Here is a 113,684-nt window from a genome sequence, read left to right on the forward strand (position 1 = left end):
AGTGCTCTGGGTATCCTGCTCTCTGTCTCTCCTGAGTGTCAGTGCTCTGGGTATCCTGCTCTCTGTCTCTCCTGAGTGTCAGTGCTCTGGGTATCCTGTTCTCTGTCTCTCCAGGGCGTCAGTGCTCTGGGTATCCTTCTCTCCTGAGTGTCAGTGCTCTGGGTATCCTTCTCTCCTGAGTGTCAGTGCTCTGGGTATCCTGCTCTCCGTCTCTCCTGAGTGTCAGTGCTCTGGGTATCCTGCTCTCCGTCTCTCCTGAGTGTCAGTGCTCTGGGTATCCTGTTCTCTGTCTCTCCTGAGTGTCAGTGCTCTGGGTATTGTGCTCTCTGTCTCTCCTGAGTGTCAGTGCTCTGGGTATCCTGCTCTCTGTCTCTCCTGAGTGTCAGTGCTCTGGGTATCCTACTTTCCGTCTCTCCTGAGTGTCAGTGCTCTGGGTATCCTGCTCTCTGTCTCTCCTGAGTGTCAGTGCTCTGGGTATCCTTCTCTCCTGTGTGTCAGTGCTCTGGGTATCCTTCTCTCCTGAGTGTCAGTGCTCTGGGTATCCTGCTCTCTGTCTCTCCTGAGTGTCAGTGCTCTGGGTATCCTACTTTCCGTCTCTCCTGAGTGTCAGTGCTCTGGGTATCCTGCTCTCTGTCTCTCCTGAGTGTCAGTGCTCTGGGTATCCTACTTTCCGTCTCTCCTGAGTGTCAGTGCTCTGGGTATCCTGCTCTCTGTCTCTCCTGAGTGTCAGTGCTCTGGGTATCCTGCTCTCTGTCTCTCCTGAGTGTCAGTGCTCTGGGTATCCTGTTCTATGTCTCTCCTGAGTGTCAGTGCTCTGGGTATCCTGCTCTCCATCTCTCCTGAGTGTCAGTGCTCTGGGTATCCTACTTTCTGTCTCTCCTGAGTGTCAGTGCTCTGGGTATCCTGTTCTATGTCTCTCCTGAGTGTCAGTGCTCTGGGTATCCTGCTCTCTGTCTCTCCTGAGTGTCAGTGCTCTGGGTATCCTGTTCTCAGTCTCTCCTGAGTGTCAGTGCTCTGGGTATCCTGCTCTCTGTCTCTCCTGAGTGTCAGTGCTCTGGGTATCCTGCTCTCCGTCTCTCCTGAGTGTCAGTGCTCTGGGTATCCTGTTCTATGTCTCTCCTGAGTGTCAGTGCTCTGGGTATCCTGCTCTCTGTCTCTCCTGAGTGTCAGTGCTCTGGGTATCCTGCTCTCCGTCCCTCCTGAGTGTCAGTGCTCTGGGTATCCTGTTCTATGTCTCTCCTGAGTGTCAGTGCTCAGGGTATCCTGCTCTCCTGAGTGTCAGTGCTCTGGGTATCCTACTTTCCGTCTCTCCTGAGTGTCAGTGCTCTGGGTATCCTACTTTCCGTCTCTCCTGAGTGTCAGTGCTCTGGGTATCCTGCTCTCTGTCTCTCCTGAGTGTCAGTGCTCTGGGTATCCTGCTCTCTGTCTCTCCTGAGTGTCAGTGCTCTGGGTATCCTACTTTCCGTCTCTCCTGAGTGTCAGTGCTCTGGGTATCCTGTTCTCTGTCTCTCCTGAGTGTCAGTGCTCTGGGTATCCTGTTCTATGTCTCTCCTTAGTGTCAGTGCTCTGGGTATCCTGTTCTATGTCTCTCCTTAGTGTCAGTGCTCTGGGTATCCTGTTCTCTGTCTCTCCTGAGTGTCAGTGCTCTGGGTATCCTGTTCTCTGTCTCTCCTGAGTGTCAGTGCTCTGGGTATCCTGTTCTCTGTCTCTCCTGAGTGTCAGTGCTCTGGGTATCCTGTTCTATGTCTCTCCTTAGTGTCAGTGCTCTGGGTATCCTGCTCTCCTGAGTGTCAGTGCTCTGGGTATCCTGTTCTATGTCTCTCCTTAGTGTCAGTGCTCTGGGTATCCTGTTCTATGTCTCTCCTGAGTGTCAGTGCTCTGGGTATCCTGCTCTCCATCTCTCCTGAGTGTCAGTGCTCTGGGTATCCTGCTCTCCATCTCTCCTGAGTGTCAGTGCTCTGGGTATCCTACTTTCCGTCTCTCCTGAGTGTCAGTGCTCTGGGTATCCTGTTCTCTGTCTCTCCTGAGTGTCAGTGCTCTGGGTATCCTGTTCTATGTCTCTCCTGAGTGTCAGTGTTCTGGGTATCCTTCTCTCCTGAGTGTCAGTGCTCTGGGTATCCTGCTCTCTGTCTCTCCTGAGTGTCAGTGCTCTGGGTATCCTGCTCTCCGTCTCTCCTGAGTGTCAGTGCTCTGGGTATCCTGCTCTCCGTCCCTCCTGAGTGTCAGTGCTCTGGGTATCCTGTTCTATGTCTCTCCTGAGTTTCAGTGCTCAGGGTATCCTGCTCTCCTGAGTGTCAGTGCTCTGGGTATCCTACTTTCCGTCTCTCCTGAGTGTCAGTGCTCTGGGTATCCTGCTCTCTGTCTCTCCTGAGTGTCAGTGCTCTGGGTATCCTGTTCTCTGTCTCTCCTGAGTGTCAGTGCTCTGGGTATCCTTCTCTCCTGAGTGTCAGTGCTCTGGGTATCCTGTTCTCTGTCTCTCCTGAGTGTCAGTGCTCTGGGTATCCTTCTCTCCTGAGTGTCAGTGCTCTGGGTATCCTGTTCTCTGTCTCTCCTGAGTGTCAGTGCTCTGGGTATCCTGTTCTCTGTCTCTCCTGAGTGTCAGTGCTCTGGGTATCCTTCTCTCCTGAGTGTCAGTGCTCTGGGTATCCTGTTCTCTGTCTCTCCTTAGTGTCAGTGCTCTGGGTATCCTTCTCTCCTGAGTGTCAGTGCTCTGGGTATCCTTCTCTCCTGAGTGTCAGTGCTCTGGGTATCCTGTTCTCTGTCTCTCCTGAGTGTCAGTGCTCTGGGTATCCTGTTCTCTGTCTCTCCTGAGTGTCAGTGCTCTGGGTATCCTTCTCTCCTGAGTGTCAGTGCTCTGGGTATCCTGTTCTCTGTCTCTCCTTAGTGTCAGTGCTCTGGGTATCCTGCTCTCCTGAGTGTCAGTGCTCTGGGTATCCTGCTCTCCATCTCTCCTGAGTGTCAGTGCTCTGGGTATCCTGTTCTATGTCTCTCCTGAGTGTCAGTGCTCTGGGTATCCTGCTCTCCTGAGTGTCAGTGCTCTGGGTATCCTGCTCTCTGTCTCTCCTGAGTGTCAGTGCTCTGGGTATCCTACTTTCCGTCTCTCCTGAGTGTCAGTGCTCTGGGTATCCTTCTCTCCTGAGTGTCAGTGCTCTGGGTATCCTGCTCTCTGTCTCTCCTGAGTGTCAGTGCTCTGGGTATCCTGCTCTCTGTCTCTCCTGAGTGTCAGTGCTCTGGGTATCCTTCTCTCCTGAGTGTCAGTGCTCTGGGTATCCTGTTCTATGTCTCTCCTGGGTGTCAGTTCTCGCAGGGTGTGACTCAATAGATGTCGGCAGTGACAGAAGCTCTTAGAGATGACGGTTCTCTCCTTTCTGCTCCCACCATTCTCACAGAAAATGATCTCAGCGCTCACTGCACCCCACTCACCTGTCACCATCCCAAGCTCGCTCCTAATCGCAGCCCCGCCCCTTCAGCTGGTCCCAGGCAGTGATTGGCAGATGAACCAGTGAGTGGTGATGACACGGGAAGCCACCAGTCAGAGGCGGATGTGTGGACTTCTCCTCACACTGCTGATCCTCTGGGTGAGGTGTTGCTCGGTCACCTGATGTAAGCTGTAAAAAAAAGGAACGTGTGATGTAATTTTCAGGGTGTCCTGAGAGAGGGGGGAGAGAGGAAGAATGAAATGGAAGGAGGAAGAGAAGGGAGGAGGGAGGAAGAGAAGAAGGGAGATAGAGAAGAAGGTAGGAGGGAGGAAGAAAAGAAGGGAGGACAGAGGAAGAGAAGAAGGGAGGAGGGAGGAAGAGAAGAAGGGAGGAAGAGAAGAAGGGAGGAGGGAGGAAGAGAAGAAGGGAGGAAGAGAAGAGGGGAGGAGGGAGAAAGAGAAGAAGGGAGGAAGGAGGAAGAGAAGAAGGAAGGAGGGAGGAAGAGAAGAAGGAAGGAGGGAGGAAGGAGGAAGAGAGGAAGAGAAGAAGGGAGGAGGGAGGAAGAGAAGAAGGGAGGAAGAGAAGAAGGGAGGAGGGAGGAAGAGAAGAAGGGAGGAAGAGAAGAGGGGAGGAGGGAGAAAGAGAAGAAGGGAGGAAGGAGGAAGAGAAGAAGGAAGGAGGGAGGAAGAGAAGAAGGAAGGAGGGAGGAAGGAGGAAGAGAGGAAGAGAAGAAGGGAGGAGGGAGGAGGGAGGAAGAGAAGGGAGGAGGGAGGAAGAGAAGAAGGGAGGAAGAGAAGAAGGGAGGAAGAGAAGAAGGGAGGAAGGAGGAAGAGAAGAAGGAAGGAGGGAGGAAGGAGGAAGAGAAGAAGGAAGGAGGGAGGAAGGAGGAAGAGAAGAAGGAAGGAGGGAGGAAGGAGGAAGAGAAGGAGGGAGGAAGAGAAGAAGGGAGGAGGGAGGAAGAGAAGAAGGGAGGAAGAGAGGAAGAGAAGAGAAGAAGGGAGGAAGGAGGAAGAGAAGAAGGGAGGAGGGAGGAAGAAAAGAAGGGAGGAGGGAGGAAGAAAAGAAAGGAGGAGGGAGGAAGAAAAGAAGGGAGGAGGGAGGAAGGAGAAAGAGAAGAAGGAAGGAGGGAGGAAGGAGGGAGGAAGAGAAGAAGGGAGGAAGAGAAGAAGGGAGGAAGAGAAGAAGGGAGGAAGGAGGAAGAGAAGAAGGAAGGAGGGAGGAAGGAGGAAGAGAAGAAGGAAGGAGGGAGGAAGGAGGAAGAGAAGAAGGAAGGAGGGAGGAAGGAGGAAGAGAAGGAGGGAGGAAGAGAAGAAGGGAGGAGGGAGGAAGAGAAGAAGAGAGGAAGAGAAGAAGAGAGGAAGAGAAGAAGGGGGGAAGAGAAGAGAAGAAGGGAGGAAGGAGGAAGAGAAGAAGGAGGAGGGAGGAAGAAAAGAAGGGGGGAGGGAGGAAGAAAAGAAGGGGGGAGGGAGGAAGGAGAAAGAGAAGAAGGAAGGAGGGAGGAAGGAGGAAGAGAAGAAGGAAGGAGGGAGGAAGAGAAGAAGGAAGGAGGGAAGAAGAGAAGAAGGGAGGAAAAGAAGAAGGGAGGAGGGAGGAAGAGAAGAAGGGAGGAAGGAGGAAGAGAAGAAGGAAGGAGGAAGAGAAGAAGGAAGGAGGGAGGAAGGAGGAAGAGAAGAAGGAAGGAGGGAGGAAGGAGGAAGAGAAGAAGGAAGGAGGGGAGGAAGGAGGAAGAGAAGAAGGAAGGAGGGAGGAAGGAGGGAGGAAGGAGGAAGAGAAGAAGGAAGGAGGGAGGAAGGAGGAAGAGAAGAAGGAAGGAGGGAGGAAGGAGGGAGGAAGGAGGAAGAGAAGAAGGAGGAGGAGGAAGGAGGAAGAGAAGAAGGGAGGAAGAGAAGAAGGGAGGAGGGAGGAAGGAGGGAGAGAAGAAGGGAGGAAGGAGGAAGAGAAGAAGGAAGGAGGGAGGAAGGAGGAAGAGAAGAAGGGAGGAAGAGAAGAAGGGAGGAGGGAGGAAGGAGGGAGAGAAGAAGGGAGGAAGGAGGAAGAAAAGAAGGGAGGAAGAGAAGAAGGGAGGAGGGAGGAAGGAGGGAGAGAAGAAGGGGGAGGGGGTCAGGTACTGGTGATGGTGGGGGAGGGGGTCAGACAGAACAGGGCGGTAGGTTTCCCTCCGGTACTCACCGTCCACCCTCAGCTCTTCCTTCTCCAACACTTCCGGGTTCTGGTAGTTGCTGAGAGGGGCGTGGCTGCAGAGTGGAGCTCCACCGATGACAGGAAGCACGTGTCCTCCACAATCTCCACCTTTTTTAAATGAACTTTAATGTAACAAACAAGAACTAGAGAGAAGTACAGGAAGTGGAGGTCACGTGATCTGTGTGTAGAGTGGAGCTCCAGTGTCTGCAGCACATAGTGATCTATTCTGTTGGGATTTGCAGAAATACAGAAGAGATTTTTGGGAGGTTTTTGTACTTTCTGGTAAAATGTTAACTTTGTAAACTGGATTTGTTTGTTTCGATTGTTTCACATTTACCAATTTATATTTTTGGTGATGATGGAAATCATGATGCAGAAATTGGCTCCTTATTCAGTTTGGATCTTTATTCACAAAAGTGATTATTTACTTAATAATCATCTGAAAAAAATTATAATAAAATTGTGAAATTTAACAACAATTCGATCTCCCCGACCTCCATGTATATAACGGGGGAATTCTGAATAAATAACCTTTTCTCGATGAAAACCACCTTGTCTCCCCCGGATGTGATTTGTTCTCCTTCTATTAGTTATTATTCAATGTGGCTCTGAGCCAAGTGATAGAAATCATAAAATACCGCACCAAACATGACAATAAACGTGGCACCAAACGTGGCACCCTGACAGCCATGCATTCCAATGGGAAATTCTGAATAAGAAGCCAATATGAAAACCATGAATAAAAAAAAAACAGTAAGTTAGCCCAATTTTTTTGTATAATGTGAAAGATGATGTTACGCTGAGTAAATAGATACCAAACATGTCACGCTTTAAAATTGTGCACATTTGTGGAATTGTGACAAACTACGGGACTTAAAAATCTCCTTTGACAAAGCTTTAAACATTTCTACAAGTTACCAGTTTAGGGTTTCAGAGGAGGTCTAGGGATAGAATTATTGTTCTGACGATCGTGGTCGATATCTCACATGTGTGGAATGAACACCGTTTACATTTGCGGTAATAACTTACGTATGCATTCGCGTCTGCATGAGCAAATGTAGGGATGGGCACTTTAAAAAAAAAAAAAATTCTTATTTATTTATTTTTACACTGTTCATTTGAAAAAAAAAAATCTGATCACTTTTATTGCTGTCAGAAGGAATGTAAACATCCCATGTGACAGTAATAGACGGTGACAGGTCCTCTTTATGGAGAGATCTGGGGTCTATAATGAATGTAAACATCCCATGTGACAGTAATAGACGGTGACAGGTCCTCTTTATGGAGAGATCTGGGGTCTATAATGAATGTAAACATCCCATGTGACAGTAATAGGGGGTGACAGGTCCTCTTTATGGAGAGATCTGGGGTCTATAATGAATGTAAACATCCCATGTGACAGTAATAGACGGTGACAGGTCCTCTTTATGGAGAGATCTGGGGTCTATAATGAATGTAAACATCCCATGTGACAGTAATAGTCGGTGACAGGTCCTCTTTATGGAGAGATCTGGGGTCTATAATGAATGTAAACATCCCATGTGACAGTAATAGGCGGTGACAGGTCCTCTTTATGGAGAGATCTGGGGTCTATAATGAATGTAAACATCCCATGTGACAGTAATAGACGGTGACAGGTCCTCTTTATGGAGAGATCTGGGGTCTATAATGAATGTAAACATCCCATGTGACAGTAATAGTCGGTGACAGGTCCTCTTTATGGAGAGATCTGGGGTCTATAATGAATGTAAACATCCCATGTGACAGTAATAGGCGGTGACAGGTCCTCTTTATGGAGAGATCTGGGGTCTATAATGAATGTAAACATCCCATGTGACAGTAATAGACGGTGACAGGTCCTCTTTATGGAGAGATCTGGGGTCTATAATGAATGTAAACATCCCATGTGACAGTAATAGGTGGTGACAGGTCCTCTTTATGGAGGGATCTGGGGTCTATAATGAATGTAAACATCCCATGTGACAGTAATAGGGGGTGACAGGTCCCCTTTATGGAGAGATCTGGGGTCTATAATGAATGTAAACATCCCATGTGACAGTAATAGATGGTGACAGGTCCTCTTTATGGAGAGATCTGGGGTCTATAATGAATGTAAACATCCCATGTGACAGTAATAGATGGTGACAGGTCCTCTTTATGGAGAGATCTGGGGTCTATAATGAATGTAAACATCCCATGTGATAGTAATAGACGGTGACAGGTCCTCTTTATGGAGAGATCTGGGGTCTATAATGAATGTAAACATCCCATGTGACAGTAATAGATGGTGACGGGTCCTCTTTATGGAGAGATCTGGGGTCTATACTGAATGTAAACATCCTATGTGACAGTAATAGGTGGTGACAGGTCCTCTTTATGGAGAGATCTGGGGTCTATAATGAATGTAAACATCCCATGTGACAGTAATAGGAGGTGACAGGTCCTCTTTATGGAGAGATCTGGGGTCTATAATGTAAACATCCCATGTGACAGTAATAGGAGGTGACGGGTCCTCTTTATGGAGAGATCTGGGGTCTATAATGAATGTAAACATCCCATGTGACAGTAATAGGAGGTGACAGGTCCTCTTTATGGAGAGATCTGGGGTCTATAATGAATGTAAACATCCCATGTGACAGTAATAGGAGGTGACAGGTCCTCTTTATGGAGAGATCTGGGGTCTATAATGAATGTAAACATCCCATGTGACAGTAATAGACGGTGACAGGTCCTCTTTATGGAGAGATCTGGGGTCTATAATGAATGTAAACATCCCATGTGACAGTAATAGACGGTGACAGGTCCTCTTTATGGAGAGATCTGGGGTCTATAATGAATGTAAACATCCCATGTGACAGTAATAGGAGGTGACAGGTCCTCTTTATGGAGAGATCTACAAGACCCCAAATCCCTCCTTTGCACTTAAAAGTATTTAAAATTCCAAGTTTGGCTGTTTTTAAAATTTGGCGCCTTTAAGTCTTCTGTAAACCGGAAGTGATGTCATAATGTCACTTCCGGGTTACTAGATCCGAGAGTCGATCGAAGCCGATTCCGGCATTGTTCGGGTCTCCGGCGGACGTGCTGGTTGGTGGCTCGGCCCTCCGGTGGGACGGGAGATCTCAGGCGAGCCAAGGAAGGTGGCGGGAGGGGGTGGGGATGTCCCCTGTCTGGGATAACATCTGAGCGGCTACTTTGCTTCATTGGTTGTTATGCCAAGAAAGCGGACGATCGGCTCTAACAAACGGCAGCGGGTGATGTGTGCAGCTGCAGGCTCCTCCCCCGGTACAACCCCTTCAATCCGAGGCTTGCGGACGATCGGTGTGAAGGGGTTGATTTGAGGATCTTCAGCTGGTAATTTATCACCCCATGTTCTTGTTACTGCAGAACATTCTATCCACCTCTATTGGATACAATGTATTCACATACAAGAAATGTATCATGTTTTATCATCTGTTACTTTTCCTTTTCAGTGGTTCTCCCTTCACTGAGGCTGGGTTCACACTGGTGTGATAGGGAAATCCTGCCAATCCTGTGCGGGTTCCCGCATCGCACCCGGATCACCGGCGCTCCACACTGACATCTGCAAACCGCTGCGGGTGTCAATGTAAAGTTTATGAAATCCAAGATTGGTTCGCAAATCGCAGTGCGAACTGTGAGAGGTGCAGGAATCTGATGTATAATGTATGATATATATATATAATCTGATGTATAATGTATGATATATATATATAATCTGATCCCTTAGGTGTGAACACCTAATGCGATCCGATTCAAGTGCAGACCAAATAGAGGGTCCTACACCATTGTTGTTCAAATGCGATGCAATTTCAGCCACACAGTTTGTATTTGCATTGCACTGACATCGCATGTGATCTGCACTGACATCGCATGTGATCTGCACTGACATCGCATGTGATCTGCACTGACATCGCATGTGATCTGCACTGACATCGCATGTGATCTGCACAGACATCGCATGTGATCTGCACAGACATCGCATGTGATCTGCACTGACATCGCATGTGATCTGCGCAGACATCGCATGTGATCTGCACTGACATCGCATGTGATCTGCACTGACATCGCATGTGATCTGCACAGACAATGCACTGTGAATCATGTGATGTCGGTGAACCCAGAAAAGGGTTGATGGGGTTGTAAATCCTCGAGGTTTGTATTCTATGCATGAAGGTGAAAAACCTTCTGTAGTGCAGCAGCCCCCCCAGAGCCCCCCTTTTACTTTCCTGAACCCGATCGTTCCATCGTCAAGAATGAGCCCAGCAGCTCCAGTCGCTGTCTCAGGTCCTCATTGGATAGATTGATAGCAATGCAGCCATTGGCTCCCGCCGCTGCCACTCAAATGCAGTGACACGGGAGCCGGGGGCGGGGCTGAGTCATGATGTCTGTGTCATTGCTGGACGCAGCAGCAGGACTCAGGAGTGTGCCTGCACAGGTGTCCCCTTGGAATGGGGGTCACCGAGGGGACACTCGATCCGGGGAGGAACTAGGAGCGCCGCTGGGGGACCCCAGAAGAGGAGGATCGGGGCCACTCTGTGCAAAACCCTTGCACAGGAGGAGGTAAGTGTGACATGTTTGTTATTTAAAAAAATGTACAACCCCTTTAAGGTAGGTTCTGCACTACAGTGCTAGTGTTTGGCTCTGGCTTGAACAAAAGGTGGCAACCCTACGGGCAGTGCCAGTGCTTGCTCTCCCACAGCTGGACCAATGTGCAATACATTCTGTTTTTGGATAAATTAATTCAGTCAAAATGCAAATCATGTATTAATGGATTTAGTCAACAACTAAATAAAATTATTTTTCAGACAATTCCTTTCATCCGAAACAAAGTTTTACAGTGTGCGCATGTTTTCTTCACACTGGCATAAAAGATATACAGACATGCTCACAGGGGCGGGGTTATATAACATGCACGAGTGCTGGGGGCGGGGTTATATAACATGCACGAGTGCTGGGAGCGGGGTTATATAACATGCACAAGTGCTGGGGGCGGGGTTATATAACATGCACGCGTGCTGGGGGCAGGGTTATATAACATGTACGAGAGCTGGGGGTGGGGTTATATAACATGCATGAGTGCTGGGGGCGGGGTTATATAACATGCACGAGTGCTGCATCCTGGTAGTGCTGTATGATTGGCATTAGTGTCCAATTAGGCAGAGTAAGCATTTGTCTATAGGTGCCCTCCATAGAGGGGCACCATGCATTCATCTTCTCTGCCTAACTGCTGTTGTTTTATCAAGATACAACACCAGAAATGACAACAATGGTGCACTCTGCACAGAACACACCCTGCTTCTGCTCCATGACCGATCGCTCTGTCTGACACTGAAAGACGTTTTATATTGGAGCCTTACACAGCACAGGAGTCCTCTCCCTACATCTGTAGTAGAGGTGAGGAGATGAGCTGGGGGTGGCCAAAATGTAAATTTCATCGGTCGGAGCCTGAAGGCGGCTCTGCGTGGCAATTCATGTGATGTAATCCTGGATGCATTGGAAACATTTGAATGTGTTTTGGAGCCACAAATCAAAACTTCAAATTCTGAAACAAATAAAAAGGATAATTATTTGTAGTTTGTTTTATTTGTATTTTCAATATAGAAGAAATGACATTCAAAGTAAAACAGTCACATTTGGGGAGCCGAGATGGTTTTCATATAGGAAGAGCTCAGCTTCTTATTCTGAATTTCCCATTGGAAAGCGTGGATGTCAGGGTGCCACGTTTGGTGCCACGTTTGTTGCCACGTTTGGTGTCATGTTTGTTGCCACGTTTGGTGTCATGTTTGGTGCCACGTTTGGTGTCATGTTTGGTGCCACGTTTGGTGTCATGTTTGGTGTCATGTTTGGTGCCACGTTTGGTGTCATGTTTGGTGCCACGTTTGGTGTCATGTTTGGTGCCACTTTGGTGATTTCTATCACTTGGCTCGGGCCAAATGAAATATTAACTAATAGAAGCTGGGGGAGACAAGGTGGTTTTCATAGAGAAAATGTTATTTATTCAGAATTCCCCCGTTATATACATGGTGGTCGGGGAGATCGAATTGTTGTTAAAGTTCACAATTTTATTATAAATCTTGCAGATGATTGTTTAGTAAATAATCACTTTTGTGAATAAAGATCCAACTTCAGCATCATTACACAGATCACAACTTCTGTCAGGAATAGGGATGAGCTCAGTGATCGAATAGAACATATGTTTGACTCATTCACCGAACGGCGAACATTATGGGGCGTTCGCAAGAAATCTGACCGCTGCGGAATGCCCCATAATGCATTGTGAGATCGCAGTGCATTGCTGTATGATGATTGATGATATATGATGATGATACCTGACCTGCAAGCTTTGGCCAATCACAATTCAGTCAGTGCAGGCAGTGTAGTTTATATAACACAGTGTATTGGTTAAGGGGAACCCTGCGCAAAAATGTAAAAAAAAAAAAAATGGTGTTGGGGGCCCCCCCCCCAAAATCAATACCAGACCCTTATCCAAGCACGCAACCTGGCGGGCCGCAGGGAAAGGGGGGGGGGAGCGCCCCCCCCTCCTGAACTGTACCAGGCCACATGCCCTCAACATGGGGAGGGTGCTTTGGGGTCCCCCCCCCCCAGAGCACCTTGTCCCCAGGTTGATGGGGACAAGGGCCTCATCCCCACAACCCTTGCCCGGTGGTTGTGGGGGCCCCCAGATCCCACCCCCCCATGTTAATGATATATGATGATGATACCTGACCTGCAAGCTTTGGCCAATCACAATTCAGTCAGTGCAGGCAGTGTAGTTTATATAACACAGTGTATTGGTTAAGGGGAACCCTGCGCAAAAATGTAAAAAAAAAAAAATGGTGTTGGGGCCCCCCCCCCAAAATCAATACCAGACCCTTATCCAAGCACGCAACCTGGCGGGCCGCAGGGAAAGGGGGGGGGGAGCGCCCCCCCCCTCCTGAACTGTACCAGGCCACATGCCCTCAACATGGGGAGGGTGCTTTGGGGTCCCCCCCCCCCAGAGCACCTTGTCCCCAGGTTGATGGGGACAAGGGCCTCATCCCCACAACCCTTGCCCGGTGGTTGTGGGGGCCCCCCAGATCCCACCCCCCCATGTTAATGATATATGATGATGATACCTGACCTGCAAGCTTTGGCCAATCACAATTCAGTCAGTGCAGGCAGTGTAGTTTATATAACACAGTGTATTGGTTAAGGGGAACCCTGCGCAAAAATGTAAAAAAAAAAAAATGGTGTTGGGGCCCCCCCCCCAAAATCAATACCAGACCCTTATCCAAGCACGCAACCTGGCGGGCCGCAGGGAAAGGGGGGGGGGAGCGCCCCCCCCCTCCTGAACTGTACCAGGCCACATGCCCTCAACATGGGGAGGGTGCTTTGGGGTCCCCCCCCCCAGAGCACCTTGTCCCCAGGTTGATGGGGACAAGGGCCTCATCCCCACAACCCTTGCCCGGTGGTTGTGGGGGCCCCCAGATCCCACCCCCCCATGTTAATGGCTATGGGGTAAAAAAAAGTGTCAAAAAAGTAAAAACGACAGCAGTTTTTGACAGTTCCTTTATTGTAAATCCATCGTCATTCACAGTGCCGACGGTCCCGTAAAAAAAAAAAAAATATGGAAAAACTCTGCCTCAATGGGATGCGTCCCGCCGACTGCAGCCTTTTCGCAGGCGCAGCTGTTATATAGCCAACGGTGGGGTCACCCAGTGACCCCGCCCCTTCTGATGTCATGTCAGAGGGGGCGGGGTCACCCGTTTACGTACATTTTTTCAACATTACATCCTTGGGCACTGGGCCAGCCAGCCACCAGCATCCTAACAACCGCTGACATTATTGGTTGAGAACATCGGGTACCTGCACAGACTGCTTGTTTGACCCAAACCCCCCACCCCTTTCCGTCAGCACTGGGGTCACCTTAGCTGTGTGAGAGAGAAAAAATGAGGAAGAAATGCCGGAATACTTGTCAGCACCAGTGGGCAAAAGTGTGTTTGCTTTGAAAGAATAAGTCACCTCTAACGTTGGGTGTTCATGTGTGTGGATGTTGCTGCGTTATGTAAGACTATTAGTTTACTTTTTTTACACTTTAGAAGGGTGCCTGGAATTCGTCCAGAATTTTAAAGGGTGTCCTGACTGGAAAAAAGTTGAGGAGCACCGATGTATGGTGACCACGTCATGTTCTGAGGCCGAGACTCTTACTTCATACCAATGCTCATCTGTAAAATTAAAGAGAATCTGGAGGGTCAATGACCCACTTACACTAACAAACCCCCCCCCCCCCCCCCCCCCGCACTTCCTAAACCCAGTGCAAATGCCATAATCCAAAGCTCATTAAATGGGCACCAGGTATGCTCTAGACAAGCCTTTCCCACCCTTTTTTCCCCAGAGGATCCCTTGAAATAATTTTAGGATCTCAGGGAACTCCTGCTAAAGGCAATTATTATTATTGGGGTCAGGGTGAAGAATGCTCCTTCCATTGGTGGTCAGTGAAAAGAATGTCCCCCATAGAGTTGTGGTCAGAATGCCACAGACAGATACAAATATAATGTAGTTCATGCTTTTGGCTTTGCCAAGTGGAGTTGGCCCTGGAAATATGAGACACCATCAGGTGGGAGGTCAATCAGCCACCTCTAGAGGAACTCTAAAATTCCATGGAACTCTGGTTGAGAAGGGCTTGGCTGATCTAGAAAATGAGTATGGAAAAACCTGGAGAGGGAGCTTTTCTCAAGGTGGTGGTGGTGTTTTTTTTTTTTTTTTTTTTTTTAAATTTCCAACAAATTTATCTTTAAGGGCAGCACAGCAACTATGGCACTACCTGCATGGAGGTTCCATGTTCTCTCTGTGGGTTTCCTTTGGGTGGGCGGCACAGTGGTGTAGTGGTAGCACTCTCACCTAGCAGTAAGAAGGGTCACTGGTTCAAATCCCAACCATGACACTACCTGCTTGGAGTTTGCATGTTCTCCCTGTGTCTGTGTTGGGTTTCCTCCAGGTACTCCGGTTTCCTCCCACACTCCAAAGACATGCTGGTAGGTTAATTAGATCCTGTCTAAATTGTCCCTAGTATGTATGAATGTGAGTTAGGGACCTTAGATTGTAAGCCCCTTGAGGGTAGGGACTGATGTGAATGTACAATGTATATGTAAAGCACTGCGTAAATTGACGGTGCTATATAAGTACCTGAAATAAAATAAATAATACCCCAGTTTGTGTATGAATGTGAGTTAGGGACCTTAGATTGTAAGCTTCTTGAGGGCAGGGACTGATGTGACTGTACAAAAAATATGTAAAGTGCTGTGTAAATTGGCGGCACCAATAAATTTACTCTTTCCCAATTTTCATTGCCGCTTTCAGGAATACAACAGTTTAACATCACAGCTTTACACACCCTGAATTCAGCTTAGCGTGACATGGTGCAAAGGATGGAGTTAGCCTTTAACTCTTCTAATGAAGAGGTCTTTTGGGCTGTCCAACCCGTGCAGTATTTATATCCTGAGTGTATGAGTCAGTTTGGCAATAAGCAAGTAAGCAGTTTGTTCTTTGCTACACATCCTACACAATATACCGATCAGCCACAAAAGTATGACCACCAACCATAACCCACTGAGGCGTGGACACCCCTAGACCTCTGAAGGCATGCTGTGGTATCTGGCACCAAGCCGTCACTAGCAGATCCTTGTCCTGTAAGTTGGAGGATGGGGCCTCCATGGATCGGACTTGTTTTTCCAACACATCCCACAGATGCTCAATTGGACTGAGATTTGGAGAATTTGAAGACAAAGTCAACACCTCAAACTCATTGTTGTGTTCCTCAAACCATTCCTGATCCATTTTTGCAGTGTGGCAGAGAGTATTATCCTGCTGAAAGAGGCCACTGCCATCAGGGGATACCCTTTTTCAAGGGGGGTACCAATGGTGACCAACAATGTTTAGGTAGGTGGTACGTGTCAAGTAACATCCACATGAATGTCAGGAGCCAGGGCTTCCCAGCAGAACATCGCCCAAAGCATCACACTGCCCCTGCCAGCTGTCTTCCTCCCATACTGCATCCTGGTGCCATCTTATCCCCGGGTAAGTGACGTACCCGGCCATCCACAATTCCTCATATCAGGCCACCTTCTTCCTCAGGGGCTGGGCTCTAGACACTTGGCGCTCCACCCCTTGCTCCTCCCCCTTAGACCTGCCCACTTTTTTCAAAGATCACTAAAACATGAAACTACCAAAACACCACAAAAGATACATTTTAAAATCTTTATTTTTTATAAACTTTATTTTATACAAAAACAACATTAATAAACACAACAAATATCTGGAGCTTTCACTATAATGTCTGTAGATGTAGATCTAGATACAGGGAAGAGTTCCTCCAGGCAGAAATATCATAGACATGGAAGACACCTCTGACAGAGAAGAAGATAACGATCTCAGGAGATGAAGGGTTAAAGCATTTATACATGAGATGTAGATGTCCCACCAAGGTTCTGAGGAGGCAATTATAAGCTGAGGAACCCTGAAGAGCACCTTGATGGGAGCAATGTGCTGCCTCCAACCTGAATAGTTCACCCACCACTAGGGGGTACATTCACACAGCCGTACCTCTCCTCCAATCACAGAGTTCTCTACAGATTGGAGGAGTGGGGGATAATGGGGAGCGGATGGCCACATTTAATATATCAGCCCCTAAATAAACCCTGAGATTGTTTCTTTTACGCTTGGCATTGGAGAACCGGCGTCTACACCCCCCGTAAATGTTTCCTAACTAGTATAAACCAGCAGTAAAGAGGAGGGGCCAAAGTGAAGAGGATGTCCTCACCTTATACTGTGCCTAGAGGTCTCCGCCTTCGGTTCTCACCCAATATTTTCTCAATGGACATTGTGTGTTCGTTGACTCTTAAATGTTCCCCTTGTACTTTAAACTCCACCCCCTCACAGCCGCCATTTCTGCTTCTATAAACATTTAGGAACGCGTGCCGTAACACCCCTCCCCCAATGTACACCCAACATTTCATGTGAACAGCTGTTTTAATGTCACAATTCATGGAACATGGAAATTTACCACATTGGATCTTTATAGAGAAGTCATGAAAACATACAAAAATACATCTTTTCTGGAGGTCATAAAATACGTAGTGGAGAGACTTTCATATACCATCAGGTCAGACATTTTACAGAGAGGCACACTATGGCAGATAGACCGTCAGATCATCTTCAGATGCAAAAATATAATGATATCATCTTCCAGACACGTTATTGGATGATTTCTTTTTTATAAGTGCCCCGGGAAATGACAGCTGGAAGCTGATTGGTTGTTGAAGGAAGCTTTCCAGGAGGTGATGTTCCATGTAAAACCCAATTCCAGTCAGAACCTTTATTTGGCTTTTGAATACATTTAGGAAGAATACATACATCTGCCTTATTTGAATTATTGACTGAGACTCCCATTGGGGAGATTTCCCATCACTTCTTGTCCCAGCAAGGAAAAGGGGGAGGGGAAAATTCAACAATGGGGACACAGACGCCCAATAGGGACAGAGACCCCAATAGGGACATAGACGCCCAATAGGGACAGAGACCCCAATAGGGACATAGACGCCCAATAGGGACAGAGACTCCAATAAAAATCTTTTGTTGCTGCAATAACTTTCCTGAGAGTAATACTTTAATACTTGGTTTCCTCCCACCTACTGACACCTACCAATACTTTAAGCTCTGATGAAGGGGTTTCCTCGAGTCCACGAAAGTATTATTGGATTATCTTAATCCTGCTTGTCCCAATAAAATATCCGATGGGAGTTCTATGCCTTCCTAGTCTGTGCAAAGGTAAAAGTAACGTTTTGGCCGGAGGTGGACTTTAATGTCTCCTTTGTACAAGCGCAGGATTTTGGCGATAATTCCAGCGCTCTCTATATATTCGTATTCTGATAATACAAGAGTTGGGAATTCAGTTTGCTCCATATCTGGTCTCTATGACACCCTTCCCTACAAAACATAAAAAATGGACACATTCCTGCCGGCGTTTTTCCCGCGTTTTTCTTACGACTCGCGTCACAGTTGTGGACATACAAAAATACCCGACCGATACCCCAGCCATGAATTAAAGAAGCTCTGAAAAGATTAAATCAAATGTAAATAAAAATCATATATAAGCACAACATAAGAGACTGGAATGTTTTTGGCAGAGATCATTATTTAAAGCAGACCTGTCACCGGGAGAAACCAAACCTGCACTGATTGGGCATGGAGGCCGCCATTGGTGACCCGCCACTTATCCAGCGCTCTTAGTGCTCTCTTAGGGACAAATAAGCAGACTGTAAGTCCTGACATCCCTGACTACCTGCTGGGAACTCAGATCAGAAAAGGAGAAGTAGCTGGAGGCATCAGTGGCGCCCCCTGTATTGATTTTAGTGCATTGCAGAGCCGATTCTGTCCAATACTGATGGAGAGTTATGAGGGGAGAGTTCCTTCTTATTATGTGAAGCTGCCATCCAGGAACATGGACATGGACAAGCAAGTGTGCCCGTGTACCGGCTCAGAGCACGCTCACTCTCTCTGCTTCAGCAGCTGAGAATAGCCGTGTCACGTGATGAACGGTCACATGATGAAGGGTCACATGATGAAGGGTCACATGATGAACGGTCACACGAGGTTTAGTGTTGGAGCTCTTGCCGTGGTGTATCAGAAAAGAGAAGGAATCCTTTACAATGGATTTCTCTGGTGGAATGTTCATATCACACTGACTATACGCTGCAATCAGGTCCTTAAAGGACCAATAAATGAAGAGGCAACAACATTTTTAATGGTGTGTTTGGAAACTGAATGCAGAGGAGCCTATCGATCGACATTTGCAGCCATTTTTCACTTCCTGATGGTAACCCACTAATATGGGGTTCCTGAAGAGGAACATAAATTCTCCCTCTATATGATTCCATCCATTTCATTCACATCTCTGACTCTGTGAACGTTTTTATATGAAGCACTTTGTGGATGTAGGGCCACTTTACCGATTGTCTGGTGGAAGGATTTCGGGGTGACAGGTCTGCTTTAAAAGGTGCGATCTATAGAAAACGACAATAATAATCAACGCATTTCCTGCAGCAAGGAAGGCCACATGTGAAGTCCCCATGAGGACGACTCGGTCAGCACTAAGCCGCAGTCCTGGGAAATGAAGAAGTGATGGTCCTCCATACTGGTTATGTACACAGTGCTATGGGATGGCGGCACTGACAGTTCCTGAAGGGTTACAGTGCACAGATTAGTCCTCGTCTCCTCCGTACATGTCGGCCAGCTTGGTGAAGCGCGGCCCCCAGTCATTCAGAGCGCTGTAATCCTGATCCCCACCAGAGCTGGAGGAGTGCAGGGAGCTGAGAGAGGCGGCTTCCGACCCGCTACCTTCATAGTCGAACACCAGGAGCGAGTCATATGGGGGGGCGGTGGGGTCGTTGTCAGCCGCGTTCAGATTCTGGGGAGGTAGGAAGAAATGGTCAGGACAATCAGCAAATGTATTAACAACATTTCTATACATTATGGGGGGAGATTTACTAAAACTGGAGGGGGCACAATCTGTGTTATCAAGACAAGAAGATATGAAGTCCTAACACACTCCCTGTCCTAGGGTGAGTGACAACTAAAGTCAACATATGAATTACACGGGTTCTGAGGCTGATTTAATACAGATAAGGCCCCAAGTGAGATTCATTGCCACCTTAATCAGCCACAGAACCCGTGTACTTCATATGTGTTGGGGTTTAAAGGGATGAGGTGGCAACCCTAGTGACAACTAGTGCTCAGTATGGTTGTCACCCTGGGACAGGAAGTGAGGTAATAGAAGGAGTACTGGGTAAAGTAAAGCAAAAAAAAAAGGGTGTGAAAGCAGAAAACGAAGGCAGCCACCACATCTAAGGACAGGTAAGCTGTATTAATATTAATTTTTGTTCTTGGGTTCCGTTACACTTTAATTAGGATCACATAATCCGTACACTTCTACAACACTCACAAGGTGGAGGGGCTTTGTATTACCCATGTGACCTTCATTTTAAAATCTCATTGGACTTTGCTACAAACAGAAGAAGGATCCTTATCCTGCATTAGGTTTGTGAATTTAGCCTTTTGAATGCATTCTGTTGTAGTCTCTGTTACCATGTAAATGTAGATCTCCATTTATATAAAAAGGATGCAGCAATCACACTGCACAGCAAGACATGACATCTTGGAGCAGAAGGAGAAGAGCGGCCCGCCATGTGTTAAGCTGCCCATAGATGGTTCGACCCGCCGGTTGTATAAAAAAAAAACCAGACCCATCTATGGGCAGCTCAACACATGGCGGGCCACCCTCTGCCCTCTGACCCAGGAGGTTATAAGAAACCCAACACAAGGCTGTACTTCTCCATCCGAGTACAGACTGTGCAATGTTACAGATGCAGTTGGTAATATGGTGTTCCTTACCTCATCGATGAAGTTTCCGATCTCATCGGGATTGGCTGGTCTTGGCCGGTACTGAGGAGCCGGCATGAATGTTGGTGCGACATCATTACGAATGACATCAGGGCGGGCATCAAGACCACGGTGAAGCTGGCCAAGGTCAAAGTCCTGGAGGGTAAAAGCAAAATGTTCAATCACAGAAGATGTGAAAGATTTTTTTGTTACTTCTGCTAGGGGGAAGACCTGATAATTCCACTGAGCTGAAAGCTGAAATCAGGCTTGCAGATAGAATGGCTGATCTAAAAATTGATGAGTGGGAAGGAACTTGGCTGGACTTATAGTAAGGAGAGTGGGAGAGCTCTGACCCATAGGGCACCGCCAGGATTCTGCCATAGACCTCCAGATGGCTGCTGGTTAAAGAGGCACTTTAATAATAACCCCTAATGTGCCGTACCTGATCCTCTTCCCCGCCACCTTCTTCATCATAGGAGTAGACGTTATCACGCATTTCATCATCAGGAGGCAGCAATGGCTCCTTCACCACCTTCTTCTTCCTCACAAACATCAGAAGCAGCAAAAGCAGAACTATGAAGAGAGAAACACACAGAACATCAAAGACGCGGCCAGATGGAGGAAAACACTTTATTTGACCTCAACACTCGATATTGTTATACAGTCAGTCAGGTTCAAAAAAGACACAAGTCCATCCAATGCAACCAATAAAAACAATCATACAATCCCATATACACAATCCTATACCCACAGGTGATCCAGAGGACCCTGACCCCCCCCCAAAAAAAAAGGGCATATGAGGGCAGCCTTCGAAATGCACATAGTGAGAATCACAGGGACTTTATTCTATGCAGGACTAAAACACAATTTAAAAACACGTCTTATGTAACTATAAAATCCTGCACATGGACAGTTCATATTTACAATATCAAGCCAGCAGGTGGAGCTGTATTTGTAGTTGTATTGTATTTGTGGATGGTGTCAGGTACTACACTGCTTATCAGCTCCTGTTTAACTGTAAGGAAAGCAGATAAAAGTGTTGCCCTGCTGTATTAAAGTGGAGTTCCACCCACTTTTACAACTCTTCAGTATCCCTCACTAAACTGCGCACTGTAAACAAATTGGATATTTGTTTATTTTTTTTCTCAGCACTTGCTGTATATCTGCTGTATTCATTTTTCACTTCCTCCTCCCTGGCTGTGGCCCATCGCATCATTTCCTGTTTGCAATGCCTTCTGGGAAAGGGCGGCAACTTCCTCTGAAACTGCCGTTGCTATGGAAACCTGACCTGAAACCTATTACACTGCCTGTGCCGCACTGAGCATGTGCGAGATCTGCAAGGATGAGATGCAGGAAGAAATACAGTCTGGCTTCAGATGCCCACACTTAGGATGGCCACGGCCTGCTGTAAATTTATAAAATAACAAATTACTGCTATAAACCAACAAAACAGACCTTAGTTTACAGACTAACTTTACTAGAATACATTGAGCTTGTGTATTATAGGGGGATTTTTATTTAAAAAGTATCATTTCGGCCGGAACACCACTTTAAGGGCTGGGGTAGGAATACTTTCTACATAGTTACATTGTTTCATTGTTCCATTGGATTATTGTAACTATGTATATACTATGCTTGTGGGATCCCTCTAGAAGCTGGAAATCACTGTAGTAGATACCCCTACTACACCACTACTACACAGTTATTACACCACTACTAGCCAGTTACTACATCACTACTACACCTCAAAAACACCACTTCTACTTCACTACTACACTGCTATTATACCACTACTCCAGTGATCTCCCCTAGCTTCCCTGTCCCATGCGAAGTGGCTGCCCTGCTGCATTGTGAAGATCGGAGGTCACCAGCTCTGTACAGGAAGTCTTTGCATTTTCTCAATGAATACAAACCATTCAATGAATGGACAAAGTGGAGAGCATGATGTCACTGCCCCACCTTGTCCAATCAGAGAATGGTATATTAAATAGGAGTTCCAGTCTCCCCCCCAAAAAAATTAAAGTCAGCAGCTACAAATCCTGTAGCTGCTGACTTTTAATATAAGGACACTTACCTGTCCAGGGATCCCGCACTGTCCTCACTCGAGCCGATTCGTCAATCATCTTTGGGTGCAGGCGCCAAGTTTGGGTACAGGAAACCGGCAGTGAAGCCTTCCTTCCTGCTTCACAGCCGTTTTCCTACTGCGCATGCGCGAGCCATACTGCGATTTGTGAATGGTCCTACAGTATGCGGGGGAAGGAGATGGAGCCGAACTTCCGCGCAGATTACCGCAGCGATCTGACCGGAAGTAGGAGCGGGTAACTGTCATATTCAGGTACCCCCCCCAAAAAAAGTGCCAAATGTAGCAGTGGAGGGGGAGGATGCAAAAAAAAAAGAGCCTCCCTTTTGGGTGAAGTTCTATTTTAACAACCTTACATAGTTACATAGTTACATTGCCTCTGTCCATAAAGAAGTAACAGGTTAATATTATTACCATTTCTGGGGCAAATGCTGCTCCAGGCTGGATTCAGTGCTGCTGGTCACATGATTACAGGGACTTGTTCCTCTGACCTCTGATAATGGAGAAGATCAGATTTCCCCTTCAGAAGTGATCAGGTGACCGGTTGTTGTCACACATGTGGGCAGCACTGATGGGAGCCTGGAGCAGCATTTCCCCAGGAAGGGGGAGGATTGCAGAAAATATTCCAGCAAGACTGTTCCTTGGTCCTATGTGAATATCTATGTCCAGCAGATAAGGGAATGTTCAGGCCGTGTGAGCCGCCCCTCCCCCTCCCCCGAGTTCTAATACTACTTACTGAGAAGAGCCAGGATACCCCCGAGGATGCCCAGGATGACAGGGATGCCCACGCCTCCAGCCAATGCCTTTGGACTGTCACAGTTATTCTCGGCTGTACATTGGCACACTTGCATACTCAATATAGTTGTGTTTTTCATATCCCCGACATCGACGAGGGTGATGGGTATATTATAGGTCTCTTCAGCCAGTTCCCTGATTGGTTTAATCAGAAATTCTGTACAAAAAAAAATCAACAATTACTCAAAGAGAGAAATAATATACACACTACAAAATATCACCACAACATTCCAGTGTGTTTGACCCCCACCCTCCTTGTTGTGTGTGTGAGTGTGTATATATATATATACTGTACATAAATAAAACATGCATTTTTTCCAAGGCTGATCTGATGTCATGGGACCTCCTCTAGGGGCGGATCCAGAGTCTAGTCTCGGGAGGGGCACTGCCAGAAAATAAGGTGTCATCTCTGCAAAGGAGTTACCTTTCCTATGTTGTCTTCATTTCTGATCACTGGGCATATACTGGGTCTGGCATCATAGATTGGAATCATCCACGGTCTACCACTACACCTCATTCCTCCATTGTCACAAATATCAACACAAGAAGCAGAAGTCTGCCCACAAGCTTAGCTTATCAAGGTGATATAATGGAGGGAAGGACATATTTCCCTGTTAGTTGGACTCCAGTATAAAGTGACAACTAATACAAACCTTCAGGAAACGCAGCATGCTTACAATCCTCTCCACTACACAGTTCCCTTCCCTCACTCACACCACACTGGAGCCTGCAGAAGATGGAGGGAGGAGGTGGGTGGAGCCAACATTCTCACACCAGGCGCGTGCGGAGGAGGAAGAAGGTAAATCCCCCTCTGCTCCGCTCTGAATGCTGGGGCCTCACTCTCCTCCTCCTCTGCTCCTCTCTGAATGCTGGGGCCTCACTCTCCTCCTCCTCTGCTCGGACCATGGACATGACATCACTGGTTGCTGAACGCCAGGCAATGCAACAACAAGAGGGTCTCTCTCTTGTTGCTGATGGAGACTCGGGAGTCGGGAATATTTCTCGGGGGGCGGGGGCTGGGGGAGCAATTTCCTGTTGCCTCCCCCCCCCCCCGAATCTGCCCCTGGCCTCCTTTTCTTCTCCTGCAGTGACATGGACCATCCTTACAGCTGAACTGAACAGTACTCACACTGTGACATCATGCGTGGTGCAGGACTTACCTGAGCCCGGGCTGTGGGGCGGGTCCATGACAGCCTTGGCTCAGAGGAAGTGGGCTGAACGGAGAAATGGAGAAACTGTACTTGCAGAGTGCACAGTCTATTTGCCTTTAGTAAATCAATCTCAAAGCCTGACAGGCTTTAGAGCTGAGCTTTTTAATAGTGCAACAGGCTCTACACAATCTCTAATGACACCAAACACCCACAATGCATCCGATGTCATTGTCAAGTCATATCCTATGACAAGAAAGATTTATTTTTATTTAGCATAACGCCATCTGGCCATGCTGACAAGTTCTCTGATGATTATTGTGACGTAAAGTTTAAACACGAGGAACCGATCGATGTGCGGGAACTTACTGTCATCCTCCACGCTGATTGTCCAGTTGTCACGAGCTTCGCGGCTCAGTTCTGCCCTGTATGGGGCTGTAAAGGGGGGCAGATCTCTGTCAATAATATTAATAGATACGGGGTCTGCACTCTTCAGGCAGTATACGGCGTCTCGATATTCCAAATACGGTCCGTTATCGTTCACATCTTCAAGTGTGATCTGAAGGGTGCCGGTCCCGGTGGCTGGGGGTGAACCTGTAGGAATCACAATATATATTAAAGAACTCCATAATAAAATCCACATTCTGTATGGTGATTGTTTTACAGCATCGGCAACATTGTCTGTAGCGGTGTACACATCCTATATGGTCAGAGAGTAACCCCGCTATTCTGTCCTGCACCCCTCCATGCCATCTCCAGTCTGCTGGTCAGTGAGCCCCCCCATAATGCTTCATTGTCCAGGGACACCCCCCATGTGCTCTCCCCCTCTCTGCTGGTTAGTGAGCCCCCCCATAATGATTTATCGTCCAGGGACACCCCCCATGTGCTCTCCCCCTCTCTACTGGTCAGTGAGCCCCCCCATAATGCTTCATTGTCCAGGGACACCCCCCATGTGCTCTCCCCCTCTCTGCTGGTTAGGGAGCCCCACCATAATGATTCATGGTCCAGGGACACCCCCCATGTGCTCTCCCCCTCCTGAAAGCACACAAAACAACTGCTGCCTCTTTGACCTCCAATGCCTGAAATATGTAGAACAGAGACTATTTGGCACACTGTGCTTACACTGGAGATTATGGGATGTTCAGATCGATTTTAGACAATTCCGCTTGATGTATTTATTATACATAAAGCATACATGGGCTAAAGGGTGTTTTTTTCTTCATCTGTCAAGTAGCACTGCACAGGGACATAGCGGCGCTTGCAGATATCGCCGTCTGCTCCAATTCCTCCTGCCTCCTCATTGGCGGCAGCCAGGGACCAATAAGGAGCCAGGACAAGTGTACCATGGGACATGTAGTCCCAGAAGGCTTTGGATCCATTTTAATGTCCAGCCCAGTATCACCACACGGAGAGAGAGAAGTCATTGCTGCAAGGGGGAGAGACTGGAGCTGCATGCTGTGAGCCAAGGGACAGAGGGGCTGCAAGGATACCCCCCCCGCCGTGCCAGTTGCGGGTGTCCCCAGGGGCAACCGAGAATGAGGACATCTGTTGGGAGGAGGCATTGTTGCTGTGTCGCTGGGATTGGTGAGAGGCCCTTGCACCCATTATCTGTGGCTGTCACTAGTTGCAGTGTTGGCACTTTGAAAAAAATAAGTTGGTTTTGTGTTGCAGTTTTGGCACTCGGGCTCAAAAATGTTCCCCATCACTGCCTCAGGGTGTAGTAAGGAGAGCATCTTAAGTTCTGCCCTTTATATATTTATTTCTGGAGGTTTCACATTTTTATAAAGTAAATAAAATGTATAAAAATGTGACTTGTCCTCAGTTCCGATGTAAATGGCCCCGGGCTGCTGTGGAGCTGAGAATACCAAACTGATAAGACCTTCCATGGCTGATGTGTGGAATTTCACCTGACAATGGTCACCAGAGCAAATGAAGAGGGTGAATTTTACTATAATCCGTGTTCTGATGCCACCACCTTGGCAATACACCCCTTCTACCCCGAAGCCGTGTGCTCTCCTGTATATAGTTTCAGCAATGCAGACATTTGTCCCGACCACATAACATGCAGGAAAAGCAAATCAAGAAACCAACGTCCAGAAACCATCAGATGTTCTCAGAGACATCGGAGACTTGAGGAACACTCACCATTGTCCACAGCCAAGATGATGGCTCTATAAATGTTGTTCTTCACAAACACCGACTCTCGATCTAACTGTCCGTTTCCTGTGATGATTCCATTATCCGGGTTCACGCTGAGCCACCCGGCCGGGTCATTGCCTATCCTATAGCTGCAGGAAAACATTTAAAAAGTTTGTCATGACCAACGTCTAAGTTGAGGCAAGTTGGTTTTGTACATATTTCACGGATCGCTTTATCAAAAATCAGATGTAATTTGGACGATTAGACTAAATCTGTCACATTGGATATTCTAGAACTGTAAATCATGACAAAATACAGCAACTTTTGACCTCAGAGACGGTATGGCACTCAGTGATTCCTGGCTCTATGTCCTCATTTTACTGATCACCCACAGTGCTTTTACTGCGAGTGTCCGGCACAGGCAGGTTGGATCACGTATGACATCTTCCAGCCTGCCCAGTACCCGGGGCCTGGTGATCAGAAAATCGCAATCACATGATCACAATGTCTACAAAGCTGTTATGAATAAATTCATTGATAACGGCTGTGTTTCCTATGCTGATTGGCCAACAGCTATCACATGCTACCTGGGCCAATCAGAGTACCCTGTAATATGCAATTTTTATTTTATTTTTTTAATGGGTTGAATTAGATGGACTTTTTTCAACTATGTAACTATATTAGCTGTAGTCAGTCACAGATCTCTGGTAATCAAAGCTGTCAATCATTCATGACAGGTGAAAACTTTTCTGTTACAATGATCCTCATAGTTTTTATATAAATATATAAGTGTGTACATTATTGATTTTTTCTGTACATGAAAATGTTTATGATTATTATTATTTTGCTGTATTTTATTGATCCCTGTGCCGCTCATACATAAAAGCAGGAAGTGCGGGGGTCACCGGGACAGGAAGGAACAAGAAGGTCAGCAATGAAAATAATGTCAGAAGTTTCAGTCCTTCACTCTACTAAAATAGTTTTTGGTTTTGTTTTGTGGCTCCATTGAGATTTGTCCTCACAGGAAGTGAGGAGATGTCCCCTTAACCGGGACACAGACAGCAATAAACATCTGACAGAGGTTCTAATCCTTTCCCGCTTTATTCAAATCTAACTAAACCATTTTGGCCGGTGTTGGTCTTTACTGGGCTGGCAGATACCTGCCCACCGACGTCACCAGCTGTGGCTGTATCAAGCTCTTGGGTGAGGCCTTAGGCGGTGCTGCATGGTGGGGCACTTTATAATTGGAAGATGTAGAAATATGAAGGATGATGGATGTAGATGTAGAAGGTTGTCGGGTTTTAGTGTCAGAAATCCTACAATCACCACTTACGTGATCTTTTGAATCTGCGCCTTGTCGGGGTCCTGAGCCGTGTAGGACGCCACTTCTTGGCCGCTCGGTAGATCCTCCCGGACAGTGACATTCTTCACTGGCGGTACGAAGATCGGAGCCTCATTCAAATCCTCCACATCCACCGTGATGGTGGCGGTAGAAGTTACCAGCGGTACAGAAAAGGGGGCTTTGTTGGTGGCCGCTACCAATAGGATGTGTTGCCTCTTCGTTTCAAAGTCCAGTCCCTGCAATCAGGAGGAAATGATTGATTGACAGTTTAACCTCAAAGCATTATAGCAGCTCCATCTGGTGCATCGATTATTCCTATTGCTCATTACATAGATAGGCTCTGCCTCCTGCTTAGATAAGCTAACCAATGCTTTTTTGTATTTTCTTTCATATCCAAATGCAAGTCTACATGTGCAGCCAATGGAACCCCAACTATACCCAGCTATACCGAACTATTCCCAAATATATCCAATTGTGTCCAACTATACCTATAGAAATACAACCAACCAGAACCCCAACTATACCCAACTGTAACCAGCTATAACCAGCTATAGCCAACTATACCCATGGAAATGTACCCAACTGGACCCCCCACTATACCCAGCTATACCGAACTATTCCCAAATATATGCAATTGTGCCCAACTATACCTATGGAAATGCACCCAATCAGTACCCCAACTATACCCAACTACAGTGTACCTACAGAAATGTACAGAACCGAACCCCCAACTATACCCAATTATAAAAAATAAACTGCGCTTATGATGAACAAAAACAAATAATTGCAGCTGCAACAATCAAGTGAGATATTATCACAAAAATTAAATAGGTGAACAAGTATGTTGCTCTTAAATGAAATAAACAGTAAATAAATAATATAAACACGTGTCATGTTTGTGACTCTTGGGACTCACTTTTTTATATTATTTATTTACTGTTAATTTCATTTAAGCGCAACATACTTGTTCACCTATACCCAATTATGCCTAAATCTGGCCAACTATATCCAACTATACTCAACTATGTCCAACTATACCTATGGAAATGTACCTAAACGAACCCCAACTATACTCAACTATATTCAACTATATTCAATTATACCCAACTATAAATATGAAAATTTCCCCAACCAGAACCCCAACTATAGTCCTCTTTACCATGCTATACCCAACTATACCTATGGAAATGTACCCAACCGTGCTCAACTATATCCAACTATACCCAACCGTGCCCAACTATACCAACTATACTCAACTATACCCAACTATACTCAACCATACTCAACTATACCCAACCGTGCCCAACTATACCAACTATACTCAACTATACCCAACTATACTCAACTATACCCAGCTATACCCAACTATATCTAACTATACCTATGGAAATGTACCCAACCGTGCTCAACTATATCCAACTATACTCAACTATACCCAACCGTGCCCAACTATACCACCTATACTCAACTATACCCAACTATACTCAACTATACCCAACCGTGCCCAACTATACCCACTATACCCAACTATACCCAACTATACTCAACAACACCCAACTATACCCAACCGTGCCCAACTATCAGAGGTGGGGGACTCGAGTCACATGACTTGACTCGAGTCAGACTCGAGTCACCTGTTTGAGGACTTGCGACTTGCTTGACAAAATTAAATAAATGACTCGACTTGACTTTGACTTGTTACTAATGACTTGCGACTTGACTTTGACTTGGGCTATTTGACTTGCAATGACTTGGCACCACCAGTGCTGTGTCTTGGCCTAGGCAAAAGCCGCCCCCCCCCCACAAAAGAAAGCTCCCCCTAGTCCCGGCTTCGGGGTAGATCAGTATTTTGACTTAATTTGTGACTTGACCAAAATAAATGACTTGACTTGACTTGCTTGACTTCTAGCAGGGACTCGACTTGACTTGCTTGCTTTTCACCACAGTAACTTGGGACTTGCTTGTGACTTGAAGGTTAAGACTTGAGACTTGCTTGTGACTTGCACATGTGTGACTTACTCCCATCACTGCCAACTATACCCAACTATACCTATGGAAATGTACCCAACCGTGCCCAACTATACCCAACTACACTCAACTATACCCAACCGTGCCCAATTATACCCAACTATACCCAACTAAACTCAACTACACTCAACTATACCCAACCATGCCCAACTATACCCAACCGTGCCCAGCTATACCCAACTATACTCAACTATACCCATCTATACTCAACTATACTCAACTATACCCAACTATACCCTACTATACTCAACTATACCCTACTATACTCAACTATACCCTACTACACTCAACTATACCCAACCGTGCCCAACTATACCCAACTATACCCAACTATACCCAACCATACTCAACTATACCCAACTATACCCAACTAAACTCAACTATACTCAACTATACCCAACTATACTCAACTATACCCAACCGTGCCCAACTATACCCAACTATACTCAACTATACCCAACTATACTCAACTATACCCAACCGTGCCCAACTATACTCAACTATACCCAACTATACTCAACTATACCCAACCGTGCCCAACTATACCCAACTATACTCAACTATACCCAACTATACTCAACTATACCCAACTATACCCAGCTATACTCAACTATACCCAACTATACCCAACTATACCCTACTATACTCAACTATACCCTACTATACTCAACTATACCCTACTATACTCAGCTATACCCAACTACACTCAACTATACCCAACCATGCCCAACTATACTCAACTATACCCAACTATACCCAACTATACTCAACTATACCCAACCGTGCCCAACTATACCCAACTAAACTCAACTATACTCAACTATACCCAACTATACCCAACTATACCCAACTATACCCAACTATACTCAACTATACCCAACCGTGCCCAACTATACCCAACTATACTCAACTATACCCAACCAAACTCAACTATACCCAACCATGCCCAACTATACCCAACTATACTCAACTATACCCAACCGTGCCCAACTATACCCAACTATACTCAACTATACCCAACTATACCCAACCGTGCCCAACTATACTCAGCTATACCTAACTATAGTCAACTATTCCCAACTATACCCAACTATACCCAACTATACCCAACTATACTCAACTATACCCAACTATACCCAACTATACTCAACTATACCCAACTATAGTCAACTATTCCCAACTATACTCAACTATACTCAACTATACCCAACTGTGCCCAACTATACCCAACTATACTCAACTATACCCAACTATACTCAACTATACCCAACCATACCCTACTATACTCAACTATACCCAACTACACTCAACTATACCCAACCGTGCCCAACTATACCCAACTAAACTCAACTAAACTCAACTATACTCAACTACACTCAACTATACCCAACCATACTCAACTATACTCAACTATACTCAACTACACTCAACTATACCCAACCATACTCAACTATACCCAACCGTGCCCAACTATACCCAACTATACTCAACTATACTCAACTATACCCAACTATACCCAACTATACCCATGAAAATGTACTCAACTGGAACCCCAAATATACCAGGAAATCCTCCCCTGCATAGTATAGTCCTATAAGAGCAAGGCGTTGTGTTTGAGCAGGACGGCTCAGGGATTACAGTGAAATTTGTTAATATAATACAGCGGGTGAAATATGGTACAGAAAGCATGTGAAAAGTAAAATTGCATGTAAAGTAACAGGAACATAATCCTAAATATGTAATCATAGAATATATGCTGTTATTTCTGAATAATACTCTGCAGATATTTATTAAAGCTGAACATTTGGCAGAAACCCCCAATAAATTATCTGTATTTAAAATAAATTAAGGTAGATATCAAATGATTGCAGTCCTCGTACAGCAGAGCTCAGACTAGGAGAGGGAGAAGCAGCAGAAGGAGGTAATATGTAGTGCTCATGTATTAACAAGCAGCATGCTGATAGCAAGAGAGAGCAGAGTGACAGTGAGAAGAGCTCATCAGTCAGCTGTTTCTTCCTTACTGTCCAATCACAGGCTGGGGAAGGGACAAGACCTGGTTCTATTATATGGCTGGCTGTGCTGTGTATATCTCAGGAATCCATGGAGAGGAATATAAAGTATTTGGCTGGTAAAGCAGCTCTCATGTACAGATGTAATCGGTGTATTTGGCTGATGCCTGGAGTCCAGCTCTACATAAGGACGGCTCTTAGTACAGCAACCACAATGAGCTTACCTTCACCGTTGTCAGCTGCCCCATGTTATCTGGGGTTGTAGTTATGCCAAACAGGTTTCCTTCATTGCCTTTAACAATCTTAAACACGGCTGTCCAGGCGTCTGTGTTGGGGGTGTCGTCATCTGTGACCGTCAGGAGTGCAACTTCGAACCCCACAGCATTTTCAGGGACCTTTGCTGAGTACTGAAATTAAGAGATCTCATGTCAGAACTACAACATAACGGTCTTCATGAAAGTAGAACTATATGTCAGGGCTTCTCCAAAATGGCCTCCTCCGCGTACAGGACCATAACAAGATAGCCTCCGCATACAGGACCATAACAAGATGGCCTCCGCCCACAGGACCATAACAAGATGGCCTCCGCCTACAGGACCATAACAAGATGGCCTCTGTTGTACAGGAACATAACAAGATGGCCTCCGCCTACAAGACCATAACAAGATGGCCTCCACCTACAGGACCATAACAAGATGGCCTCCGCCTACAGGACCATAACAAGATGGCCTCCGCCTACAGGACCATAACAAGATGGCCTCCGCCTACAGGACCATAACAAAATGGCCTCCGCCTACAGGACCATAACAAAATGGCCTCCGCCTACAGGACCATAACAAAATTACTAACCCCTACAAAATAGCTTTTGTGTACAAAATGAATATTAAATGGATTTGTGTAAAGGGCTCCTAGAGGAGGACATGTGGCAGCATCTGAGGAACCTCTAAAATGGAATGGGCCCTAAGACTCAGTACACAGGACTATGACAAAATGGCTCCTGGGTATAATTATTATTATTATGCATCTAAACCCCCCAAAATGTCCTATATTGTAGCTTACAAGTCCTCAGATGTGGTGGCTGCATTAGTGTTCATTATTCAGGTTGTTTTCCCTTCATTTCCCCCTGGCAATTCTGCAACTAATACACTCCCTGTCCCTGGTGGATACGCTCCCTCCTCCACTGTATCAATGAAAGGAGCCAAGGTTGTCACCCAGGCTGGACTACAAACATGTCTTCCTCATTTCATCTCCATTACATTGTGGGTGGAGGAGGGGTCAGTAGTTTACAGAAGGAAGATAACATTGTTGGTGTTTTCTGTTCAGCTCACATAAAAGGACCAGGGCTTTTCTGGTGAGATCAACAGGAATTTTCTGTTCTTGCTGATAATTAAATTTAAAACAAAAACGAAAGCAGCCACCACATCTAAGGACTGGTAAGCTGAAATATATGACATTTAGTTGTTGGTATCCTTCTGGAAGTCATATGTCTGCACTTCAGGACCTCAACAAAAGCATAGAAGGGCCACAACAAAATGGCCGCTGTGCAAAACTCAAATAAGGCATATTTAGTTCCACTTTAGCAGCTGCTACAACATTGTCCTTTGTTACACGGAGCGTTACATAATGGCGGATCGCGGGTTCCACACTCACCTGAATGGGATCGAATACGGGAGCGTTGTCATTGGCGTCTGTTACAGTGATCACAGCTTTGGCGAAGGTTTCAAATCCCTCCCCCTCCTGGTCCGCGGCTTTGACAGTCAGAGTATACACAGGATACAGCTGAGAAGAATATGATAATAAAAGTCATTAATAAATATTATGTATCGGAAATACAATCATTGTGTGTTCTTCCCTGAAAATACAAAGTATCATCAGAAGATCCTCCTTCCATTATACCTGATGATTAATTATTACATTCTATTCCATGTCCAGCCAGGACTCACCAACAGGGGGCAGTGAGGAGCAAAGACTTCATTGGCCCTTGCAGGCTGATCTAAAGGGCATCTGATAGCTGAGGAAATAATTCAGCAACACGAAGCCTAAAAATATCACCCGGCAGCCATAACAGAAATTGTAATCCGCAGGATACGGGGTGAGGGGCTGATCTCTGACTTATGAATATGATGACCCCTCTGGTTACGACCCATTCATATCTACAGCAGCGGTTCTCAACCTCAGTCCTCCAGTAGCCCCAGAGGCCATGTTTTGGGAATGTCTCTTAGACCCCTTTCACACTGGGGCGGTGCGGGCATTAGTGGTAAAGCATCGCTAGTTTTAGCGGCGCTTTATCGCTGTTATAGCGGCACTATTCAGCCGCTAGCAGAGAGCTTTTAACCCCCACTAGCAGCCGAAGAAAAGGTTATTAGCGCACATGTTGCGACGCTGCCGAAATGCTTTGCAGGCGCTGCCCATTCATTTCAATGGGCAGGGGCGGTTGGAGGAGGGGTGTCACTTTCCCCGGAATGGGAAGGTACATTTGGTAAAGTTGATGTGAATTGTTAGATTTCTGCAGGAAGTAAAACTAAATAAAAGGGAACAATAAATCCTGCACAGTTAAGAATAAGTTGTTGCCCAACCATGACCGGTACTCTTTATCGGACTTCTCCATCCACACCTATCAGTTTAGTTCTAGACAACTGTCAGGATTTTCCACCCCTTCCTGCAAATACCGGAATAAAACCCCCCACTTTCTAGCGGCTGTATCTCCCAATGATTGTACATTACGGGGGGATCCATCACTGGAGGAAGACACCAGTATCTGTGGAATGGCAGCAATGGTTAGCCGGGACTGTGAGTGGTGGTGGGGATTCCTCGCCACTGAAGATACCAAAAGATATCACAAACCTCGCGGTCCAATCCGGCGGTCACAACGCTGATCAGTCCGGTGGCCTTATCGATGGTGAACATTGTAGGGGTTGGTAAAGGGGGATCCTGATTTGTGATAGAGTAGCCGAGAATTCCGTTATTCGTGTCCACGGTGTCATCGGCGTCTGTTGCTGTGACATTCATCACAGGAGTCCCTAAAGGGGGAGGAGAAGAGACATTACAATGGAAGTATCCGGAGGGAGTGCCCATAGGGAGTGCCGCTTCACTAAAGTCATCACATGACAACAAACCCCGGAAGATTATTTGATGAAAAAAAACAAATGACCATCCAGCTCATCCCCCACCACCATAAAGACCCAACCCCCCCCCCCCCCCAGAACCCCCAACAACCTGCAGATGATGCAAAGGACAGAAAATAATCTTTTAAAGTCCAAATCCAATCTAAAGCTGGCCAAAAAGTACACAATCTGATTGTACAATCTCCCTTAGATTCAGCAAAACACTATAGTAGGAGGACCTACCTGATCAATCTATTCCATTTATATCAAACCAGACAGGTCCATGTACTACATAGTTGATGGTAGATCTAAAGTAGATTGTACGATCAGATTGTAAAGTGTATGGTCACCCTAAGGAGGAACTTCACCCCTTTTTTTTTTTTAAATCAGGTACTTACCAGTCCCTGGAGTCCAGCGCTGTCCTCCCGCAACCGGGTCTTTTCCCCGCTGCGGACCCCTGGTGCCGCCATCTTGGATTTGGGAGCCGCTGTGGCTTCCTTAATAATCACAACCGACTCCCTACTGTGCATGCGTGAGATTGTGCAATGAAGGGAGACTGGCCCGGCAGCCTCCTGAGACTTGTCCCTGGAGGGTAAGGGCAAGGGGGAGTGACAGGTGGAGGTGGGAGGAGCATAAGTGGCTCTTTCACTTTTGAGCGAAGCTCCGCTTTATGGGCCGGTGTCGGCGAGCTTTGATGGGCGAGTTCAATGTGCGCTTCACAGTTTAAAGACACTTCGTAGATAATTCAGAATTCATTGCAGGTTCAGGACCCTCATCCAGCTGACTTTGCATTCTCATAGACTTGTATGAGGAAAGAAGCAATTCTAAAAGAAGAAGACAGTTCTAAAAACCCGACACGCTCTAAAATGGGGGTTGGCAACCTGTAGATCGCAATCTACCCATTGATCACAGGCAGGTGACGGGTAGATCGTGTCCCTTCCTTGCCGACTCCCGGAACCTGCACAGGAGGGGCGGCGGGGGTGGCATTACCAGAACCGATCTCCAGTATTTTCCCCCAGCAGCAGCTGAAAGCTCCTCCTCTATCACCCGCCGGAATTCAGTTCAGAATTCAGAAAATACGGAGAAAGGTTCCTGTTAATGCCGCCCCTTGTGACCCTTCTCTCCAGGTTTTCCCTTCCTTTTGTTGCCCCCCTGTGTGCTCCCCTAGTACCCCCCCCCCGCCCAGTGCTGCCAGCTTCCCCTCCCACCAGCTGCTGAGGGGGAACTTCAGGGTGAACAGTGGGGGAGGGGGCCAATATATAGGTCATTTCCTGACCCCTTCCTTTTCTGAATGAACACAGTGAGTGATCGGTTCCCGATCGATACTGTATCCATTCATAACGAGGTCGGTCAGCAAAAGAGCACTTCCCATTCATTCACTGTCCACTGCAGCTGAGGCTGCAGAGAAAGGGACTGGGGAATCTTTGTCCTCAGTCCCTTTCTCTGTCTCAAAAGTGAGACATCAGAGGTCTGTTTAGACTCCTGATATTTCACTAAAGACCCCCAACAGGGATGATAAATACAATTGTAAAAAGCAATAGCAATTAAATTATTTTAAAAGTTGAATAAATAAAAAAAAAAAAATTAAATAATGAAAATAAAAAACTACCAACACCATCCATTGCCCTACTGACACCGTCCACTGCCCTACTGACACTGTCCACTGCCCTACTGACACCGTCTACTGCCCTACTGACACTGTCTACTGCCCTATTGACCGTCTACTGCCCTACTGACACCGTCTACTGCCCTACTGACACTGTCTACTGCCCTACTGACACCGTCCACTGCTCTACTGACACCGTCCACTGCCCTACTGACACCGTCCACTGCTCTACTGACACCGTCCACTGCTCTACTGACACCGTCCACTGCCCTACTGACACCGTCCACTGCTCCACTGATACCGTCCACTGCCCTACTGACACCGTCCACTGCTCCACTGATACCGTCCACTGCCCTACTGACACCGTCCACTGCCCTACTGACACCGTCCACTGCCCTATTGACCGTCTACTGCCCTACTGACACCGTCTACTGCCCTACTGACACTGTCTACTGCCCTACTGACACCGTCCACTGCCCTACTGACACCGTCCACTGCTCTACTGACACCGTCCACTGCCCTACTGACACCGTCCACTGCCCTATTGACCGTCTACTGCCCTACTGACACCGTCTACTGCCCTACTGACACTGTCTACTGCCCTACTGACACCGTCCACTGCCCTACTGACACCGTCCACTGCCCTACTGACACCGTCCACTGCCCTACTGATACCGTCCACTGCTCTACTGACCGTCCACTGCCCTACTGACAACGTCCACTGCTCTACTGACACCGTCCACTGCTCTACTGACACCGTCCACTGCCCTACTGACCGTCCACTGCCCTACTGACACCGTCCACTGCCCTACTGACACCATCCACTGCTCTACTGACCGTCCACTGCCCTACTGACACCGTCCACTGCCCTACTGACACCGTCCACTGCTCTACTGACACCGTCCACTGCCCTACTGACACCATCCTCTGCCCTACTGACACCATCCACTGCCCTACTGACACCGTCCACTGCCCTACTGACACCGTCCACTGCCCTACTGGCACCGTCCACTGCCCTACTGACACCGTCCACTGCCCTACTGACACCGTCCACTGCTCTACTGACACCGTCCACTGCTCTACTGACACCGTCCACTGCTCTACTGACACCGTCCACTGCCCTACTGACACCGTCCACTGCCCTACTGACACCGTCCACTGATCTACTGACACCGTCCACTGCCCTACTGACACCGTCCACTGCTCTACTGGCACCGTCCACTGCCCTACTGACACCGTCCACTGCCCTACTGACACCGTCCACTGCTCTACTGACACCGTCCACTGCCCTACTGACACCGTCCACTGCCCTGCTGACACCGTCCACTGCTCTACTGGCACCGTCCACTGCTCTACTGACACCGTCCACTGCCCTACTGACACCGTCCACTGCCCTGCTGACACCGTCCACTGCCCTACTGACACCGTCTACTGCCCTACTGACACCGTCTACTGCCCTGCTGACACCGTCCACTGCTCTGCTGACACCGTCCACTGCTCTGCTGACACCGTCCACTGCTCTGCTGACACCCTCCACTGCCCTACTGACACCGTCCACTGCCCTGCTGACACCGTCCACTGCCCTGCTGACACCGTCCACTGCCCTACTGACACCGTCCACTGCACTACTGACACCGTCCACTGCTCTACTGACACCGTCCACTGCTCTGCTGACACCCTCCACTGCCCTACTGACACCGTCCACTGCCCTGCTGACACCGTCCACTGCCCTGCTGACACCGTCCACTGCTCTACTGACACCGTCCACTGCTCTGCTGACACCGTCCACTGCTCTGCTGACACCGTCCACTGCCCTGCTGACACCGTCCACTGCCCTACTGACACCGTCCACTGCCCTGCTGACACCGTCCACTGCCCTACTGACACCATCCACTGCACTACTGACACCGTCCACTGCTCTACTGACACCATCCACTGCTCTACTGACACATCCACTGCCCTACTGACACCGTCCACTGCCCTACTGACACCGTCCACTGCCCTGCTGACACCGTCCACTGCTCTACTGACACCGTCCACTGCTCTGCTGACACCGTCCACTGCTCTGCTGACACCGTCCACTGCCCTGCTGACACCGTCCACTGCCCTGCTGACACCGTCCACTGCCCTACTGACACCATCCACTGCACTACTGACACCGTCCACTGCTCTGCTGACACCCTCCACTGCCCTACTGACACCATCCACTGCCCTACTGACACCATCCTCTGCTCTACTGACACTGTTCCTCCTTTAAGGAAGGTTACATTTATATTTTTACAATGACATTTATATTATTATATGTTTCCACTATGAGTTTCACTATTATTATAAGTTTCCCTTACTATTTAGTTAGGTCTTGCTAGTTAATGTCTAAAAAGAAAAAAAAAATGGTGTTGAGCCCCAGTGGTCTTTGATCTCGTTCATGTTGTTCAGGTAGATCTCCACCTCTTCGAGGCTGCCTACTCCTGCTATAAAAGATCCACTTTAAATCTGAGTCCTAACAACTTACCCGGTTTGGACCCCTCGGTCACTGTGCCTTCAAACACCGGCTGGGTGAAGGACGGACGATTGTCGTTCTGATCGGTCACTTCAATAATAATCTCAATGGGGGTCTCTACTTGTTGCCCATTTGATGAGACGGCGTAGACGAAGACCTGAAACAAGAAGGAACAATCTATTATGATAGAATCGTCTTGTCTGACGTATAACAGAAATTGGGAGAAATTCTTGTTGAGAACCCAATGACTTGCCCCAAAGAAAACCCATTTTTATCTCTTACCCTGTGATTAATGATGGGCCGAACACCCCCTGACCTAAACAGTGAACTCCATTGAAGTCTATGGGAGCCGAACATGAGAAATCAAAATGCCCAATTTGAAGGCTTATATGCAAATAATTGGCCATAAAAGAGGTATGGGGGTCCGGGTACTGCCCTGGTGGACATGTATCAATCCAAAAAACTTTTTTAAAAAAACAAAAGTTTTTTCAGGAGCAGTGATGATGCTTAAAATGCAACAATAAAAATTAAAAATTCCTTTAAATATAGTGCCTGGGGGGTCCCCTTTGTCTGCCTGTAAAGTGGCGCATCTGTAGCATGCATAGAACCTTCTGCAGCAAAAATGACACTTCTAAAGAAAAAAAAAAAATCACATTTAAATTGACTCATGGGTGCGATTGCCGACACCCAGCTATTTAAAAAATACTAAGGAAAAAAACGGCGTGAAGGCCCAGAACCATACCAGGCCACATGCCCGCAACATGGGGGGTTCTGCCTCCTGCATCCCAAAGCACCTTGTCCCCAATGGGAACAATGGTCTCTTCCCCACAACCCTGAGCAGTGGTTATGGGGGTTTGCGAGCGGGGGGCTTATCGGAATCTGGAAGCCTCCTTTAACAAGGGGGCTCCCAGATCCCAGCAAGGAATTTTCAAAAACTGTCTGTGTTTTTATTACTTTTTGACACTTTTTTTGGTGAATGGGTAGGGGTACTATGTACCCCATACTCATTCACATGGGGGGGCGGGATCTGGGGGCCCCCTTGTTAATACCACTGTATAGGTTAGCAGTAATAAATGATGACCATGATGTTCCCCAAGAGTTATATAATCGTATAAATATTTTAAAGGCAAAAACAGCTAAAAATATAATTAATACAATATTTAAAAATGTAATAAAAAAGCTGGTCAGTCACATGACACAATGATGTATGAGCGGGCAGAATTGGACTGGGCACAGACAGGCAGGTCTCAGAGGTAATTAGCATTAGTTAGCAGATAAAATGTTTGCTTACCGTATAGCTGGGTATAGTCTCTCTGTCCAGAGGCCGGGTCACGTTAAGCCATCCAGTAGTCCTCTCAATGATAAAGGTCCCCACGGGCGGAGAATCGGCCCCTTGGCCTGTGATGCTGTAGAACACAGAAATTTCGCCTGCCCGACTGGACTTGACCTAGAAGGAAGGAATATGGGAAATGGGAAGAGCAATAAGCTTTCATAAAGGCACATAAGTCCCGATTATGTTTTTTAGATGGGTGGAGGCTCCTTCTTCATTTTCATGATTCTTAACTTTGCTCTATCCTTGTGCCCACAACATACTTTTATTTTCCTAATTTTCTGAGGCCCATGGATGGATATGAGGGATTGCTCCTAAACTGTGACTACACTATACTATGTATCCAAAAGTTTGTGGACATTAACCACAACTACACTATATGGCCTAATGTATGTGGACATCCCTTCAAATGATGGAGTTCGGGCGTTTCCACTAAAGGGTTCTGTTAATCCTTCATCATACAAAGACATTGTAGACAATTGTGCTCTTCCAGCCTTATGGTAACAGTTTGATGAACACCCTTTTCTGTTCCAGCATGACTGTCCCCTGTGATGTACAAAGCCAGCTCCATAAAGACATGGTGTGACCAGTTTGGTGTGGAGGAACTCCAGTGTCCTACACAGAGCCCGGACCTCATCCCTACTGATCACCTTTGGGACGATCCAGGTCTTCTCATCCAACATTAGTACTTGACCTCACAAATGGGCACAAATTCCCCCGGCACCCTTCAAGATCTGGGGGAAAGTCTTCCATGAGAAGGGAAGGCTGTTATTAGGCACAAAGAAGGGGGGGGGGGCGACTGTATAAAGACATGGTTTGACCAGTTTGGTGTGGAGAAACTCAAGTGCCTTGCACAGAGCCCTGACCTCAACCCTACTGAACACCTTTGCGGTGAATTGGAGTACCAGTTGGGAGCCAAGTTTTTTTTTCTGGTGCCCAATGTTAGGCCCAACAAGAAAGTCTTCCCAGAAGCGTGCAGGATGTTATAGCTACAATGGGTAGAAACCCAAGTAACTCAAAGGGATGTCGAACAAGCTCATAGAGGTGTGATGGGTGGAGGAACTCAAGTGTCCTGCACAGAGCCCTGACCTCAACCCTACTGAACATCTTTGGAATGAATTGGAACAGCAATTGTGAGTCTTCTCATCCAACATTAGTATCTGACCTCACAATGTTGTTTTTACTGAATGGGCAGAACATTCCGCAGGCACTCCAAAACCTTGTGGAAGGCCTTCCCAGAAAAGCGGAGGGTGGTAAAGTTGTAAAGTGGGGCTAATTCCATATTATTGCCCATGATTTTGGAAAGGAAAATACAAATTTTTATAACTATCATGGTCAACTGTCCTCAAAATTTGGGCCATATATACAATGCACAGTGCGGCACAAGGCCGGCTCTGCCGACACAGAAGGAGGACATGCTGAGCACTCTGTGCTATAAGCCAACATATGATGTATTCTGTACAGAAGGAGAAAGGTTGGTGTTGTAGGTACCTGAATGAGCCTTTTGGGAAATGGGCCTCTTTCATTTTCAGAGCAATGAATTGGTGGAATGACCCAATCTCTCTTCTGTCTCCGAAGCTCATCCTGCAGAGGACACAAACAATTAAAACCGTCACAATCAATCAATTAAAACTCGAACTAACTAAATAGATCCACCCGAAGGTGACATTTCATTTTGCTTTCTTCTTGTATCATTCTAGGACTCCGGCCCCCACATCTCCCCATTGGGGCTCCTTACTCTCTGACCTGACACCTTGAAATAAATAGATGGCCCAACAGGAATAATGGAAACCCTTGACGAGTCCTCCCTGAGATGACCAGCCTTGGGGACTTGTGTTAGAAGTCTCTGAAAACAAATGCTGTAAAACACAAAGCAGTTTTTTGGTGGAATGAGACCTTAAATCCTTCTTTGTTGCCCCAACCAAATTTGGCACACGGGAGGAAATACAATGACGGCTGCGGCTTCCAAGGTTTACAAACAAACCTCATGTGATCACCTCATCATGGCTATTATGGGCTATTATGTTGATCACATGATCGGAAACCACGATGACTGATTCCTGACCGTTAGTGGAATCCCGAGCTCCCAGATACCGCGTGGTTTGATGGCTGGGAGCACACAACTTGTGTATTGTGGAATGTAGGTTGATGTCCCCTTGGAATGTCAATCTAAAGATTGCAGATGCCAGCAGATTAACCATCAATGCAAGTTGCTGTGAGATGTACATAAACATTTTTCCTTTTTGCTTTATTAGTATTATCAATTAGATATGAGTTTCCATATCTTGTCATCTACTCAAGTCATGGAACCCTTCATATACTATTTGCACAGCTACAGACAGAAGTGGCCTCGGAGCGAGTCCTCCACTGTGGTCTTCTCTTTGGATGCTGACTCTTCCCATGACTGGATGGATCCTCCACAGTATAGCTAGGCAAGAGAACCTGGGCACAATGCCTTTAGACCCATGGGTCCCCTGGGCTCGATCATTTGACTCAGATTCCATGACTGACCACAGAGGACACATGTAGAAGTATCTCTGGACCTGCCGGTACTTCCTCTGTGTGGTTCTGTGTGGACAGTCCAGCACCTCTCAGGATGAGTTCACAGTAAAGGGTATATTGGGGTATAACTGAACCCGGGCCCCATTACAGCTGCCCTGACTCTATGTACACCCCAACCCCACCGACATTGTACAGCTAAGGAAGAATATTTTCAGCATCAATAAGCCCCATTCAGTCTGGAACTTCCTCTACCAATGGTATTATTGGAGGTAGGAAGAGACATGGAAGGAAGACCCCCATCATTCATACAGCCTGACCTACCTGCCCCGTATATAGGAGGCTCACCTGTTTGTGGTGGGGGTGGCGTTTTCTCAGTATCACGGTGGTCTCAGTCAGCACATTCTTCCCCTCCAATGCCACAACACCCAACTCTTTGTGTCCATGAAGCTTCAGATGTTCCTTTACTACGATGGAGCCGTCAGCCTGAACTTCAAAGTGAGAGTCTTTGGATTCATAGCGTACCTTCGATTTCAGGCCGCAGGTAATGAAGTCCACTGAAAGATAAAAGAGGGGGGGAGGTGTGAGCATTGAGGTCATCCCACCACCACACCATCCGTCACGTCTATTCAATTCTGTATCTTCTCTTCAAAATGTTCAATTCACTAAAATGAATATTGTGTAGAACTGCAATCATTATTTCATATTAAAGTATATCTATATAACTTTTTTTTTTCCTTTTACCTTTTTGATAGAGAGGGTAAGGGTTAGGCCTCTGTCAGGCTTTTATTGCTATCTGTGCCCCACCCAGAGATACTCCCGCCCCCCCTCTGTATTTGCCCGGTGTGTCACCAGGGCGGAGAGGTGAGGGGGGACAACCAAATGATTACAGTTGTCACCAGAACAGGAATACGGGGGGGTCCAGTGGAGACATCCGCTCTCACTCTGGGGAGATTTCCTTTCATTTCCTGTCATGTCTCCAGAACAGGAAATTAAGAGGAATCTCCCCAACAAGAATCCCCCCCCCCCCCCCCCAAGAAAAGAAAAAAAAAGCAAAACAAAAAACTTTTGCTGCACAGTATTTAAGTACTTATTTCATATGACCCTTTTATTTCTAATGATCTGCAATTTACTAATGAGCAGTCGCTCTCTGCGGGGTGTTTGCACAAGAGCTTAGTAAATGAGGGGAAGCTTCACTTTGAAAAGAACAACCAATCAAATTGCAAGCAATGCAAGGAAAGTTAAAAACAAAACAAAAAAAAAAGAACAGCATTTTTGCTTGCACGTGATTGGATGATGGAAGTCAGCAGAGCTTCCCCTCATTTACTAATCTCTGGAGCAATTGCTCTTGCGAAGTGCTCAGTCTATTTGCTTTTAGTAAATCCACCCCGATGTCTCCAGAGGAATTATAAGAGGAGGAAAATCAATGCAATCATTCTTGATGTTGACTTTATTATATATGATGAAAAAACAAATGTTGATGTGATGCAGCCGATCTGTGAGATCTATCCGGGCGATCGGCGTGTCAGCGCCATGTGCTGCGCTTCTATTAATACGCAATGTTTTCCCCTGAAACCCGCACCTCCCCCTCCCAGAACCGGCCCATTCATTACACCACGTGAAGTGCCACGGCTCTAATTACAAGGCGGACACTGGAAGGATTAGCAGTTCCATTTACTAAAAATAAGAATTGCAAAGCAGTCCTGGTTTTTAATAAACACAACGCCCTATAGGGCGTTTGTGTATATATATCTATATATATATATATTTACACACACCCATTTACTGTATACACTATATTGCCATAAGTATTGGGACGCCTGCCTTTACACACACATGACCTTTAATGACATCCCAGTCTGAGTCCGGAGGGTTCAATATTGAGTAGGCCCCGCCCTTTGCAGCTATAACAGCTTCAACTCTTCTAGGAAGGCCGTCCACAAGGTTTAGGAGGGTGTCTATGGGAATGTTTGACCATTCTTCCAGAAGAGCATTTGTGAGGTCAGCCACTGATGTTGAATGAAAAGGTGGAGCCAACTCAATATTGAACCCTCCGGACTAAGACTGGAATGTCATTAAAAGTGATATATGTGTAAAGCCAGGCGTCCCAATAGTTTTGGTAATATTGTGTATCAAACAGTTTTAGTATACTAGCTGCTAAGTGCAGTACCACAACTCTCCTGCAGATGTCACTGTCACAGCTGGTATAACAAACAAACTGTTTCATGGTATATGTCAGCGCCACTACACCAAACTCTTCATATACAGTATAAAGAATGGAGGGAGAATGTGTGAAGAAGCACCTAAAGTCATTTTTTTTTTTAATGCTTGTCCTGCTGCCAAACGTTCATCATTCCCCCAGCGAGGGGATTTCTCTTTGCGGTTCTCTATTCATTCTTAAAATTGCAATACAAATATTAAAACAAAAAAAGGAAAATATAATTTGATGGATTCCAGCCAATCACCTAAATTATTTCATGACCTTTGAAAGGACAGAAAAGAAAACTAAAGGAGGTTTTCCTGTTAATTATAAATGAAAATCACGTGAGCGTCCTGAGGCTGCTCTGTGTTATCAGGCGAGAGGTGTGCCCCATGTCAGGTACACAAGCCGAGACCCGTCCATTACAAACACCTCCAAATTCCTGCCAGGAATCCGTCCGCCTGATCATCAGAGCCCCACAAAGGTCACCATGTGTGACTATCACATATATCATATCACATATATATATATACAGAGCATCTGGAAAGTACTCACAGCACTTCACTTTTTCCACATTTTGTTATGTTGCAGCCTTATTCCAAAATAGATTCAATTCATTATTTTCCTCAAAATTCTACAAACATCCCCCATAATGACAACGTGAGAGAAGTTTGTATGAAATCTTTGCAAATGTATTAAAAATAAAAAATGAAAAAATCCCATGTACATAAATATCACAGACTCCTCCCATCACAGACTCCTCCCATGTACATAAGTATCACAGGCTCCTCCAATGTACATAAGTATCACAGGCTCCTCCCATGTACATAAGTATCTTAGACTCCTCCCTTGTACATAAGTATCACAGGCTCCTCCCCTGTACATAAGTATCACAGGCTCCTCCCATGTAGATAAGTATCACAGGCTCCTCCCATGTATATAAGTATCACAGGCCCCTCCCATGTACATAAGTATCACAGGCTCCTCCCATGTACATAAGTATCACAGGCTCCTCCCATGTACATAAGTATCACAGGCTCCTACCATGTAGATAAGTATCACAGGCTCCTCCCATGTATATAAGTATCACAGGCCCCTCCCATGTACATAAGTATCACAGGCTCCTCCCATGTACATAAGTATCACAGGCTCCTCCCATGTACATAAGTATCACAGGCTCCTCCCATGTACATAAGTATCTTAGACTCCTCCCTTGTACATAAGTATCACAGGCTCCTCCCCTGTACATAAGTATCACAGGCTCCTCCCATGTAGATAAGTATCACAGGCTCCTCCCATGTACATAAGTATCACAGACTCCTCCCATGTACATAAGTATCACAGACTCCTCCCATGTACATAAGTATTACAGGCTCCTCCCATGTACATAAGTATCACAGACTCCTCCCATGTACATAAGTATCACAGGCTCCTCCCATGTATATAAGTATCACAGACTCCTCCCATGTACATAAGTATCACAGACTCCTCCCATGTACATAAGTATCACAGACTCCTCCCATGTATATAAGTATCACAGACTCCTCCCATGTACATAAGTATCACAGGCTCCTCCCATGTACATAATTTTTTACAGACTCCTCCCATGTACATAAGTATCACAGACTCTTCCCATGTACATAAGTATCACAGGCTTCTCCCATGTACATAAGTATCACAGGCTTCTCCCATGTACATAAGTATCACAGGCTCCTCCCATGTACAAAAGTATCACAGGCTTCTCTCATGTACATAAGTATCACAGGCTCCTCCCATGTACATAGGTATCACAGGCTCCTCCCATGTACATAAGTATCACATACTCCTCCCATGTACATAAGTATCACAGGCTCCTCCCATGTACATAAGTATCACAGACTCCTCCCATGTACATAAGTATCACAGACTCCTCCCATGTACATAGGTATCACAGGCTCCTCCCATGTACATAAGTATCACATACTCCTCCCATGTACATAAGTATCACAGACTCCTCCCATGTACATAAGTATCACAGACTCCTCCCATGTACATAAGTATCACAGACTCCTCCCATGTACATAAGTATCACAGGCTCCTCCCATGTACATAAGTATCACATACTCCTCCCATGTACATAAGTATCACAGACTCCTCCCATGTACATAAGTATCACAGGCTCCTCCCATGTACATAAGTATCACATACTCCTCCCATGTACATAAGTATCACAGACTCCTCCCATGTACATAAGTATCACAGGCTCCTCCCATGTACATAAGTATCACAGGCTCCTCCCATGTACATAGTATCACAGCCTTTCCTCAATACTTTGGTGAAGCTCCTTTGGCACCAATTACAGCCTCCAGTCTTGTTGAGTATGATGCTACAAGTTTGGTACACCTATTTTTGGACAGTTTCTCCCATTCTTCTTTGTAGGACCTCTCAAGCTCCATCAGGTTGGATGGGGAACATCGGTGCACAGCCATGTTCAGATCTCTCCAGAGATGTTCAATAGGGTTCAAGTCTGGGCTCTGGCTGGGCCACTCAAGGAAATTCACAGAGTTGTCCCGGAGCCACTCCTTTGTTATCTTGGCTGTGTGCTTAGGGTGGTTGTCCTGTTGGAAGATGAACCTTCACTCCAGTCTGAGGTCCAGAGCGCTCTGGAGAAGGTTCTCATCAAGGATATCTGTACATTGCTGCATTCATCTTTCCCTCAATCCTGACTAGTCTCCCAGTTCCTGCACAGATGTCTATTGAAATTGCACCTGAAGTTGCCAAAAGTACTACAGAGACTACTTTTGGGAATCGGTGCGGCGTCACACTGATTCGGACGTGCCATTTCCGGCAATAGCTGCCGATTTGACATGTGGATTTGTCACATTGCATGCCAAATCACTCCAATGAGAACCTAGGCTCAATGGGCTTCCTCTTTGGTAAGTATAGCATGTGTTCTAGCTGAAGTGACAACCTGGGAAGTTAAAGATAAAATCCAACATATGGCAGCTACAAAAGAAACCAATTTAAAGAAGAAGCCCATCATCTGATGAGGTCTACCTACGTACTGCGGCTAATACCCTCAAATCAAAGGATTACAAGGGTTGTTTGTGTTTTGTGCTCACTGCTAATCCTCTTCATTTAAATTTAATGGTTGGGTGAAAACAGAGGGTGTTCTCGGGACCCGCTCCCTCTGGGCTCTGGAGGTTTCACTATAATGAATCTTCTCTATGGAAGCTCTTTACATGGAGGGCCTATGGCAAACTTATAGCTAAGATGTCCTGTTACTTTTTATAAGTGACGAGTTTACTTAAAATGTACCTGTACATGTACCAAATGTAGTGACATAAATATATACAAGTGAACATGTTTTTTTCTACTACCTTCCTACTACCTATGGCCAAAGGTTTTTGGATATATGACCATCACACCTAAGTATATGGTCCAAAGAATGTGCGAAGCCCTCCAAACGATTGAGTTTCAGGTGAAGGGTCCTGGTAATCCTCCATCATACAAAAACATTTCAGACAATTGTGCTCTTCCAACCTTGTGGTAACAGTTTAGAGCAGACTCTTTTCTGTTCCCCCATGACTGTGCCCCCCTGTGTACAAAGCAACCAAATAGAAACATGGTGTAACCAATTTGGTGCTGAGGAACTCAAGTGTTCTGTCGGGAGTCCTGACCTCATCCTTACTGAACATCTTTGAGATAAATCGGACCATGACTGTAAATGCCGTCTAAAGAGAGCCCTGACCCCAACCCTACTGAACACCTTTGGGATGAATCGGACCATAAATGTACATGGCCTCCACAGAGAGCCCTCACCCCAACCCTACTGAACACCTTTGGGATGAATCGGACCATAAATGTAAATGGCCTCCACAGAGAGCCCTCACCCCAACCCTACTGAACACCTTTGGGATGAATCAGACCATAAATGTAAATGGCCTCCACAGAGAGCCCTCACCCCAACCCTACTGAACACCTTTAGGATAAATCAGCCCATAAATGTAAATGGCCTCCCACAGAGAGCCCTCACCCCAACCCTACTGAACACCTTTGGCATAAATCGGACCATAAATGTTAATGGCCTCCACAGAGAGCCCTCACTCCAACCCTACTTAACACCTTTGGCATTAATCGGACCATAAATGTAAATGGCCTCCACAGAGAGCCCTCACCCCAACCCTACTGAACACCTTTGGCATGAATCGGACCATAAATGTAAATGGCCTCCACAGAGAGCCCTCACTCCAACCCTACTGAACACCTTTGGCATTAATTGGACCATAAATGTAAATGGCCTCCACAGAGAGCCCTCACCCCAACCCTACTGAACACCTTTGGCATTAATCGGACCATAAATGTTAATGGCCTCCACAGAGACCCTCACTCCAACCCTACTGAACACCTTTGGGATAAATCAGCCCATAAATGTAAATGGCCTCCACAGAGAGCCCTCACCCCAACCCTGCTGAATACCTTTGGGGTGAACTGGAATGAGGCAGGTCTCTCAACCAACATCTCCATAAAGACAAGGTGTGACCAGTTTGGTGTGGAGGAACTCCAGTGTTCTGCACAGAGCCCTGATCTCATCCCTACTGAACACCTTCCAAATGAACTGGAATGCTGATGGTGAGCCAGGGTCTTCTCATCCACCATCATTGCCTGACCTCACAAATGGCATAAATTTCCACAGATACCCACCAAAATCTTGTGGAAAGTCTTCCCAGAAGAGTGAAGGACATTATTGTCACAAAGGGGGCAACTCAATATTAATGACCATAGACCCCTTCATAGAAATGGTCATTAAAAAACATGTTTTTTGGGATGAAATGTCCAAATCAATGTAGAGATAGTTTGACCAGATTGCATTGGAGGAACTTGAGTGTCCTGCACAGAGCCCTACCCTCATCCCTACTAAACACCTTTGGGATGAATTGGAATGCTGATGTGAGACAGGTCTTCTCATCCAACATCAGTAGCCAACCTCACAAATGGCATAAATTGCCACAGACACCCTCCAAAATCTTGTTGGAAACCTTTCTAGAAGAGTACATTCAGCTCTATAAAGACATGGTGTGACCAGTTTGGTGTGGAGGAACTCCAGTGTCCTGCACAGAGCCCTGACCTCAACCCTACTGAACACCTTTGGGATGAATTGGAATGCCAATGGTGAGCCAGGTCTTCTCATCCAACATCAGTACCAGACTTCACAAATTCTGTTTCCATCATCAAACAAATTCTTAGAGACACTCCAAAATTTTGAGCAAAGCCTTCCTAAGAGAGTGGAGGCTTCTGTAGTCCTGACCTCAACCCTACTGAGAACCTTTGAGATGAATTGGAATGCTGACTGTGACCAGTTTTTCTCATCCAACATCAGTATGCGGAGGCCAACTCCATATTAATGGTCATGGCTTAGGAATGGGATCTCCAACAAGCTCATAGAGTTGTCAGGTGTCCAAACATTCAGCCATGTAGTGTATTTTCAAACATAGTAAATAAAGGAAACAAGGCAATCCCACCACAGGGGGCGCTATTCTGTAATATTTTGTGATGTTTCAGTCTACAGGTGAGAACAATACTTGGAACACTTTGTATAGGATGGAATTAGCTGCTTCTCTTATGAAATATTAATGTTCAGCTCTTTGTGCTCCATGAACGGGAAGTCAGATGCAGATGTCAATAAGAAACAACAAATAACAGAAGCTGAGCTTATCCTAAACACATTTTGTATTGTTTTCAGCCTATTCAGGGGGCGTCTTCCTATTGCAACAAACAATTAAAGTGGTTGTAAACCTCGGGCATGAAATCTGAACAAAGCACACCCCTCTATAGTGTGTACTTGTCTCATTCCAGAGCACTAAGTGTCATTTCTGTCTCCTGCCTCCTTCCTCTGATATCTGCATGAGTTTTCCTGACAAGTTTTCCTGACAATAAAAAATACAAAATAAGTGCAGCGCTAAAACTAAATAAATTAATAGAATATGCTAGAAAAAATCATACAAAAGTGATTGATCCACCAAGCAATATATTAAAAAAACACAACAGGTCTCCTATAAAGGATAGAGACAAATGTCTCAACATATGTCATATGTGAAAAATTATAAGGCATAAAAAAAGTGATAAAGTAAGTCCCAAAATTGTTACAGAAAAAAAGTCCATAAGTGAAGTAAGTGGATGGTCAAAATGAATATATTCTGGAGAAGTGTGACACAGGTGAATCAAACATCCAAAGTGACTTGCACCCAAGTGAGGTATGAGGCTCCTTACCAGCTCAGGATGACCACCATGACAGTGGTCCCACCAGGCATTTGGGAAATTAACAGGTCACCCACAAACCTATGCTGATCTTTTCAGTATGTAGAACTCAAAAGACAAAAATCAAGAAAAAGCTCCCATAGCGTAAAATTGCAAAACAGTAAAATTTTAATGAGCCAAAAGATTGCACTTACAAGAAACTTCCATCAAAAACAGCGTATGACCGAGCATCACGATCGCGGCGTCTCCATGAGCTTCCGCCTGCCTACTGTGTATGTCCCATCAATCACGAAGAAAAACGTAATGACGTCAGCGTCACTGGCTCCTCCCTACGCGTTTTGTCACTATGGGACGTCGTCTGGGGATTGGCCGAGTGACGCGGTCATTACGTTTATGGTTTAAATAGTCCCGCAGCGCCATACAGATGGGAACAAAACACGCGCCACCATATTGACTTCTGGCAGCCTATGTGAGTTCAATAAGGGACATACAAGTGAGTAAGGATATAAGAATTCCCCCATCTAGTGGTAGCCAGTAATATTACCGGTGACAATTATTTGAAAGACAGGGGAGAGAAAACAATGGGATAAGGTTCTCGCCATCTAGTGGGCAAAGACCATACCCATTATAATCCAATGGGTCATACACACCAGCAGGCAAAAAGCTCATGGACAGTACGTAGCCATACCGCATAAAATATATTTAAACATTATATAAACACAATTATGATAATCACACTCCTGAGATAATACAGAATCACTTTAAAACTAAATGATCGTTAGAAAGATCATAAAAATTTAAAATATAAAATATATTTCATTGATGGGACATACACAGTAGGCAGGCGGAAGCTCGTGGAGACGCCGCGATCGTGATGCTCGGTCATACGCTGTTTTTGATGGAAGTTTCTTGTAAGTGCAATCTTTTGGCTCATTAAAATTTTACTGTTTTGCAATTTTACGCTATGGGAGCTTTTTCTTGATTTTTGTCTTTTGAGTTCTACATACTGAAAAGATCAGCATAGGTTTGTGGGTGACCTGTTAATTTCCCAAATGCCTGGTGGGACCACTGTCATGGTGGTCATCCTGAGCTGGTAAGGAGCCTCATACCTCACTTGGGTGCAAGTCACTTTGGATGTTGGATTCACCTGTGTCACACTTCTCCAGAATATATTCATTTTGACCATCCACTTACTTCACTTATGGACTTTTTTTCTGTAACAATTTTGGGACTTACTTTATCACTTTTTTTATGCTTTATAATTTTTCACATATGACATATGTTGAGACATTTGTCTCTATCCTTTATAGGAGACCTGTTGTGTTTTTTTAATATATTGCTTGGTGGATCAATCACTTTTGTATGATTTTTTCTAGCATATTCTATTAATTTATTTAGTTTTAGCGCTGCACTTATTTTGTATTTTTTGGTGTTTGGAGTTTAGTATTGGACTTTTTAGTGCTGGCAGCTTTTACACTTCACATCATTTTACACTGTTCTAGCGCAGCGTTAACCCTTTCCTTGGGTTTTTTTTTTACCTTATTTGAAGTTTTCCTGACACCCAGAGATAAAAAGGTGACAGGGGAGGGATCTCCAGCACACAGACTGTGATTGACTTCTTCAGCTCTGTTCCTGTGTTCTGTGTGAAGGAGGGGGATCCAGGGGACAGACCAGGGTGCAGGGGAACAGGGACAAGGTCCAAAGAGAGACAGACCAGGGTCCAGGGGAACAGGTTAGGGTCCAGGGGGATAGACCAGGGTCCAGGGGAACAGGGACAGGGTCCAAAGGGGGACAGACCAGGGTCCAGGGGAACAGAACAGGGACAGGGTCCAAAGGGGGACAGACCAGGGTCCAGGGGAACAGAACAGGGACAGGGTCCAAAGGGGGACAGACCAGGGTCCAGGGGAACATGTTAGGGCCCAGGGGGACAGACCAGGGTCCAGGGAAACAGGTTAGGGTGCAGGGGGATAGACCAGGGTCCAGGGGAACAGGGACAGGGTCCAAAGGGGGACAGGACAGGGTCCAGGGGAACAGGTTAGGGTCCAGAGGGACATACCAGGGTCCAGGGGAACAGGTTAGGGCCCAGGGGGACTGACCAGGGTCCAGGGGAACAGGTTAGGGTCCAGGGGGCTAGACCAGGGTCCAGGGGAACAGGGACAATGTCCAAAGGGGGACAGACCAGGTTCCAGGGGAACAGGTTAGGGTCCAGGGGGACAGACCAGGGTCCAGGGAAACAGGGACAGGGTCCAAAGGGGGACAGACCAGGTTCCAGGGGAACAGGTTAGGGTCCAGGGGGACAGACCAGGGTCCAGGGGAGCAGTCCAGGGGAACAGGTCAAGGTCCAGGGGGACAGACCAGGGTCCAGGGAAACAGTCTTACAGAGCAGGCTCCAGCCTGACAGTCCAGGGGAACAGGGGGACAGACCAGGGTATAGGGGGATAAACCAGGGTATAGGGGGATAGACCAGGGTCCAGGGGGACAGACCAGGGGAACAGGGGGACAGACCAGTGTCCAGGGGAACAGGGACAGGGTTTAAAGGGGGACAGACCAGGTTTCAGGGGAACAGGTTAGGGTCCAGGGAGACAGACCAGGGTCCAGGGGAGCAGTCCAGGGGAACAGGTCAAGGTCCAGGGGGACAGACCAGGGTCCAGGGGAGCAGTCCAGGGGAACAGCTCAAGGTCCAGGGGGACAGACCAGGGTCCAGGGAAACAGTCTTACAGAGCAGGGTCCAGCCTGATAGTCCAGGGGAACAGGGGGACAGACCAGGGGAACAGGGGGACAGCCCAAGGTCCAGGGGAACAGCAAAACCATTAAATCGGTTGAGAAGGTACAACGAGAGCCGAAAAGCCCACCTCTGAAGCACTATGAGATACAGAACCTGGAAATGCATTTACTATAAAAGAACAGAACCCGCTGACAGTGGCCCCAGCAGTACAGGAACCTCTTCGGCGAATGCTGGCTTTGCCAAAATGCCATTCTGGGCCTAGGAACAGGTGCGGCCACAGACATGGCTTCTTATGGTCTCCCTCACAAATCTCAGAGTTAGTCGCAGGTGTGGAGGGCGGTGGGAAATCAGGTGATCTGATAGCGCCACCATCGACGTACCGTCACATCCAAGCTGCCGCGATGGGACGCTCAAAGCTTCCCGCTGTAACCGGAGCTGATTGGCTGACAATACGCCACTTGTCTTGGCTTTGTGAGGCCTACACCAGAGTGTAATGGAGCTGCATTGGAGGCGGCACAGAAGAAGGTAAGAAGATCCAGGTGGGGGGGTGGGGGGGGGGTTTAGCGTGAATAGAGACGCGTTCTTGTATGTGGAGCTGTGAGGAGGAAGCAGAGCATGTCCTTCTATAACAACACGGCTCCGGCCCATTGTACACACACCAGCCGGGGGGAGAAAGTAAAGAGGACCTGTCACCCGCACACAGCCTGCCATTTGTCTCATGAAAGAGGAAATAAAAAACAGATTTTTTTAAATTGGGCCCCAGAAACTGTAAGTTAAAATACTCTGAATATTACAGCGACTTTCCTGGGGAGCGATCCCCCCCTCTCCTCCCCCGCTGCTGGAATCATTGGTCCCCCTCTGAGCAGAACGATGGCTAAATATTAACCCTGAACTATAATTACCCCCCCACCCCCCTTGTATGGACGGTAACCACAAGAAATGGTGTCAGCCCTGCTCAGCTGTCTTTTGCTAAACTGACCCCCGCCCCCCCCCTCCCGCCCCCTTATCTTCACAATATAAGGGGTTTGATTTAGAAACATAGAAACGTGACGGCAGAAGAAGACCGAGTAGTCCATCGAGTTTTTTTTTATTTTTGTTTCTTATTTATTGTTTTGTATTTTGTTAGCTTTGTTGTCTGTCTTTAGATTTATGTTTATCCCAATCATGTTTTCAGCCATTTACGGCTGACTGTCCCACTACCTCTCATGGTAGTTTTGTAGTCCAAAGATAAGAACTGGGAGGGTGGAATCATTTCTTTGAGATAACAAAGGCACACGATACAGGACAGTGCTGAATTTCTGGCAGGATCAACAGGGGTTTTGTTTTTTTTGAATTTAGTGAACTAAAACTTTCATGGCATTTTCAACACACCAAAAGAAAAAAAGATTTGGGATTACATACACCTGGAAGCATTATTTATCTTTATCTTTGGGGGTGTTAAATAAAAGACCTCCTACAGCTTCCATGTCCCATCCCTTTGCTGGAAGAAAGAAAGGTGAGTGGGAATGTCTGGAACCCCCAGGCGGGATCAGCCAGGAATCATAGCAGGGAGTGGTGAATCGCTTTTTGGATGCATTTGACATTTGGTGAGGAGGTGATTTTGGGTGCTGCCCGAATAACACAATGGGGGGGGGGGGGGGTGTTGGGGGGGGGGGGGGTTCTGCAAAGCACGCTGGCTGCGGAATATGCACAACCCTGTCTAGAGATCTTTGCAGCTCAGGGGGGGCGGGTAGTAGAGGTGGGTAACAATGCAGCTCACCTGCCCATTTTTACCACCCCCACCTGCAAACAACACCTAATTAAAAAAGATCACATTTGGGTGGAGCACCACTCTAAAGCCTGCTGTTTGGTATACGGCCTGTGTGGAGAGGAGACAATAATCAGAAATCGTCTTTTTCGTGTGAACCAAAAACAACTCGGCGCTGTGTGTGCAGCCAGATCTCCCCATTCATTGTTCTAAAGGCAGCGATCGTCGTGTGTACACAACCCATAGAAGGAGAAGTGCGCTCGGTGCGTGACGTCCCTCCCAGCACCACAAACACCTTTTATCTGCATTCGATAAGAAAAGAGCGAATGTTTGTATTCGGGGCGGCAGAAGGTAAACTCCACATTTTTTAGAAATGAGACTCGGGCCAGACCTGAAATCCTCCCATAGAGTCACGTCAGACGACACGCATTTCCCGGGTGTCAGGAGGAATCCGCCATTCCTTTTGTTTAGCTGGCTGCTTGCTCATTAAATTCCTGGGATTGCCGGAATCTTTCCATTCTGAATGAGGCTGAAAATAGAGGCTGCTCTGTTCCCGGAACACTTCTGGAACCATTAAAGGTGAAGCAGCAGATCACAGAGTCATGAGGACTTCACACACGTCTGCTTTTCCTTGTCAATATTGTCACACCAACCCCGGCATTGGTCAGTGTCACCCATCACAGTGCCAATACATAGGAGGGCAAACCCCGGCATTAGTCAGTGTCGCCCATCACAGTCCCAACACATAGGAGGGCAAACCCCGGCATTGGTCAATGTTGCCCATCACAGTCCCAACACATAGGGGGGCAAACCCCGGCATTAGTCAATGTTGCCCATCACAGTGCCAATACATAGGGGGGCAAACCCCGGCATTAGTCAATGTTGCCCATCACAGTCCCAATACATAGGGGGACAAACCCTGGCATTGGTCAATGTTGCCCATCACAGTGCCAATACATAGGGGGGCAAACCCTGGCATTGGTCAATGTTGCCCATCACAGTGCCAATACATAGGGGGGCAAACCCCGGCATTGGTCAATGTTGCCCATCACAGCTCCAACACATAGGGGGGCAAACCCCGGCATTGGTCAATGTTGCCCATCACAGTGCCAATACATGGGGGGCAAACCCCGGCATTAGTCAATGTCGCCCATCACAGCCCCAACACATAGGGGGGCAAACCCTGGCATTGGTCAATGTTGCCCATCACAGCCCCAACACATAGGGGGGCAAACCCCAGCATTAACCAATGTTGCCTATCACAGCTCCAACACATGGGGGGGAGGGGGCGCAGATAGACTACACACTCTGCAGGGGTAGCTGCACTAATTTTCCCCAGAGCTGAGTAAATGTGGTGAAGCTCTGCTGACTTCTACCATCCAATCATGTGCGAGCAAAGTGCTTTTTTTAAAAAAAAGTTTTCCTTGCACCTGATTGGGTATTCTTTACCAATTGAGGTTCCACTACATTTACATTACTGCATTGAGTTGAATGAAATGTCATTTTGTAACATTTCAATATAAATGTAAAAAAAGAAAACGTAAACGGTGCAATCAATGTGCTGTAACAATGTATCACATCTCCTCTACACATCACACAGCAGCTGCTGTGCATTATACAGAACAGAATATCCACCTGCTGGTGTGAATGGGCCCTTTAGGCTGCCAATACATGGATCGAAATTCAGACGGCTCAGCAAGGACTGTGTGTGGGCAGGCTGGTTCTGATCTACTGATTGACTTCAGTACAACTCCCCCACTGGGACATTTCCTCTGGATCAGTGCTGCCGGATATATCCTGCAGAGCTGACTGGTGTATTCTGATGGCGGGAAGTCAGCTCACTGTCAGAATACAAAATCGATCAGCGGGGAGGATTCTCCCATCTACATCGAATGTATAAATAGGGGAATTGGGTCAACTTTTTTTGTTCAACCCACTAGTTGAATAAAAAAAAAAAGGATTGATCTATGGCCAGATTAAAGACATCCATAGATGGTTCAAATCTTGGCTAGTTCAGCAGGAACCGGATGAGATTCCAGCCGTGTATGGGCAGGCTGAATGTACCAAGTTGATCAATCGATTAATTTGGGTACAACCAGCCTGCCGAATTCACTTGCAATTATCACAATAGCCATTCCCAATAATTACTTTCTTCTTCTGGCGGGGAGACTTTACCACCTGAACTCCACGTTACTTCCAACCCCTTCACTCTGCATTACATACTACTGACCCCCTGCGTTACATACTACTGACCCCCTGCGTTACATACTACTGACCCCCTGCGTTACATACTACAGACCCCCTGCGTTACATACTACAGACCCCCTGCGTTACATACTACAGACCCCCTGCGTTACATACTACAGACCCCTGCGTTACATACTACTGACCCCCTGCGTTACATACTACTGACCCCCTGCGTTACATACTACAGACCCCCTGCGTTACATACTACAGACCCCCTGCGTTACATACTACTGACCCCCTGCGTTACATACTACTGACCCCTGCGTTACATACTACTGACCCCCTGCGTTACATACTACTGACCCCCTGCGTTACATACTACTGACCCCTGCGTTACATACTACTGACCCCTGCGTTACATACTACTGACCCCCTGCGTTACATACTACTGACCCCCTGCGTTACATACTACTGACCCCCTGCGTTACATACTACTGACCCCTGCGTTACATACTACTGACCCCTGCGTTACATACTACTGACCCCCTGCGTTACATACTACTGACCCCTGCGTTACATATCAGTAACCCCTGAACTTTGTATTACTGACCCCTGTACTCTGCGATACTTACTTCAGATCTCTGCATTATTATTATTATTATTATTACTATACAGGATTTATATAGCGCCAACAGCTTTACAACTTGAGGGTAGACAGTACAAATACAATACAATTTGATACAGGAGGAATCAGAGGGCCCTGATCCTCAGAGCTTACAATCTAAGAGGGAAGGTCAAGAGATACAAGAGGTAATAACTGTGGGTGATGTGCTGATTGAGAAGATAAATGTACAGTTGTTAGGTGGGGTCCAGATAGGCTTCTCTGAAGAGATGAGTTTTCAGGGATCGTCTGAAAGTGGATAAAGTAGGAGAAAATCGGACGGATTGGGGAAGAGCATGCCAGAGGATGGGGGAGGCTCTGGAGAAGTCCTGAAGGCGAGCATGGGATGAGGTGACAAGGGAGTTTGAGAGCAGGAGGTCTTGGGAGGAGCGAAGAGAATGATTAGGTTGGTATTTTGTGACTAGGTTAGAGATGTAGCCAGGGGCCAGGTTGTGGATGGCTTTGTAAGTTATAGTTAGTATCTTGAATTTAATTCGGTGACTGAGTGGCAGCCAATGGAGGGATTGGCAGAGGGGTGTGGCAGACGCTGAGCGGTTTGTGTGGTGGATGAGCCTGGCAGCAGCGTTCATGATGGACTGAAGTGGGGAGGAGCCTATTTAGAGGTAAACCAATGAGGAGGGAGTTGCAGTAGTCGAGGCGGGAGATGACCAGGGAGTGGATTAGAAGCTTTGTGGTGACATTGGTTAGGAAGGGGCGTATCTTGGAGAAGTTGCGGAGATTGAGGCGGCAAGCTTTGGATAGTGATAGAATGTGGGGTGGAAAGGTTAGTTCAGAGTCCAGGATTACACCTAGGACCTTGGCGTGGGGAGATGGGTTGATAGTTGAGCCGTTGATCTTGACAGGGAAATCAGGGGAAGTGGCACCTGAGGGAGGAAATATCATGAGCTCGGTTTTGGATAGGTTGAGTTTGAGGAAGTGATGTGACATCCAGGCTGATATGTCTGCTAGTAAGTTGGTAATGCGTGAGGAGACAGATGGAGAGAGCTGGGGGGTGGAGAGATAGATTTGGGTGTCATCAGCGTAGAGATGATATTTAAAGCCGTGGGAGGCCATCAACTGACCCAAGGAGGTGGTGTAGATTGAGAAAAGGAGAGGTCCGAGAACAGACCCCTTCATTACATTCTACAGACCTCTAGAATTTTCATTACGCCTGACCCCTGCACTCTACATTACATATCGCTGACCTATGAACCCATCAGACATTATTTTAATCAGGCCTTGCTAGGCTATCGCCTTAAAAAAGCCCCGCCTCCTGGTGCCCTTTGATCCCTTCCATGTTGTTCAGGCCGATCTCCACCTCACCAGGGTTTCCTCCTGATCTCTCCACAGTTAAAAGACTGAAAAACAAATTTGGGCCAAAAACTTTAAGGTGCCCCCAGACATTAGATGAATGAGCCGGACTTTTCTGGTGGAATCAGGTGATGATTCTGGATCTGCGGGGGCAGGACAACCCAGAACACAAGTATTGTATGGAGCATCGGGAGCCTCGCCCGGCCACTGCTGTCTGTGCTCCCTTCCCTCTCCTCTTCTACAGACGGGAGGAGGAACCGGCTCACAAGGCCAAAGCCCAAGAGAAGGATTCTTATGTTCCAAACAATGTCAGTTATTTTCAGGCAATGAGATTCAATGATGATGAGATTTGAGCATTAAGGTCATGTGGCTAAAATAAAGATCCTCACCCCTGTAATAAAGTTCTATGAACTGATTGTGAGACGGTTAGATTGGGCGCGCTCCTCCGACCGTTCACTAATGTCTATGGCCGCCTCTCTGGCTTCCACCTCCATGTTATGTTTACACGACTCCGGAACATTCCGCTGTTTAGGAGGATTACCATAGAACAATGCACTCTTCTTCACATGCCAAACCTAGGGGCTTATATTACCGAATGACCTCAGGGGGACCTTCTGCGTTCACAGACAGTCCTCGGGACAGTCCCCTCCCTGTACCCGTCCTATAAGGCTTGAATGCAGGAAGTTTCGAAATAAGACAAATCCATGCAATCGCACCGATCGAGAAAAGTCACAAAGTTACAGGTGAGACATTTGTGGCCCCAAAGCAAGGCAGGAACAGGCTCTCCCCTCCCCCACTCAGTGTTACACAAGCTGTATAATGCCTTCAAGGTGACAAACCTGTTGGATTTGTACCGGTTTTATTCCTGATAATGAAGCTGCAGGAGAAGACACACCCTAACTGCAGAACACGTCAGAGAGCAGCTGTGAACCTTGGAGCTCAGAGAACTAGAAGTTCTCCATCACAGTCCATCAAACTCCATAGAACAGACCTTCAGGTGGAAGGCCTCGAGCTTTGACAGACCTGGAGATATCCAAAGCTGACAATCCCTTTTATATCAGACATTGTTGGTTGGGCAAGGCTGAACTTGTCTGCTGGTAGAGACCGCTCAGAGTCACCTCCTCACTGCAGCCTTTGGAAGACACTTGGGCAATCTCCAGGAGCATTGGTTGCCTGAGTCCTCCACTGTGCACTGTGGAACCTTCTTTCAGGAGAAAGGAATCACCGAGCAGTGGTGGCCACATGTAGGCAGGTGAGGTGGAGTCTACTTTCTCCACTGCAGGTGCCGCTCATCCGCAGCTGCATTGCAGTTGGAGAGGAAGCCAAGTGGCACACAATTTCTCTATGGATTCCAGGGTCACCTGGGAAGTTGTTTGATTGGATGCTGCCACCCCATGTGACTCTGGCAGCCATTGTGGGTCAGGCAGAGCCTATTTATTTAATGGCTCTCAGGCTTGGCGTGCATGTTCCGTGTCGGTAGTGAAGGGACAAGTCACCCGTCTTGTAGCAACAGAGAATATTGGTAGGGAGAGGTTCCTGATGAGTAGGGAAAGGATAGGGACACACCATCCTTCCTGGAGACCTCCCTATGTGGGTACAGATTGGCCAGATCGTATTCCACCCCTTAGAACAGATGTTGTCGGCACCTCTGAGACCTGCTCTGCTATACATTGCTGGTACCTTCTGTGAGTGTTGGGCACCTTCCTGCCAGGTCTGTTGTAAATTCCTGGACTTTGACATTAATACAAGTTCTGTTCTCTGCAACTGGACTCTGAGTATTTACTGACGCACCTTCCAACACTCTTGGAATGTTTTTTTTTAAAGTGGAACTTCACCCTCCCCACCCACCATCCATCACTTCACTCCAACCCCCACTTGTCTCTCACAATTTTTTTATATCTTTTTTGGGGAGCCAGTTCATGCAGCTCTTCTCACATGTCCACGGCTTTTACAGTAAAGAACTCTTTCTACATAGTCTGCATAGTAAAAATCTGTTCCAAGGATTAATCCAATTGTCCCCAGGGGATCAGGATTTATAATTTGTCTTCCTTTCCTTCTTTTAGGCCCCTTTCACACTGGGGCGGTTTGCAGGCGTTATTGTGCTAAAAATAGCGCCTGCAAACCGCCCCTAAACAGCCTCCGCTGTTTGTTCAGTGTGAAAGCCCGAGGGCTTTCACACTGAAGCGGTGCGCTGGCAGGAGAAGAAAAAATCTCCTGTCAGCTGCATCTTTGGAGAGGTGAAGGAGCGGTGTATTCACCGCTCCTAAACCGCTCCTGCCCATTGAAATCAATGGGACAGCGTGGCTATACCGCGGTAATACCGCGGCTATAGCCGCGCTATACGAGGGGTTTTAACCCTTTTTCGGCCGCCAGCGGGGGGGTTAAAACCGCACCGCTAGCGGCCGAATACCGCGGTAAAACAGCGCTAAAAATAGCGCTGTTTTACCGCCGATGCCCCCTACCGCCCCAGTGTGAAAGGGGCCTTATATGTAATTGGCCCTCGTGTGGAGTTCTCTGTAAGATAAGCTCCCTCTTTACCTGGACCTGATATGAATGATGAATGGACTTTTCTTCTCTCTTTTCATGTGACAACACTGAAGAAATGACACTTGTCTACAATGTAAAGTAGTGAGTGTACAGCTTGTATAACAGTGTAAATTTACTGTCCCCTCAAAATAACTCAACACACAGCCATTAATGTCTAAACCGCTGGCAACAAAAGTCAGTACACCCCTAAGTGAAAATCTCCAAATTGGGCCCAAAGTGTCAATATTTTGTGTGGCCTCCATTATTTTCCAGCACTGCCTTAACCCTCTTGGGCATGGAGGTCACCAGAGCTTCACAGGTTGTCACTGGAGTCCTCTTCCCCTCCTCCATGATGACATCACAGAGCTGGTGGATGTTAGAGACCTTGCGCTCCTCCACCTTCCGTTTGAGGATGTCCCACAGATGATCAATAGGGTTTAGGTCTGGAGACATGCTTGGCCAGTCCATCACCAGGCAAGACACACTTGTCTTTGTCCTCCTCACCTGGTTGCCCCCACACACGCTTGTCACCATCTGAACCAAATACGTTTATCTTGGTCTCATCAGACCACAGGACATGGTTCCAGTAATCCATGTCCTTAGTCTGCTTGTCTTCAGCAAACTGTTTGTGGACTTTCTTGTACATCATCTTTAGAAGAGGCTTCCTTCTGGGACCACAGTCATGCAGACCAATTTGATGCAGTGTGCGGCGTATGGTCTGAGCACTGACAGGCTGACCCCCCACCCCTACAACCTCTGCAGCAATGCTGGCAGCACTCATACGTCTATTTCCCAAAGACAACCTCTGGATATGACGCTGAGCACGTGACCTCAACTTCTTTGGTGGACCATGGCGAGGCCTGTTCTGAGTGGAACCTGTCCTGTTATACCGCTGTATGGTCTTGGCCACCATGCTGCAGATCAGTTTCAGGGTCTTGGCAATCTTCTTATAGCCTAGGCCATCTTTATGTAGAGCAACAATTCTTTTTTTTCAGATCCTCAGAGAGTTCTTTGCCATGAGGTGCCATGTTGTACTTCCAGTGACCAGTATGAGAGAGTGAGAGCGATAACACCAAATTTAACACACCTGCTCCCCATTCACACCTGAGACCTTGTAACACTAACGAGTCACGTGACACCGGGGAGGGAAAATGGCTAATTGGGCCCAATTTGGACATTTTCACTTAGGGGTGTACTGACTTTTGTTGCCAGTGGTTTAGACATTAATGGCTGTGTGTTGAGTTATTTTGAGGGGACAGTAAATTTACACTGTTATACAAGCTGTACACTCACTACTTTACATTGTAGACAAGTGTCATTTCTTCAGTGTTGTCACATGAAAAGATACAAGAAAAGATTTACACAAATGTCACTGAGGGGTGTACTTACTTCTGTGAGATACTGTGTGTGTATATATATATATTTATGGAAGAAAATGTAATAATGATAAAATAAACCCACTTTAAAGCTTCTTCTTTTACACAGGCACAGTGGATTGCTTTTCAGATTGCAGTTTAAAGCCGGTTTACAGAGGGGTGGGGGGGTAATTCTCCCACCCCCCGGAACACCTGATTTTCCATCCCCGGGGGGAATTTATACTGAGCCGCACCTGCCATGGTGGTGTTTGGCACGTGGTTGTGGTCGGTCACATTGACTTTAATGGGCGGTTTGGCAGATGTAAAGATACAACTAGCGTCACGAACCCGCTAAACTGCGCCATCTGGTGGTGGGGTAAACAACAGACATTGGGGACGCTACGCAGACGCAGGAAGGGATCCAAGCGGCATAAAAGTGGGATATTCTTCCCGGATAACCTCAGAAAAGCGAAACGCAGAGCCTCAGTGTGAATGAAGACTATCGCTGCCCCTGGCTGTATAAAGCAAATATTTTATATCGATATGTGACAACAAAAAATCCAAAATGTTATTTTTTCCACTTCAAATATAATAAAGAAGTAACAGAGAAGGAAAAACGCACTGATGCCCTTTAAATATGGTGGCGGGCGGCTGCGGTGAGACCTCTGCCTCCTTATAAGGACGCGGCAGGCAGGTTGCTCGGGTCTGGAGACGCTTCCAGGGTGTTTGTCTTGTCATGTCTCATGTCGCTCGGTCAGCCCCGCCGCTGTTTCAGGTGAAAGGATGACATCATCACCAGCAACCAACACTTAGCGAAGGTGAGTCAATGGAAGCCAGGGAGGGGGAGGGGGAGCCGCCGCACACCTTGGCAGGCAGGAATTTCACTTCCTCCCCCACCTGGGCGAAACTCCACTATCACCCTGATAAGAGGGAAAGGCATTTAACCCCTTGACCTCCCAACACTGCTGGGGGGAGGGGAGGATATCCAATCTCTTTCATCGCAAAAGTGAAAGTTCTGAGCTGCGACTTTATAGAAGATTTATCTCCCAATCACTGAAATCTCACTGGAAAAAAAGTTTTTTTATCTTTATCTGGTGATCCTGCCATAAAGGACGCTGTGCAGGAAGTGATGTCATGCAGGAAAACGCACCAAAAACCCATATAGATGCGTTTTTCTTGCGTTTTTAACCACTTCCATACCAGGCCTATTCTGTCAAAATCATCATTGTTTTGCTAGAAAAATTACTCAGAACCCTCAAACAGTATATATGTTTTTTGTAGCAGAGACTCTGGGGAATAAAATGGCAAATGTTGCAACTTTTTACGTCACATGGTGTTTGCGCAGGAATTTTTCAAACGTGTTTTATTTGGGGAAAAAGAAACAGTTTCATGAATTAAAAAAAAAACAAAGCAGTAAAGTTAGCCCAATTATCTTGCATAATGTGAAAGATGAAGTTACGGCGAGTAAATAGACACCCAACATTTCACGCTTCAAAATTGCGCAAACTCGTGGAACGGCGCCAAACGTCGGTACTTAAAAATCTCCATAGGCGACGCTTTAATTTTTTTTACAGGTTACCAGTTTAGGGTTACAGAGGAGGTTTAGTCCTAGAATTATTGTTCTCGCTCTAGCGATCGCGGCGATACCTCACATGTGTGATGTGAACGCCGTTTACTTATGTGGGCGCAACTTACGTATGCATTCGCTTCTGTGCGCGAGCTCGCGGGAACGGGGGCGCTTTACTTTTTTTTTTAATGTTTATTTTACCTTTATTTTTTTATTTTTTCACTTTCTCTTTAAATTTTTTTTTGATCACTTTTATTCCTATTACAAGGAATGTAAACATCCCATGTAATAGGAATAGTGGTGACAGGTCCTCTTTATGGAGAGATGTGGGATCTATAGGACCCCTCCCCCCCCCCCTCAGGCTGGAAAGATGGAGATGAAAAAAAAAATAACCTCTCTCGGTTTACATCCACCGGCCCGGACGTGATGTCATAACCTCGCACCCGGGTCTCCAAGGGTCATAGAGATGTTTGAGGACCATCTGGTTCCCAGACATCTCTATGATCAATTTCCGACGGTGACCGATTCATTCTCTGGCTCGCCGATCGCACGGGGGCGAGACCGGAGAAGCACCGGAGGGCCTGGGAGAACGTTCAAGCAGCTGAACTGCTGATATGATCGTTCTTATGGTGCACAGAATCGCCGGCTGACCCATCATTGGGATATCATCACTCAGAGTCCATGACGTCACATGACATCCTCGGGCACCTTTCCAAAAAGCGCATTGCAGGAACCCGCAGAGATGAGACTCATAGGAAGTAATGTTACATGGAGTGTAAAAAACGCACAGATGTGAAGCCCGATGCTGGCCATAGACGGGAAGATTCCACACTGAGCGACATCCATGGAGGAATCTCTTGTATGGTGACAGCCACCCACCCGCAGCTGCCTGAATACCCCAACATTGAGAGCAGCTGATTGGATACAGTCACTGTCCGGGGAACTTCTTCCCGGCTCCTCTGAATTGTTTACCAATCAGTCGGGAGATATCGGCAGCTCCACCCACTCTTCCCATTTTGGACAAATCATAAGCCATGTATGGGCGACCAAAGCTTGGCCCGTCCATAGATTTACAGAATAGGGGGCCCGAAACGCGTCCCCACCTTTTCATTTGACCGCTATTGGTGTCACCCTCAGGTATGTCCCAGCTACCAGGCAATTGGGAAATCCCCCCCCCCCCCCGATTTTTAGTCTCACTTCTTCTGCTGCAGCACCCATAAGGTAAATACATTTGAAATCCCGCAGGAGGAGTGAGACTTCTAGAAGACGAGGCGAATGGAAGGACTTGGAATGAGAAGTGACTGAGCCGCATTTATTCAGACTTGGAACCACGCCGCGCATTCCCCACAGCCTTCTCTTCATTTCATTATCACATTTATTATGCAAATCTCCGGGGAATGCAATGAGGAGACGATCGTTTCATCCGATCCAATTATTGAGGTGGAGAGCCGTGATCTGTGCGCCGGGCCCAGCCAATGGCGGCTCTCCACCTCAATGTATCATCTCTATAGTGCTCTCAGGTGATGTGGGGTGTGGGGTTCATTCTCAGTGACACCCCAATATAACCAACCTCTCAATGACACCCCAATATAACGCACTTCTCTGTGACACCCCAATATAACCAACTTCTCTGTGACACCCCAATATAAAGCACTTCTTAATGACACCCCAATATACGTGACCCAATCACCTGAATGCGGGTACACTGCATTTGCGGTAATAGAGGCGATAAAATACCTCCTCACCATCTGTCAATTGCCCTCTGAACAGCGATCACACAAATGTAAACAAGGCCTAAGGGGGTTTCCTCTGACTGTAGAGATTTCCCCTCACATCTTGTGGTGTGACTGGAACAGGAATTGGAGGGAAAATTTCTCACCTATTACAAATCTACAAAAAGTCCGCCGTTCCCTCCTCCTTCCAAAACCAACCGATCGTTTTCCCTTCCCATTCATGTTATGTGGAGATCTGCAGCCAGTGCAGAGCAGACGCCCCCCTCAGGCCCCTCAAACTGCCCCTCAGCGGCCCCCCAACAAGGAAATACATGATTTCTATGGAGCCGCTTCATAAACAAAATGGCCGCTGGCCTTGTGGTTCAGTCAGGAAAACACAATGTGATGGCGGATAATGAACACCAAGACTGTGCGATAGTCAGATTCACTGACACAGCTTTCCCCCAAATTTGAGCCCCCCCCCCTAAATCTGAGCCCCCCCCTAAATCTAGGGGCCTCCTGAATCTGAAGGCTCCCCATGAATCTGAGGGCCCCCCAAATCTGAGCCCCCCCTGAATCTGAGGGCCCCCTGAATCTGAGGGCTCGCCTGAATCTGAGGGCTCCCCTGAATCTGAGCCCCCCCTGAATCTGAGGCCCCAAATGAATCTGAGGACCCCCTGAATCTGAGGACCCCCTGAATCTGAGCCCCCCCCCCGAATCTGAGGGCTCCCCTGAATCTGAGGCCCCCCTAAATCTGAGGGCTCCCCTGAATCTGAGCCCCCCCTGAATTTGAGGGCTCCCTGAATCTGAGGCCCCCCTAAATCTGAGGGCTCCCTGAATCTGAGGCCCCCCTAAATCTGAGGCTCCCCTGAATCTGAGGGCTCGCCTGAATCTGAGGGCTCCCCTGAATCTGAGCCCCCGCCCCTGAATCTGAGGCCCCAAATGAATCTGAGGACCCCCTGAATCTGAGCCCCCCCCGAATCTGAGGGCTCCCCTGAATCTGAGGGCTCCCCTGAATCTGAGGCCCCCCTGAATCTGAGGGCCCCCCTGAATCTGAGGGCTCCCCTGAATCTGAGCCCCCCCTGAATCTGAGGGCTCCCTGAATCTGAGGCCCCCCTAAATCTGAGGGCTCCCTGAATCTGAGGCCCCCCTAAATCTGAGGGCTCCCTTGAATCTGACGCCCCCTGAATCTGAGGGCTCCCTGAATCTGAGGCCCCCCTGAATCTGAGGGCCCCGGGTACAATTTACGGCTTGGGTCCTGTCAGGAGAAGTAAAGAAGGGTGAGCCACTCCCCTCCTACACAGAGAACCGCCATTAAATATTGATGGTTGTCTGAGTCAGCTCCTCGTACACATCGTACTCATCACTCACATTCTAAGATAAACAAAGCAGGAAGTTGTCAGCCATTCTCTGCAGAGATTCAGGAGTCTGACACAACAATACACAACATGGCGTTAAAACCTCACCACCATCATCTCTCCTACTTCATCATTTATTCACGAAGAGAGACATCGGGGGCATCATGTCTGCTCTGCAGGGTGACACCAGGACAGGAAGTAAGGAGAATCTCACAAGCGGGGACACAGAAAGCAGCAATATATCTAAACCCAGAGGAAAAGAAAGCCCTATATCACTAAGCTTACAATCACTTGCCATGTAGGTATCAGTGTGACACCAGGACAGGAAGTGAGAGGAATCTCTCCACTGGGGACACAGACAGCAACAAAAACCTGACACAAAAGGTTCAATAAAACTTCCAATATAAATGGGACACAGATTTACCATAAAATGATTTCTATAAAGCGACTTTCAGTTGATATTGATGTTGCCTCTCAAAATGGGAAGAGAGTGCTCCTAATCTCAGCTCGTTACCTGTCTAGAAGACAGAGAGTGCTCCTAATCTCAGCTCATTACCTGTATAGAAGACAGAGAGTGCTCCTAATCTCAGCTCATTACCTGTATAGAAGACAGAGAGTGCTCCTAATCTCAGCTTGTTACCTGTATAGAAGACAGAGAGTGGTCCTAATCTCAGCTCATTACCTGTATAGAAGACACCTGGGAACCAGAAATCTTGCTGATTGATCGGGGATCAAATACTTATTTCACTCATTAAAATGCAAATCAATTTATAACTTTTTTGAAATGTGTTTTTCTGGATATTTTTGTTGTTATTCTCTCACTGTTATCATAAACCGACCAATAAAATTGTAGACTGATCATTTCTTTGCCAGTGGGCAAACATAAAAAATCAGCAGCCAATCAAATACTTTTTTCCCTCGCTGTATACTGTACCCACCTACAATACTGTCCTGGCCGCCATTTCTTTGTCCTATACCAGGCTCTGCATAGCCAATCACCTTCTGACTTCTTGCTGTTCCAATGACAAGGAGGTTTTGTAGATTTTGTCTTTTTTTTCCAAAAAATATAAACAAAAGGAAGAGTGACCCCTGACCCAGGGGATCTCACCCTTGACCCCGGGGGATCTCACCCCTGACCCCGAGGGGGATCTCACCCCTGACCCAGAGGGGGGTCTCACCCCTGACCCCGGGAGATCTCACCCTTGATCCTGGTGGGGATCTCACCCCTGACCCGGGGGGATCTCACCCCTGACCTTGGGGGGGGGGATCTCAACCTTGACCCCGGGGGGATCTCACCCCTGACCCAGGGGGGATTTTACCCCTGACCCTAGGGGGGGTCTCACCCTTGACCCTGGGGGGGGGATTTCAGAGGGTCAGACAAGTTCCAACAACACAAATCTCTATGAGATAATTCCCCAGAATGTAAAGTGATGACCAGGAGGGAGGGAATCATTCATGCGCTGGATCTAGAAGTGAAAATTCCTGCGGCCTTCCCTGACTCTGATAAATGATATTTCAGATGACCTTTTCTGGGCGGCTCTCTGCTGAGAAAAGTAAAAATGTATCAGTCACCCAGAGAAGAATTTTTGGATATTACAGAAGTACAGATAAGCGAGTTAACATTTAACTGGAACCTTGGCAGCGGCGATCTGTGGGCAGCGAGTTGTGGGCGGTGATCTGTGGGCGGGCGAGGCCGGGCGCTGCGGGTTTATCAGAATATAGAAATACAAGGCTGTAGATTGCAGGCCGATCCTGGGAGATCAGGCTCTGTCGCCATTGAAGGCCACACAATCAGGTTGCTGGGATGCAGCTGAGGAAAAGCGTTTAAGCAAACAGCACCTCGCCGATCACCTGCCTGCATGTTGACAGAAGCCGCCATTATCCGGGAATCTGGAAAACATGACAGAAGAGTCACCTTGAGGGCTGAATCTAGAAGACGAGGCGAGGAAGGCTTCTGTGATCTGCTAGGCCGCAACATGGCTGACCTGTTATTATCTTGTTTCCATAGGCCAGAATGTTCACATTACAGGGATGTGATTTGGACCTCTGCAGTTCTGCAATGTGATTATGTAGTGTGATGGTGGTTGCGGTTTTTTGTGGTTTGCATATTCTATGAAGCACACTGTTTATCACACTGTAAATTGCACCAAAGTAGCACAGGACCCCTCCCCCCCCCAAAGTCACATCTCAGCCATATTACACTGAGCGGGCACCATTAGAAGCAATATGGTTTTCATTGTCATGCGATTCTGTGCAACCCAAGTCACATCTGGAATCACATCAGTGTGGACTGGGCTGGAGGATTTGCTCACACACTGAGTGTCCTGTGTTTACACAAGAACAACGCAGGTCACCGCAAGTGTTTTCTATGTGCCCCATTCACACCACAACACAGCTCTGATGTGCGGTACCTGCTGCATTGTTCCCCACCGCGCCGCATGTCACCGTCTGTCAACACAACCAAGTCAGCATGAAGTTTAATGAAAAGCATGTTGTGACACTTCAATAAGGTAAAAAATTAAACAGAGTGACGCACTAAAGCAGCAAAACAGCGCATTACACCCCCCCCCCTCACCAATGGAACGCAATACACCCCTCCCCCCTCGCCAATGGAACACAATACACCCCTCCTCGCCAATGGAACGCAATACACCCCTCCTCGCCAATGGAACGCAATACACCCCCACCCCTCGCCAATGGAACGCAATACACCCCTCCTCGCCAGTGGAATGCAATACACCCCTCCCCCACCAATGGGACACAACACACCGCGGCCCGCACCGGGAACAAATACTCAGGAGGCCTGACATCTTGTATCCTGACACCCCCCCAAATGTTGTTCATAGTGCCCCATTCACTCCTAGCGTGAGCAGATCCAGGATATTTTTACATGCGACTTGCAGTACAGAAGCAGAAATGTGCGTTTTTCACCCCACAGAGAAAACTTTTTTTTACATTAAAGTCTATAGGGCCACCAATAAGACCCCCAGTATGGGGTGACCCCGGCCAGTCCACGTTTCACCTGAAGGATTTCACACCTCTGGTGATAATTAAGGACAAGCTTTGGGGAACGCTCTCTAGACTCCTAACCGCACGCTCCGTCCTTTTCATGTCACGGCTTTGAACACCCCGGCGAACACGGCAATTATTCCGATAGTCTGGGCGTGTCCCTCGTCAGCCTTTCATGTGGGGCACCTTGATTACCGCAGAACGGCTGCCAATGGGCTTGGACCTCCCTGTGCCTCGGGCATCATTCCGTTCTGCTTCTGTCACATAAATATCATCCGAGGATTCTCAACACAGCAAAAGGGTGTATAAAATAATATAAATAGCGCACCCCCCAGGCAACCACAACCTGCGAATGAACTACAACTCCCAGCATTCCAAGGTTAACATATCTCCCATCCACCTAAAGAGAAACTCCACTTTCATGGGGAAAAAATAACAAGTAAAATAAAATACATATATATATCATATACAATCACTACACAAGTCAGATTGTAATTGATTGTTATTAAAAATTCTCTTTCCTTTTCATCTGCAGCCGCTGTCATTTTCAGTAAAATGGAACATGGCCACCTGGAGGCGCTCTGTACACAGATGGCATACAGAACCCCGCCCCCATTAGAAATGTCATTTCCTGCTTATGCGATCGGCTCTCTGATTTTCCCAGAACTCTGCACTAAGCTACGAGTCAGATTTTGGGCATCCCCTGCAACACAAATGTCATTTTTTGTTGGAGACATTTTCCCGGTGCCTTCACCTCAAGTAGAAAAGTGGAGGAGGGGCTCTAGAGGCTGGCCCTTTAAATACTGGAGCCTCAGCACCATTCCGCAGGAGAGTTGGGCATTTCTGTGGGGCGGATCGTTTTCTATGGGGTGATTACTTGGACTTATTACACTTTGAAGGAGTCGGGAGCCTATAAAAGAAGAGTAATCACTTTACTGGTTGCAGAAACTTCTTTCTCTGACATTTCCGGGGGTGTCGGACGCCTGCGCCCTCCATTGCACGCTGCGCTTCCACCCGCCAGCCCCTGCAGTGGAGGCACACCAGCGACCCAAGAGCTAGCAATTAAGCCACAGCTCAGGCATCCGACACCCTGGGAAGTGTTGGGTCCAGAAGATTCTTCAGCTGGTGGTCCTCAGTGAAGTTGGGGGGTCCAGCGATGGGTCCGGGGGGTATTACTGCTCTTCTCTCACTGGCTCTTCATGTGATAAGAACCCAAATTGTACCCTGCGGAGAATTCTCACTGCTGCCCGGCCATATCCTTGGCATTTACAACATTTCTTTTCAACCCCAATCTTCTTCCTTGTAAAGTCCTCCAGATGTGATACAAGTGAAGACACGTCCCGTTCCAGGAATCGGCACCACTTCTAATGCTCAGGAATGTCAGGGCAGACGGAGCCCTTAGGAGGTGGGGGTGGGGGGGGGGGGCAAATAAACCTGCTAATTGTCTCCTGTACACACAATGGACACCCCATGGAGACCAAACCTGGGCCTCCAAACATGTTCTCCTGACAATATTCCACCGACTCCTTCAACAAATGTCAATATTTCAATTGATTTTCTGTTAAAGCAGCCAGTTTGAAAATTGTCGGGCCGAACAGCTGCATCCAATCAAATGTGTCAATTTTCAGGTATTCTGACAGCCGATGGTGCAGGCTGTCAGAATACAATAGCCGGCAGGGGTGATTCCTTCATCTACACTGTTTAGTAATGGAGACTCTATTAGAATAGATCTATTGTTTTTTTTCAATCGACCTTCTTTGAGGTGGATGTACCGACAGGGCCAATTTCAACTGATTTAACAGGAATTTACATCAATTCAAGCCGTGTTCATCCGAATTTATACTCCCTGTTCCCAATCCAGCAAGATTTCCCCCCCCAAGCATCAGAGGAGGCTCTGAACATTCGCTGCCAGACTCGCCATTCAGTATGAACTCTCCTCAGGACTGGATGGAGGGTGTACACTGCATGGAGTGTGAGCCTACAGACTTCTTTGTTGTAAATCTCTAGTGAAGGATTATTTAAAGCACCACTGCTACTTTCCCAAGATTTGGAGTGAGATTGATGAGGTCACTATTGTGCTGATCACTGTTCTCATTGCTGGAGGGGAAGCTGTACCTGAGGAGCCGCAGTACAAGGATCTCCCTGCTCCTCCTGAATTCATTCTGTGGATCTGTGCTTCCCCCACCTCTCCTGCTGCTTCCTGATCATTACCCCAACAGTCATTGGGGGGGGGGGTTGTGGGCGACGAATGTGACACGAGGAAGAAAAGCCCTGCTTCTACCAAGATGGTGCAAAGACAGACCAGAAGACAGCTGCAGGAAGCCTCCAGACAATTCGGGTTACTAGGCCTTTGCCCTCCGCTCGCCTTCTCTGAGCATAAATTTTACAGTACAGGAAAGAGAAAAATGGGGCTACTGGACCAGCTGCTCTTCACCAGTCCGTGAATGTGATGGGTTCCTCTGAATAAACACAATGAGGGGGATTTATCAAAAGCCTGGAGAAGCTCTGCCCGGCAGCCAGTCTACATGGTGATTGTGAACGGCGCCCCCCTCTGGTTTGTTGAGCAAAGGACAACAAGGGGAATTTATCAAAACCTGAGCGGCTGGACACGGCAACCAATCAGCTTCTATCTTCAGCTTCTTTTGTTTAGCTGATTGGTTGCCGTGTCCAGACGCTCAGGTTTTGATAAATTCCCCTTGTTGTCCTTTGCTCAATAAACCAGAGGGAGGCGCCGTTCACATCACAGGCCATGTAGACAACATCCTCCTTCTGATACCTGGAAATGGTGAGCAGGTGGAGCCGGAGAGAGGAGATCTGATGTTTGCTCAGTGAAATGGAGATATTTGAATTATTCCTCACAATACTTGTTTGGTCTTATTGAAGGAGAATGAGCCAATGGCGGCAACCTCAGGAACCGCACACTCCAGTGCCTGCTCACGTGTTTCTCCCTGTGCGCTGCAGCTGCTCCTTTCACCTCCCCCCCCCCCTCACCCCCCCATACCGTCCTCATACAGGTAAAAGGCTACAGCTGTGCTCTCCAACCAATATATATAAAAAAATATTTCCTGTACAAAGAGTAAAACAATATCATAAAGTTTTACAAGTTTCATGTACAGCCAGTAGGTGCGGCTGGTGGGGAGCGATCGAGAGAAATCACAAATATTCCCAACCCACAGAGGAACATGCTGAGCTTTACAAGATGCGGGGGGGTTGCCTTTAATTCTTAATGCCCCCCCCCCCCCCGCTCCCCCTCCCCACTATTGGCACCCACAGAGCATTTTCATATGTGCTAAATGGCTCCGTTACCCATATTTCCCAACTTCTCCTCTGTTTGGCTGGAAAAAAACTCAGTTTATCAAGCTCAGTAGCTCAAGCTGAAATTTACATACAAAAAAAAAAAAAACATGTAAAAGAAAGTCAAAAATATTTAGCAGTCCTACTGCATTCTTTACAATAGTTGTACCCCTCCCCCCCCGCTACAAGTTGTGCCCCCCCCTATCCCCTACTGTATATACTGCAGTATATTTGAACCTAAACGTTAAAACATATTCCCCCAGACTATTGACTTACAGCGATTGAACAATGTGAGGATGGTGGGAGGAATAAAGCTTTATGGAGGTGGTTTTATCTCGTCTTTCAAGTGGCGGCAATATCTGAATGTCCTATCAGACCCATCGACTGATATCACCCCCAAACTGGTCTGTACCCATCCCCCCCCCCCCCCCAGCCGTGACACTTGGCCTGGATTATGACCAATTATCATTATCAGTGTCTCCCAGAGGCTCACAATGTAGCAGATCCGGAATCTTCCATACAAATGTCTCATTTTATAATGTAACATCATCGAACATCATCTATGACTATCTCTCTATCGATCGATCTCTCAGTGATGGTGTACGGTCGGGGATTTTTCTCTATATCCCATGGACGGGAATGTCACTGGACTGGTTTTCTCCATATTTTCCGTGGCGGCCCATGGACACGCCCCTGAGGGCGGCGGGCCTGTGATAACACGCCGATCTACACCACAAGTCAGGAGGAAACTTATCACAATACAAGGTGTGGAAGGACGAGCTGACTGCGATCTCTCAGGACAGAACGTTCGGTATACAGCTCTCTCCCCAAACGAAACTGTCCATTGCGGTCCGTGCCTCCATGCTGGGCCTTGTAGTCCCCAACAGCGGGAGTGCCGTAAAATCTGGACATACACATGCTGATAAAAACAATCGATCATAAATCATTGACCTGGTCCCTCCACACAAGAAATAACACAACCAATGATTATCCGATGAAAACAATCGTTCATAGAAGGATCCTCCATTATGACCCCTTTTCACACAGAAGTGCCGCTAAAACAGGGCTAAAGTACCGGTCGTTTTTGCGGTGATTTAGCGGCATTATCGTGGCGCTTTTTGGGCGATAGCGGGGCGGTTTTTATAAGATCACGAGACAATGTGACCTTAAAAAAAAATCCAGAAAAACACCCGTTTTGTGGCGCTTTAGAAGCGCTTTTAATTCATTTCAATGGGGAGGGGCATTTTTGGAGCGCTTTTTACAGCGTTCTCAACCCGCCCCAAAGATGCTGCTTGTAGTACTTTTTCTAACGTCCCGCCAGCGCACCGCCCCGGTGTGAAAACACTTATTCAAATGAATGGGAGGCAGTTTTCAGTCGCTTTTCAGAGGTGATTTCTAAAACGCCTGAAAACCGCCCCAGTATGAAAGAGATCTTACTACAATTAGTTCCTAAATGATGTAAATCTTTGATACAATTGTTACTGAGAGCGATCGATTGGGGTTTATTTACTAAAGGAAACTAGACGGTGTACTTTGCAAAGTGCAAAGTCCAGAGCTTAGTAAATGAGGTGAAGCTTCACTTTGCAAAGAGTATCCAATCACATGCAGGGAAAAAAAAAACAGCATTTTTGCTTACAGATGATTGGATGATGGAAGTCAGCAGAGCTTCCCCCTCATCTACTAAGCTCTGGAGCAATTGCTCTTGTAGAGTGCAAAGTCTTTAGTAAATCAGCCCCACTGTGTTGATTTACTAAAAACTGGAGAGTGCAGAATGTGGTGCAGCACGGCGGCCAATCAGCTTCTACCTTCAGCTTCTTCAGTGAAGCTTTGACAATAAAACCTGGAAGCTGATTGGCTTTGTAAGGCGCGGTTCACACCGAGGCGGCTGCAAAGTCGCCCGACTCCGGCACATCGCGGTTTCAGCACAGCTTGCAAACGACTTCTGTAATGGGCGTCCATGGAAGCCGCTCCGAAGTCGCCCCCAAGTAGTACAGGAACCTTTTTGTAAGTCGATCGCTCCGATTAGAACGTTTCCATTGCACTGTATGGAGGGCGACTCGCCCCAGTGTGAGCCGAGAGGAAATCTTCTCCCCCCAGTACATTGTGTATAGTTGTGCATTGTGTTCAGTCTGATCAGCCGTGATTGATTCGTGATTCATTCGATATGTTCCCCTTTATTGGAAGCTTCCATTGAAGTGCTCAGAGGAAAGGGCTGCGCTGGAAGCTGTCATCTTTCCATATAAAGTGAGATGAGGACATCACAGGTCTGTGACTATATTACAAGCAGAAGGAGGAGTGTCATATACATGGTCCAAGGCTGACTACGTGACAACTAACAGGTGACAGCGCCAGTGTGCCCCTCGTAGTCCTCCCCGCCCCCAATAAATCCAGGTAAAGACTCAGAAAATATCCGTTCTCAGGGTCCTCCTCATCGCTTCTGCCCAATGAAAATAAGTATGAGGAGCCGGCAACATCCATGTTCAAATCTTTATTCACATCTACGACTGCGGCCATTGGCCGAAACGCGTAAGCTGCTTTTATCTGTCGTCACCTTGTAGCGATAAAGATTTAAACACAGATGTTTTGAGTTGTCGGCTCATTAAACTTATTTGCATTGAACTAAAAACTAAAGGAGGCTATGCTGGGACATGAGTCTATGCTGGGACATGAGTCTATGCTGGGACATGAGTCTATGCTGGGACATGGGGCTATGCTGGGACATGGGGCTATGCTGGGACATGAGGCTGTGCTGGGACATGGGGCTATGCTGGGACATGAGTCTATGCTGGGACATGAGGCTATGCTGGGACATGAGTCTATGCTGGGACATGAGTCTATGCTGGGACATGGGGCTATGCTGGGACATGGGGCTATGCTGGGACATGGGGCTGTGCTGGGACATGAGGCTGTGCTGGGTCAGGATTGCATTGTGTGTAATTGCACCTGAAGTCACAAAAGCCCGAAGTTCTCAGTACAGAATCACTTTAACCCGACATGATGGAAGAGATCGATATTCATGTTCATGGAAGGTTACAAAGCAAATATCAGAGAAAAGAGGAAGTGCTTTGCGGAGGACTTCAGACGAGACACTCGGGGGAGGGGGGGGGTGCACAACGACTGCAGACAAATGATATAAATCTCCCCCCCACAATATCCGATCATCCAACACCGCAAAGTATGGGGAGCGTTCCGCTGATTCCGATACCAGACATTCACTTAAAGGTGAAAGTTCCACTCCTCCTCCTCCTCCTCCTCCTCCTCCTCCTCCTCCTCCTCATCATCCTCCTCCTCCTCCTCCTCCTCCTCATCATCCTCCTCCTCATCCTCCTCATCCTCCTCCTCCTCATCCTCCTCATCCTCACCATCCTCCTCCTCCTCCAGTATTAGTTTTATTTTTTCTGTATCCGCTGCCACTTCCTCATTTCTTGCCTAGGCGAGACGCTTGGCCCGCCCCCTTTTCCTACCAGCGACCTCCCGGACTTGTCACATGTCCCAGGACCAGTCTGAAAAGCACAGCATGATCTTCCGCATGCGCAGCGGGGAGCCGGCTATTAACCTCCCTAGCGGTATTCCTGAGTGTGGCCCGGGATTCATTTTCATTACCAAATACGGTGACCCCCGAGCCACACCTGGGATCGCATCGCAGGATCCAGGCAAAGTTACTTACCTTGTCCCCAGGACGTCCTCCCGCTGTGTGTGCGGCCCGTGTCCTCCGATCGATCGATCACAGTGCTGCTGTCTTGCCGAGAAAGTTCCCCCGGCGGATAAGGACCCCCCCCGTACTGTGCAGGCGCAGCGCTTGCGCAGTATGAATGTCTAGGAGCCGCCGAAAATAGCCGAAGCTGAAAATCTTCAATCAGCTGTACACGGCGCCTGCGCACTGGGTCCAGGTTCAAGTCCCACCATCCAAGTGTACCTAGAGGGGGAATGAAAAAGTGGCGAGCGAAGCGAGGGGCCCTCTTACAGGCGTCGTGTACAGCTTTCTAATCTATTAGGCTATTTCCGCCAGATCCTACTGTGCAAGCGCTGCGCCTGCGCAGTAGAGGGGGGTCCTTATCCGCCGAGGGGAACTTTCTCGGCAGAACACCGGGCTCCGTTCCCTGCGAGTTATTCCTAAGAATTACAGTACTACAATACAAAACGCCAAATTTTTATGTGAAATATTGTACCGGGGAGGTTAGATAGCAGGAAGTTACAGCCAAGATGGCGGCACCACCGAAGAACCGGCCCGGGTGACCCGGCGCTGGACTCCTGGACTCCTGGGGGTCACCACTTACAACATTTGTAAAGCATTTGTAGCTGCTGACTTTTCTTTAAACGAGTGAAGCTCCTCATTCCAGAAAGTGACCACCAAGCAGACTTGTATAATGGAACATCCAAGGCCGTGTACTAGAAACCCCCTCCCTCCCCTCCCCCACCCTGAAAGCTGGATAATGGACAATCTACATTGTAATTACCTTCGTTACATCGCTGCATGCAGATTATATCCAGGGTCATCTCCTCCACATCGAACGTCACTTCAAACATTTACATTGTATCCATTATTCTACAATCTACACCATATAGATGAGACTTTCCTCATCTTTTTACCCCAATAAACCTCACAAAGGGTGTGCAGAGTTCTCATCAATCCACATTCCAGACACAGAAAAAGGAGCCCTAAAAATCATGTACAGGTCTCAGGGAACCCCTGCAAAAAAATACATTACTGGGGGTCAATGAGAAGAAGACCCCTTGAAATGGAACTTCACTCTCTCATGGATGGATGGGTGGATGGATAGATGGATAGAGACATGGATGGATGGATTGAGATATGGATGTATGGATGGATGGATGGATTGAGACATGGATGGATGGATTTAGACATGGATGGATGGATTTAGACATGGATGGATGGATTTAGACATGGATGGATGGAGACATGGATGGATGGATTTAGACATGGATGGATGGAGACATGGATGGATGGAGACATGGATGGATGGATGGAGACATGGAAGGATGGATGGAAGGATGGATGGAGACATAAAGGGATGAATGGAGACATGGAAGGATGGATGGAATCATGGATGGATGGAGATATGGATGGATGGATGGATGGATAGATGAATGGAGGCATGGATGGATGGATGGATAGATGGAGACATGGATGGATGGATGGATGGAGACATGGATGGATGGAGACAAGGATGGATGGATGGATTGAGACATGGATGGATGGAGACATGGATGGATGGATGGAGACATGGATGGATGGATTGAGACATGGATGGATGGATAGATGGAGACATGAATGGATGGATGGATGGAGACATGGATGGATGGAGACATGGATGGATGGATTGAGACATGGATGGATGGAGACATGGATGGATGGATGGATGGATTGATGGAGACATGGATGGATGGATGGATGGATGGATGGATGGATAGATGGAGACATGGATGGATGGAGACATGGATGGATGGATTGAGACATGGATGGATGGAGACATGGATGGATGGAGACATGGTTGGATGAAGATATGGATGGATGGAGGCATGGATGGATGGATAGATGGAGACATGGATGGATGGAGACATGGATGGATGGATGGATTGAGACATGGATGGATGGAGACATGGATGGATGGATGGAGACATGGATGGATTGGAGGCATGGATGAATGGATGGATGGATGGATGGATGGAGACATGGATGGATGGAGACATGGATGGATGGAGACATGGATGGATGGATGGATGGATGTAGTTATGGATGGATGGAGACATGGATGGATTGGAGGCATGGATGAATGGATGGATGGATGGATGGATGGAGACATGGATGGATGGAGACATGGATGGATGGAGACATGGATGGATGGATGGATGGATGTAGTTATGGATGGATGGAGACATGGAAGGATGGATGGAGACAGTGATGGATGGATGGATGGAGACATGGATGGATGGAGACATGGATGGATGGAGACATGGATGGATGGATGGAGACATGGATGGATGGATGGAGACATGGATGGATGGAGACATGGATGGATGGATGGATGGATGGATGGAGACATGGATGGATGGAGACATGGATGGATGGGGGACTTTACTTTCTATATTAAAAATGAATTTGCAACCTCCGGAGGAATCCTAGGTAAGAAAGACTGATATAGAGAGTTTAGAATGGGGAAATTTCCCACACCTACATGTCACGGGTGTGGCTCTAACAGAACCTTTTCCCACATGGGATGGAAATGTCCCAAAATTAGATCTTTTTGGCCAGATATAACAGAATTTACCGCCCTCTTTCTGACAATACCTAATACATGGAACCCAGCTAGATGCCTCCTTGGATATCGTGAAGATTCTGATATGACAACCTGAACTGAACTACTTCTCTGCATGTTATTGTTTATGTAAAAAAAGTTCTATAAATCTGCTGGAAATCTAATCTCCTTCTAGAAATTTCTGGCAGATCCTTCCAGTGTACAAATTGACCCGTTTTGTTGACATTTGGTAATGGTTGGATAGTTTTTAATGTTCTTCTGTCTTACTGTAAACCCCAATAAACTTTTTCTTAAAAAAAATGTATCCAGAACACTGACTGTACTTTTTCTAAGTTCCAGATCTACACTAGAATGTCTGCCTGCGTTCCCCGTATACAAAGTATCCATCTTCCCATAAGAAGGAAGCATACGTCGCATCATTATGTCTAGTCGACACTTCAATTCTCTGAATTATGGATGTCAATCACGTGGAAAGGTCTTTTAGAGCTGCACTCAGCATTTTTATTGATATAATTATGTGGAATTGCCCGGCAGCTCTGGCGTATTATAGTAAAGTGCAATTAGAAAAATGCTTCTTTCTCAAAATGTGGATAATAGAAACTAAGAACCAAGCGAGCAACAAACAAACGCCTTGTCCCTGGGGTCAGGTGGGACCAACACAAGGCCAAGCGCCCAACCCAATGTCTACCGGCATGGGGTCTTCCCAGGTTTATGGCCCAAAGACAGCCAGACCCTTTCTGAGAAGAGGGCTTCCCACAGACGTTATTAAAGTCTTATAAAACACAGGATGGCGAAATTGATTGGGATTAGGGCACATATTTAGTGAAACGATCCTTGTCAACAGGTCGATATTTCCAGAAATAGAAATGGAAAGCAATTGGTAGAAGTTACATTTTTTAGGCGTTTCCTCATAAGAACTATGCTTTGCCATCCTATGACAAACAATGGTACATAATATAATTTTCAAGATGCCTTTTCATAAGGCTGGAAACATTGTGTCGATATTACCCGGCACTTTGCATTGTGTATTATCTGAACAATGGTGTTCATACTAGGAGGACAACTATTAGTAGAAAGCTTAATGGTTCTTCCAGTGGTTGGCATTGTATCTGCCACCCTTTCCCTCCTCATCATTCCTCCTCGGCACCAAACCTGAACATCCTGGTATTACATACATTTAAACTGGCCAGATGCGAGATTTTGAAAAGAACATTTGTACACATTCATATTAAAATTCTCAGTACATTCAATGACTTGACGAATGTTGTCTCCAAAGTACTTCAAAATTCCATTTGCTTTTAACATTCAATTTTGGACTTTCGCGAACAGAAATCACATAAACTGTTAAAAATTCATTTGTTCAAAAAAAATTCCAAACTGGTTCTTCGAATTTTCTCATCACTGAGGTCAAAAACAAATACTGATTTGATCCCACTATTAGGAAAATGAACGAATGTTTTTAGACCGAAATGAAAAATGATGAACGAGATTCTACTGGTCTATATCCAGCTTTACACTTTATACTCCTTCCTCTGTGAAGTCCTCCTTTAACGACCGTCATGAATATTCACTATTACTGGAAGCCCCCGGCCTTTGAATCCTGTATGGCCACTTCTTTGTGAATAGGAGCCTCTCCTTCACTGATAACATTCACATTCAAAGGACAAAGTAAACAAATCTTCAAGAATGTAAACCATCCACCTGAAGAGGTTATAGAGCCCACCCAGTCAGCCATCCTCCTGATAGCCCTCTAGGCCTTCCAACAAGATAACAAAAGATAGAAGGATAACCACCCTGGAATTATCTGTGTCACAGGAGCTTCCCACCACTCCATCTGGATTATGATCAAACCAAAGTGAAACCATGAGCGGTACTCTTACCTTTTCCCACCACCGTGCCGGGGTCCAGAGATCGGGGCACCGAGAAATGGTATTCCTTATCAGAAAAATCATAGCGACAAATGTCCCAGTCTGCCAATCCTCCCGTAATCTGCCGCAGGGAAAGAGAAAACATTGGTTGGTCTACAGAAGAGAACTTTCATCATTAGATGGACATGGAGGGTATCTAAAGAGACATCTGGAGTGTATCCAACAGGGCCATCCACAGCAGAATTTTGGTTGATTCAGCAGGAATCGGACACAATACAAGCTGTGTGTGGCTAGCTTTAGACTCCTAATGCCTCGTAAACACGATCAGAGAATCGAAGGAAAAAAAACGCTGTTGAGGCAATCGTCCGATAATCTGATCATTAGTACACAGCTTCTGAGAGACGATCACCACAGTTCTTGTGAAATTATCCAAAGGGACAAACAAAAAAAAATTCTCTTATGATACCAGAACGAACGATTTTTGTCTAATCAGTACAGTATTCCTCAAAAAATAGGAAAAGCAAGACTGCGCATGCTCAGAAATGAAAGCATACATTACATCACATTCCGAAGTTGTATTCTGTCCTAAGAGAATTTTTGTGTTTTGGTAACCTTTTCATTTTCAATATGAGACTAATGCCCCGTACACACGGTCGGACTTTGTTCGGACATTCCGACAACAAAATCCTAGGATTTTTTCCGACGGATGTTGGCTCAAACTTGTCTTGCATACACACGGTCACACAAAGTTGTCGGAAAATCCAATCATTCTAAATGCGGTGACGTAAAACGCGTACGTCGGGACTATAAATGGGGCAGTGGCCAATAGCTTTCATCTCTTTATTTATTCTGAGCATGCGTGGCACTTTGTGCGTTGGATTTGTGTACACACGATCGGAATTTCCGACAACGGATTTTGTTGTCGGAAAATTTTATATCCTGCTTTCAAACTTTGTGTGTCGGAAAATCCGATGGAAAATGTGTGATGGAGCCTACACACGGTCGGAATTTCCAACAACAAGGTCCTATCACACATTTTCCATCGGAAAATCAGACATTGTGTATGGGGCATAACATGTAAAAAATAAATGAGCGATCATTTTTCCAATATTCTCATCGTGTGTACGAGGCTTTCTTCTGTCTCTCTACACCTCTGTTGACAAAAGCTTGTTTACAGGACTCAATAGCTCAAGCTGAAACTTACACACAGGTGAATGAGTCAGAGCCGTGTCTATTAATAAATCAGGTTCTGACTCATTCTTGTCAGAACATTTTATTGAGTTCAGCTCAGTCCCAGGTCAGACAAGTCTGGCTAAAGAGCCAATGAGAACACCTGAAATGGGTGCGATTTTTGCATGTTTTCTTCTCTAATAACTAGCTTTTTATTGGCTAAAAAGAAAAAAAAAAACAAATTGTGCGCAGAACTGCCTGTACAATCACCCACAAAACAACCAAAGGAGCTCATCTCAGGTGTGAATGGAGCCCTATGAGAGAGTTCACCATCTGAAAATGCTAATTGCCTGTCTGGACCAATGATAATGAAAGCTTTAAAGATTGGAAAATGTACATTGATTTTTGCAAGGACACCTCACTCCTCACTAGAAGGCTCCAGACCATGAAGAACATTCACTTTCACTTCTGAAGGGTTGAGGAGCGACCTGGAACCCCCCAACCGCACCAATTTACTGACAAAGACTGAAACAGAGAGAATTAGGGAATTTCCAAATGTCTGTGTCTCACCCTATGTATGTACAGATATATTACATATTACACAGAAGAACTGAAAATGAATCTGGAACATCTGATTGGTTTCTATGACTTCTCACCCAACGGGCCTATTCCTGAGATTGTCCACCATCTGGAAGAATCATCCCATACAACTTGATACTTCCCACCATGGAGACACCGGGAGCCAATCTACCAATCAGATGACTGGTACTACTATCACTACCATACTGGTATACGGTATATACTCCCTAATATAAATATCTGGCAGAAATGAGGAATTCTCAGATGTTTTTACACTTAAACCTCCGCCTACAAATCAGGGTTCATGTTTAATACAAAAATAAAAAAATAAAAATATATATATATTGTTTTTTTCCCCAATAAGATATAAATCTACATTTCAAAATAACTTCCTGGAACACAAAGAGTCTCTATATCCGGATGGGATCACTAACAGCCATCAGAATATCAGTGTGTGGGAGAAGGAAGGACTTACACTGGGTCAGAGAATGAGAAGAATTACTGTATGATAGGTAAGTGTCTATGAAGTTCCAATAAGCTGTCCATGTGCTGAGTGTCTATAGAGTGTGGTAAGTGATCCTAGTTACATTAGGTGTCCACACAGTATGCCAGGTGTCCATAAAGCAGGGGATAATATAAAGAAGGGTAGGTGTCCATAGGGCAGGAGATAATAATAGAGGAGGGTAGGTGTCCATAGGGCAGGGGATAATAATAGAGGAGGGTAGGTGTCCATAGGGCAGTAGCTAAAGCTTACCATACAAATCAACTTTACTTTTACCAAAACGATGTCATATATAACCTGACCTAAACTATCCAAAGACAGTTATTGGTAGGTTACCTATATAGAGAACAGTAGGTGTCCATAGAGCAGGGGGTAATATAGAGAGGGGTAGCAGCTGACAGGGCAGTATACAGGTGGCCATAGGACTGTAACTAAGAGTCCCGGTAGCTGTCCCTAGGATTGTATTGTGCTGTCCCGGTAGGTGCCCCTAGGGTTTTATTGTGCTGTCCCGGTAGATGTCCCTAGGACTGTAGTGTGCTGTCCCGGTAGGTGTCCCTAGGACTGTATTGTGCTGTCCCGGTAGGTGTCCCTAGGGCTGTAGTGTGCTGTCCCGGTAGGTGTCCCTAGGACTGTATTGTGCTGTCCCGGTAGGTGTCCCTAGGGCTGTAGTGTGCTGTCCCGGTAGGTGTCCCTAGGACTGTATTGTGCTGTCCCGGTAGGTGTCCCTAGGGCTGTAGTGTGCTGTCCCGGTAGGTGTCCCTAGGGTGGAGATTGGGGGGTCGGCACTCACCTGTAGCAGGAGGCAGAGCACAGCCAGGCTGTCCCTCTTCTTCATTGTCAGTCCTGAGTGATGTGACGTCCCCTCCGCTCTCCTCTCCTTCTCCTCTCTGCTGGGCGGGGCCATCCCAGGTGCGGCACCTAGAAAGGGGCGGAGTCCAGGTAAAAAGGTGACCGCCGGGTGACGTCACCGGAGTATCGGCGGCTGCAGATTTGTCACCTGGAGAGGAGGTGAAATATGAGACTGTCAGAGGTGCGCAGTGCTGGGAATCCTTCGCTCATCACTGCGCTCAGTCCATTCTACTAATAGCCGGGAGTGTCCGGAGAAGAAGAGAAGAAGAAGAAGTGTTATTAGAGGATAAGAATTGTGGGGGGTCTCCTGTCTCCCCCATACACAAATCTCATCTCCTCCAATCATCTCATCTCCATCAGAAATAAACTCATTTCACCAAAATGGACAAAAATCACCGATTTCCATCCCAAGGAAATTTCACTTACTGAATTCTTTAGGCAAAAATTGCTGAAAGTAAAATTAAAGGCAAATATTATAATCCCAGGCGGGTGTTTATTGGCCACATTATCATTAATATTATTATTATTATTCATGATTTATATTATTATTATTATTATTATAAAGGATTTATAAAGCTCCAACAATTTTCGCAGCACTTTACAACATGAGGGCAGACAGAACAGTTACAATACAATACAGGAGGAATCAGAGGACCCCGATCCTGAGAGCTTACAATCTAAGAGCCCTTTCACACTGGGGCAGTTTGCAGGCGCTATTGCGCTAATAATAGCGCCTGCAAACCGACCCGAAAGTGCCGCTGCTGTGTATCTAGTGTGAGATCCCCGAGGGCTTTCACACTGGAGCGATGCACTGGCAGGACGGTAAAAAAAGTCCTGCCAGCAGCATCTTCGGAGCGGCGAAGGAGCGGTGTGTATACCGCTCCTTTACCGCTCCTGCCCATTGAAATCAATGGGACGGCGCGGCTATACCGCCGTCTGCAGAGGCGCTTTGCGGTGGTATTTAACCCTTTCTCGGCCGCTAGCAGGGGGTAAAACCGCCCCGCTAGCGGCCGCATACCGACGGTAAAACGCCGCTAATAATAGCGGCGTTTTACCGCCAACGCCGCCCCCCGCCCCAGTGTGAAAGGGCTCTAAGAGACTTGTGTCCCATCTTAAGGCGTCAGCATACCAAGACATTTTGGACAATTTCATGCTCCCAGCTTTGTGGGAGGAGTTTGGGGACGGCCCCTTCCAGTTACAACATGACTGCCCACCAGTGCACAAAGCAAGGTCCATAAAGACATGGATGAGCGAGTTTGGGGTGGAGGAACTTGACTGGCCTGCACAGAGTCCTGACCTTAACCCCATAGAACACCTTTGGGATGAATTAGAGTGGAGACTGTAAGCCAGGCCTTCTCATCCAACATCAGTGCCTGACCTCACAAATGCTCTTCTGGAAGAATGGTCAAACATTCCCATAGACACCCTCCTAAACCTTGTGGACGGCCTTCCCAGAAGAGGTGAAGCTGTTATAGCTGCAAAGGGCGGAGCCAACTCAATATTGAACCCTCCGGAATAAGACTGGGATGTCATTAAAGGTCATGTGTGTATAAAGGCAGGCGTCCCAATACTTTTGGTAATATCATGTATACAGAACTGAATATAGAAAGCACCTTGACATCCCGGATATGGTGTTCCCATAGAGGCGTTGTCCCAGGTGATCCGCCATCTCTGGTAGTGCGGCCTTCAAAGAACCTCCATACAGTAACATTCCATCCGCCCGGCTCAACTCTCCGATAGGTAAATATCTCCTGACGCTCGATGTTTATTGTCGGTGGACTTTGATCGAGTGATCGGGAGAAGGAAGATGAGATCGCACAGCCGGCCGCACAGAGGTAGAATGTGTGCAAAATGTTCATTTTCAGAACGTTTGTTCGATTTCCTAAACATTAGTGGAGTCAAATCATCGATCGTTATCAACTGTAGTGAAGAGGAAGGAGCAGAATGAAGAATCTTTTCTTGAATGAACGGATTTCTAACAGCGAATGAGGTTTTCATCTTGGAAAGTCAAATGTTGAAAAGACTTTTGTATGAAAATCTGCCTGTGTGTGGAATAATGAACAAAGCACATCCCTCTATAGTGTGTACTTGTCTCAGTCCAGAGCTCTAAGTGTCATTTCTGTCTGCATCTGCATGAGTCACTTCTGACAAGATTTCCTGACACCAAAAGAAAAATGGTGACAGGGGAGGGAGCTCCAGCACACAGCCTGTGATTGTTCCTGTGTGCTGTGTGAAAGGAGGTGTGTCCCTTCCCTCCAATCAGCTCTCAGAGCTCTCCTTCCTGAATTTAACGTTAGCCCTGCTTTCTGACAGCTCAGACAAGCTGTATAAATTCTGCACTTTGAACGGAAGAGAAGACTGCAGGTAAATAGGTACAACTTATGTAGGAGGATTTGGTTAATCTTTGTGTATTACCTGAGGCCGGTCCCTTCACTGGGGATATGGAGGGATTACGTCTGTAAAAAACTAAACTATATAAACAGATTCAATGTAGATGAATGATAGATATATAGATAGATAGGAAGATAGATAGCGAAAGAGAGAGAGAAGAGAGGGGGAGAGAGAGAAGAGGGGGGAGAGATAGAAGAGGGGGGAGAGATAGAAGAGGGGGGAGAGAGAGAAGAGAGGGGGGAGAGAGAGAAGAGAGGGGGGAGAGAGAGAAGAGAGGGGGAGAGAGAGAGAAGAGAGGGGGAGAGATAGAAGAGAGGGGGAGATAGAGAGAAGAGAAGGGGAGAGAGAGAAGAGAGAGGAGAGAGGAAAGAGAGAGGGGGAGAGAGAGAGAAGAGAGGGTGGAGAGAGAGAGAGAGAGAAGAGAGGGGGAGAGAGAGAAGAGAGGGGGAGAGAGGGAAGAAAGAGGGGGAGATAGAGAAGAGAGGGGGAGAGAGAGAAAGAGAGGGGGGGGGGAGAGAGAAGAGGGGGAGATAGAAGAAGAGAGGAGGAGAGACAGAAGAGAGGGGGGGGGGATAGAGAGAAGAGAGGGGGGAGAGAGAGAAGAGGGGGAATTAGAAATAAGAGAGGGGGGAGATAGAGAGAAGATAGGGGGAGAGAGAGAAGAGAGGGGGAGATAGAGAGAAGAGAGGGGGAGAGAGAGAGAGAGAAGATAGGGGGAGAGAGAGAAGAGAGGGGGAGATAGAGAGAAGAGAGGGGGAGAGAGAGAAGAGAGGGGGAGATAGAGAGAAGAGAGGGGGAGAGAGAGAAGAGAGGGGGGGATAGAGAGAAGAGAGGGGGAGATAGAGAGAAGAGAGGGGGAGATAGAGAGAAGAGAGGGGGAGAGAGAGAAGAGAGGGGGAGAGAGAGAAGAGAGGGTGAGATAGAGAGAAGAGAGGGGGAGAGAGAGAGAAGATAGGGGGAGAGAGAGAAGAGAGGGTGAGATAGAGAGAAGAGAGGGGGAGAGAGAGAGAAGATAGGGGGAGAGAGAGAAGAGAGGGGGAGATAGAGAGAAGAGAGGGGGAGAGAGAGAAGAGAGGGGGAGAGAGAGAAGAGAGGGTGAGATAGAGAGAAGAGAGGGGGAGAGAGAGAGAAGATAGGGGGAGAGAGAGAAGAGAGGGGGAGATAGAGAGAAGAGAGGGGGAGAGAGAGAAGAGAGGGGGAGATAGAGAGAAGAGAGGGGGAGAGAGAGAAGAGAGGGGGAGATAGAGAGAGAGAGGGGGAGAGAGAGAAGAGAGGGGGAGATAGAGAGAAGAGAGGGGGAGAGAGAGAGAGAGGGGGAGATAGAGAGAAGAGAGGGGGAGATAGAGAGAAGAGAGGGGGAGATAGAGAGAAGAGAGGGGGGAGATAGAGAGAAGAGAGGGGGAGAGAGAGAAGAGAGGGGGAGATAGAGAAGAGAGGGGGAGATAGAGAGAAGAGAGGAGGGAGAGAGAGAAGAGAGGGGGAGAGAAAGAAGAGAGGGGGGAGAGAGAGAAGAGAGGGTGAGTAGAGAGAAGAGAGGGGGAGAGAGAGAAGAGGGGGAGATAGAAAGAAGAGAGGGGGAGAGAGAGAGAAGAGAGGGGGAGAGAGAGAAGAGGGGGAGATAGAAAGAAGAGAGGGGGAGAGAGAGAGAAGAGAGGGGGGGAGAGAGAAAAGAGGGGGGATATGGAGGGATTACGGCTGTAAAAAACTATACTATAAAAACAGATTCAATGTAGATGAATGATAGATATATAGATAGATAGGAAGATAGATAGCGAAAGAGGAGAGAAAGAGGGGGGGGGAGAGAGAGAAGAGGGGGGAGAGAGAAGAGAGGGGGACAGAGAGAGGGAGGGGGGGGAGAGAAGAGTGGGGGGGAGAGAGGGAAGAGAGAGGGGGAGAGAGAGAGAAGAGAGGGGGGAGAGAGAGAGAAGAGAGGGGGAGGGAGAGAGGGGGAGAGGGGGGAGAGAGAGAAAAGAGGGGGGGAGAGAGAGAAGAGAGGGGGAGAGAGAAGAGAGAGGGAGATAGAGAGAAGAGAGGGGGAGATAGAGAGAAGAGAGGGGGGAGAGAGGAGAGAGGGAAGAGATAGGGGGAGAGAGAGAGAAGAGAGGGGGAGAGAGAGAAGAGAGGGTGGAGAGAGAGAGAGGGAAGTGAGAGGGGGAGAGAGAGAGGAGAGGGGGACCAAGAGAAAGAGAAGAGATGGGGAGAGAGGGGGGAGAGAGAGAATAGAGGGGGGAGATAGAGAGAAGAGAGGGGAGAGAGAGAAGAGAGGGCGAGAGAGAGAAGAGAGGGGAGAGAGAGGGAGAGAGGGGGAGAGAGAAGTGAGGGTGGAGAGAGGGGGAAGAGAGAGGGGGAGAGAGGGGGACCGAGAGAAAGAGAAGAGATGGGGAGAGAGGGGGGAGAGAGAGAGAGGGGGAGAGAGAGAAGAGAGGGAGAGAGAGGGAAGAGAGAGGGGGAGAGAGAGGTGAGAGGGAAGAGAGAGAGGAGGAGAGGGAAGAGAGAGGGGGAGAGAGAGAAAAGAGGGGAGAGGGAAAGAGGGTGGAGAGAGAGAAGAGAGGGGAGAGATAGAAGAGAGTGGGAGATAGAGAAGAGAGGGGGGGAGAGAGAAGAGAGGGGGAGAGACAGAAGAGAGGGGGGAGATAGAGAGAAGAGAGGGGGGGAGAGAGAGAAGAGAGGGGGAGAGAGAGAAAGAGGGGGAGAGGGAAAAGAGGGTGGAGAGAGAGAAGAGAGGGGGAGAGATAGTAGAGAGTGGGAGATAGAGAAGAGAGGGGGGGGGAGAGAAGAGAGGGGGATAGACAGAAGAGAGGGGGAGATAGAGAGAGAGAGGGGGGAGAGAGAGAAGAGGGGGTGATAGAATGAAGAGAGGGAGAGATAGAGAGAGAGAGGGGGAGAGAGAGAAGAGGGGGAGAGAGAGAGAGAGGGGGAGAGAGAGAAGAGAGGGGGAGGAGAGAGAAGAGAGGGGGAGGAGAGAGAAGAGAGGGGGAGATAGAGAGAAAGAGGAGGGGGAGATAGGAGAAAAGAGAGGGGGAGATAGAGAAAAGAGAGGGGGAGAGAGAGAAGAGAGGGGGAGAGAGAGAAGAGAGGGGGAGAGAGAAGAGAGGGGGAGATAGAGAGAGAAGAGAGGGGGGAGAGGGGGAGATAGATAGATAGATAGATAGATAGATAGATAGATAGATAGATAGATAGATAGATAGATAGATAGATAGATAGATAGATAGATAGATAGATAGAGATAGAACAGAATCACATAATAAAGGAGAAGTATGGAAGGAGGTTTTTTGGTGATTCTTCTCTTGTGGGAAGTAACTTATGTCACAGAGATGGTTCACGCTGTAGAAGGATCCCGACTTTAATGTTGGGATCCACCCAAATGGCTGGACTGGCTGCTGACTCCTCCTCTCATTGCTGAGAGTCTCCTCCCCCTCCACAGCCTGGCACTCCAGTGAGCACTGAAGGGGCCGAGTACAGAGTGGTGACTGAAAGTCTCATCTATAGAACATTTTAGGTAATGTCGGTTTTGCACCATTTCAGTTCTAAGTCTTGACATGTTTGGTATCTATTTACTTGACACAGCCCCGTTTTTTTCTAGTTTTCCATAAATAGTTATTGTATTGTGTTTGCAATCCCTGTAATTCATTTTAGTATATTTGCAATGCAAAAAATTGCAACTGATACCATTTTATTTTCCAGGGCTTGTGCTTTCAGAAAATCTAAAATTGTTTGAGGGTTTAAAGTAATTTTCCACCAAAAACCGCGGATTTTCCCGTATGTGTGAGAAATGATGAAATCCGGGCGATTGGAGCCCGTCACACCCACTTCTCTCTATCTCCCCCCTCTTCTCTCTCTCCCCCCTCTTCTCTCTCTCCCCCCTCTTCTCTCTCTCCCCCCTCTCTTCTCTCTCTCTCTCTCTCTGGTGATTGGTCAGTCTGTGTTGTATTACTGATTAGCTCCGCCCCCAGAACATCTATTTAAGTTCCATCAGTTGTCTCAGTCATTGTAATGATTAGGCACAAGATGTGTGAAACGCGTCGACATGACTATTTGTTGGTGTATTTGATGTTATCCTTGTGAACAATGAAAGGCAATCGGGAGTTCGGGATGTGCAGCCATTTCTTTCTTCTCTCCATGTTCTCACCCTATGCTCCATGCCAACCGACCTTACTTTGTACAGTAAATGTTTATGGGGAACTGTGTCAAATGCTTTTGCCAGACTTTGAATTTGATAGAAAATATGACAACTCCAGGAGAGTCAGTTCCCTAGCACTGTCCCTCTCCTCTCCTATGAGTGTCCAATTACTGTCTGTGCTGACCCAGCTCCCCTGCCCCTCCCCTGTGTCCCTACATAATATTTTGTGTAGCAGCTGGGGAAGGAGTGAAGGGGAAATACTACAGAATGTCACCTGAGTGACAGCTCTGAGTCTGCTGGGGCTGCTGTTATCACATCCAAGATGGCAGCACCAAGTGGCAGTCTCAGAGCTTTTAAATATCTACACAAATGCGGCTTCTACAGGTAAATAATATATAAAATAGGCTAAATGCTCATATCTTCTTATAGAAAGATTTTTGTGGAAATTAGTGGTCTTGTGGGCTTTTCAAGGTTTTGAGGTTGTTATATGTAATGTAGAAATTGTCGTACAATATCACTCCCACCACATTCAGCCGGCTGGACTCTGCATTCTATGGGATCGGGTTGGCTGGATATCTCCATGCTCTATTCTATTCATCTTTGCTGATAACATGCTGCCTATAGACAGGAATGGATGACCACACAAGGCTCAGATAAATGAGAGTCGTGCACAGAGGAAATCACACTCAAGGCTGACTGAAAACATAATAGCAGATTATTATTATTATTATACAGTGTTTATATTATTATTATTATTAATATTATTATTATTATTATTATTATTATTATTATACAGGGTTTATATTATTATTATTATTATACAGGGTTTATATGATGATTATTATTATTATTATTATTATTATTATTATTATTATTATTATACAGGGTTTATATTATTATTATTATTAATATTATTATTATTATTATTATTATTATTATTATTATTATACAGGGTTTATATTATTATTGTACAGGGTTTATATTATTATTATTGTACAGAGTTTATATGATTATTATTATTATACAGTGTTTATCATTATTATTATTATACAGGGTTTATATTATTATTATTATAAAAGGTTTATATTATTTTTTTACAAGATTTATATAGCGCCAAATGTTTACACAGCTTTTAACAAAATACCGATACTTCTCGTTTAACGACTTACCTGTTTATTGATCGCTCGGACTTACGACGTGCCATACATCATTGTATTGTACAGTACAGAATTTTCGTTTGTGTTCTGTACTTATGCAAATGAAAACAACGTTATTGAGATAAAGCTTTGTGTTTAGATGTTTTTTTCCACAATAAAGTATAGTAATTAAGAATGCTTAAAATATTGATTAGTTGTGGCTCCTCGTTTAATGACCTGGTCGTTAAGTGAGGAGAGCCTGTAAAGGGGGACAGAACAGTTACACTACAATTCAGTACCAGAGGGTTAGGAGGGCCTTGCTCATAAGAGCTTACACTCTAATAGGTGAGGGGCAAGTTGTACAATAACTGTTAAGGATGAGCTGATGGAGAAAGTGAAATTTAAAGTGGAGTTCCACCCATTTAAAAGTCAGCCGCTGCAAAAGTGTATCTGCTGACTTTTAATAATCAGACACTCACCTGTTCCACGGTCCAGCGATGCGGGCGCACGAAGCCCCGCTCCTCCCCCCCTCCTCTCCGCAGCGCCGGAATTCTAACTGTATGCGCCAGGCTGTGACTTCACAGCCGGACATGCACTGTGCATGCGCAAGCCGCGCTGCGCGCTGTGAATGGATCTGTGACGTGTCCCAGAAGATTGCAGGGAGGGAGGGGGGAGGAGTGATCTTCCTTCCGGTGCCACGGCGCCAGGGAGGAAGTGGGGGCTGGGTGTCTGTAAAAAGAGGGTAAAAAAATGACATGCCGAATGTGGCATGTCAGGGGGTCACCAGCACTTAAAGCGGATGTTCCATTTTTGGGTGGAACTCCGCTTTAAATTTCAGGCGGAGGTGGGATAGGCTTCCTGAATAGATGAGTTCTCAGAGGTTAAAGGTGGACATATTAGGAGATAGTTGGATGGATTGGGGCAGGGAGTTCCAGAGAATAGGAGAGGCTCTTGAGAAGTCCTGCAGAAGGTGACGGGAGAGCAGTAGATCTTGAGGGGAGCAAAGAGGATGGTTTGGTGATATTTCGGGACAAGGTTGGTAGCTCGGGGCAGAGTTGTGGGTGGCTTTTGTATGATGTTGGGCTAGCAGAAGCCAGTGGAGGGATCAGCAGAGAGTGACGGCAGCCGCAGACCAGTTATCAAAGTTTATGAATCTGGCAGCAGCATTCTTGATTGACTAAAGGGGGGAAAGCCTGTGCAGAGGTAGACCAAGGAGGAGGAAGTTGCAATAGTCGAGGGACGAGATGCGATTGGGGTAGGGAGTCCCAGAAGATGGGAGAGGCTCTGCAGAAGTCCTGGAGCTGAGCCTGAGAGTTGATGATGAAGGAGCCAGAAATCGGGAGTGAGGAGGACGGTTTGGGTGATATTTTGGGATGAAGTTGGTGATGTAGCTGGGGGCAGAGTTGTGCACGGCCTTTTATGTTGTTCTTGACTTTTATACACTGAGTTAGTGGAAGTCAGTGGAGGGATCAGCGGAGAGTGAGGGCAGCTGCAGACCGGTGTCTTGCCGAGAAAGTTCCCCTGGCAGATAAGGACCCCCCTGTACTGCGCAGGCGCAGCGCTTGTGCAGTACGAACGATTAAGGAGCCGCTGAAAATAGCCGAAGCTGAAAACCTTGAGTCAGCTGTACACGGCGCCTGCGACCTGAGTCCAGGTTCAAGCCCCACCATCCAAGTGGACATAAAGGTAGAATAAAAAAGTGCCGAGCGAAGCGAGGCGGTGCCCGAAGCGTGGCGAGCGAAACAAGCCCGCGAGGGGCACTGTTACAGGCGCCGTGTACAGCTGACTTACAGCTATTCAGCTTCGGCTATTTCCGGGGCTCATTCTGTGGGGATGAAATAAAGGTGCCACACAATGCCAGATTAAAGCAGGAAGTCAACTGTGGAAAATACTACCCCCCCCCCCCCCCCCATTATACTACACTTATCAGATCTGATATTCACCAAAATCTATTAAATATTTCTCCATGAATAATGTACAAGCTTCTGATAAAAACATATAGAGTGGGGAAAATAATTATTTGATCCCCTGCAGATTTTGTAAGTTTGCCCTCTGTGTAAAACATGATATGCAAAACATGACTTAGTAGTTGGTGGAGAAACCCTTGTTGGTGATCACAGAGGTCAGACGTTTCTTGTAGGTGGTGATCAGGTTTGCACACATCTCAGGAGGGATTTTGGTCCGCTCTTCTTTACAGATCTTCTCTAGATACTTAAGGTTTCTTGGCTGTCTCTTGGCAACTCGAAGTTTCAGCTCCTCCATAAATGTTCTATAGGATTAAGGTCTGGAGACTGGCTAGGCCACTCCATGACCTTAATGGGCTTCTTCTTGGGTCACTCCTTTGTTGCCTTGGCGGTATGTTTTGGGTCATTGTTATGCTCTAAGACCCATCCACGACCCATCTTCAGTGTTCTGGCTGAAGGAAGTTCTCATCTAAGATCCTACAATACATGGCCCCGTCCGTTGGCCCTTCAATGTGGCAAAGTCGGCCTGAACCTCTATCAGAGAAACGGCCCCAAAGCATCATGTTTCCACCTCCGTGTGTGACTGTAGGGATAATGTGACTGTAGGGATGGTGTGTGACTGTAGGGATGGTGTGTGACTGTAGGGATGGTGTGTGACTGTAGGGATGATGTGTGACTGTAGGGATGGTGTTCTTAGGGTCATAGTCAGCTTTTTTCTTCCTCCAAACACGGCGAGTCGAGTTAATGCCAAAGAGCTGAATTTTGGTCTCATCTGACCACAAGACTTTCTCCCAATCCTTCTCTGAATCATTTAGATGTTCATTGGCATGATTGTACATGTGCCTTCTTGAGGAGGTGAACTCACCGTGTTTGGAGGAAGCACATTGCTGACTATGACCCTAAGAACATCATCCCTACAGTCACATCATCCCTACAGTCACACACGGAGGTGGAAACATGATGATTTGGGGCTGTTTCTCTGATAAAGGTTCAGGCCGACTTTGCCGCATTGAGGGACCAATGGACGGGGCCATGTATTGTAAGATCTTGGATGAGAACCTCCTTCCCTCATCCAGAACACTGAAGATGGGTCATGGATGGGTCTTCCAGCATGACAAAGACCCAAAACATACCGCCAAGGCAACAAAGGAGTGGCTCAAGAAGAAGCACATGAAGGTCAAGGAGTGGCCTATCCAGTCTCCAGACCTTAATCCTATAGAAAATGTATGGAGGAGATGAAACTTTGAGTTGCCAAGCGAAAGCCAAGAAACCTTCAGGATTTAGAGAAGATCTGTAAAGAAGAGTGGACCAAAATCCCTCCTGAGATGTGCGCAAACCTGGTCACCAACTACAAGAAACGTCTGACCTCTGTGATCACCAACAAGGGTTTCTCCACCAACTACTAAGTCATGTTTTGCTTGAGGATCAAATACTTATTTTACTCACTGAACTGCAACTCCATTTATAACATTTGTATCATGTGATTTTTCTGGATTTTTGGTTGATATTCTGTCTCCATCATATAAAATACACCTATGATAAAAATTATAGACCCTTCATTTCTATGTAAGTGGGCAAAACTTACACAATCTGCAGGGGAGACGATCGTTATTTTCCTCACTGTAATAACCCTTTCCACCATTGTTATAAATCAGCCATCAGATATGGTTATAATGTGATTACTTACATGACTTGTACAGCGCTGTGGGTCTTGATGTCATCAGTGATCATGGACGGTTGGTTGGTTGGTTGGTTGGACGGTTGGTTGGTTGGTTGGACGGTTGGTTGGTTGGTTGGATGGTTGGTTGGACGGTTGGTTGGTTGGTTGGCTGGTTGGTTGGACGGTTGGTTGGTTGAAGGAGATAGAATAGGTTTATGCTTTGGATATCAGCAGGTTGATTATTATGTAATTGTTGGACTTTGCTAAGTGATCCAAGTTGTAGATGAAGTCCCGACATCACAGACTGGGGGGGTCCCATCTATTACCCGTCTTTCAAGTGGCAAACTTCAAAGTCTGTCTCAACTCAACACAATGTCTCCCTTTTATATACAGACATTGCCATTCACATTTTTCATGGTGTGGGACTAAAAATATGTGACAGACATGTATTGTTTTCAAGTGTAAATGACAAGTAAGACGTCATGCTAAATATTGACAGTGGGCGCAGGGAAAATGGACGCCTCTATGTTGTCCTCTACTTCAAAATTTTAGGTTTAGATTAGATTTACAGAGCTACTCCAGGCAATAAGGGACATCAATTACCTACCGATGCAATTCTGATAATAATGCACATGTGCTAAAGTTACTTTAGTCTACCTTTGAACTAAGTTTACAGTATCTGACAAAAGTAAGTACACCCCTCAGTGACATTTGTGTAAATCTTTTCTTCTCTCTTTTCATGTGACAACACTGAAGAAATGACACTTGTCTACAATGTAAAGTAGTGAGTGTACAGCTTGTATAACAGTGTAAATTTACTGTCCCCTCAAAATAACTCAACACACAGCCATTAATGTCTAAACCGCTGGCAACAAAAGTCAGTACACCCCTAAGTGAAAATCTCCAAATTGGGCCCAATTATCCATTTTCCCTCCTCGGTGTCATGTGACTCGTTAGTGTTACAAGGTCTCAGGTGTGAATGGGGAGCAGGTGTGTTAAATTTGGTGTTATCGCTCTCACTCTCTCATACTGGTCACTGGAAGTACAACATGGCACCTCATGGCAAAGAACTCTCTGAGGATCTGAAAAAAAGAATTGTTGCTCTACATAAAGATGGCCTAGGCTATAAGAAGATTGCCAAGACCCTGAAACTGATCTGCAGCACGGTGGCCAAGACCATACAGTGGTATAACAGGACGGGTTCCACTCAGAACAGGCCTCGCCATGGTCCACCAAAGAAGTTGAGGTCACGTGATCAGCGTCATATCCAGAGGTTGTCTTTGGGAAATAGACGTATGAGTGCTGCCAGCATTGCTGCAGAGGTTGTAGGGGTGGGGGGTCAGCCTTTCAGTGCTCAGACCATACGCCGCACACTGCATCAAATTGGTCTGCATGGCTGTCGTCCCAGAAGGAAGCCTCTTCTAAAGATGATGTACAAGAAAGTCCACAAACAGTTTGCTGAAGACAAGCAGACTAAGGACATGGATTACTGGAACCAAGTCCTGTGGTCTGATGAGACCAAGATAAACGTATTTGGTTCAGATGGTGACAAGCGTGTGTGGGGGCAACCAGGTGAGGAGGACAAAGACAAGTGTGTCTTGTCTACTGTCATAAACCAGATGTGACCAGAACTGGGTGACTGCGACAGAGTGAACCAGACATAAATAGGTGAAAGTAAGTTTATTAAGGAAAATGCACATGTGAACACACCACCAATACAGAGTGAACAACCAAACAATCAGTGATATTAAACCAACCAGCATATGTAGCAAGAGGGAGAATCAGAATCGTAGTCAGGCCAGGCCGGGGTCATAAACAGGAGATCAGTAGCTGGGAAGGGAGATAACCAGGACAAGAGAGGATGGATGATCACAGGAGGGACGGGTCAGGTACAAGGTTCAGGGTTCAGGGTTCAGGGTTCAGATAACGGACAGGAAACAGAATCAACAGATTCCAGGAATCAGGCTTCAGCTTCAGGAATCAGGAATCAGGAATCAGGAATCAGAGTAACAGGACACAGGTCAGGGCACAAGGAACAATACCAGGGCCACATAAGTGTGCAATTGCCGGGTATTTATACTGCAGTTCTGCTAATTAAAGTCAGGTGACACCTGTCTGCAGAGGGGAATAGCTGCTCCATACTGCCAGGATTCCTCCGCTGGTGGACGCCAGTACTGCGGCCCAAAGGTGACAGAATACCAGCAGGAAAAAGCTCTTCTGACAGCTCCGAACTGCCAGGAGACACCTGCTGGTGGACCTCAGTACTGCACGCCAAATGATCGATATCTTTACATTGTTATCTGTAGATAAATGTTGTGTGTGGGGGGGTGGGGTGTGTGTGTGTGGGGGGGGGTGTGGGGGGGAGGGGGGGTGTCCGGTGTTTATCTTTACATTGTTATCTGTAGATAAATGTTGTGTGTGGGGGGAGGGGGGTCGGTGGGGGGGGTGTGGGGGGGGTGATGTTGTCACTCAGTGGTTGATATTGAAGGTCTTTTTATGTCGGATTTCTACGGATTTTTTCCAGGAACTCTACAGGAAAAGTTGGGGATGTTCTGTCTGCAGTGATAAGAATGTCAGACAAGTGGTGACCGGTGACAGGACTGCTGGTCTGAGATGGACGCCCACATTCACCGGACACTTTATTAGGTCCTCCTTACTAGTAGCGGGTTGGACCCCCTTTGGCCTTCATTCTCGGTGGCATAGATACAACTGCTGTAGCCCATCTGCTCCAAGGTTGGATGTGTTGTGTGTTCAGAGATGGTATTCTCCATACATTGGGTGTAACGAGAGGTTTGTTGTCTTTCTATCATCTGGAACCAGTCTGCCCCATCCTCCTCTGACACCAACAAGGCATTTTCCTCCACACAACTGCCGCTCACTGGATATTTTCTCTTTTCCCCACCATTCTCTGTAATCCCGAGAGATGGTTGTGTGTGAAAATCCCAGAAATACTCAGACCGGCCCGTCTGCCACCAACCACCAACCACCAACCACCATGCCACGTTCAAAGTCACCTGACCACCTCCTGTCTGTCAGGATGTCACCTTTTCTTCAAGACAAACCTGAACACTTTAGCGGAGCACAGAAATTCTTTTTATAGTATAAATTATACATATATTCTGATATTAAATAACATTTCTAATCATATGAAGTTAATAACAAGAGTTCCCCCTTTACATCACAGTCCACAGAGTCCCCCTTTCACTGTAAGGAATGAACTCTGCAGACTCTGATGGAAGGGAGAACTGCGGGGACTCTGACATAAGGGATGCTCTGGGAACCCTGATTTAAGGGGGAACACTGAGAACTCTGGTGTAAAGGGGAGCTCTGATGTAAGGGGTGGTCTGATTGTACTCACTCAGATGCGGGAGAGAGAAGGGGGGGAGACTTCAGTCACAGACAGGGATGGATGGTGAGCTCACTCACCCCTTGGCACCTCTCATCCAGATGTATCTGAGGCTGCTGGACTTCAAAATTCCCGCCCCAACTTTCTTTATCTGAGGCTCAGCGCCGGGGATTGGAGTGTGGGGGAGGGGCAGACAGGGGGGGGGGGGGTGCAGATCGAGCCCTCTCTCCTCTCCCATTGTTAGGGATTAGGGAGTTGGGATTGATAGTGTTGATTTTGGGCAGCGTGAAAGATGTACCAGACAGTCTCAGCTTAGAGAACTGCAGCCAAAGACCCAGCTGGGAAGTCACAGTCCAATCTGAATAATGTGTCCGGGATTCAGGCAGTCTGAAACCCGGACAGGTGATTCCAAACCCGGACAGGTGACAACCCTAATCCGTCTGCCACCAACAACCATGAGACGTTCAATCCCCTTTCTTCCCCATTCTGATCCAGCAAGTCGTCTTCACCACATCTAGATGCCTAAACGCATTGAGTTGCTGCCGTGTGATTGGCTGATTAGCAATTTGTGTTACCGAGCGATTGTACAGGTGTACCTAATAAAGTGGCCAGTGATTGGATATTTCTGTAATAAATAAATGAAGTATGTCTGTTTACTTCCTGATTGGCTCAGACATTCTCTATTATCTCCGGCTCTGGAATTGTGACTTCTAAAGACAAATTAACAGCCGGAGGGCGAGAAATGTCCCCTCCCCCCCCCCAGACCCGGATTCCTGATCACAAGCTGAGTCACCAATCAGTCGGGTTTCTGTTTCATCATCAATGAGAAGATTCCTTATTTGGTGCGCACTTCCTGCAGGTGTGTCCCCTCCCCCGGCCTGGGAAGAATTTCCCGGGAATTGACGTCTACCTGCGATTTTCTTTATTCTGGGCGGAGTCAGTAGACGGAGTTTTCCTCGTCTATAGAAAAATATTTATCCAAATGGTTTCTTCTGGATGAATAATTCGGGTTATTTCTTTTACACTTTCCTTCTTCTCTGCATTCTTTTTTTTCTTTCTGGTCCCCTTAATAATGGATCTCTATGGGTGGAATATCAAATATGGTGCCAGCTGGGGGGAGGGGCTCCTGGATGGCATTGATCTCTAGCAGTCTCCACCCACAATGGATATAAAAAGTCTACACACCCCTGTATACAGTATATATATATATATATATATATATATATATATATATATATATATATATACACAGTGGATATAAAAAGTCTACACACCCCAGGTGGTAACATTTCAGGTTTCTGTGATGTAAAAAAATGAGACAAATAAATAATTTCAGAACTTTTTCCACCTTTAGGTTCAGTTCACAGGCATTTTCGATTCAAATTCCGAAAACGGATTAAACGCATTTAACTAAACAAATTAATGTAAATAATGTACCAAAACAAAACAAATGTTCTCGTTCTGCACACGCCTCGTTTCAATATTGTTAAATCTTCAGCTTCCAATGAAATAAAGCCTGGTGATCCTGCCATGGAGGTCCTTCTTCAGATACTTCCTGTTGTAGGGTGACAACGATTGCCCCTTTCTTCCCATTGTTCTCCTGTGTTGTCACCCTGTCACCCTCTCACAATGGGGACGATCCTGACACACAATTCACAGGCACGGTCCAGTGTTGTCACCATCAGGAAACCCAACCTGAGAAGTGCCATGCAGACAGGCAGCAGCAATCATCACTGGAGTGTATGGAGACGGGAAGTGGCTACAAAGAGGCTGCAGGAGATCAGCAGCACTGACGTGATAAAAACAAGTACAAAAGAAAAAAATGCAGTTATTTATGTCATTCAATCAATCAACATTAACAGAATAACAACTTCCCATGACAGCTGGGGGCACACATGATTTCTGGGGGGTGATCTCACTACTAAAATTACCCCTAATTGATCGTTGATTAGTAGTCGATTGCTACGCATGACTCTCTATAGAGTGCAGCAATCTAGGCTTGGGATTTTTTTCTAATAATGCTCCAAATTTGTGCAATCAATCGATACCATATTCAGCTATAAGTGTAGCAATCAATCGCCACCACATGGCCAACACTAGAGAGACCCGTCCTACACGTTGATGGAAAATGAAAGCAAACCTTTTTTTTTTCCTGGGTAATGAGTGCGATTGAGCAAATTCTGTACAAGAACAAACCTGTTCCCTTTGGTTTCATGACTGGAAATTCAGGGCGGTGTAATGAGCTCCTGTGCAGAGACATTAGAGGAGCGTCACCTAGTGCTCAGAGTCTCACCTACACCTGATGGAGGTTCCCAGGAAAGACTTTTTTGACTCACTAATTCTTTTGTTGGTTCATCACACAAAATACTTCCTATTTTCAATAATTAGAGCTGTCCTATGGAGTCTACCAAACTCGTCTGAAACCTTACCAACTCCTCTGCAACCTACCGAACTGCTCTGAAACCCCTACTGAACTTCTCTGGAACCTATTGAACTTCTCTGGAACAAATGAAACTCCTCTGGAACCTACTGAACCCTTCTGGTACCCATTGAACCCTGCTGGAACCCATTGAACTCCTCTGTAACAAATGTAACTCCTCTGGAACCCACTGAACCCCTCTGGAACACATTGAACCCCTCTGGAACACATTAAACTCCTCTGGAACCTACCGAACTCCACTAGAACCTACTGAACTTCTCTGAAACTTACTGAACTCATCTAGGACCTGCAAAACTTTTCTGAAACCTACTGAACTCCTCTGGAACACAGTAAACTCCTCTGAAACCCACTGAACCCCTCTGGAACCCATTGAACTCATCTGGAACCTACTGAACCCCTCTGGAACCCATTGAACTCCTGTGGAAGCTACCGAACTCCTCTGGAACAAATTAAACTGGATGCAACGTCACCAACACAGAGTGATGTCGGACCAACTCATCATAATGAGGCTTGGGATGGAACGCAGATGCGGTAGTAAAGCAGATGGAAGGCTGATGGAAGGCTGTTAGCAGGCTGTAGTCATGACAATGTGTTTTGGGTGTGGCCCTTTATCAAACAATCCCTGGTGTTTTGGTTCCCCTCTAGCTGCAGATGGCAATATATATATTTTGCATGTTGATTCTCCAAACAGCGCCTGAACTTTTTAGGAGTACATTTGTGGAACTCCTCTTGAACCTACTGAACACTCCTCTGGAACCTACCAAACTCCTCTGGAACCTACCAAACTCCCTTGGAACCTACTGAACTCCTCCAGGACCCATTGAACTCCTCTGGAACCTACTGAACTCCTCTGGAACCTACTGAATTCCTCTGGAAGCCATTGAACTCCTCTGGAACCCATTGAACTGCTCTGGAACCTACTGAACTCCTCTGGAACCCATTGAACTCCTCTGGAATCTATTGAACTCCTCTGGAACCTACTGAGCTCCTCTGGAACCCATTGAACTCCTCTGGAACATACTGAACTTCCCTGGAAGCCATTGAGCTCCGCCGTAACCCATTGAACTCCTCTGGAACCCATTAAACTGCTCTGGAACCTATTGAACTCCTCCAGAACCCACTGAACTCCTCCGGAACCCACTGAACTCCTCCGGAACCCACTGAACTCCTCCGGAACCTACTGAGCTCCTCCGGAAACCAATGAACTCTTCTGGAACCCATTGAACTCCGCTGGAACCTACTGAACTCCTCTGGAACCCATTGAACACCTCTGGTACCCACTGAACTCCTCTGTAACCTACTGAGCTCCTCTGGAACCTACTGAGCTCCTCCGGAACCCACTGAAAACCTCTGGAACCCACTGGACTTCTCTGGAACCCACTGGACTCCTCTGGAACCCACTGGACTCCTCTGGAACCTACTGAACTCTTCTGGAACCCATTGAACTAATTTGGAACCTACTGAACTCCTCCGGAACCCACTGAACTCCTCCAGAACCCACTGAACTCCTCCGGAACCTACTGAGATCCTTTGGAAACCAATGAACTCTTCTGGAACCCACTGAACTCCTCCGGGAACCCATTGAACTCCTCTGGAACCTACTGGAACTCCTCTGGAAGCCATTAAACTCCTCCGGAAGCCACTGAACTCCTCTGGAACCTACTGAGCTCATACGGAACCTATTGAACTCCTCTGAAACCTACTGAACTCCTCTGGAAACTATTGAACTCTTCTGGAACCCATTAAACTTCTCTGGAACCTATTGAACTCCTCTGGAACCCACTGAACTCCTCTATAACCCATTGAACTCCTCTATAACCCATTGAACTTCTCCGGAACCCATTGAACTCCTCTGGAACCCATTGAACTCCCCCAGAACCCATTGAACTCCTCTGGAACCCATTGAACTCCTCCTGAAACCATTGAACTCCTCCTGAACCCATTGAACTCCTCCTGAACCCATTGAACTCCTCCGGAACCCATTGAACTCCTCTGTAACCTACCCAACTCCTCTGAAACCCATTAAACTCCTCCGGAAGCCATTAAACTCCTCCGGAAGCCATTAAACTCCTCTGGAACCTGTTGAACTCCTCTGGAACCTACTGAACTCCTATGGAACCCATTGAACTAATTTGGAACCTACTGAACTTCTCCGGAACCCACTGAACTCCTCCGGAACCCACTGAACTCCTCCGGAACCTACTGAGCTCTTCTGGAACCCATTGAACTCCACTGGAACCTACTGAACTCCTCTGGAACCCATTGAACTCCTCTGGAACCCATTGAACGCCTCTGGAACCCATTGAACTCCTCCGGAAGCCATTAAACTCCTCTGGAACCTACTGAGCTCCTCCGGAACCCTTTAAACTCTTCTGGAACCCACTGAACTCTGTTGGAACCTACTGAGCTCCTTGGGAAACCACTGAACTCCTCTGGAAACCACTGAACTCCTCTGGAAACCACTGAACTCCTCTGGAAGCCACTGAACTCCTCCGGAAACCATTGAACTCCTCTGAAACCTACTGAACTCCCCAGGAACCCATTGAACACCTCTGGTACCCACTGAACTCCTCTGTAACCTACTGAGCTCCTCTGGAACCTACTGAGCTCCTCCGGAACCCACTGAACTCCTCCAGAACCCACTGAAAACCTCTGGAACCCACTGGACTTCTCTGGAACCCACTGGACTCCTCTGGAACCCACTGAACTCCTCTGGAACCTACTGAACTCCTCTGGAACCCATTGAACTAATTTGGAACCTACTGAACTCCTCCGGAACCCACTGAACTCCTCCAGAACCCACTGAACTCCTCCGGAACCTACTGAGATCCTTTGGAAACCAATGAACTCTTCTGGAACCCACTGAACTCCTCCGCGAACCCATTGAACTCCTCTGGAACCTACTGGAACTCCTCTGGAAGCCATTAAACTCCTCCGGAAGCCACTGAACTCCTCTGGAACCTACTGAGCTCATACGGAACCTATTGAACTCCTCTGAAACCTACTGAACTCCTCTGGAACCTATTGAACTCTTCTGGAACCCATTAAACTTCTCTGGAACCTATTGAACTCCTCTGGAACCCACTGAACTCCTCTATAACCCATTGAACTCCTCTATAACCCATTGAACTTCTCCGGAACCCATTGAACTCCTCCGGAACCCATTGAACTCCCCCGGAACCCATTGAACTCCTCTGGAACCCATTGAACTCCTCCTGAACCTACTGAACTCCTCCTGAACCCATTGAACTCCTCCTGAAACCATTGAACTCCTCCTGAACCCATTGAACTCCTCCTGAACCCATTGAACTCCTCTGTAACCTACCCAACTCCTCTGAAACCCATTAAACTCCTCCGGAAGCCATTAAACTCTTCCGGAGGCCATTAAACTCCTCTGGAACCCGTTGAACTCCTCGGGAACCTACTGAACTCCTCTGGAACCCATTGAACTAATTTGGAACCTACTGAACTCCTCCGGAACCCACTGAACTCCTCCGGAACCTACTGAGCTCTTCTGGAACCCATTGAACTCCGCTGGAACCTACTGAACTCCTCTGGTACCCATTGAACTCCTCTGGAAGGCATTGAACTCCTCTGGAACCCATTGAACTCCTCCGGAAGCCATTAAACTCCTCTGGAACCTACTGAGCTCCTCCGGAACCCATTAAACTCTTCTGGAACCCACTGAACTCTGTTGGAACCTACTGAGCTCCCTGGGAAACCACTGAACTCCTCTGGAAACCACTGAACTCCTCTGGAAACCATTGAACTCCTCCGGAAACCATTGAACTCCTCTGAAACCTACTGAACTCCCCTGGAACCCATTGAACTCAACACCATGATCCAGAAACACGTAAATACTCCATCATAGCAATGACCCAATCAGGAGAATAGTTTATTTGAGAATGTATAATTTTTCTGCACAAAGGTTTGCGGACAAATCACACAATTACTGAAAATCGGACAAACCTTGGATCACCAATTTGGACACATCTACATGTACCGTGTTTTATACAAACAGAGAATTCCAATCAATTTCCTCATCTCTACAAAGGTATAAAAAGTGATGACATTTCCAGGGGTATTTTCAGAAACTAAGCAACAATTCACAACAGTTTTTGCCCCATAGAGGCGTACTCTCTAATGCATGCGTGTTTGGGGTGAGCTGTGTACAGAATGCAGGGTTTAGGGGTGAGCTGTGTACAGAGTGCAGGGTTTAGGGGTGAGCTTATTTTTTCAAAAAAAAAAATAAATTTAGAATATATATATATATATATATATATATATATATAAAGCTTTGGCTATACTTCTATTCTATTATCACTTTTAAAGCTTTACTTCTTGTCTTTGAGCTGATAAGCAGGAAATGAAGTGTCTGACATGGCAATGGAGTTCCTGTCTCTTGGGGATTGTACTTTATAAGTGACATGAGGTGACATAGAAGTGATCGGGTGGCCTCCACACACCCCAGCAACTGTGTAAAAGGATCTCTCCAGAGTCTCTTTGTCCCATTCAGGAAAGCCGATTGAAATCAGACAATGAAGTCCATTGGGAGATCTCACTCACCTTTATGGTATGAAACTCCTTTCTCCAAGGAGTAAAATAAAGATGAAGGGCGGCCTGCTCCAGGGCCTGGAAGGCACAAGCCATACGGTTCAGGGAGGAGAGAAGATCTGACTGGTCCCGGAGGCCACCGGTAATCAAGGAGAAGGCATCATTGTGGAGAGCATTGTGCAGGTCAGGATCTTCCAGGATACTCCGTCTCATCGTGTCAACCAGATGAGTGTCAGAGCATGGAGCTTCATCACCCTGAGAGGAGGCAATCAGCAGCCAACTCTTGTACTGAGCCAGCAAGGAGTCCACAGCCATCCTAGGAGAGACATTACAGACATTAGACCTGTAACCGATGGATAGCAAATACACAGACATCCAAATTATTGTATGTGAAGTTCTCACAGTTCAGAGGAGAAAGATTGCTAAAAAGGAGGAGAGCTCATCAGCACTCCATCGGATTTTCACCAACATAATGAATGTAAACATCCCATGTGACAGTAATAGGTGGTGACAGGTCCTCTTTATGGAGGGATCTACAAGACCCCAAATCCCTCCTTTGCACTTAAAAGTATTTAAAATTCCAAGTTTGGCTGTTTTTAAAATTTGGCGCCTTTAAGTCTTCTGTAAACTGGAAGTGATCTCATAATGTCGCTTCTGGGTTACTAGATCCGAGAGCCGATCGAAGCCGATTCCGGCATTGTTCAGGTCTCCGGCGGACGTGCTGGTTGGCGGTTCAGCCCTCTCGGTGGGACGGGAGATCTCGGGCGAGCCTAGGAAGGCAGCGGGAGGGGGTGGGGATGTCCCCTGTCTGGGATAACATCTGAGCGGCTCTTTTGCTTCATTGGTTGTTATGCCAAGAAAGCGGACGGTCGGCTCTAACAAACGGCACCAGGTGATGTGTGCAGCTGTTGGCTCCTCCCCCGGTACAACCCCTTCAATCCGAGGCTTGCGGATTCTTAAATTCTTTAAGTATGTAAACAGTAAAAAAGGGAGGACAGACCATATTGGCCCCATAAAGAATGAGGAAGGACATCTGGTTACAAAGGATGGGGAGATGGCAAAGGTATTGAATTTATTCTTCTCCTCAGTCTTCACGAGTGAATCGGGGGCTTCAGTAACCAAAACTGCAGTGTTTATCCTCAGGACACAACACAGGAAGCACCTACATGGTTAACAGAGGACGGAATTAAAATTAGACTTGAGAAACTTAACATTAATAAATCACCGGGACCAGATGGCTTGCATCCGAGGGTACTTAGGGAACTCAGTCAGGTGATTGCCAGACCGTTGTTCCTAATTTTTACAGACAGTCTATTGACTGGAATGGTACCAGCTGATTGGAGAAAAGCCAATGTAGCACCAATATTTAAAAAGGGCCCAAAAAACATCCCTGGGAATTACAAACCAGTCAGCCTAACATCAATAGTATGTAAACTCTTGGAGGGGATGATAAGGGACTATATACAAGATTTTAGTAATAAGAACGATATCATTAGCAGTAATTAGCATGGATTCATGAAGAATCGTTCTTGCCAAACCAATCTATTAACCTTCTATGAGGAGGTGAGTTGCCATCTAGATAAAGGAAGGCCCGTAGACGTGGTGTATCTGGATTTTGCAAAAGCATTTGACACAGTTCCCCATAAACGTTTACTGTACAAAATAAGGTCCGTTGGCATGAACCATAGGGTGAGTACATGGATTGAAAACTGACTACAAGCGCGAGTTCAGAGGGTGGTGATAAATGGGGAGTACTCAGAATGGTCAGGGGTGGGTAGTGGGGTTCCCCAGGGTTCTGTGCTGGGACCAATCCTATTTAATTTGTTCATAAACAATCTGGAGGATGGGATAAACAGTTCAATCTCTGTATTTATGGACGATACTAAGCTAAGCAGGGCAATAACTTCTCCGCAGGATGTGGAAATCTTGCAAAAAGACCTGAACAAATTAATGGGGGAGGGGCGACTACATGGCAAATGAGGTTCAATGTAGAAAAATGTAAAATAATGTATTTGGGTGGTAAAAATCTGAATGCAATCTATAGACTGGGGGGAGAACCTCTGGGGGAATCTAGGATGGAAAAGGACCTGGGGGTCCTAGTAGATGATAGGCTCAGCAATGACATGCAATGCCAAGCTACTGCTAACAAAGCAAACAGAATATTGGCATTAAAAGGGGGATCAACTCCAGAGATAAAACGATAATTCTCCCGCTCTACAAGACTCTGGTCCGGCCGCACCTGGAGTATGCTGTCCAGTTCTGGGCACCAGTCCTCAGGAAGGATGTACTGGAAATGGAGCGACTACAAAGAAGGGCAACAAAGCTAATAAAGGGTCTGGAGGATCTTAGTTATGAGGAAAGGTTGTGAGCTCTGAACTTATTCTCTCTGGAGAAGAGACGCTTGAGAGGGGATATGATTTCAATGTATAAATACCGGACTGGTGACCCCACAATATACAAATACCGGACTGGTGACCCCACAATATATAAATACCAGACTGGTGACCCCACAATAGGGATAAAGCTTTTTTGCAGAAGAGAGTTTAATAAGACTCGGGGCCACTCATTACAATTAGAAGAAAAGAGGTTTAACCTTAAACTACGTAGAGGGTTCTTTACTGTAAGAGCGGTAAGGATGTGGAATTCCCTTCCACAGGTGGTGGTCTCAGTGGGGAGCATTGATAGCTTCAAGAAACTGTTAGATAATCACCTGAATGACCGCAACATACAGGGATATATAATGTAATACTGACACATAATCACACACATAGGTTGGACTTGATGGACGTGTGTCTTTTTTCAACCTCACCTACTATGTAACTATGTGAAGGGGTTGATTTGAGAATCTTCAGCTGGTAATTTATCACCCCATGTTCTTGTTACTGCAGAATATTCTATCCACCTCTATTGGATACAAAGTATTCACATACAAGAAATGTATCATGTTTTATCATCTGTTACTTTTCCTTTTCAGTAGTTCTTCCTTCACTGAGGCTGGGTTCACACTGGTGTGATAGGGAAATCCTGCGAATCCTGTGCGGGTTCCAACATCGCACCCGGATCACCGGCGCTTCACACTGACATCTGCGAACCGCTGCGGGTGTCAATGTAAAGTTAATGAAATCCCAGATTGGTTCGCAAATCGCAGTGCGAACTGTGAGAGGTGCAGGAATCTGATATATAATGTATGATATATATATATATATATATAATCTGATGTATAATGTATGATATATATATATATATAATCTGATGTATAATGTATGATATATATATATATATATAATCTGATCCCTTAGGTGTGAACACCCAATGCGATCCGATTCAAGTGCAGACCAAATAGAGGGTCCTGCACCATTGTGGTTCGAATGCGATGCCATTTCAGCCACACAGTTTGTATTTGCATTGCACAGACATCGCATGTGATCTGCACAGACAATGCATGTGATCTGCACTGATATCGCATGTGATTTGCACAGACATCTCATGTGATCTGCACTGACATCTCATGTGATCTGCACAGACATCGCATGTGATCTGCACTGACATCGCATGTGATCTGCACAGACAATGCAGTGTGAATCATGTGATGTCGGTGAACCCAGAAAAGGGTTGATGGGGTTGTAAATCCTCGAGGTTTGTATTCTATGCATGAAGGTGAAAAACCTCCTGTAGTGCAGCAGCCCCCCCAGAGCCCCCCTTTTACTTTCCTGAACCCGATCGTTCCATCGACAAGAACGAGCCCAGCAGCTCCAGTCGCTGTCTCAGGTCCTCATTGAATAGATTGATAGCAATGCAGCCATTGGCTCCCGCCGTTGTCAATCAAATCCAGTGACACGGGAGCCGGGGGCGGGGCCGAGTCATGATGTCTGTGTCATTGCTGGACGCAGCAGCAGAACTCGGGAGCGCGCCTGCACAGGTGTCCCCTTGGAATGCGGGTCTCCGAAGGGACACTCGATGCGGGGAGGAGCCAGGAGCACCGCTGGGCGACCCCAGAAGAGGAGGATCGGGGCCACTCTGTGCAAAACCCTTGCACAGGAGGAGGTAAGTGTGACATGTTTGTTATTTAAAAAAATGTACAACCCCTTTAAGGTAGGTTTTGCACTACAGTGCTAGTGTTTGGCTCTGGCTTGAACAAAAGGTGGCAACCCTACGGGCAGTGCCAGTGCTTGCTCTCCCACAGCTGGACCAATGTGCAATACATTCTGTTTTTGGACAAATTAATTCAGTCAAAATCCAAATCATGTATTAATGGATTTAGTCAACAACTAAATAAAATTATTTTTCAGACAAATCCTTTCATCCGAAACAAAGTTTTATAGTGTGCGCATGTTTTCTTCACACTGGCATAAAAGATATACAGACATGCTCACAGGGGTGGGGTTATATAACATGCACAAGTGCTGGGGGCGGGGTTATAAAACATGCATGAGTGCTGGGGGCGGGGTTATATAACATACACGAGTGCTGGGGGCGGGGTTATATAACATGCACAAGTGCTGGGGGCGGGGTTATAAAACATGCATGAGTGCTGGGGGCGGGGTTATATAACATACACGAGTGCTGGGGGCGGGGTTATATAACATGCACGAGTACTGGGGGCGGGGTTATATAACATGCACGAGTTCTGGGGGCGGGGTTATATAACATGCACGAGTGCTGGGGGCGGGGTTATATAACATGCACGAGTACTGGGGGCGGAGTTATATAACATGCACGAGTGCTGGGGGCGGGGTTATATAACATGCACGAGTGCTGGGGGCGGGGTTATATAACATGCACAAGTGCTGGGGGGTGGGGTTATATAACATGCACGAGTGCTGGGGGGCGGGGTTATATAACATGCACGAGTGCTGGGGGCAGGGTTATATAACATGCACGAGTACTGGGGGCGGGGTTAAATAACATGCACGAGTACTGGGGGAGGGGTTATATAACATGCACGAGTGCTGGGGGCGGGGTTATATAACATGCACGAGTGCTGGGGGCGGGGTTATATAACATGCACGAGTACGGGGGGCGGGGTTATATAAAATGCACGAGTGCTGGGGGCGGGGTTATATAATATGCACGAGTGCTGGGGGTGGGGTTATATAACATGCACGAGTACTGGGGGCGGGGTTATATAACATGCACGAGTGCTGGGGGCGGGGTTATATAACATGCACGAGTGCTGGGGGCGGGGTTATATAACATGCACGAGTGCTGGGGGCGGGGTTATATAACATACACGAGTGCTGGGGGCGGGGTTATATAACATGCACGAGTACTGGGGGCGGGGTTATATAACATGCACGAGTGCTGGGGGCGGGGTTATATAACATGCACGAGTGCTGGGGGCGGGGTTATATAACATGCACAAGTGCTGGGGGGTGGGGTTATATAACATGCACGAGTGCTGGGGGGCGGGGTTATATAACATGCACGAGTGCTGGGGGCGGGGTTATATAACATGCACGAGTACTGGGGGCGGGGTTATATAACATGCACGAGTACTGGGGGCGGGGTTATATAACATGCACGAGTGCTGGGGGCGGGGTTATATAACATGCACGAGTGCTGGGGGCGGGGTTATATAACATGCACGAGTACTGGGGGCGGGGTTATATAACATGCACGAGTGCTGGGGGCGGGGTTATATAATATGCACGAGTGCTGGGGGTGGGGTTATATAACATGCACGAGTGCTGGGGGCGGGGTTAAATAACATGCACAAGTGCTGGGGGCGGGGTTATATAACATGCACAAGTGCTGGGGGCGGGGTTATATAACATGTACACGTGCTGGAGGCGGGGTTATATAACATGCATGAGTACTGGGGGCGGGGTTATATAACATGCACGCGTGCTGGAGGCGGGGTTATATAACATGCATGAGTGCTGGGGGCGGGGTTATATAACATGTACGAGAGCTGGGGGCGGGGTTATATAACATGTACGAGAGCTGGGGGCGGGGTTATATAACATGCACGAGTGCTGGGGGCGGGGTTATATAACATGCACAAGTGCTGGGGGCAGGGTTATATAACATGCATGAGTGCTGGGGGCGGGGTTATATAATATGCACGAGTGCTGGGGGCGGGGTTATATAACATGCATGAGTGCTGGGGGCGGGGTTATATAACATGTACGAGAGCTGGGGGCGGGGTTATATAACATGTACGAGAGCTGGGAGCGGGGTTATATAACATGCACAAGTGCTGGGGGCGGGGTTATATAACATGCATGAGTGCTGGGGGCGGGGTTATATAATATGCACGAGTGCTGGGGGCGGGGTTATATAACATGCATGAGTGCTGGGGGCGGGGTTATATAATATGCACGAG

General features: G+C 46.9%; 2 protein-coding genes across 2 annotated transcripts in view; both read right to left on the reverse strand.

Annotated features, from left to right (window-relative positions):
- The window catches only part of SPATA2L (spermatogenesis associated 2 like), an 11,653-nt gene extending 5,965 nt beyond the window's left edge, over window positions 1-5,688 (reverse strand). Inside the window, exons 1-2 of the mRNA XM_073605973.1 lie at window positions 5,589-5,688; window positions 3,424-3,608 (exon numbers count right to left, since the gene is read on the reverse strand). The gene's annotated coding sequence lies outside the window, so the exon portion shown is untranslated. The remainder of the gene's footprint in view (window positions 1-3,423; window positions 3,609-5,588) is intronic.
- Window positions 5,689-15,840: 10,152 nt separating this feature from the next.
- Window positions 15,841-85,838, reverse strand: LOC141112870 (cadherin-1-like). Its single transcript, XM_073605974.1, has 16 exons — window positions 85,690-85,838; window positions 82,661-82,769; window positions 42,962-43,170; window positions 41,606-41,698; window positions 40,076-40,231; window positions 38,797-38,941; window positions 34,419-34,594; window positions 33,225-33,353; window positions 31,799-31,981; window positions 27,529-27,773; window positions 26,202-26,344; window positions 24,426-24,650; window positions 22,850-23,065; window positions 20,476-20,606; window positions 20,046-20,189; window positions 15,841-19,062 (listed from the first exon to the last, which is right to left on the reverse strand). Exons 1-16 carry the CDS (start codon window positions 85,801-85,803, stop codon window positions 18,856-18,858), a joined length of 2,625 nt encoding a protein of 874 aa, XP_073462075.1. The 5' UTR covers window positions 85,804-85,838; the 3' UTR covers window positions 15,841-18,855.
- Between the last annotated feature and the right edge of the window lie 27,846 nt (window positions 85,839-113,684).

This window comes from Aquarana catesbeiana, linkage group LG11 (assembly GCF_042186555.1).
Source record: "Aquarana catesbeiana isolate 2022-GZ linkage group LG11, ASM4218655v1, whole genome shotgun sequence".
Classification (NCBI taxonomy): domain Eukaryota; kingdom Metazoa; phylum Chordata; class Amphibia; order Anura; family Ranidae; genus Aquarana; species Aquarana catesbeiana.

What these genes read in the sequence shown, in the direction of transcription:
- LOC141112870 (XM_073605974.1), bottom strand. Translation starts at nt 85,803, where the DNA reads ATGGCCCCGCCCAGCAGAGAGGAGAAGGAGAGGAGAGCGGAGGGGACG. An exon ending in CATCTTGGCTGTGGACAATG is followed by an intron (nt 24,651 to 26,201) that starts GTGAGTGTTCCT and finishes TGATTCCTACAG; the next exon opens with GTTCACCCCCAGCCACCGGG. An exon ending in GTGGCGGGGAAGAGGATCAG is followed by an intron (nt 20,190 to 20,475) that starts GTACGGCACATT and finishes TTTACCCTCCAG; the next exon opens with GACTTTGACCTTGGCCAGCT.